The following is a 127,289-nucleotide window of genomic DNA, read 5'->3' on the forward strand; positions in this document are numbered from 1 at the left end:
GCACAACAGTGAGGAAGCCGCAGCCCCTGACCCACATCAGGAAGGGAGCAGCAGGATTGCCCTCAGAGTGCTGTAACACTCGTGCAGATCTTACTCTTCTTATCGTCATGAACACCTTTGAGAGTCTGATGAAAACTGTGATCCTCTCCTTAGAAAAAGGCCATGAGCACAAAATTTTGCCAAACTTTCTGAGGAATCCTGAACCCTGGTGGATACCGTGTTAAGAGCCCCTTTCTAGAAGCAGCTTCTAGATGCTTCGTGGTCTTAGAGGGAAGCAGAGCCTGAAGGAGGGTCTGCTGGCCTTTTCTGCTCTTAGTGGTTCTGACACTTTTACATACAGATCTTGGGTATAAATAGGGACATTTTTACTCTGAGCCCCAGCACAAGTCAGTGTTCTTGTTCTGTGTCAAAAAGAGCATATAGAGGCTCAGTTCAGTGAAATGGATCGTTTACAGTATTCCTTCCACATGGAACTTAGGTGCAAGGTAGGAACTATAGGCTTATAATACAGACTTCATAGAAACATAGATGTGATTAAATGCATCTCTTCATTTTAAAGAAGTAGTTCTGTGCTGAGCTTTGAAATAAACTCTTGGCTTTATTTTGTCTATGCACTTAGATTTCATAGAGAGTGGGAATGGACGAAGAGGTTCTCTAGTTCATACTGCCATTCAGGGCAGGAATCAACCTGAAGAGGTTACCCAGCCTCTGCTCAGATGGTTTTAATGAAGAGAATGCTCCTCCCACTGAATTTTTTGTAGTTTTGACTGTTAGAAAGTTCTTTCTTTAACTGAACCAAAACCTGGTTCCCACAACTTCCACCCATTGGTCCCCAGGTCTTTCCTTCTGGTGAAATAGAGTGAGTCTGATCCACCTTTATGAGACAGGCTTTAATACGTTAGTTGGAAAAGTAAGCTCCAAGACTTCCCTTCTCTAGCTTAAACTCAAAGTTCTCCCAACCCTCTTTCATATGAAAAAGCCCCCAGAGCCTCACCACCTCAGTGCACCCTACGAGTATTTCAGATACAGCCTGAGCACACGCCCTCCAAACAAGACCCCACTAATGAACACAGTCTCAGGTGGCCTTAGCTTTAACAGCCACATCACACTCACAGCCTGTAATCCAGCAAAATTACTGGATTTTGTGATGTTGCAGTTAATCCTGATTCTGTCATTCTTCATAAGCATTCTGTCTGCCAGCTTGTGACATCCGTCAGTTTTATGAGCATGAACAGGCCTTCTGAAAATTTATCCACAAGGTGACTAATAACCTTGAGCGGCAGGACGGAGCCTTTAGGCAGACCCAGCAGTCACAGTGACAGGAGCCATGTGGCCAGCACTTTGCCAGCCTCCTCTGTAGGGTTCTCAGCCCAATGGCTTGTCATTCAGCTCATGTGGAGTGTTACCTTGCCATGAGGTCAGGAAGAAGAATCTTAATGGACACCTCAAAGAAATCATGAAGACACCTCAGCAGCTGTCTCTGATCTACTTACTTCAAGAAAAGAAATGAGTTTGGCACCGGGCACTGGTTCTCAGAGTTCATTCTTTTTTTTTTTTTTTAGAATGCAGTTTTAAATTTTATTTATTTATTTATCTATGGCTGTGTTGCGTCCTCGTTTCTGTGCGAGTGCTTTCTCTAGCTGCGGCAAGTGGGGGCCACTCTTCATCGCGGTGCGCAGGCCTCTCACCATCGCGGCCTCTCCCGTTGCAGAGCACAGGCTCCATACGCGCAGGCTCAGTAATTGTGGCTCACGGGCCCAGCTGCTCCGCGGCATGTGGGATCTTCCCAGACCAGGGCTCGAACTCGTGTCCCCCGCATTGGCAGGCAGATTCTCAACCACTGCGCCACCAGGGAAGCCCCAGAGTTCATTCTTTTATTTTCTCTTGGGAGGAGAAGGTGGTGAGCTCCAGCTTCCCCTTCATGTCTACACCTTTGAGATTTTGTGGCCACTTAGAAATGTGACCAGTTGCTGTCTCAGTGTCCATAAGTGAGTGAGTGGGCAGGGGAGCAGGGTAGAAACAAGTGTTGGCCTTATTTTCTTTCCACGTGAATAAAGAAGTGATGTTTTGAAGTGCACGCAACTGTGATTCCACAAGGGGCCAAGCTGCCCTCCAGTAGCCTGTTGATTACAGAATTGTGTCCATCCAGCACAGTTTATCACCTTGAACATATCTTGCCTTTTTTCAGCTAATAGCAGTCAGGCAACTTTGTTTTTATTTGATTTTAATCTGGGCTAGAGTTGCATACAGAATTTCACTAATAGTTAAGTTTGTCCACCTCTCCATATTAAAGTTGATTTCTTGGGTGTTTTTAAGCAGCAAATTATCATACTAAAGATGCTATTTAAAAAAATAACTATTTGACCAGAACACTCAGCTGTACGTGTTTGTTCTCAGGTATTCTCAAAGATGGCTCCCTAACGGTACTTGACAGAGGAATAGAATGCAGCAAGTGAAGGCCTGCCTCTTCCTCCCCTCACCCACCTTCCCTGCTCCCACAGGAGCTGACCCCCGGCCCCTTTCAGGAACTTCACTCCTACAATCATCTCTGTCCTGTGTCGTCACTCTCCCCACCTCTGCTCCATCATTTCCTACCTTTATGTCACCTGTGTTAAAAAGAAAAAGCTGCTTAACCCTTGAGTTGCTCCCCTTCACAACAGAAATGAAGAGCAGTCTATACTCATTCTCTCCACCTCCTCTTGTCCCATCTGCTCCCTTTTTTAAATAAAAAAAGATATGTGTGAAAACGCAATCAAGAATGAGAAACTAAACACAACATATTCCCCCATCCAGAGACGACCACTTGATACTTTATTGTATATCTTTCAGATAGTTTTCTATGGACACATACATATCTAGATGATTTTTTGTTTTGCTTTTTGCCCAAATGAGGTCACACTGTACATGCTTTTTATAACCTACATTTTTCAGTTAATGGTCTCTAGCTGTCCATGTCAGTAAGTTTTCATCTGGTTTAATACCCAGGGCCTTGGGATTTCCCTAGTGTCCCCAAAGTCCTTTTACTAGTGTGTCCTGCCAGGATCTAGTTGAAGCTCTTGCATTCCTGGTGTCTGGTTTCTGGTTGTCATGTTCTTAAGAATCTTTTAATCCTCCATGACACCAGGATTGTCAGGCAGGTTGGCCTGCAGGATGTGCACCCTCTAGCTCTGTGTGGCTGCTTCCACGGGGTTGCATTGACCATGCTCTCCATCTCCAGTATTTCTTGGATCTGGAATGCATATCCAAAGGTTTGATAGATTCACCCACATCTTTTGGTTATAATACATTTAAGTGATAGTGTGTTCTTCATATGAACTCACACCAGAAGACATTTCATATCTTTTTGACCCACTGTCACCGATGCTAAAATTGACCTCTGGGTTCGGATGATGCCAGTCCAGTCCTCTGTCACACAGTTGTGTTTTTCTCATGACTAGAAAGTCATCCACATGGGCTTACTTTGGCAGGGGGCCCATCCACCACATATCTCGTGCAGTTAACCCCAGGTGATAATCCTTGCCATGAGCAGGAATTTCACAAGGCCTTAGTTCAGCCATCCCACTGACATCATTTGCTGTCACTCTGCTCTCAGGGAGAGCTTCCCGGATCAGCTCTGGCTGAAAGGCAGGCTCCACGTGTTGTTCCTTCCCTTCAGCAACCAGTGCTCAGAGTAGGGTGTGGGTTCAATCCCTACCTCAAATGGTATCACAAGAAGGTTTATATTTCTGACTTTCTCTTTCTTTGGGTATTTCCAGTCATTCTTTTGGAGACTTAAATTGCTGTAACTGTGGCCAGGGAAGCTCCTTAAAGCTGATTCCTTCCAGTCCTTTCTACTGACTTCATTAAGTTTTTAACTTTTTATTTTGAAATAATTTCAGGCTGACAGAAAAGTTGCAGAAATAGTCCAAAGGATTCTTGTATACCTTTCCTCACCCCAATTCCCCAAAGGTTAACATCTTACCACATGTGCTTGAGCCTTCTCTGCATACATACAGCTATACATGCATGCATGCACATTTGCTTATATAGATGCATGTGTTCCTGTATACACACATTTATGCTGGCATATAGTCACTAATTTCCCCCCACTGATTGTTTTTACATGCAACCAGATTTTTTTTAAACAAATTATTTATTTATTTATTTATTTATTTATTTATTTATGGCTGCATTGGGTCTTCGTTGCTGTGCATGGCCTTTCCCTAGTTGCGGTGAGTAGGGGCTACTCTTCATTGCGGTGCACAGGCTTCTCACTGCGGTGGCTTCTCTTGTCGCAGAGCACGGGCTGTAGGCGCGCGGGCTCAGTAGTTGTGGCTCGTGGCTCTAGAACACAGGCTCAGTAGTTGTGGCGCATGGGCTTAGTGGCTTCGCAGCATGTGGGATCTTCCCGGACCAGGGCTCAAACCTGTGTGCCCTGCATTGGCAGGCAGATTCTTAACCACTGCACCACCAGGGAAGTCCCCCAGACTTTTTTAGTGTCTGTAAACTCGTGTATAATGAGGTATATGCATGTACTTTACAGACAAAGACACAAGTATACATAGACATATACATAAATAAATACTTTATTAAATGTGGATATGTTAGTAGTGTTTATAATAGGCAGCATTCGTGTGGGTAAATGTGTCCACATGACTTCAGAGAAACCTACTAAAGAATCAGTGTGTGTGTGTGTGTGTGTGTGTGTGTGTGTAATGACTGACAGTACCATGGGGAGAAATAAATTTTAAAATGTAGTGGAAATTTGAATGCACTCCTCTCAGAAATTGACAGGTCAAGCAAGTGAAAAATTAGCAGAGATCTAGAAGACTGGAATGCCACAGTTATTAAACTTGGACTCATAGAGAATATTATACCCAATAGGCAAATTCCTTTTGATCACACATAGAATTTAAAGGAAATTGACTATATACCAGGCCACAGAGGATGCCTCAATAATTCCAAAGTTAAAAATACACAACTTTTTCTGTGATACTGCAATAAATTTCAAAATAAATTTGAAAAGATCTCACACATCTGGGAACTAAACAATACTCTAAAAGCAATCTAGGTAAAAGAGGAAATCATAAGAAAAATTATGAAATTCCTAAAATTGCATGACCTCAGAAAAACACTGCATGCCAAATTTGACCCAGCTAAGGCTTAAATACATTTATGAAAAACAGGACAGTTTTTTTTTAATGAGTTCAATGTTCAAGTCAGGAGATTGACAAAAGAGCAACAGAGCAAGCCTAAAGACAGAAAAGGAGTAATAATAAAGATACGGACAGGGACAAGAAACTAGAAAATAAAAATGAGAGAAAAAAATCAGCAAAACTGAAAGATTAATAAGCTAGATAAACCTCTAGAAATACGATCAAGAAATAATATGAAAGTGACAGACAAAGTGGAAAAGGGAAGTTATTATAGACATAAAAGAAAATATACAGTAGTCTAATAAATGTGATAATCTACAAGAAGTAGACAAATTTCTATAGAAATATAAAGCACTGAAATTGTCTCAAGGAATGATGGTACTATGCACATCATACATACGAACTTATTTAATCTTCTGAACACTTCCATGAGGTCAGTATCATCTCCATCTTAAAGTCGGGGAAATGGAGGCAGGAAGAAAACATAAGCTCCCACAGCCAGAGAGCATGCAAAAATGGGGTCTGAGGCCAGAGGAGCGGGTGTGCTCTGGATGGCCTCCAGAAAACTTGAATGGATCAGTGGCTGTCAGAGAAAGTGAAATGGTAATCAAAGGGTACCCTCCCACCCCCAAATACTCTCCAGGAAAAATTAATCTTACAGATCACTTTTCACTAATTTTCAAGAAACAAACTAACTTATCCAAGATTTTCAAAGCCACCCAACTCAGTTTAGGAGGCTGGATTAATCTTGATTCCAAAATTCAATAAAGACAGATCAAGATTATGCCCTTTTCATAGATGCTAACTGAATCCAAGATTGTATTGTTTATTCTTTATTCGCGAATGCAAGGGTGTTTATTGAAACTGTTTCAATAAATAACATATTTTTGTTTTGGTTTTAGACTCTCAGAAAACTAAATAGAAAAGAGCTTCCTTTGGGGAGTGGCAGGGCTTATTCTGGGAAGAGCAGGAGGCAGCAAATGTCAAACGCGTGAGGGTGAGCTAGCAGAGAAGTGCAGGGTGTGACAGCCGTGAGGGGCCACCTCGGACCCATCAGACCAGGAAAGACTAAGGCGGTGTGGCGGTGGCAGTGAGAGGACTTGGGGCTTGTGTGTGCTGTGGGCCTGTGGAACGAGGCTGAGCCCTGCTGAGCATAGGCAGACAGCCTGGCCGAGGCTCTTCCCAAACCCACTGGTCTAGAAACAGCCCAGCAGCCTAGCTGGAGGCAGAAAGCCCCACTCCCCATGGACACACTGCCGCCTCTGCACAAAATCAAAATGCATCCTTCTACAGGACTATGTCAGGACTCCTCAGCTGGGCCAGGATGCTTCCCAGGGGTCCGCACTTCCAGGACCCCTCCTGTCCCCTCTTCCCCTCATGCAACTCCTTCATTTTCAACAAACGCCTGCTGAGAGGCTCCCGTGTCCCATTAATAAGACACAAATACTTAATCCAGCTGAGTTGACAACTAAGGACAAGAAGTTGCCTGGGCAAAGGAGGCTCCAATCCTTTTGGCTCCGTCTCCAACAGATAGCTCAGCAGTGACTGTGATGGCCTAGAGGGGCTCCTGGCTTCCACTCTTGTCCAGCCACAGCCCAGCCTTTACCCCACACTGGAATGAGCCTGCTACGATGCAGCTGTAACCACACGTCACTGCCTCTGTGGCAGCCTCCGTGGGTCCCACTTGACCACATGGGTGTTAAACCTGGGCTCCACTGCCACATTGCTCACACACACTTTTACATGATCAAGGTTGCCAGCGTTACATTTGGGATATTTGGATGTCCTAAAACCACCTTCTGTGCTTTTTCTGCTGGTAAATTCTAAACAATTGAAGGTCGGTAAACCATTTTGATGCCGTGATGCAGATTCCTGGGCCTCACACAGACCCTCTGAGTCCAAGGTCTTGGGCATCTGTGTTGTAAATGAGCTCCCAGGGAAGGCCCATAACACATCCACTCTGCCCGGTTGTGGGCCCATCGGCGGGCAGCAGCTTGATCCTGACCTGCCTGCCTCCCACCCCGCCCCCAGGGCAGTTAATGGGAACCATGCAGGGTTTGGGCCCCCGCCCTGTTGTGCCACCTGCATAAGTTGCCTGCCTTCTCCATGCCTCTCTTGCGGAATGGTGTCCGAGTTTCCTGTTACCACTATTGCAAATTACCACAAACAGTGGCTCAAAACAATGCAAGTGTATTTTCTTACGGTTCTGTAGGTCAGAAGTCTCACATGGGTCTCACTGAGCTTAAAGCAGGTGTCGGCAAGGCCAGTTCCTCCTCCAGGTTCTAGGGGAGAATTCGTTTCCTTGCTTTTTCCAGCCTCTAAAGGCCACCCACATTCCTCGGCTCTTGGCCCCTTGCTCCATCTTCAAAACCAGCAGAGTAGCATCTCTCTGACCCTGCTTCCATACTCACATCTTTCTCTGACTCTTCTTCTGTCTCCCTCTTCTGCCTTTAAGCACCCATTGATTATATGGGGCTCACCCTGATAATCCAAGGTAACGTCCCCATCTCAAAGTCCTAACTAAGTCACACCTGCAAAGTTCCTTTTACCGTGTAAGGTCACACATTCACTGGTTCTGGGGATTAGGACTTGGGCATCTGTGGGGGCCATTATGCTGCCCACCACAAATGGAAGGGACCACCGTGTACCCTTTTTAATCAGCATTTCTTGAAGTTTGACCCATCTTCTGCCTGCATCAGCATCACCTGGGGCTCTTGTTACAAGCACAGACTGTGGGGCCACCTAGACCCCCAAACCTGAGTCTTGATGCGGGTCTTGGGGCACTGCCTCTCCTCAAGTGCTCCAGGTGATTCCTAAGCACAGTGACATTTGACAGCTTGGATAAGTGAGATCTTAAGTTGTGGCAGGTGCCAAGGGCACTTAGGACGGAAGGGGAGGTTTATGCCATCAGTCTCCTGACAAGAACCTGGTGGGCCCATCATGTCACATACTTTCCCCTAAGCTTGGGAGCTGAGGACCCTCAGGAGGTGTTTTCCAGGCCTGCAGATTTAGGCTCTGCTGGACACTGCCCCCAGCACCCAATAATGCCTCCTCTGAACCTCAGTCTCTCCTTTGGGCCACTTTGGGCTCCTCGTGCCACTGAACCAGTAGGCAGTGAAAGGAGTCGGCAGGGTTGGCCACCCCCAGCTATGCCGCCTAGCTGGCAGAAGTGCTGCCTGCAGGCAAGGGGACTCTGGGAGGGGTGGGAAAGGGGGGTGACCTGAGGGAATCTGAGTGTCCCACGGGGGGGCCTGTGGCAGGCAAGTTTTGCACTCTGAGACTCAATCTCACCTGCTTGCATTCAGCACAGGTGGGTGGATGGCACTGTGCATGTGTTGGGGTGGCCAGCCTCAAGCTCATGCTTTTCTGCCTCAGGAATTTTGCTTGAGCTGTGGATGTACACTCAGCCTTCATGCAGGAGCAACCTGGAAGTATAGGGGACATGGATAAATTTCTCTGCCCAGCAGGAGAATGCTGAGACACTTCCTGTACAGTTCCTTAAAGGGTCTAGGCCTTTATCAGCCATGACAGTAACCATCTGAACAGTGCACCCTTTATGGGCTGTCCACCCTTCCCTATCTCACCCTCCCTCTTTTCCCCAGCTCCCTGGGATCCTCTCCTACATGAACCACCTGCACCTCATCTCAGGCTCCGCTTCCAGGGACCCCCCATCTGTAATGCCAGCCTTTGTCCTCAGCCAGCCAAGCCTGGAGCTTTGTGATGGGGGACCAGACCCACACTCACCTCCCACACACATGCACCACACGTGCCACACACACTCACATATTACAAGCACACTCACTCTCTCTCTCCTCCCTGATCCCTGCCCAGACTCAGTGGATGGTCAGGGCCCTGGTCTATACACAGTCATTAAATGTGACTGTCTTAGTCCACTCAGGCTGCTGTACAAAGTACCACAGAGCAGGGGGCTTATAAATAACAGAAATTTCTCTCTGACAGTTCTGCAGGCTGGAAGTCTGAGATCAGGGTACCAGCATGGTCAGGTTCTGGTGAGAGCCCTCTTTCAGGTTGCAGATGGCCACCTTCTCACTGTGTTCTCACCTGGCAGAGGGAGCAAGGGAGCTCTGTGGGGTCCCTTTTATAAGGGTGATTATCCCATTCATGAGGGCTCCACCTTCATGACCTGTTCACCTCCCAAAGGCCCCACCTCCAAATACCGTCACCTTGGGGCTTAGGATTTCAACATATGAATTGTGTTTTAATTGAGGTATAGTTGATTTACAATATTATATTAGTTTCAGGTGTACAACATAGTGATTCCAAATTTTTATAGATTATACTTCATTTAAAGTTATTATAAAGTATTGGTTATATTCCCTGTGCTGTACAATATATCCTTGCCGTTCATTTATATTATACATAGTAGATTTTTTAATTGAAGTATAGTTGATGTACAATATTATATAAGTTGCAGGTGTACAATATAGAGATTCACAATCAACACATGAATTTGAGTGGGACACGTTCAGTCCATAACGGTTACCCCCCCACCAGTGGCTGGCCATGTGATGACTTTCTCCTGGAGATTTGCCCTCATAGTAAGTTTGCAGAGTTTTCACCAGAGCCAGCTCGGCTCAAGGAGCTGCTGGGAGGTGATGACTGCAGCACATGCTGTACCCTCAACACAGATCTGACCTCTGGGGCAGCGAGAGAGGATGAGTTTTCACCAGATCCAAGAATGGATGAGTTGTGGGTTTCACTAATAAAATGCACTGGCCAGAGGCCAAAATTGTCCTCACTGTTCTCTGATTATTGGTGCCAGTGCTTGGCAGCCTGCTTGGTGTCAGGCTCGTTCCTGAGTCACCTGCTCCAGCTGGGCCAAGAGTTGGGGCAGACATGCTGCAGGGGCCCTCACAGGCTCTGGCCACTGTCTGAGTATCTACAGCAGCTGGGACCACAGGATCTCCTTCCTTCACCTATGAGGGCCTACATCAGACTGCACCCACAGGTCCAGCTGCCTCCAGATGTCCCCTAATAGCTCCCTGGCCCCACAGTCTCAGCAAATCCCCCATCCACCCTGGCCAGACCCCAGCTGCCTCTCATTTCTCATACTTTCTCCTCATCTTCCCATCACCCAGTCCCCCAGCCCCCTGCCCCTGCCCAGGGTCTGTGCTTCTCAGATGTCCCCTGCCTGCCTCCCTCCCTCATGTGCACTTCAGTGCAGCAGCTCCAGCGGTGGCCTCCTCAGTGGACAAGGACCCCAGCCCCGCCATCCCAGTGTTGGGCTGGTGGGACAAATTCAGGTGGTCCCAGAGCCATATGTGGGTGGGAGGTGCCATCTGGACCATGGGCAACCAAGGCAGCGACTGGGGGTGCTGGGAAAGGTCTCATGGGTGTCACGACCAGTACACCTCCTGCTGGAGGGGCTGCTGACAGAGTTGAGGTGGAGCCCGCCCCTGGGCCACACGCAAAGAACAGAGTCCCAGCTCCTTACCCCCAGGAGGCCCTGACCTGGACCTGGCCCCTTTCACTGGGCTTCTGTACTCTCCCACACCCTCTCCTCCTCTCCAGGCACAACTGCCTCCTGTCTTTCTCACAAAAGAGGAGTGCAAGCTGGCCACAGGGTCTTTGCTCCTGCTATCCTCTCTGCCAAGGACAATGTTCCCACAGACCTTGTAGGGCTGACTCCTCCTTTGGGTCTCAGCCCAAACCCCATGTGTCCAGAGGGGCCTTTCCTGAGCCCTTCCATCTAAAGTAGCCCCGGACACACTCAAAGACCTCACCCTGTGTTGGTGACTTCATGGCACTTAGGATTCTCTGAAATGATCATTTTTATTATTATTTTGTTTGTATGGTTAGTTTTCAGTCTCTTCTCTCTAAACTGTGGGCTCTGAGGTGGCAAGAACCCCATGTCCAGCTCGCTGCGGTATCCTAGCATCCGGCATGGTGCAGAGCACACATAGGCCCTCAGGAAATATCCACCAGAGGTGTGTCCCAGGGCGGTGCTGGGGCAGAGTAGACTGAGATGATAGCTCTCGGGATTGCTCACCCTCTGTTCCAACACCGGACACTCCGGGGACTAGTCCCTGGGCATATTCTGGAGTGGGAAGTTAGGCTGGGGCAGCGCAGGCCAAAGGGACTTGATGGATGCAGGTAGGCGGCGGGGTGGGGGGGGCCCGGGAAAATGTGGTGCCTGCATGGGGCCAGACCTCTCCCAGGGTCTAGCCACGGCACCTGCAGCCAGTGTCCCCCAAGCTGGGGACAGCTCAGAGCAGAACTCCCTGCTGGCCTCGAGGCTCGGCTGAAGGAGCTGCTGGGAGGTGGTGGCTGCAGCACATGCTGTACTCTCAACACATACCTGACCTCCGGGGCAGTGAGACAGGATGCAGGAGACCTCAGGAGACACGGCCTTCTTCCCTGTCACAGGCATAGCCCTGCCTCGCTCAGGCAGCTGGGACATGTGCTGTGGCCACAAGCAAGTCCACAGGTTTCAGTTCCTCCACCAAGCACTGCCCCGACTCCAAGCAGCCCCAACCCTGCACCCAGCGTGACAACAGTGCCTCAGTGGTCCCCAAGCCTTTGCTCACAGAGAGGGGTGGGGTGGAATAGGGAGAGACGGGCCCTCCTCCTCTGAGCTACAGTCTGCGAGGGGGCCCTGAAGTGCTGCTCGGGCCTCAGCGTGTCACGGGTCAGTGGGCCAGCTCTTCTGAGTCCTCTCATGCAGCCCTCTCTCCCTAGAACCCCAGCATGTCTCTGAGGCCTGACCTGAGGGTTTGGGGCGTGGGGTGAGAATCAGAGAAGACCCACTGGCCTCAGGACTGGCCTTAGCGCCTAAGCCCCGAGGCGAATCTGCGTGCTGGGAACCTCCCCCAACCTGCCTCTGTTTCTTCTTCCCCTTCACCACAGCCTGGTCGTTGGCACTGGTTTCAGGCATGACCCTCACTGGGACCAGCCTCTGGCCCTAGCCTTGTCACAAGGCCCTGCTGCCTCCCTGCCCAGCCCAACCAACCCACCTGCCCTAATACATCTATGAGCCCCAGGCAGATGCCTGCTGTCTCCAGGCCTCAGTTTTGCCAACTGTGCAAGATACCGGCTGGACTCTATTGTTTTCATTTGTCCAGTCTTCTGGAAACAGCCCTTGGGGCATGCTAGAGCAGAGCCCTACTCCATCCTCAGGCTAAGCACAAGGGCTACTTCACCCTCAGCTCCAGGGAGGCAACACCCAGGCCTGTAACCCTCATTCTTCAGGTCTTTGGAAATAGCCAGAGCTGGCCTCCTCAGAGCCTCTGCGGCAGCTCTGGGCTCTCTTGGGAATATCAGGCACGTGTGCTCTTTCTGAGGGTGTCAACCCAGGGCTGCTAGGGGCCATTCTGCCATAGAAGGTCTGGGAGATGGGAGAGGTGGATTCCTATTCATAATGTTTAAGCATCTGCATCTAACTATTCCTGAAAGCAGAATACCTGGACTTTTAATGCTTCATGAGCCAATAAATTATTTTTGCTAAAGCTAGTTGGGTTGGGTAACCTGCCACATCTCCTCAGGCAGGTCCTGACTAAAGCAGAAGACAGATATCCTGACCTCTACACTGGGACAAACCAGGACACTTTTAATGTCCAGGTGGAGCCAGCTGAGAAAGGTCACCGGATCTTGTTCAGGTGCCCTCCTCCATTCTGAAAGTGAAATAGCACACCGGTTATCCTCTTAGTTATCCTCTTAGTAGCTCAGTGTCTTCACAGTGGTGACCCACCCTCCCAGTGGGCCAGTTCCCGGGACCACCTGCCCTACAGAAGCCGCTTGGGGGTTGATGAGCACTCTTCCCCACCCTTTGATGCCCACCCTGTGCCCACAAGGCACAGGGGCACAGACAAACCACAGTTCAGTAGCCATCTCAGGAGGAGAGTCCAGAGGGGCGGCCAGAGCCTAGCCTTGAGGAAAAGAGGTGAACCAGATTTTAGGGTGCCAGGGGTTTTCCAGGTGAGGGAGTCGGTGGGGGGCAGTTCAGGTGCAGAGTCCAGCAGAAGCCATGCTGGGGCGGAGGGGGTTGGCATCTGATGCTTGTAGTGGGTCCCCCTCCACGGGGGTGGGAGGCGAGTCACAGCTGAGGGTTCTGAATGCAAGGCTGGACGTGTGACCTTGACCCTGAGGCCTGCAGCAGAGGAGAGGCCTGGTGAGCAGGGACACCTCGGGTATGGGAGGCCTCAGGAGGGAGCGGGAATGGGACCGCCCGGCAGGGGCTCCCGCAGCCCCTCCCCTCGCCCTGCCCGCCCTGCGCTTCCCCATGCTGCCGCGAGGGGGCGCCGCGCCGCGCCGCGCTGCTACAGGGCCGTCCGCCAGCGCACGGCGGGTTGCGCCCAGGAGCCGCGCGTGCGGCAGGCAGCGGGCAGCGGCCCGGGTCCGCAGCGCCGCGGCTGGCAGCGGGCGCGGCGGGCGCTGCCCATGGGTCGGGCTCCGGGGTTGGGCGCACCGGGAGCCGGTGAGTTGGGGCACGGCCGGGCGGGACACGGGCGCTGCGGGCAGGGGCGCTGGGAGGGGCTGCGGCGGCGGCGGGGCGCGAGTGCCTGGTAGGTCGCGCCGCGGAGGTGCGGGGCTGCGAGCCTGGCGGGACGGCGGGTGTCCGGGCCGCTGCCCGGGGACGCGCAGGGCTGACCCGGGGCACAGGTGCGCACGCGGGTGACAGTGCGCGTGGCCGGCCTGTCGGCCGGCCGGAAAACCGCGGCGCGCGGGAGTGTGCAGCCCTCGCGGCAGGGGTGGTGGAAGGTGGGAGGGGCTGCGAGGCGCGCGGAAGTGTGCCCCAAGGGGCGCGGGTGCGTGGGCAGGGGTGGCGACCGGGAGGGGACCGGCGGAGGGCACACCCCCAGCCGCCGTTGCGAGAGACCGGCTGTGCCGCGCTCGCCCCGCCACTTGATTCGGCGCGAGCAGCAAGCTTCCTCAGTTGTTCGGGTGGCAGGAAAAGCCAGCCTGGACCCAAGGCCTTCCCAACACTAGACCTCAGTTTCCCAAGCTGCGAAATGGGAACAGTAAGGCTGACCTGCCGAGTGGTTGCGAGGAAGGGAAAGGGCCTTGTCTGTGGGAGAAGAGGGTGGTGGTGTCTGTGAAGCTGGGATCGGATTGAGGAAAGGATCAATGCTGCAGCCAGAGAGCCTGCAGGGACAGTGGGGTCAGCTCCGGGTTCTGGGTGTGTCCCTCACTCAGTGACGGCAGGCAGGGCCAGGGAACCCGTAGTCCACTCCTCTCTGTGTTTAGGTGGGGAAAGGGAGGCCGGGAGGGGAAGAGGCAAGGGGAGGCTCCCGACCCTCCCCCAGGCTCAGCGTGGGGAGCGATGTTGAAAAGACAGACAAGCCAGCTTGGGGTGGTGGAGGGGCTCACCCCTGCTCCCCCGCCCCTGCCTCCTGGGCCCCTGAGGCAGGTGTTCTGCTGAGCCTCAGGAGTCAGAGAAGTGTCCTGGGAAGATTTTCCTGCAGGGCAGGTGCTGTGTCCCCATCTTAGAGTTGAAGTAACCGAGGCTTAGAGAGGTGACACGGCTTATTCAAGGTCTCAGGACCATGAAGTGGCAAAGCTAGGGTTTCAACGGTGGTAGGAGTGGTTCCAAAAGCCATACTCCAGCCACTGAGTCAGGGGAGTGGCTGGAGTTGTTGGCTCACTCGCCTAGAGCATCCATTGAGCTCCTACTGTATGGTATCTGCTCCTGGCCCCAGTGAGTGCTTACAAGCAGGTGTGGGAGAAGGAAGCTGAACAAGTAATCAAAGGAAAAACCAAGGTCATGGCAGAAGATAAGTGGTAGGAAGAAAATAAAACCGGGTAATTAGGGTAGAGACTGGGGGAGGGGGGAGGGGAGCCTTATCCTGGTCAGGGAGTGTGTCTCTGAGCAGTGACCACTGGCTGTGATGTGAACTCCCACAAAAAGATCTGAGGGTGCAAGGCCCCTGAAGCAGGCACAGGTGGTGGGTGGGAGGAGCTGGAACAGAGCCAGTTATGTGAGCTGTGGAGTTTGAATTTTCCTCTGGGTGCAGTGGGCAGACCCTGGAGGGTTTAGAGTTGTGAGTATTGAAAGGACGTCCCTGAGGTGGGTGGAGAGGACTGCAGGGGGCAGGAGAGGGAGCAGGGGTTTTCAAGGATGAGCCAGGGATTTTCAAGGATGAGCCAACTGGCTGCTGGATGTGGAGTCTGCCATCCTGGCAAGGCCAGGGGCATGAGAAGGGCAGGGTCTTCGGCAGGTGGTGGAGTTGTTAGCTGTGGTGGACAAGAGAACCTGGTTTGGTCTCAAGCACTGCCCCACTTCCTGCATCCTTCTGGGTGCCGATCTCAGATCTCCCTGTGCCCGGCAGGGGAAGGAGTGCCTGCCTGCCCCGAATGTGTAGAGAAGAGATGCTGGCTGTTTGGGCTGGGTGTTCAGGTTGGTCTCTGCATCCTTTGACATGTTCCCATAAGTCTTTGAATATTATTCCAACTCTCACTTGTACTTTGACCCAGACCTAGAGTCAGCCATTTCTCAAGAAGCCTTGGTGTCTTTCAGTGGGGGTTGGGAGTGGGGTTAGAAACCAGTATCTGGGCATTAGATGTGCTCATTGCTACCTTGGCGTCATTGGCTCTAGGCCTTCTCAGTGGACTGAGCCAAGAGCTCTTTTTTAAAACTAAAAGTTAATGTTTCCATCTCCTTTCTCCCACAGTAAGATCCTGGTTCCCACAGAATATAAATATATGTAATAAATTGCTTAATCCTAGAATACACCCAGAATAGTTTCAGAATCACTACATCCAAACCACTACCAATCAAAACCTACCAGGTCAAGTTCAGGATTTCTTTGGCTGTAAAGTCATCACTATGTGAGTATGTTCTCAATTTGATATACCATTAGTTTCATCTGTTTGTGTTTGCACACAGTTTGGTGGTTTTTTTCCCTTTAGTCTTTATGATATCCTTTTATTTTTTGAATATGTAAAACATTTGTTTTACATGGTCCAAAGGTCAAAACTATAAAAAAGAAAAAGAAAAAAAAGAAAAGCTGTACTTAGAAGTCTCAATCCCATCCCTGTCTCTTCCTTCTTGTTCCCATACCATGGGTAATCATTTGAAATCATTTCTGGTTTATTCTTCCTGGGTCTCCTTTGCAAAATAAGCCACTCATGCGTTATTACAAAAGTTAACATGTACATCTTTTTTGTGCCTTGCTTTTTTCAGTTAAAAATATCTTTTTACCAGTTCACAGAGACTTCCCGCATTCTTTTGTAGAGCCACATAGTACTCCATTCTGAGGCTGTTGCCTACTTATTCAACTGTCTTATGGATGGGCATTTGGTTTTTTTCAGGCCTTTGCTATTAAAAATAGTGGAGTAATGGATAACCTTGCCTATAGAATGCTTGTGTTTGTGGAAGCATATTATTAATTCCAAGAAGGAAGAGTAAGTAAATATTTATTTTGTTAACTATTCTCGATTCCCCTCTTCCCAAATTTTGCACTCCTACCAGCAAGGTATCACAGTGTCTATTTCCCCCACACCCTCGTGGATCTAAGAGCCAGGAAATAGTATTTCAGTGCATTTTAATTTACATTCCTATTATTATGAGTGAAATTAGACAGCTTTTCATTTTTTTACGAGTCATTTGATTATCTTTTTTCTGCGAATTGCCTGTCCATATATTTTGTCCATTTCCTTTTGCATTTGGGGGGATTCTTTAACTTGGATTTAAAAATTTGTTCAAAATACATATAAGAGATATTTATTTAGTGCTTTATCTTTGTTATATTGCAACTATTTCTCCCAGGTTTTTTTTAACTTGTTTATGGTGGGTTTTGCCATTAAAAGCTTTCTATTTTTAGATAGTTGATTTAATCATCCTTCATTTATTGCATCTAAATTTTGAATCCTAATTAGAAAGGCTTTTCTCACACTCAGTTGTAATGGAATTCACCTATGTTTTCCAATACTCGTTTGGTTTTGTACTTAGTTTACAGATCCAATTTAGTCTTTTTCCAAATGTCTATCCCTCTATCCCAACACGATTTATTTAAAAGGCCATCTTTTCTGCAAGTGATCTGAAATACACCTGTATCATACTAAACATCCAAATGCAGTTGGACCTATTTCTGGGCTTTCTAGTCTGTCTCACACCTCTGTCCCTTCATATGCTGGTCTTACACGTAGGAATTACATTGTGTGTGTGTGTGTGTGTGTGTGTGTGTGTGAACAGCAAGGAAGACTGTATCTACAACTATTGCAACAGGGGAAAGAGATTGAACTCAATACCCATTATTGTGTTTTGATATCTGGTAGGGCTAATCCTCCTTCCACTGCTTTTAATTTCAGGGATTTCCTAGCTATTCCAACATGTTGCTGGTAGCTCTTGTTAGGATCGTATTAAATTTATGTATAACTTCAGAATAATTGATGTTTTTATGAAGTTGAGTCATCTTATCCAAAAACAAGGAATGTCTTCCTTTGTGTTCAAGACTACTTAACCTTTTACTTGTTCAAGACCACTTTCAGGAGCATTTTGAAGTTTTCTTCACGTTCTTTGTCAGGTTTATTCCTGAGTATTTTACCTTGTTTGTTTATAAAAGTTTTTTTTCCATTATATCTTGTAACTTGTTATTGTCTACGTGTATGTTATTTTATATCTATCTACCTCATTAAATTTATTTTGTTGTTAGACTCTGTTAGATAGTTCAGATATTCTGTCATCTGAAAATTGAAATACTTTTACTTCTTTACTGATTTTTATGCATCTAATTGCTTTCTCTTATCTAATTAAATTAGCTAAATACCTCTAATTCAGTATTAAATATTGGATATAATAAGCACCCTTACCTTGCTCCTGACCTTAGTAAAAAGACCTCTAATACTTCTTCCATTAAGAAAGATGCTGACTTTAGGGTAAGAATATATATATATATGTACATGTATATATGGAGTATCCATTAATTTATATTTTATTGGGTGGTTTCTTAAAGTAAGGAGTGGGTATTGATTTTTTTTTTTTTAATAAATTTATTTATTTATTTATTTTTTTTTTTGGCTGTGTTGGGTCTTCGTTTCTGTGCAAGGGCTTTCTCTAGTTGTGGCAAGCGGGGGCCACTCTTCATCGCGGTGCGCGGGCCTTTCACTGTCATGGCCTCTCTTGTTGCGGGGCACAGGCTCCAGACGCGCAGGCTCAGTAGTTGTGGCTCACGGGCCTAGTTGCTCCGCGGCATGTGGGATCTTCCCAGACCAGGGCTCGAACCCGTGTCCCCTGCACCGGCAGGCAGATTCTCAACCACTGCGCCACCAGGGAAGCCCGGGTATTGATTTTTGTTGAAGACATCTGTGGAGACAATTATGATATTTCTCCTTAGCATAATTAATAAGGTGAATGATATTAATGGATTTCCTAATATCAGGTCTGGGATGAGAGTGAGGCAAACAATAAGACACAAAATTTATTAATATGAATAAGCCATCTTTGCATTCATGGAATAGAAACCACTAGGGCATGATATATTTTGATATGGTTGGATTAGCTATCTATTGCTCTATGGCTGTGTAATGAATTACCGTAAATGTAGTGGCGTAAAACAACACACACATATTATCTCATAGTTTCTGTAGATTTGAAGTCCAGGCGTGGCTTAGCTGGGTTCCTGCTGGTGTTGGCCAGGACTGGGTTTTCATCCAGAGGCTTAACTAGGAATGGATTCGCTTTTCCACTCGTATGGTTGTTAGCAGACTTCAGTTCTTTGTGGTTGCAGGACTGACAGCTTAAGTGTTTGCTGGTGGTTGGAGTCTGCTCTCAGCTTCTGGAGGCCACCCACAGTTCCTGGGGACCACCTGTGGTTCTTGCCACATGGGCTTCCCCAGCATGGCCTCTTTATCAGGCCAGCAAAGAGAGTCTCTAGAGTAAATCTGCTAGACAGAGTCCTATGCAGGGGAATCAGGAGGTGATATCCCATCACTTTTACTATATTCTGTTGGCTAGAGGAAAGTCAAAGGTTCCATCCGCACCCAAGGCATGAATACCAGGAGATATAGGGATCATGGTCACCCTAGAGTCTGTCCACCACAATGGTGTTGGATTCTGTTTGCTAATCTTTCTTTTTGCTAAAGTTGCCCCAGTCATCTCTTGGTTTGATAAAGCTTAGCTTCCAATGGGTTTTTCAGGAAGGGCTCATGAGTACAATAGTCACTGATTTCTTTCATGTTGAATATGTTTTCTATAACCCTGATACTTGAAGGATAGCTTGGCTGGTTATAGGATCCTCACCTACACTTTCTTTCCTTGAGTTTGTTAAAATGCTGCTCTGGATGGTATTTCTTACATGTTGTTGACAAGAAGTCTGAAATAAACATGCTTTCCTTCCCTTTGTGAGTGACTTGATCGTTTTTCTTAGAGCTCCAAAGGATTATTTTTTTCTTTACCTTTAACGTCTAATCACTTTACTAGGAAAAGTCTTGGAGTTGAGCATTTGAGATGTTTTCTCAAGAATGGGTGGGGGCTTTGACTATGCAGATTCAAGTCTTCTTTCATTTCCAGAAAGTTTTCTTGGATAATAATTTTAAATGTTAAAATTTTTTTCTTCCAATAATATGTCTGTATGCTAGATCTTTTTTTTTTTTTTTTTTGCCTGTCTTCTATATATATCACTTTCTTTATGGTTCTCTTCACTGCTGTTTTGCGGTTGTTTTCATTCATTTCCTCAATGAGCATTTAAAAAATTTTCAGTCAAATCTATTCTCCCTAAGAGAGCTTCTAATTTAGTGTTCATTTCTGAGTTGATTTTGTCTTTCATTTTCTCTCCTGAGTTTGGGAAACTCTAGTTTCACGCTTACCTATTCTTTGGTCCGTATCAAATTTATACTTCAGATTTCTTTTTCATATCTGAATGTTTTCTTAAGGCAGTTCAAGTTGGGGCAGTGTTAAATTGTTCCCCTGTGAACTGATTTGTGGGGAGAATGCTTGTCATTCTTAAATGGTTGTCAACCTTAAATTGGTTTGTATGGGTATTGTCTGTTACCTTCTGTTCACTTAGAAATGTCTTTAGGTTAGCTGGGACTGGTAATAATAAAATGAATGTAGGCAGGAGTTGGGCATATGGATAACATCAGGTTTCTTAGTTCAAGAATTCCCTCTTCTGTTGGTTTAGAGAAGTGCAGTATCCTTACTTAGTGTCTTTAAGGCTTTGGGATGGTTATGTGTCTTCTGTGTTTACTTTTGCTTCTGTAGGTCCTTGAATTTCCATGCTACTTCTTCCTATCTACTACCACCAAGCCTCCAAGGGTCTCTACTTCAGAGCCACGTCTCCTAGAAGCAGGACATTTCCAAGACAGCCGCCTCTGGTCCCACACACTTTGTCCCCTTTCAATTCCCCAGTATTCAGTGCCTTGATCCCCCCTGGTCTCAGACCTGCTCTCAGAATTTCCCCATGCAGGTGGGACTTTCTCCTTCTGGTGTTATTTTTTCTAAGGTCTTGGACCTAGCTCCCTGCTCCTCTTTCCCACGTGGTCTCTGCCTGACCCTCAATACCAGCGGGCTCTGGAGCAGGCTCTGCAAGTTGGGTCTCTTTCATACCAATTTCAGGTGGGCAGCAGCCTGTCTCCTGATCATGTTCCAGGCCTGGGTGTGGGTGGTTTTATTTGCTCTTTTGGTTCATCTTTATGGAGAGGTTTGGATTTAGCTGACTGCTGTTATCTATGGGGACCCAGAGATTTCCCCAAACTTTTTACTTGGAAAGCTTCATAAAGAATGATGTACTCTTCACCTAAATCCATCACTTGTTAATATCTTGCAGCATGTGCTTTATCTCAGTGCTCATTACTTTTGCTGAACCATTGAAGAGTTAGTTACTGGAATCATGCCCTCTGCCTAAATACATCAGCATCCCCTTAGAACAAGGATGTTCTCCTACAAAACCTCTATTCAGGTATCACACTCAAGGAACTTAACATTAACACGTTTCTCATAAACAGTCCATATTCAGCTTTCAACAGTTGCCCCAGTGATGTTTTATGGGTCTTATTTTTACATCCAGGATCCAGTCAGTGATCAGGCATTGCCCTTTTTTGTTGTGTCTGTTAGAGTCTGTTTAATCCACAGTGGTTTCTCCATATTTTTTTGGTTGATCTTTCCTGTGTTGTTTTGAAGGATCTACATGAATTTTCTCCCATAACCTGGATTTATTGGACTGCCTTCTCAAAACTTGATTCAGGTTAACTGTTTTGGGTTGAAATTGCTTTAAAATTACCAACTGTGATGCGTGTCACCTTCGGCCTGTGTGTCCTGTGCCCTCCTGGAGGCCAGGGCATCTGCCAGGAGCATGAGGGGAAGGGTTTTGGGGAGAGAGGCTAAGGAACCTGGGGCTGAAGGCTTTCGCCAGGCATCCTGTGGAAATGTTAGGCTCTGGCCTCCATTTCCCTTCCCACCCTTCAGGCATCATTCCCAGTCTCCTTCCTGTCACTGTCAATACACCCTTGGCCTTTGGGCCTGGCCCTGTGGGCCTGGCTCTACCTCAGGGGGTTCTCTTTTTCTGCAAACGTGCCCACCATACCCCTTTCATGCAGGGCCCCCAAAGATTCTCCAGGGAACCAGAGATAGCACAAGGCACCCAGGTCACAGAGACTGGGGTTTGAACCCACTGCTTCCTCACTGGGTGACTGCTCTTACACTCCCAGGATCACTTTGGATTTCAAACACCAAATGGGGCCCATAATGCTGGTGCCTGGTGCAAAAGAGGCATCCACTCTGTGCTTATTCCCTTCCCTTCCTGGTGACCCAGCATGCATCCCTCACTTTTGGTAATGATGATGAAAGGTGGCCTGACCCTCCTTTGCCCTGCAGAGCTCCCTGGGGCCGGGGCCTGTAGAAAGGAGCCCTCTCGTGTGTGTCATGTCATCTCCGTGATTTCCTTAGGGTCTTACTACCCCAGGCACCGCCACCAGGGATACCCCAAACTGCCAAACCACATAAACTTAGCCAGGAAGAGTCTTATGGACTAACCTGTGAAAGGTCCATGAACTTGGGGGGGGGGGTCACCTTCGTTTTATTACTTTTGAGTAAAGCTAACACAGGCTCCAGTGTTGTCAGTTAAAGGCCTTTCAGTCCTGGCACCAGGGATCATCCTAATTGGTGAATTCCTGCCTTATATGCAAGGAATCTCGCCAAGAACTGGAAGGAATGCAGCCTCTTGGAATCAGCTAAATATTGCCCCTGCAGAGTCATTATGTACTTGGTTAATTTGGTCAGTAAATTGTTCATTTTTTGTTTTTAAATCCAGGCAACATTCAAAAGTACATGAGTCTGGCTAAATAATAGTAATTAAATGGCCACTTCTGTCTTTGATGGTTGAAGCACCTGCACAGTGCCAGCAGCTGTGTACCTGTGACCTCACAGCAACTTCCGTCTACTTTCCTTTGCTCTGAGGAAACAGAGGCTCAGGGATGTAAGTGGACTTTGCAGGGTAATCCAGCCAGTGTGGGCCTTGGCATTTGGTCTATGCTGTTTATGGTCTGAGATGTTTACAGCCTGGGCTATTCTTAAGTAGTGTGGCCTGCCCTCTTTTCTGTCTTTATGAGGTCTCTACTCTCTGCTCAGCCACCTGTCTGTCCATCCATTTGACCACCCACATGCTAAGCAGCTGCCCAGTTTCATGCCTGAGCTGGGCTCAGCCAGGAGTGCCTCTCTGAGTGCTTACTATCTATCAGGCAGGGTGTGTCAGGTTGTTTATAAACATTCTTATGAGAATGGAAATAAGTAAAATAGAAAACTAACAGTAGAGAAAAAAACCTTGTGAAAAGGTTAATAAAATTGATAAATTCCAAGACTAAGTAGGCGAAAATACAATTTATCAATATTCTACAGACATTAAAAGGATAACAAGGGATTTTTATGAAGTACTTTATACCAATACATTTGATAAAAGGAACAAATGCCTTGAAAGATAAAACCAAAATTGACACAAGAAGAAGTAGAAAATCTGAACAATTCTATTTCTGTTAAAGAATTTGAATTTATAATTAAAAACTTTACCAGAAAGAAAATGTCATGTGGCTTTCCTAGTGAATTCTATCAAATACTTAAGAAAGAAACACTATTGCACACTCATTCAATAAGCAGATTTAATATGTGTGGTAATAAATGCTGGAGACAATGTGGATCAATAGAAACCCTTCTGATCTATGTGTGGGAGTGTAAATTGGTTCGCCAGTTTGCAAAACAGCTGAGAATTATCCAGTGAGGTTGAATATATATACTTGCAGCATATCCTGCAAAGGAGCAGTTCCATTGCTGATGTGTCCCCAAGAGAATTGTGTGTGCATGTACTCCCAGACCCCTGCTCTAAGCAGCAATAACTGGAACCAACCTATGTTCCATTGGCAGGAAAATGGAAAAATAAATTATGGAACACTCATATATGAACAGTCAGACAGCAGACTCTTAGAAACATTGTATGGATGTAATCTTCATCCATCATGGTAAGTGCAAAAAATCAAGTCACTAGTACTGTACAGAATGACGCCATTTTTTTTTGTTTTTTTTTTGGCTGCATTGGGTCTTCATTGCTGCACACGGGCTTTCTCTAGTTGCGGCAAGCGGGGGCTACTGTTTGTTGCGGTGCACGGGCTTCTCAATGTGGTGGCTTCTCTTGTTGCGGAGCACGGGCTCTAGGCGCACGGGCTTCAGTAGTTGTGGCTCGTGACTCTAGAGCGCAGGCTCAGTAGTTGTGGCGCACGGGCTTAGTTGCTCCGTGGCATGTGGGATCTTCCCGGACCAGGGCTCGAACCCGTGTCCCCCTGCATTGGCAGGCGGATTCTTAACCACTGCACCACCAGGGAAGTCCACACACCATTTTTTTATAAAACTTAAAAGCAATTAAACGGTACAGTATATTGTTTAGGGATACGTATTTCTGGGATAAATTTTTTTCTTGTAAGATATATACTCTTAGCAACTTGCAAATATACAATACAGTATTGTTAACTATAGTCGGCATGTACATTACATGCCCAGGACTTATTTATTTTATAACTGGAAGTTTGTCCCTTTGACCCCCTTCACCCATTTCACTCACCCCCACCCCCACCTTGGCAACCACCAATCTGTTCTCTGTATCTATGAGCTCAACTTTTTTGTTCTGTTTTGTTTTGTTTTAGATTCCACATATAAGTGAGATCATACAGTATTTGTCTTTCTCTGTCTGACTTATTTCACTTAACATAATGCCCTCAAGGTCCATCCATGTTGTCACAAATGGTAGGATTTTATTCTTTTTTATGTCTGCATAATATTCCATTGTATATATATAAATATACCACATTTTCTTTATCCATTAATCCATTGATGGACGCTTAGGTTGTTTCCATGTCTTGGCTATTGTGAATAATTCTGCAATGAACAGGAGGGGGCAGATATCTTTTTAAGTCAGTGTTTTTGTTTCCTTCGGGTGAATACCCAGAAGTGGAATTTCTGGATCATATGGTAGTTCTATTTTTAATTTTTTTAGGAACGTCCATGCTGTTTTTTAAAGTGGCTGCACCAATTTACATTCCCACCAATAGTGCACAAGGGTTCCCTTTTCTCCACCTGCTCACCAACACTTGTTATTTCTTGTCTTTTTTATAATAGCCACCCTAACAATTGTGAGGTGATATCTCATTGTGAATTTGATTTGCATTTCCCTGACGATTAGCGATGTTGAACATCTTTTCATATAACTATTGACCATCTGTATGTCTTCTTTAGAAGAATATCTATTCAGATATTCTGCCCATTTTTAAATCAAATTGTTTGTTTTAAAAAAAACATTGTTTTTTGCTGTTAAGTTGTATGAGTTGATAAAAAAAAATTCCAGATAGTGGGAATGATGAAAGTAGGGTGGGTTGGGAGGATAGCACAGGAGGGGTTGACAACATTCCACCGCCCGACTGGGTGGAGGGCCTCCAGGCATCTAATTTGTTATCATGCTTCATAACTTATATGTTACAGATAATCTTTTTATGTAACAAACATTTCATAACAAAATCACTTTAAGTGAATGCTAAAATGTTAAAAGGAGTTCTCACATTTTCTTCCCAAGTTCCTCATGTTGGTCTTTACTCTGGGGACACACTTCCTACTTTGGAGACCACTAAGTTAATCAAATCACCAGATCACCAGGGGACTGCTCTGCAGCAGGCCCTGGTGCAGGGCGGCAGTGTCCCCTACCTCATGAGTGGGTGAGAGAGGGCCATAGTCAGGGTCAACTCAAGAGAGGCTTCCAGGAGGAGGCTATACCTCAGCTGCTCTGGAAGGTCAAACAGCAGTTAGGCAAAATGTGGTGGTCAGGTAAGCAAGGAAGAAGGAGCCAGGGTCCAGGCCCCTGGCACGAGAGACCCTGGCAGCTCAGTGCCTGCTCTCTGTATCTTGGCTGTGAGCAGCTTGAGGACAGGCACTGGCCTACTCTGTCACTGCCATCCTGCACAAGGCTGGAAGCACAGCTCAGGAGGGCTCTCTGGGCCTTCTGAACCAGCCACTGCCCAGTTTCCCTGCCAATCCTCAGCAGACCAAAAACACTAGAGAGCAAGGCAGAGGAGCCAAGAGGGAGGACCCCAGGCTCCGAGGGGCAGAGCAGGTCACCCTGCACACTCACACACCTAGACACCACCTGGGCAGGCGGATTTGGATATGTGCCTGGCTCTGATCCTCAGAGAAGTTTATCCATGATCCGGAGCCCTGGTCGGGAGGTGCGATCCACTTGTGACATATTTCCATGAGGATGGTTGAACTCTCCAGTTCCTTCATGTTTAATGGCAGTATCCATCAGTCATGTGGGAAGGCTCCCCAACTCAGGAGTTCTGACAACCGGCTGCTCTGACAAACCCCTTAAGAATAAAACATTGCACACTTGGTGGTTTGTGTTAACGTGTGCAAGGGGGATTGTCGAAAGGGTTAAGGAGGCTGAGACGACCGTGTGTGTGACAGCTGCTCCCCTGATGTCAATTGCAGGCCCCCAGTGGCCTATGCTTTGAGAACAGATGTTTCTGCATAAATGCAGCCAAATTCTTTTAGCACTTTGGATGAAGAAAAGGACTTTAAGTGTCTGCATGTTGCAATTCTGAAATGTTTGCCAGGGAAAATGTACTTATAATTTGCAAATAGTGTGTAAGAAGAAGGAACAAGTTAGGTTATTGCACCATACATAACCAATTTCATGAGCAGAGTCATTAACAGATGCACATTGCATATAACAAATATGATCAGTGGCCACTCATCTTAATGAGGAATGCCCTCATTCCTTCCTGTGGCCATTTTCACCCCTGGCTCAGACAGGGAGGACAGCCCAAGGTCACATGGCACCCAGGGCCCCTGCAACTTTCAGGGAGAAAGTCACAGACTTCCCTTTTTTTTTTTTTTTTTTTTAATTTTTATTGGAGTATAGTTGATTTACAATGTTGTGTTACTTTCAGGTGTTCAGCAAAGTGAATCAGTTATACATATACATGTGTCCACTCTTTTCCCATGTAGGCCATTAGAGTATTGAGTAGAGTTCCCTGTGCTATACAGTAGGTCATTATTAGTTATCTATTTTATACCTAGTAGTGAGTATATGTCAGTTCCAGTCTCTGAATTTATCCCTCCCTCCCTTACCCCCTAGTAACCATAAGTCTGTTTTCTACATCTGTAACTCTATTTTTGTTTTGTAAATATGTTCATTTGTACCCTTTTTTTAGATTCCACATAGAAGTGATATCATATGATATTTGTCTTTCTCTGTCTGACCTACTTCAGTCAGTATGATAATCTCTAGGTCCATCCATGTTGCTGCAAATGGCATTATTTCATTCTTTTTTACAGCTGAGTAATATTCCATTGTATATATACACCACATCTTCTTTATCCATTGCTCTGTCGATGGACATTTGCTTCCATGTCCTGGCTATTGTATAGTGCTGCAATGAACATTGGGGTTCATGTATCTTTACAAATTATGCTTTTCTCTGGATATTTGCCCAGGATTTGGATTGCTGGATCATATGGTAGCTCTATTTTTAGTTTTTTAAGGACCCTCCATACTATTCTCCCTAGTGGCTGCACCAATTTACATTTCCACCAACAGTGTAGGAGGGTTCCTTTTCTCCACACCCTCTCCAGAATTTGTTGTTTGCAGATTTTTTTGATGATGGTCATTCTAACTGGTGTGAGGTGACCTCACTGTAGTTTTGATTTGCATTTCTCTAATAATTAGTGATGTTGAGCATCTTTTCATGCGCTTTTTTGGCCATCTGTATGTCTTCTTTGGAGAAATGTCTATTTAGATCTTCTGCCCATTTTTTGATTGGGTTGTTTGTTTTTTTGACATAGAGCTGCATGAGCTGTTGTATATTTTGGAGATTAATCCCTTGTCGGTTGCTTCATTTGAAAATATTTTATCGCATTCTGTGGGTTGTTTTTTCATTTTGTTTATGGTTTCCTTTGCTGTGCAAAAGCTTTTAAGTTTAACTAGGTCCCATTTATTTATTTTTGTTTTTATTTCCATTACTCTAGGAGGTGGCTCCAAAAAGATCTTGCTGCGATTTATGTCAAAGAGTGTTCTGCCTATGTTTTATTCTAAGAGTTTTATAGTATCCAGCCTTATATTTAGATGTTTAATCCATTTGGAGTTTATTATTGTGTATGGTGTTAGGGAGTGTTCTAATTTCATTCTTTTACAGGTAGCTGTCTAGTCTTCCCAGCACCACTTATTGAAGAGACTGTCTTTTCTCCATTGTATATTCTTGCCTCCTTTGTCATAGATTAGGTGACCATAGGTGTGTGGGTTTATCTCTGGACTTTCTATTCTGTTCCATTGACCTATATTTCTGTTTTTGTGCCAGTACCATACTGTTTTGATTACTGTAGCTTTGTAGTAAAAATTTTTTTTTCTTATGGAAATTCTCAAAAACTTAAACATGTAAAGAATAGGATAAACATGAACCGCATGCATTCATCTCCCGGCTCCCACACTATTAGCTCACAGCCCATCTTCCTTTATTTGTACTTCTGTCCTGTTAGGTGTTTAAAGCAAATCCAAGACACCCTATCATTTCCCCTGTCATAACTATGATATGCATCAAGGAACTGATAGGGATTTTATTTATTAGCATCATGCCATTGACACACCTAATGAAATTAATAATAATTTCTGATTATTGTCTAATAGCCAGTCTATAATCAGATGGCCCAATTAATTCAGAAATATTTTTTTATAGTTGGTTTGTTCAAATCAGGATCCTAGCAAGTTTCACACATTGCACTTGATTTTTATAACTCTTAAGTCTCTTTTATTCTATAAATAGTCCTCCCCCCCCACATTTTGGTTTTTTGGGGGGTTTTTTGGTCTTCATTCCATTGATTTCTTAGAGAAAACGGGACATTTGTCCTGTAGAGTGTCCCATGTTCTGAATTTGGTCTCCTTCTGATGTCAGTGAACTTGTTTGTCTATCCCCCATACTTCCCTAACCAAGCAGTTTGATCTAGAGCAGCTCTGTCCAGTAGAAATATCATGGAGCCCTATGGGTAATTTGAAATTTTCTTGTAGCCACATTAAAAAAGGTGAAATTAAGATTAGTAACACACTTTATTTAACCAAACATATCCAAAGTATTATCATTCCAACATGTAATCAATATAAAAGTTACCAATGATATATTTTACGTTCCTTTTTCATATGGTCTTTAAAATCAGATGTGCATTTGTGCTCATAGCACATCTCAGTTTGAATATTGTGTCATCGTAAATAACTAATCTGTATTTCAATTTCATAAAAATTAGTTGAAAAGTTGAAAAACATACTTAAATGTTTTCTAACAACTATCAAATATCACATTTTATGAACTTCTTTTTTAAACATGTGTATAACTGACATACAGTAGACCCGCATGACACATGTAAACATGTAAACACTCATGAATCCATCACCACAATCAAAATATCCATCTAGCTACTTTCACTCAGCAAAATTATTTTAAAGTATATCCATGTTGTTGTGTGTATCAACAGTTTCTTCCCTTTCATTGCTGAGCAGGATTCCTGTTGGTTGGATGTGCCACAACTTGTTTATGTGGTAGACAGCATTCTAAGATGGCCCCCAGGATTCCCACTCCTTGGGGTACGTGTGCTGGATAATCCCCTCCCCTCGACTGTGAGAGGGACTTGTGAATATGAGATTTTAGGCTATTAGGTTACATTATATGCCAGAAGGAATTTTGCAGATGTAATTAAGGTCACTGGCTGGTTGACTTTGAGTTAATGAAAAGGGAGATTATTCTGGGTGGGCCTGACCTAATTGGGTTCTTCTGGAAGTCAGACAGGTTTAAAGCCTCTCCTTTTGGCCATGAAGGTGCAAACTGCCATGTTGTACAGAAGGTGGGTGGCCTCTTAGAGCTGAGGGCCTCAGTCCTGCAACTGCAAGGGATTGAATTCTGCCAGCCAGCAGTGAAGTAGGAAGAGGAACCTAAGGCCTAGATGAGATGGCAGCCCTGCTGGCGCCCTGATTTCAACCTGGTGAGTCCTTGAGCGGAGGACCCAACCAAAATGTTCCAGGATCATGACCCAAAGAAACTGAGAGATAATTAATTTGTTTAAGTTTTCAGTAATTGTATTCTAAGTTTATGGTATTTGTTACAAAGTAATAAAAATCAAATACATGTATCCATTGCATCTGCTGATGGACATATGGGTTCTTTATGCCTTGGGACTATGATAAATAAAGCTGCTATGAACACTTACATGCAAATCTTTGTATGGATACCTGCTTTCATTTTTCTTAGATAAATACATGGGAGTGGAATGGCTAGGTAATATGGCAAGTTCATGTTTAACTTTTAAAGAAACTGCCAAATTCTTTTCCAAAATGGTTGAACCCTATAGCAATGTATGGAAGTTCCACTTGCTCGACATCCTTGCTACACTTGGTATTGTCAGTCTTTTTCATTTTATCTGTTCTAATAGTTGTAGAGAGGGATCTCATTGTGGTTTCAATTTTCATTCACCTAATGGCTAATTATTTGGACATCTTTCCTTAGCCTATTTGCCATCCGTGTATCTTCTTTGATGAAATGTCTGTTCAGATATTTTGCATATTTAAAAATCAGGTTTGTTTTCTTATTACTTTTTGAGAGTTCCTTACATATTCTGGATACAAATTCTTTTTTTTTTTAATAAATTTTATTATTTATTTTTATTTTTGGCTGCATTGGGTCTTCATTGCTGCGCGCAGGCTTTCTCTAGTTGCAGCGAGCGGGGGCTACTCTTTGTTGCGGAGCATGGGCTCTAGGCCCGCGGGCTTCAGTAGTTGTGGCGCACGGGCTTAGTTGCTCTGTGGCATGTGGGATCTTCCTGGACCAGGGCTCGAACCCATGTTCCTTGCATTGGCAGGAGGATTCTTAACCACTGCGCCACCGGGGAAGCCCTGGATACAAGTTCTTTATCAGTAAGTGATTTATAAATTTTCCCCTTATTATGTGACTGTCGTTTATTCTTTTCACAGTGTCTTTTGAGGAACAGAGTTTTTAATTTTGATGAAGTCCACTTTATCCATTTTTTCTTTTCAATTATGTTTTGGTGCTTAAGGAATTTTTACCTAACCCAAGGTTACAAAGATTTTTCTCCCATATTTTCTTCTAGAAACTTTATAGTTATAGGTCTTACTCTTAATCTGTGATCCATTTTGAGTTAATTTTTGCTTATGATGGGAAGAATGTATCAATATCAGTTTTTTTTGCATCAGATAACCAATTGTTCCAACACCATTTATTGAAGTGACCATCTTTCTTAACTGAATTGCATTTGCATTTTCTTAAAAAATCAATTAACCATAAACTTGTGGCTCTGTTTCTGGCCTCTCTATTGTATTCCAGTGATCACTTGGTCTATCTTGATTTCAGCACCCCACACTCTTGATTACTGTAGCTTTAAAATAAGTCTTGAAGACAGGAAGTGTAAGTACTCCAACTTTGTTCTACTTTTCCAAAGTAGTTTTAGATGTTCTCATTCCCTTGCATTTTGAAATAAATTTGAGAATCAGCTTGCCAATTTCTACCATCTATAGATCAATTTGGGAGAATTGACAAGAATATTGAATTTTCTGATCTATGAACAAACATTTATTTAGATCCTTAATTTCTCTCAGAAATGTTTTATACTTTTCCAGGTACTCTTGCACATCTTTTCTCAACTTTAGCCTTCAGTACTTTTTTATCTATTGTAAATCATATTTTTAAATTTCAATTTTCAATGTCTTGTTGCTGGTGAATAGAAATGCAGTTGATATTTGTATATCGATCTTGTACACAGCATCCTTGCCAAACTCATTTATTAGTTACAGTGCTTTTAAAGGAATTTCAACATAGACGATCGCATCATTTACAAATAAAAATAGTTTTATTTCTTCCTTTTCAATCTGGGTGCCTTTTATTTCTTTTTCTTACCTCATTGCACTAGTGAAACCTCCAGTACAGTGTTGAATAGCAGTAATAAGAGTGGACATCCTTGCCTTTTCCTGATCTTAAGGGGAACACATTCAGTTTTTCACTATTTGGTATGATATGAGCTGTAGGTTTCTCACAGATGCCCTTTATCAAGTTGGGAAACTTCCTTTCTATTCCTAGATCGCTGAGAGTTTTTTATCAGGAATGGATTTTGAACTTTGTCCAATACATTTTGGCATCCTTGAGATGATCATATGGTTTTTCTTTTTTAGTTTGTTAATATGGTAAATTACAAAGGTTGTGTAACCACAACCTCTGTCTAGTTCCAAAACATTTTTATTACTGCAAAATAAAACCCCATGCCCCTTAAGCAGTTGCTCCCAACTCTGCCCTCCCCCAGCCCCTAGCAGCCACTAATCTGTTTCTAGCTCTACAGATGTACCTATTCTGGATATTTCATATAAATGGAATCATACAGTATGTGACCTTTCGTGTCTGGCTTCTTTCACTTAACGTTTTTGAGGTTCATCCATGTTGTAGCATATATCAGTACTTCATTGCTTTTTATGGGTGAATAATATTCCATTGTATGTATATACCACAATTATTTATCCATTCATCTGTTGATGGACTTTTAGGATGTTTCCACCTTTTGGCTATTGTGAATAGTTCTGCTATGATCATTCATGTACGAGTATTTGTTTGAGTACCTGTTTTCACTTCTTTTAGGTATATAACTAGGAGTAGAACTTCTGGGTCTATGATTAACTTACTGAGGAAGCACCAAACTCTTTTCCATAGCAGCTGGCCATTTTACATCCCCACTAGCAATGAACAAGGGTTCCAGTTTCTTCATATCCTCACCAACACTCATTACTTTCCATTTTGTTGATTATGGCCATCCTTGTGGATGTGAAGTGGTATCTCATTGTGGTTTTGATTTGTATTTCCCTAATGACTAGTGATGTTAACCACCATTTCATTTGCTTTTTGGCCATTTGCAGATCTTCCTTGGGGAAATGTCTGTTCAAGTCGTTTGCCTGTTTATTTTTTAAATTGGGTTATTTGTCTTTTTGTTGTTGAATTGTAGGAGTTCTTTATATATTCAGGATACTAGACCTATATCAGGCACATGATTTGCAAATATTTTCTACCATTCTGTAATTTGTCTTTTTAATATTCTTTATTTTATTATTATTATTTTTTTGGCTGCATTGGGTCTTTGTTGCTGTGCGCGGACTTTCTCTAGTTGCAGCAAGCAGGGGCTACTCTTCGTTGCGGTGCGTGGGCTTCTTATCGCAGTGGCTTCTCTTGTTGTTGTGGAGCACAGGCTCTAGGCACACGGGCTTCAGTAGTTGTGGCTCACGGGCTCTAGAGCACAGGCTCAGTAGTTGTGGCGCACGGGCTTAGTTGCTCCGCGGCATGTGGGATCTTCCCAGAACAGGGATCGAACCCGTGTCCCCTGCACTGGCAAGCGGATTCTTAAACACTGTACCACCAGGGAAGCCCTCATATTCTTTATAATGCCATTTGCTGCACTCAAGTTTTTTATTTTGTTTTATCCATTTGTTCTTTTGTTGCTCATACTTTTGGTGTCATATTTACAAATCCACTGCCAAATCTAATGTCATGAAGCTTTCCCCTTATGTTTTCTCCTAAGAGTTTCTTACTTTTAGCTTTTATATACAGGTCTCTGATCCATTTTGAGTTAATTTTTGCATATGGTGCAAGGTAAGGGTCCAACTTCTTTTGCATTTGGATATCCAGTTATTCCAGCACCATTTGTTGAAGAGACTGTTTTTCCCTATTGAATGATCTCAGCACCCTTTTCAAAAATCAACTGGCCATACATGTATGGGTTTATTTCTGGACCCTTGATTCTGTTTCATTGATCTGTATGTCTGTCCTTATGCCAGTACTGCACTGTTTTGATTACTGTAGCTTATAGTAAGTTTTGAAATCGGGAAGTGTGAATTCTCCAGCTTCGTTTTCACAATTCCATATGAATTTTAAGATGGGTTTTTGATATCTGCAAAAATGGCCATTGGAATTTTGGTTGGGATTGCATTAAATATATAGATCACTTTGAGTAGTATTGCCACTTTTATGATATTAAATCTTCTAATCTATGAACATGAAATATCATTCCATTTATTTAGGTTTTCTTTCATTTCTTTTCAACAGTATTTTATAGTTTGCAGTCTTTCAAGTCTTTTCAAGTCTTTCACCTTCTTGGTTAAATTTATTCTCAGATATTTTCTTCTTTTGGACGCTATTATAAATTGTATTCCCTTACCATCACATCAAAAAGAATAAAATACCTAGGAATAAACCTACCTAAGGAGACAAAGGCCAGTACTCTGAAAACTGTAAGACATTGATGAAAGAAATAGAAGACAACACAAACAAATGGAAAGATACACCATGTTCTTGGATTGGAAGAATCAATATGGGCAAAATGACTATAATACCCAAGGCAATCTACAGATTCAGTGCAATCCCTATCAAATTACCAGTGGCATTTTTCACAGAACTAGAACAAAAAATTTTTAAATCTATATGGAAACACAAAAGACCTCAAATAGCCAAAGCAATTCTGAGAAAGAAAAACGGAGCTGGAGGAATCAGATTCCCTGACTTCAGACTATACTACAAATCTACAGTAATCAAAAGAGTATGGTACTGGCACAAAAACAGAAATATAGGTCAGTGGAACAGGATAGAAAGTTCAGAGATAAACCCACGCACCTGTGGTCAATTAATCTGCGACAAAGGAGGCAAGAATATACAATGAGAAAAGACAGTCTCTTCAATAAGTGGTGCTGGGAACACTGGACAGCTACATGTAAAAGAATGAAATTAGAATATTCTCTAACACCATACACAAAAATAAAATCAAAATGGATTAAAGACCTAAATATAAGACCCGATACTATAAAACTCTTAGAGGAAAACGTAGGCAAAACACTCTTTGACATAAATCACAGCAAGATTTTTTGGAGCCACCTCCTAGAGTAATGAAAATAAAAACAAAAATAAATAAATGGGACCTAGTTAAACTTAAAAGCTTTTGCACAGCAAAGGAAACCATAAATAAGATGAAAAGACAACCCTCAGAATGGGAGAAAATATTTTCAAATGAAGCAACCGACAAGGGATTAATCTCCAAAATATACAAACAGCTCATGCAGCTCTATGTCAAAAAAACAAACAACCCAATCAAAAAATGGGCAGAAGATCTAAATAGACATTTCTCCAAAGAAGTCTTGCAGATGGCCAAAAAGCACATGAAAAGATGCTCAACATCACTATTATTAGAGAAATGCAAATCAAAACTGCAATGAGGTATCGCCACACACCGGTCAGAATAACCATCATCAAAATATCTGCAAACAATAAGTGCTGCAGAGGGTGTGGAGAAAAGAGAACCCTCCTACACTGTCGGTGGGAATGTAAATTGGTACAACCACTATGACGAACAGTAGGGAGAGTCCTTAAAAAACTAAAAATAGAGCTACCATATGATCCAGCAATCCCACTCCTGGACGTATATCGGAGAAAACCATAATTCGAAAAGATACATGAACCCCAATGTTCATTGCAGCACTATACAATAACCAGGACATGGAAACAACCTCTGTCCATTGACAGGAATGGATAAAGAAGATGTGGTACATATATACAATGGAATATTACTCAGCCATAAAAAAAGGATGAAATAATGCCATTTGCAGCAACATGGATGGACCTAGAGATTATCATACTGAGTGAAGTAAGACAGACAAAGAAAGACAAATATCATAGGATATCACCCATATTTGGAATCTAATTTTTAAAAATGATACAAATGAGCTTGTTTACAAAACAGAAATAGAGTTACAGATATCAAAAACAAACTTATGGATACTAAAGGGGAAACGTGGGGGGAGGGATAAATCAGGAGTTAGGGTGAACATACACACACTACTATATATAACATAGATAACCAACAAGGACCTACTGTATAGCACAGGGAACTCTACTCAATATTCTGTGATAACCTATATGAGAAAAGAATCTAAAAAATATATGTACATGTATAACTGAATCACTTTGCTGTACACCTGAAACAAACACAATGTTGTAAATCTACTATACTCCAAGAAAATTTTTTTTAATTTAAAAAATAAATAGGGATGTCCCTGGTGGTCCAGTGGTAAAGAATCCGCCTTCCAATGCAGGGGATGCGGGTTCGATCCCTGGTCGGGGAACTAGGTTCCCACATGCAGCGGGGCAGCTAAGCCCACATACCACAACTGCTGAGCTCACATGCCTCAATGTGAGAGCCTGCGTGCCGCAAACTACAGAGCCCACGCACTCTGGAACCCATGCGCCACAACTACAGAGCCCACGTGCCCTGGAGCCTGCACACCACAACTAGAGAAAGGAAAACCCACACGCCACAGCTAGAGAGAAGCCCACATACTGCAACGAAGAGCCCATGCACTGCAACGAAACATCCCGCATACCTCAACGAAGATCCCGCATACCTCAACGAAGATCCCACATGCCACAACTAAGACCTGACACAGCCAAAATAAATAAATAAATAAATAAAAATAAAAAATAAAAGAATAAAGGTAAAAAATAAATTGTTTTCTTAATTTCTTTTTCAGAGTGTTAATTGCTAATATATAGAAAAACAACTGATTTTTGTGTCTTGAGCTTGTATTTTTGCACCTTTACTGAAATTTTGTTTATTAGCTCTAGTAGTTTATTTGTGGATTCTTTGGGATTTTGTATATAGGGGATCATGTCATCTCTGAATAAAGATAGTTCTACTGTTTCCTTTTAATTTAATGCCTTTTATTTCTTTCTCTTGCCTCATTGCAGTGTCTAGCATTTCCAATACAATATTGAATAGCAATGGTGAAAGCAGACATCCTTGTCTTACTCCTGATGGGAAGGCTTTTAATAACAGTTTCAATTTCTTTGATAGATATTGGGCTATTTGGGTTATCTATTTCGACTTTCATGAGATTTGGTAGTTTGTATATATTAAGAAAATTTTCCATGTTATCTATTGTCAATTGTCAATTGATGGCATAAAGTTGTCCATGATATTTCCTTATTATCCTTTTGATATCTTTAGAACTTGTATTAATGTCACCTCTCTCATTTGTGATATTGGTAATTTGTATATTCTCTCTTTTTCCTGATTAGTCTGACTAGAAGTTTATTAAATTTTTTTATCTTCTCAGAGAACAAGGTTTTTGGTTCATTGTTTTGCTGTATTGTTTTTCTGTTGTGTACCTCATTTATTTTCTGCTCTGAATAGTATCATTTCCTTTCTTCTGCTTACTTTGGGTTTCATTTGCTGCTCTTTTTTCTTAAGGTAGAAGCTGAGGTCATCAATGTGAGTATATGATTTGAGATCTACTTTTTTCTAATATAGGCATTTACTGCTATAAAATTTGTTCTAAGTACCACTTTAGCTGTATCCCACATGTTTTGATATGTTGTGTTTTCATTATATTCAAATCAGAATATGTTTTAATTCCTTTATTATTTTTTCTTTCACCCATAAGTTATTTAGAAGTGTATTATTTATCTTCCAAATAATTGGGGATTTTCCAGATACCTTTGTTAATTATATCTAATTCAATTCCTTTGTGGTCAAAGAACATACTTTCTGTGACTTGAGTCCTTTTAAATTTACTAAGACTTGTGTTATAACTAGCCTAGAATATAGTCTATCTTGAATGTGCATTTGAAATGAATGTGTATTCTGCTGTTCTTGAGTGTGCATTTGAAATGAATGTGTATTCTGATGTTCTTGTATGTTCTTCTATAAACAGCAATCAGTTTAAGTTGCTTGGTAATGTTGTTCAAGTGTTCAGTATTCTTCCTGATTTTCTGTCTACTTATTCTGTCTATTATTGAGTAGGTGGCATTAAAATCTCAGCTACAGTTGTCGATTTTCTTCTCACAGTTCTATCTGTTCTTTTTTTTTAAACATCTTTATTGGAGTATAATTGCTTTACAATGTTGTGTTAGTTTCTGCTGTATAACAAAGTGAATCAGCCATATGTATACATATATCCCCATATACCCTCCCTCTTGCGTCTCCCTCCCACCCTCCCTATCCCACCCCTCTAGGTGGTCACAAAGCACCAAGCTGATCCCCCTGTGCTATGTAGCTGCTTCACACTAGCCATCTATTTTACATTTTGCAGTGTATTTATGTCAGTGCTACTCTCTCACTTCATCCCAGCTTACCCTTCCCCTCCCCACACCATGTCATCAAATCCCTTCTCTACATCTGCATCTTTATTCCTGTCCTGCCCCTAGGTTCATCCGAATCTTTTTTTTTTTAGATTCCATATATATGTGTTAGCATACGGTATTTGTTTTTCTCTTTCTGACTTACTTCACTCTGTATGACAGACTTTAGGTCCATCCACCTCACTACAAATAACTCAATTTCGTTTCTTTTTATGGCTGAGTACTATTCCATTGTATATATGTGTCACATCTTCTTTAGCCATTCATCTGTCGATGGACACTTAGGTTGCTTCCATGTCCTGGCTATTGTAAATAGAGCTGCAATGAACATTGTGGTATATGACTCTTTTTGAATTATGGTTTTCTCAGGGTATAAGCCCAGTAGCGGGATTGCTGGGTCATATGGTAGTTCTATTTTTAGTTTTTTTACGGAACCTCCCTACTGTTCTCCATAATGGCTATATCAATTTACATTCCCACCAACAGTGCAAAAGGGTTCCCTTTTCTCCACACCCTCTCCAGCATTTATTGTTTGTAGATTTTTTGGTGATGGCCATTCTGACCGGTGTGAGATGATATCGCATTGTAGTTTTGATTTGCATTTCTCTGATGATTAATGATGTTGAGCATTCTTTCATGTGTTTGTTGGCCATCTGTATATCTTCTTTGGAGAAATGTCTATTTAGGTCTTCTGCCCATTTCTGGATTGGGTTGTTTGTTTTTTTGATATTGAGCTGCATGAGCTGCTTGTAAATTTTGGAGATTAATCCTTTGTCAGTTGCTTCATTTGCAAATATTTTCTCCCATTCTGAGGGTTGTCTTTTGGTCTTGTTTATGGTTTCCTTTGCTGTGCAAAAGCTTTTAAGTTTCATTAGGTCCCATTTGTTTATTTTTGTTTTTATTTCCGTTTCTCTAGGAGGTGGGTCAAAAAGGATCTTGCTGTGATTTATGTCATAGAGTGTTCTGCCTATGCTTTCCTCTAAGAGTTTGACTGCCTGGCCGTACATTTAGGTCTTTAATCCATTTTGAGTTTACTTTTGTGTGTGGTTTTAGGGAGTGTTCTAATTTCATTCTTTTACATGTAGCTGTCCAGTTTTCCCAGCACCACTTATTGAACAGGCTGTCTTTTCTCCATTATATATTCTTGCCTCCTTTATCAAAGATAAGGTGACCATATGTGCATGGGTTTATCTCTGGGCTTTCTATCCTGTTCCATTGATCTATGTTTCTGTTTTTGTGCCAGTACCATACTGTCTTGATTACTGTAGCTTTATAGTATAGTCTGAAGTCCAGGAGACTGATTACTCCAGCTCCATTTTTCGTTCTCAAGATTGCTTTGGCTATTCGGGGTCTTTGATGTTTCCATACAAATTGTGAAATTTTTTGTTCTAGCTCTGTGAACAATGCCAGTGGTAGTTTCATAGGGATTGCATTGAATCTGTAGATTGCTTTGGGTAGTAGAGTCATTTTCACAATGTTGATTCTTCCAATCCAAGAACTTGGTATATCTCTCCATCTATTTGTATCATCTTTAATTTCTTTCATCAGTGTCTTATAATTTTCTGCATACAGGTCTTTTGTCTCCTTAGGTAGGTTTATTCCTAGGTATTTTATTCTTTTTGTTGCAGTGGTAAATGGGAGTGTTTTCTTAATTTCACTTTCAGATTTTTCATCATTAGTGTATAAGAATGCAAGAGATTTCTGTGCATTAATTTTGTATCCTGCTACTTTACCAAATTCATTGCTTAGCTCTAGTAGCTTTCTGGTAGCATCTTTAGGATTTTCTATGTATAGTATCATGTCATCTGCAAACAGTGACAGCTTTACTTCTTCTTTTCCAATTTGGATTCTTATTTCTTTTTCTTCTCTGATTGCTGTGGCTAAAACTTCCAAAACTATGTTGAATAACAGTGGTGAGAGTGGGCAACCTTGTCTTGTTCCTGATCTTAGTGGAAATGGTTTCAGTTTTTCAACATTGAGAACGATGTTGGCTGTGGGTTTGTCATATATGGCGTTTATTTTGTTGAGGAAAGTTCCCTCTATGCCTACTTTCTGGAGAGTTTTTTATCATAAATGGGTGTTGAATTTTGTTGAAAGCTTTTTCTGCATCTATTGAGGTAATCGTATGGTTTTTCTCCTTCAATTTGTTAATATGGTGTATCACATTGATAGATTTGCGTATATTGAAGAATCCTTGCATTCCTGGGCTAAACCCCACTCGATCATGGTGTGTGATCCTTTTAATGTGCTGTTGGATTCTGTTTGCTAGTATTTTGTTGCAGATTTTTGCATCTATGTTCATCAGTGATGTTGGTCTGTAGTTTTCTTTTTTGTGACATGTTTGTCTGGTTTTGGTATCAGGGTGATGGTGGCCTCGTGGAATGATTTTGGGAGTGTTCCTCCCAAAATATAGCAGGTTCCTCTACTATATTTTGGAAGAGTTTGAGAAGGATAGGTGTTAGCCCTTCTCTAAATGTTTGATAGAATTCGCCTGTGAAGCCATCTGGTCCTGGGCTTTTGTTTGTTGGAAGATTTTTAATCACAGTTTCAATTTCAGTGCTTGTGATTGGTCTGTTCATATTTTCTATTTCTTCCTGGTTCAGTCTCGGAAGGTTGTGCATTTCTAGGAATTTGTCCATTTCTTCCAGGTTGTCCATTTTATTGGCATATAGTTGCTTGTAGTAATCTCTCATGACCCTTTGTATTTCTGCAGTGTCAGTTATTACTTCTCCTTTTTCATTTCTAATTCTATTGATTTGAGTCTTCTCCCTTTTTTTCTTGATGAGTCTGTCTAATGGTTTATCAATTCTGTTTATCTTCTCAAACAACAAGCTTTTAGTTTTATTGAACTTTGCTACTGTTTCCTTCCTTTCTTTTTCATTTATTTTTGATCTGATCTTTATGATTTCTTTCCTTCTGCTAACTTTGGGGTGTTTTTGTTCTTCTTTCTCTAATTGCTTTAGGTGTAAGGTTAGGTTGTTTATTTGAGATGTTTCTTGTTTCTTAAGGTAGGATTGTATTGCTAGAAACTTCCCTCTTAGAACTGCTTTTGCTGCATCCCATAGGTTTTGGGTCGTCGTATTTTCATTGTCATTTGTTTCTAGGTATTTTTTGATTTCCTCTTTGATTTCTTCAGTGATCTCTTGGTTATTTAGTAGTGTATTGTTTAACCTCCATGGGTTTGTGTTTTTTACAGATTTTTTCCTGTAATTGATATCTAGTCTCATAGCATTGTGGTCAGAAAAGATACTTGATATGATTTCAATTTTCTTAAATTTACCAAGGGTTGATTTGTGACCCAAGATATGATCTATCCTGGAGAATGTTCCATGAGCACTTGAGAAGAAAGTGTATTCTGTTGTTTTTGGATGGAATGTCCTATAAATATCAATTAAGTCCATCTTGTTTAATGTGTCATTTAAAGCTTGTGTTTCCTTATTTATTTTCGTTTTGGATGATCTGTCCATTGGTGAAAGTGGATTGCTAAAGTCCCCTGCTATTATTGTGTTACTGTCGATTTCCCCTTTTATGGCTGTTAGCGTTTGCCTTATGAATTGTGGTGCTTCTATGTTGGGTGCATAAATATTTACAATTGTTATATCTTCTTCTTGGATTGATCCCTTGATCATTATGTAGTGTCCTTCTTTGTCTCTTGTAATAGTCTTTGTTTTAAAGTCTATTTTTTCTGATATGAGAATTGCTACTCCAGCTTTCTTTTGATTTCCATTTGCATGGAATATCTTTTTCCATCCCCTCACTTTCAGTCTGTATGTGTCCCTAGGTCTGAAGTGGGTCTCTTGTAGACAGCATATATACGGGTCTTGTTTTTGTATCCATTCAGCCAGTCTATGTCTTTTGGTTGGAGCACTTAATCCATTTACATTTAAGGTAATTATCAATATGTATGTTCCTATTACCATTTTATTAATTGTTTTGGGTTTGTTTTTGTAGGTCTTTTCCTTCTCTTGTGTTTCCTGCCTAGAGAAGTTCCTTTAGCATTTGTAGTAAAGCTGTTTTGGTGGTGCTGAATTCTCTTAGCTTTTGCTTGTCTGTAAATGTTTTAATTTCTCCGTCAAATCTGAATGAGATCCTTGCTGGGTAGAGTAATCTTGGTTGTAGGTTTTGCCCTTTCATCACTTTAAATATGTCCTGCCACTCCCTTCTGGCTTGCAGAGTTTCTGCTGAAAGATCAGCTGTTAACCTTATGGGGATTCCCTTGTATGTTATTTGTTGCTTTTCCCTTACTGCTTTTAATATTTTTTCTTTGTATTTAATTTTTGACAGTTTGATTAATATGTGTCTTGGCATGTTTCTCCTCGATTTATCCTGTATGGGAGTCTCTGCACTTCCTGGACTTGATTGAATATTTCGTTTCCTATGTTAGGGAAGTTTTCAACTGTAATCCTTCAAATATTTTCTCCACCCCTTTCTTTTTCTCTTCTTCTTCTGGGACCCCTATAATTTGAACGTTGGTGCATTTGATGTTGTCCCAGAGATCTCTGAGACTGTCCTTAGTTCTTTTCATTCTTTTTCTTTATTCTGCTCTGTGGTAGTTATTTCCACTATTTTATCTTCCAGGTCACTTATTCATTCTTCTGCCTCAGTTATTCTGCTATGTTCTATCTGTTCTTGCTTCATATATTTTGAAACTCTGTTATTAGGTGAGTACACATGTAGGATGTTTATGTTCTCTTAATAAATGGACCCCTTTGTCATTATGAAATGCCCCTCTTTATCTACTCTGTCTCAGAATAATGTAGGCACACCAACTTTCCTTCCTTTTTTTCATTTTTTTACTTTGCCACTATTTGTGTCTTTATATTTAAATGGAGGGTTCTGTGTGGTTCTAGGTTTATATCTAATCTGAAAATCTCTGCCTTTTCATTCGGTTGTTCAGAACATTTACATTTAATGTGATTATTGATATTTTTGGATTTATATCTACCACCTTGTTATTTACTTTTTATTTTTTTCAGATGTTCTTTATCCTTTTATGTTCTTTTTCTGACTTATTTTGGGTTAATTGGGTATTTTTTAGTGATCCCATTTTATCCCCTTTGTTGATGTATTAGCTATATTCCTGTGTTATGTTATTTTAGGGCTTGATTTAGGTGTAATAATATACATTGTATTACTTTTTTGTTGTTACCTAAAGCATTAAAACAATCTTGGCAACATAAAACAACACACATTTATTATTTTAGAGTTTCCATGAGTCAGTTTCCAGGGACAGGTTAGCTGGATCCTTTCCTCAGAGTCTCAGAAGCCTGGGGTTGGAATCTCATCTGAGCCTTAGGATCCCCTTCCAAGCTCATGTAGATGGTGGCAGAATTCATTTCCTTGCAGCTGTTGAACTCATAGTGGCTTAGATTCTCAAGGACATCAGGAGAGCTTCTGATGCGAGTCTCTGACTTCTAGACCTTTTTTTTAAAGAGCTCACCTGATTAGGTCAGGCTCACCCAGGAGCCTGAACTAATCTAGATTAGCTGTAAGCCAACTGATTAAGGTCCTTAATTAAATTTGCAAAATTCCCTTCACCTTTGCCGTATAACATAACCTAATCATAGGAGTACCATCCATCATATTCATGGGTCTCACCCACACTCAAGGAGAAGGAATTACACAAGACATGTACACCAGGGGCTGGGAATCTGAGGGGCCATCTTAGAATTCTTCCCGCCACATCTTTAACTTAGCACAGTCTACCTTCAAGTGATACTATACTACTTCACATATGGTATGAGGACCTGATGCCAGTGTACTTCCATTCTCTCTCAGCCTTTGTGCTGGTATTTGTTTCTTAGAGTTGTGTAACAAAGTACTACAAACTGGGTTGGCTTAAAACAACAGAAATTTATTCTCTCACAGAGTAGAAGTCCAAAATCAAGGCATCAACAGGGCCATGCTTTCTCTAAAACCAATAGGAAAATCGTTCCTAGCTTCTGGTGGTTTGCCAGAAATCTTTGACATTACTTGGCTTGCAGCTCCAATCTCCACCTTCATTGTCACATGATTTCCTCTCAGTGTGCCTGTGTCTTCAAATGACCATCTTCTTTTTTAAGGATACAAGTCAGATTAGGGGCCCATCTGACTCTAGAATGACCTCATCTTAACTAATTAGATCTACAGTGACCCTATTTCCAAATAATGTTACATTCGGAGATACTAGGGGTTAGACATTCAACATATCTTTTTTAGGGGGAAACAGTGAAACCCATAACAGTGCTGTTGTCATACATTGTATTTCCACATATTTATAAACCCCACACTATTGTTATTTTTGCTTTGAACAGTCAATTACATTTTAAAGATATTTAAGTGAAAAGAAAAAATGTCTTTATATCTACCCATATATTTCCCTTGTTTTTGCTTCTTTTATGTAGATCTGGGGTGGGACAGAGGCTGAGCAGGCTTGGTGTATCCCCAGGCAGCGGCCTCCTGACCACCAGTGACGAGAGGGGCAGAGTGGCCCCAAGCTGGGTGTGCAGCCCACCACGGCCACACAGGCAGGGCACATGGGGCCCCTCCTCATCTCCTCTCTCTGCATTTAGGAGTAGCCCTCTGGGTACTGCACGTCTCAGGCTTTGTCTTAACAGTGATGGTTTCGTACATGGTGATCCCTCTTCATTTTTCTTTCCAGCTGAAATTAAGGGTTAATGAGAGGAAAGGGGCCCAGGCTGGACTTCAGGGAGCTGGAAATGTGCTGTTTCTCCACCTGGGTGCTGGTTGCACAGGTGTGTTCACTTTGGGAGAACTCACCTAGCTGCACACTCCAGATGTGTGTGCATTTCAGGATGTATGCTATACTTCATTAAAAAGTTAAAACACAAACAAGTAACAATAAGTAAGGCTGAAAGAGAAGCTAAGGGCCCCAGGGGCTCTGCTTGTGGGAGTGAACTTGGCGGTCCCTTGGGCAGGAGCTGGGTCCTGGGCTGCTTGCTAGTGGCCAGCCTGGGGTGGGGGCTTAGCTCCCTGAGTGTATAGGCAGGGACCTGGGACTCAAAGGGAATGACATCTGTGAAAGGACTCTGCCAACTGTAAAGAGCTGTGCACATGCCAGTGTGAACCCCCAAATGGCAGTTTGTATTCTGAGTATTTGGGTCTTGGAGCTCATCTCAAAGAGCAGTGGTGGCAGCACTGGTTTTAGAAAAGAGTTGGCCTTGCAGCTGTTGGGTGTCTGAAGGCAGCAGCCGGGCCATCCCATATGCTGGCTTCTGCTTTGAGAAATGACTTGGAGTCAATCATCCCTGCTTTTTGTTAAACTCAAATGTGCCCTGCATGCTTCTGTGTGTTATTACCTCCTCAGACTAACGAGTGGCTGGAGAGAGAGGAATTGGCTGCCTTCCCCAAAGCTGCAGGCCCCAGCAAGCTGCCTCCTCCTGGCGTCTGCTGGGGGACCTGGAGCCACGCTCCTCCTCCATCACCTGTCTGCTCTCTCCTCGTCTTTCCTTTCTTTTTTCCCCAAAATGAAAACTCTTTGATGCTTCTTTGTAAGAGTAATACAAGCCATTGAAGGGGAAAATGTCAGAAATGCAGAAAGTGGTAAAGGAGAAACCAAAACCACTCACTAGCCTATTAAGTACAAGATAATCCCTCTCATCATTGACTGTGCTGGACTTTTTCTCTGGGTGCACGGAGGTATATTTTTCTTTTGCAAAGCTTCGCTCATTCTAAGCATAGCCTGAATTATAACTGGCTTTTCTCACTCCTTAGCTGGCAGACATTCTCAGCATCTCTTGTGCTCCTCTGACTGCTGCATGGTATTCTGTTGAAGAGAGGGACCACACTTCGCTTAACCAGTGCCTGTTGCTGGGAGCTGCACATTCTTAGCAGTGTGGTGAGCCTCCTTGCCCTTGGCAGGTGCTATTGATCGTTGCACTCTCCCTGGTTAGGGTCTCAGAGTAATTGTTAAGGCCGAAGGTGAAGATCCATGCTAGCTTCTGCCTTCATGCCACCCATCAGTTGCTCTGGAGCGGGTCCTCAAAGCCTTGGGGCATCCCCTCATGCTCTCCTCTGCTGTCTGTGTGGTTGGCCCACTGATCAGCCCTTCCTTCCTCCACTGTTCCACTCTGGGCTTCCCCCCACCCCTCCCACCTCTTCTCCCTACAGTCTCCCTCATCTCAGTCAAGTCACCCAGATGGCCAAGCGCCAACCTGAGTAGCTGAGTGTCCTTTTCCATCAGCCACCCCCTTGCCATCCAAACATCAGCATGGCCCGTGGGTGTCAACTTCCCAATCTGTCCAGAATGCAGCCACTTCTCTCCACCCCCTGATTCCAGCTCATCCCACAATCATGCCCATTCTTCACCCAGCAGAGACCCACCAGGGCCATCCCACAACACTTGACCAAACCTACCTCTTCCCCATCCCGTGCCCCATGGTGAGGATTCTCATCACCCGCTCTACCCACAGCGGCCTCGCTCTTCTTGGCTTGCTCCCTCCTCTGGGCCTTGGCACTTGCTGCCCCCCTACACAGCCCTTCCCCAACTCCCAGTATGTCCTTCCCATATCTGGTCCTTCCTGCCATTGAGTTCCAGGCCAGATGTCACCCTGGCACATCAGCCTGTGAGCTGGGGTCATTAGATCCATTTTACAGAAGAGAACGTGAGAGGGAAAATGACCTCCCCAGGAACTCACAGCTAAGGACCAAACCCACATCTGCCCTGGTCAGCCTATATGTAAAGCCAATGCACTTCCCACAGCCCACAGTGGTGGTGTACTCCAAAAACATGCCTGTCTCGAGAGCCTGGGGCATTAAGGTTCTTTCTATTGCATGTGCAGAAACTCAGCTCAAGCAGACGTAAGCACAAAAAGAGAATGTATTTGCATCTGTAAATAAAAAGCCCAGGGGTAGACTTCAGGCATGGCTAGATCTAGGACATGGTCTCAGGCTCTCTGCCTGTTGGCTCTGCTTTCTCCACATGGGCTTCTTTTATAAGAAGGGTCTCAGCAACCTTGCACTTACCTCCTGTCCTTTACTTTCCCTAAGCAGAAGACAGAGTCTCTGCTCCAACAGTTCAAATAAATGTCCCAAGAACATTTATCTGTCTGGTGGCCCACCCAAGTGACATGCCTACCCATGAATCTATCCCAAAGTCTGGAGGTAGAATGCACCGAGTGGCCGGGCCTGAATCGCATGCCCATCCCAAAGCACTGTAGGCCAAGCTAGTTCCTACCCCAAGTAGCCACTAGGGCCACGTGCCTTTAATACCACAGGCAAGAGAGAGAGGACAGAATGGGTTCTGTTGCCAGAAGGAGGAATAGATGCTGGGTAGGCAGAAGCCACAGAGGCCCGTGACCTTGGACAGCTACAGCAGGGCCAAGTCTTGGTGTGGACCAGGAGGCAAGCCGGGGTCTTTCTCTTGCTTGCTGCACCCTAGCCTCACTTGGTCCATGTACTGCTGCAGCCTGGCCAGAGGGATCGTGCAGACACTCATCTGAGGGCCTTTGCTGGGGCTGCTGGAACTGAGAAGAGGCTAAAAATGGAGCCAATTAACAGGCTGCTTCCTTAGGGAAACTGCTAGGTGAGCAGAGCCTAAGCACTCAGTGAGTTCACCTTGAAATAAGTTACTAAGGCAGGCCAGCCCCTGCACCGGGTAGGAGGTGGGCCCGGAGAGGGAAGGGATCAGGGCTGCTGAGCCAGGGGTATTATGTGCAGACAGCCCCAAAGACATCCTTTCCTAGGAGGGATGTTTCTGGAAGTAGCTCCAGTTGCTCTATGGCCCTTAGGCTAGCATCCCCCTCACTGCCCCTTACCTGGCCACTCCTTCTCTCGCTGAGGGTCTCACCCCGCACAACTCGGTCCCCCACATGCTGGCAAAGTCACCATCCCTGGAAGCCCTGCTTCTCTGTAGCCCCCTCCTCCAGGAGCAGATTGGGGCCAGGAGGATACTCACGTGGGACTGGCCTCTGCCAGGCCCTGACAGCTGCCATCACCAGAACAGTGTTTTCATAGTGTCTGTGTCTTTTTTTGAAGAAAAGTATTAGTCCCAGAAAGCCAGGGCCCCCGTCCCCGGAGCAGCAGGGCCCATCTGCACAGGCAGTGATTCCTCCCTGCCACATCCTGGCAAGTCCTAGAGGTGTGATAGGTGGTGCCTGGGCTGGCCTGGTGGCCTGTACAGAACCTGGAAGTCATTGTCCTGATGACAGGATTGACAGCCACTTAGGACCGGTCTTTGCAAGATTAAAGCAGCACTCAGCATGGCTGGACCATTCACTGCCCTCCCAGGCCCTCCATGGACTGGAGACCACAGCGAAAGTGTGCTGAGGGGAGGCCGTGGCCTGCGTGACCTCTGCGTCAAGGGCCACCTGCTGCTGGAGGGTGTAGCCAGCTGAGGCCCAAAGACATGGGTCCCTGTGGGTCTCAGGCATGTCAAGGAGGCAGCTTCATTCGCCTAAGAGACCCCAAGATTTTAGAGGTCCTAAAATCCACCTCACCCGACAGCCATTGTCCTCAGGGGCCAGCAATGCTGCCTCTTCAAGCTGGGCTGAGGATTGACTACAACAACATTTGTTCACTATTCTGTCACTGTTACGTGTTGACATGTTTATTTTAATGCATTTTAAAAAGCACACAGCCAGCACATTAGACCTATGAGTTCATAGATATTATTGGTAAGAATGATGCTAATTTTAAAATGTGAATTGATATGAAGAACATGATTAAGTGAATAGCTGTGCAGAGAGTAGTCAGACCCGGAAATATCATGAAAGTGATCCTGGAGTGTGTCGTTCAACGAACGCTGAAATGGAGGGTTTCGTGTCCTGAAGGTCCTGAGCCCAAGCCAGGCTCTTGGAGGGACCCAGGGGGCTGCACAGGGCAGGTGTGCGCAGGGGGGCCCCACCCTTATCACCCTTGCTGGTACCTGGCATATCGGTGTCCCTAGCCCTGTGAAGACTTCTCCTCCTGGTGGGTGTCCTCACTTCTCCAGCACTCCCTCTTGGGGATTCCATGCACTGACACATGTGGCCCAGGGCCCAGCATGGAGGAAGTCGGGTGAGCTGGGTTCTTGGTCACATGCCGTGCCATGGCCTGGCTCCCCCAGCTCCCCACACTGCAGCGGCAAGTCACTCAACCAGGGTCACCTCATGTGGAACAGGGAGGATGAGAGCAACGGCGTGGTGGGGGACAGAGACTGAATGAGGAGTCCACACAGAGGCTGAGCAGTGAGTCCGGGCTCCTGCTGTCACTGTGATCCCTCTTACTGCTTCCACCATCACTACTGCTACTACTAGAAGGACTGGTGAATCTGTCGGAGGGAAAACTGGCTGTCCCCTTTCTGCCAGGGCATTGTTGGGCTTTCTTAATATTCATGTGTTTATTTTCAAGGATGTGTGTGTTAACCGTCTTTGGGCTGTGAGTTTGGCGTGTGGCGGCTGGTTCACACCTGTATCCTCCTGTCCACAAGTGAGGCGGTGCACTGTATCCACTTTATTAGGAAGCTCTGAGGGGGATGGGACTTGCCCGAGGGCTCCCAGGTGGGTGGTGGTCTGTGGGTCCCCACATCTGGGACTCCTCTAGGTGAAGGATCTGGCTGGTTGAGCATCTGCATTTTCCAGGAGCAACTCCAGTGACTTCCAGCCTCCCCCAGATGCTGAGGGCAGGGACAGATGTCCAGTGCCCACATCTGACCAAGATGGCCCTACCCCCAGTGTGGGAGGTCTCAGCCTCAGAGGCAGAGGCTCACTGCCTTCTACAAACGTGGCCATGGCCAAGTGGCCTCTTACACAGGACTCAAGTTCTAACACCATTACCTCCTTTACTGTCTTTTAGGACAGTGGCTGGGGAGGCACTGATCTGCCTGGGCCCCCGGGGTTGACCATGTACACTGGGGCAGCCTCTAGTGCCTGTGATCCGAGTAGCCCACCATCTAGCCTGGGCCTTTCCCCACACGAGCTGCCTGGGGTCTCTGTGTGGAGACCCTCCCAAGTCAGAATCAGTCCTGGATGTGGGCTACCCCGGACCCATTTCAGAAGTCCATAAAAGCCCAATATCAATTTGAATCCCTGGAAGGGGTGGGGACCATCTTAGTCCCCCCCTCCTCAATCCAGCTGGGTGACCTAGCACAGGTCAGGCCCTCTCTCTGAGCCTCAGTTTCCCCTTCTGTGACAACCACAGGCCCCTTCTGTGTCCCCTGCAGGTGACAGTCAAACTGCTTTTCAGCAAGCCTGGAGGGAACCAGATTCACAATTGTGTTTGTGCACATGCTGCATGGTGTTGGCCATGGACAAGGGCCCCAGTGGTCCAGAGGCTACAGCCCAGGATGGGGAGTGACTCAGAATGCCAAATGGAGCCACCAGCTACGGGGCTCAGACACACACATACATCCTCCCAGCCTCTCTGACAAGGGCCTTTTCTCTGTCTACTCGACATTCCTGAGAGAAGCCAGAGAAAAACAGTATGTTTCTTTGTTTTATTATAACACTGATGACTTCATCTTCCCTTGTCTTCCCAGAAAAGACAATGACGAATTTGTTAAAGTTCAGCTGTGAGAGCCTCCTCTTATAGCAAGAATGAGAAGTATTTAAAAGCAGCTTCTTGCTTCTCGGAGTTATTTTCAGATAAGTGGCCCTGCTGGGTGTCACTCAGGCCCTACTTCTCCAGTTCCTACCGTCTGTGGGGGGAGGGGAAGAGGTGGGAAGGCCGCAGTGCGCTCCTAGTCATTCAGCTGCCCAACTCTCTGGGACCATCCCACAGATTTTAACTCCTTCCTCCAGACTTCCAAATTCAGGGGGAAATGAAATGATTTCTCTGTTCATTAAGATTTTCCAGACCCTTAACAGACATCTCTAGCTAGAAGGAAACAGCCCCAGGGAGTGATGTCCATGTGGCTTCCACAGGTACAGTCAGTGTGAGGGTCTGGTCTCCAGTGTGCCCCAGGACAGCAGGACCCCTGCCCCAGGGTCCCCTGAGGTGCCCAAGCCCCAGGCGACCACAGAGGATTTAATCAGGCCAGGCAGAGCAGGGGCAGGCGGCTGATGGGGACAGTGAGGTGGTGGCATCCCCGGGTAGAGGGACAGGTGCCAGGCGGGAACACAGGCCTGATGTGACTGGCTCTTCTGAGCTCTTGAGCGAAGGCAGAAATGCTGATTCTTATGAAAGCCCTTGTGTAAATAAGGTCAGCAAATTCACCGTTTAAAAGGGCAGGACACCTGGGCCTCTGCTTGTCAACCTCAGGTGACTTACCTGGAGTGACCATTGAGCATGCACTTGGCCTGTGCCCACCAAGACCAGTACCGGGGACAGAGGGGTGAACTGCACTCTCCCTAGCCATGAACAAGTAGGTGAGAGAGCCAGACAGGGAACACAAGCCCTACCCAGGGACAAATGTGCCCAGAGGACTGTGCGAAGGGCATGGGAGCCCAGAAAGGGAGCTCTGGCCACCAGCGGAGGGGATTGAGTCAGGCTCCCTGGAGGAAAGGACAGCGGGTTGAACTTCAGCCTCTGCCATCCAAGAAGAGGGTACAGCAAGTGCAAAGGCCTGGAGGCAGGAAGGGTCCAGAGAGGTGGGAATGGAATGTTGGTGGGCAGGTGGGAGGGCTATAGGGTGAGAGGCCACACTTGTGGGGAGGAGATCCAGGTGGGCTTCAGCTCCACGGTGGGGCCCGGCAGGGATTCTAGAGAAAGGAGGAGGTGGGCCCAGTTCTTTTCAGGCTGGGGCAGGAAGGCCCTGGCTGGGCTTGGCGGGAGGGTCGGAGAGGAGCCAGTGGGCAGCAGCATCTGGGAGTTGTGCACACCCCAGACCATCCTGACTGCTGGGGATCCCTGCACCTCCATGCCCCCACTTCCTTAGCCACCTCGTGATTCCTGGGGCCTGACCAGGATGGCATAAGGTGCACTTGGCCAGACCTTGTGGTCTGAGAGAGGCCAGGATAACACAAGTGGCAGTGGAGGGCCGGGCAGCCTGGGCCAGGGGCAGTGCCTGCCTGGAGGAGGCAGGGGAGCAGGCTGGGGTGGCCTCCCGGCCATCTGAGCACGATAGGATCCTGAGTGCCCCTTGTCAGAGAGTGGGCAGGACCACACCGATAGAGCACTGACTCTGCTCCTGACCCCAGTAGACCCACCTCAGGGTGGCTATTATCAGCCCACTTTATAGATGTGGAAACTGAGGCTTATACAGGTGAGGGGACTGTCCCAGTGCCAGACGGTGAGGAAGACCCCACCACCACCACCGCGTAGCCCACGGGGCACGTCCCCAAGCCTCCCAGGCTTGCCTCCCCAGACACTCTGAAATGAATCCCAGGAGCCACAGGGATAAAAAAACAAAGTCTTTATTTTTGCCAACCATTTCCCATCCTTGAAAACGCCTGAGAGGTGTTTGTCAGGGGGTGTGGGTGACTCATGCAGACACTTGGAGATGCGATTAGCTATTTTTGCCTCAAACTCCAAGGAGATATGGGCAGCGTCCCTGCAGGTGCGCAGGCAGCCGGGGCTGACCCACAGCAGGGAGTCAAGGCAGTGGATGCCGAGCACAGTGGACTAGACATTCCAAATGTTTTCAGCATTAACAAAGACAAATCCCTCAGCCCAGAAGGCTGGCTCTGGGTTTGCTGGGGTGTTGTCATCTCCAGGGTTATGTTGGGTTCCAGGGCCATGCAGGGTGGGGACCGTGGTCCTTGTTGATATTCCCTTTCTTCCAGTCTTTAGTGTCTGAACATGAGGCTCCCCCTGCCCTGCCACCTCCAGGTGAGCAGGCCCAGGGCCCATGACCTCCTAGATGGCTCACACCTTCCAGATTCACCTGAGGCCTGCCTTTGGAGCTCAGCTGTGGAAGCTGAAAGTCCCAGGCTCTTGCAACTCAGAAGCCACAAAACCTGAGCTGAGAATGGTTTTTCTTCCCTGTAGCCCACTGGGTACTCCCTCCCCAAGGAGGTTAAAGAGGTGAGGATCCCACTCCTGGGCTGGAGGAGGGCCCCAGGATGCCTAGGATGGGGGCCATGGCCTGTGTCTCAAGGTGTGGCCCCTGCACCTGGAACCAGGACTGTGGCCTTCTGACCCGGGCTGTCGCCAACTCTCTGGGACTCAAGGGCCCCAATTTGGAGCGGCTCTACAGTGCTTATGAGAGCCAGTGCTTATGAGTGCTTATGTCCAGGCTCTCGCTGGACAGGGGCCACAGAGGGGTGATCCTGACCCCACCCATTGGAGGAAGACACACACATCACAGCCTGAGGTGAGGCAGGGAGCTAAGAGCAGGGGGCCCAGCGTCGGGGCAGCTCCCACAGCTACCACCATGTCCAGGACTCAGCTCTGATGATGCAGGGAGCAAGAGAGGGACATGACCTAGCTGCCAGTGCAGCCCCTTTGGCTGCAGCACAGAGAGGGGCTCAGCTGAGGGCTGGGGCCACAGGAGCCATCAGGAGGTTCAACGGGAGAGAAACCTTGGGACAGCTGACTCTGGTTAGTCACAGGAGGGTGGTGAGCCTGACTGGGGTGGTGGCCTCCAAGGGGACAAGGTGGCTGGGCCTGGGCAGGGCAGGCAGGGCTGTGCCTCTCAGCTGGTGGGTAGGGGTAGCTAAAAGAATCTCAGCTGAGGAACAGTTAGCGCTTTCATTTCTGGGTCCTTGATTCACACATCTCAGTGACAAATGTGTTTTTCACACAGTCTGATATTCATTGTCTGTGGTAAATAAGACACTTGTTTTCCCCTCACAAAACAAGCCACACTCCTCCCCGGCAGCTGTCGCCTGGCTGACCAGCCCCATGAAGCAGCATGGTCACCACTGTCAGCCTCAGCCCCTGGCCAGGCACCACTAAGCACTTTCTCTGCTCTCCTCTGTCTGGTGTTGCATCCAGTCACCGCCTAGTGACTGTTGTTCGTTTGTTCATTCATTCATTCATTCAGCAAGTGCTGGCTGAGCCCTGTTCCAGATGTTAGGGGTGCAGCCATGAGTAGGACTAACAAAGCTGTGCCCCCAAGGAGCTCACGGTCCCATGGGGAGAACAGGAGACAAATAAGACACACGATAGCTTCATGCCACAGGAATATGAAATGAGGTCCAGGGTGGAGAATGACTGGGCAGTGAATGCCATGTGGACCTGCAGTCAGGGAAGGCTCTGATGGGGGATGAGAGGGAAGCATCCAGGAGGAAGGGTGTTCCCAGTGGGGAACAGCGAGCACAGAGCCCCGAGGCAAGAATGAGTGCAGTGTGTGCAAGGGGAGAATTTAGGACAAGGTTGGAGTGGTGGGCTTGGAGCCCAGTCGGGGTACCTCATGGGCCATGAGGAGGACTTTAGAGGAGGGCCCAGCCATGTCATGGGATGTAGCCGGGGATGGTTCTGACCAAGTTCCAGTGCTGTCCTGGGCGCAGTTGCTCACAACCTCTCCATGCTTATGTGGGCTTACCATCCCCATTGTTCATGGGGGGAAACTCAGGCTCAGGGAGGAGTCCACACACACCCTTGCAGCTCACGCCCACCTGCCACCCGCTCCCCCTGTCCCAGCCTACCAGCCCTTCCCAAGTCTGTCTCTATAACCCCAGCTACTCAGAGGACCCTTTCTTTACTCTGTTCCTCTAGTGGCCGCCTCCAAATGCATTTGGCCCCAGCCCCCTATCTACTGCATTTTTGAAGGCTTCTTCCAGGAGGGGACACTGCAGCTGGACCTTCCAGAGGAACAGAAGATGGGTCCTCTAAAATGGAGGAAACAGTTGAAAACCTGACTCAGTGGTGGGAGTGTGGATGCATATTTGGAGCACAGCAGGCAGGCAGATACTGGTGTAGTCTTGCTTACTATTTTTTATAAAATCAACTCATTTATTAAAATGAAAATATTCTGTAATGAAATTTTACATTCCTATCTAAATCACCAGTATCACTTCCCATCAATTGAAAGTGACCATAAAATTAATGTAATGAAAACAAACATTATTGATTTTTAAAAAGAATAAAACTACAAAATGTAATATAAGCACCAGCTTTCGGGTTCTAGGATAGTATAAGCATACTCCATTCTATCTCTCCCACTGCAGCTTAAAAATCTAACAGTACACATGGAGCAGCTAGAGGACTTTGAAAACTGAATAATAGCAGGCAGATTGGGGAAGAAAATCTGAATTTGAAGTACCACCTAACTGGCAGTGAGTTTACCATTTTTCCTTTGCTGGTGTTCGCTAGCCTGAACTCAGGGCAGCCTGAAACCTAAAAGGGACAGCAACACTGACACAGAGAGCTTCAGGAGACACCCACTGGTTCTGGCTCAAGGAACAAGTGAGAGGCCTCTTATTTCTGAGAGAGCAGGAAAATCCATTTTAAAAATCTTTCCTGTGCTCTTTTATACTCCAGCTCACAAGCAATCCCACAAGACCATTTCTTGGACCCCGCAAGAACCTAAAACTCTGAGGAAGGGGAACCTTTCTCTCTGAGCAGAGGAGTTGTTGCCCCACTGAAGGCAGGGTGAACTTGCCACTTTTCTATTTCTCTCTGTCCTCCTACCACTTAGCCATGGATGCAGGCATAGTCATAGGAAGTGCATAGCAGAACGGGGTAAGTAAAGCCCTAGCTTTCTGCCTTGAAGACCAAAAAAAGGGAGCCCCAGGACACTGGAAAATACCATAGATTGTAGAAAGGGAGGAGGTCAGGAAAGCAACCTCATAAAGTTGTTTATGAACTCCTGGGCTCATACCCAAGCTGCACATGTGGGGATCTGACCCTAAAGAGCACATCATAGGCTTTGGTAACCAAAGTACAAAATAGACTATTGTCCACATCTCAGATTAGCCACTGCATGACATACAGATTTGAACATCAACTCAATGGCTTTGAAAATAAAACTAACATTAAAACCACAACCCCATCAGAACAAGCCCAACTTTTGGAACAAGCCCAACTGGATCAATTGCCTGCTAAAACAGAAATATAAATATTCTCCATGGGATTTTTAAAAGAACCAGAATTTGTAAACATAGTATTCAAAATGTCTAGAACACCATCCAAAATTACTTGAGATGTGAAGAACTAGGAAAATCTCAACTCACATGGGAAAAGACAATGAATAGATGCCAATGCTAAGATGAAACTTAGCAAGTTCAAATTATCTGACAAAGACTTTAAAGCAGCTATTATAAAAATGCTCCAACAAGTAAGGGCAAACACTCTTGAAACAAATGGAAAGATAGAAAATCTCAGCAAAGAAATAAGAGATATAAAGAACCAAATGGAAATCTTAGAACTGAAAACTGCAATAACCCAAATCTAGAAACTCACTGGGAGGGCTTAGTAACAGAATGGAAATGAGAGAGAATGATCAGTGATACTGAAGGTAGTTCAATAGAAATTATCCAGTCTGAACAACAGAGAGAAATTGAAAGAAAAGTTAACAGAGCTTCAGGCATCTATGGAATAATAGCAAAAGGTCTAACAGTTATGTCACTGGAGTCCCAAAAGGGCAGGAGAAAAAGTGTAATGCAGAAAAAGTATTTGAAGAAATAATGGCTGAAAACTTCTCAATTTAATCAAAGATATAAATCCACATATTCAAGAACCCCAAAACAAGGTGAATCCCAAACAGAATAAAACACAAAGAAATTCATGCCCAGACACATCATAATCAAACCACTGAAAACTAAACACAAAGAAAAAAATCTTAAAAGCAGCCAAGAGAAATGATGCTTTACTTAGAAGGGAAGAGTGAGTCAAATGACTGTGGACTTCTCATTAGAAACCATAGAGGTCAAATAATTGGAACAACATTTTTTAACGTGCTGAAAGAAAAGAACTGTCAACCCACAATTCTAGATCCATTGAAAAGATCCTTCAGGAATGAAGATGTTATAAGAAACACTCAGCTGAAAGGAAACTAAGAATTTATTGCCAACAGACCTGCTCTTTTGCATTGCTAAAGGAAGTTGCTCTGGTAGAAGGGAAATGATACCAGAAGGACACTTATAACATCAGGAATGAAGGAATAGTAACAGAAATGATAAATATCTGTATAAATACAACAGACTATTCTCCCTTGAATTTTTAAAATATGTTTGGTGGTTGGAAACAAAGATGATAACATTGTCAGATGTTGTTTTCAGTGTATGTAGATGTAACATATAAGATGCTTACAATATAGAGGAGAGAGGGTAAAGCACCCTAGTGGTGGCTAAGTTTTCTATATTTCACTTGAAGTGGTGAAAAATATTGATTCTAAGTAGACTGTGAAAAGTACCTACAAGCATACCTCATTTTATTGCACTTTGTAGTTACTGCATTCTTTACAAATTGAAGGCTTGTGGCAACTCTGTGTCAAGCAATTTTTCCAACAGCATTTGCTCACTTTGTGTCTCTGCAGTATATTTTGTTAATTCTCACAATATTCCAAACTATTTCATTATTACTATAATTGTTAGGGTGGTCTGTGATCAATGATCTTTGATGTTACTACTGTAATTGTTTTGAGGCACCACGAACAGCACCCATAAAGACAACAAATTTAATCAATACGTGTGTGTTCCGACTGCTCCACCAACAGGCCATTCCCCTGTCTCTCTCCCTTTCCTCCGGCCTCCCTATTCCCTGAAACACAACAGTATTGAAATTAGGCCAATTACAACCTTACAAGGGCTTCTAAGTGTTCAATAAAAGGAAGAATCACATGCCTCTCACTTTAAATCAAAAGCTAGAAATGATTACACTTAGTGAGGAAGGTATGTCAAAAGCCAAGATAGGCCGAAAGCTAGATCTCTTGTGCCAAACAGGCAAGTAGTGAATGCAAAGAGAAAGTTCCTGAAGGAAATGAAAAGTGCTACTCTAGTGAACACACGAATGATACAAAAGTGAAACAGCCTTATTGCTAATATGGAGAAAGTTTTCGTGTTCTGGAGAGAAGATCAAACCAGCCACAACATTCCCTTAAGCCAAAGCCTAATCCAGAGAAAGGCCCTAACTCTCCTCAATTATGTGAAGGCTGAGAGAGGTGAGGAAGCTGCACAAGAAAAGTTTGAAGCTAGCAGAGGTTGGTTTATGAGGTTTAAGGAAAGACGCCGTCTCCCTAACATAAAAGTGCAAGGTAAAGCAGCAGGTGCTGAAGAAGAAGCTCCAGCAAGCTATCCAGGAGTTCTAGCTAAGATAATGAATAAAGGTGGCTACACTAAGCAACAGATTTTTAATATAGCTTTATACTGGAAGAAGATGCCATCTAGGACTTTAATAGCTGGAGAGGACAAGTCAGTGCCTGTCTTCAAAGCTTCAAATAGTAGAAGAAATCTCTCATTAGGGGCTAACGCTAACTTTAAGATAAAGCCAGTGCTCATTTACCACTCCTCAAATCCTTGGGCCCTTAAGAATTATGCAAAATCTACAGAACTGCAGACGCAGAACCGCAGATACGGAGTGCTGACTGTAAAGTTAAATGTGGATTTTTGAGTGCATGGAGGGTCAGCACCGCTAACCCCTGCATTGTTCCAGGGTCAACTGTATAATGACATAGATAGGTTCAAAGAAAAAGAATGGGAAAGGATATACCATGAAAATACTAATCAAAAGAAACCTAGAGTAGCAATATTAATAACAGAATGAACTCCAGAAAATCACCAAAGATAAAGAGGGATGTTACATGATGATAAGAGGGTAATTTGCAAAGTGTACATAACAGTCCTAAATGTGTATGCTTCTAACAGCAGAGCGTCAAAATACTTGAAGCAAAACTGACAACTGAAAGGCAAAATAGACAAATCCACAAATATAGTTAGGGACTTCAACACTTCTCTCTCACTAATCATGAGAACTAGTAGACAGAAATCAGCAAGGATACAGAACCAAACAACGCCATCAACCAACTGGATCTAATTGACATTTATACAACACTTTACCCAACAACAGCAGAATACACATTCTTCTCAAATGCACATGGAGTATTCACGAAGATAGACTATGTCGGATCATAAAACACACCTTAACAAATATAAAAACATTGCATTAATACAAAGTATGTCTTCTGACCATAAAGGAATTAGATTGGAAATCAAATATAGAACAATAACAGAAAAATCTCCAAACACTTAGAAATAAAACAACACATTTCTAAATAATTTGTAGGTAAGAGGGGAAGTCTCAAGGGAAATTAGAAAATATTTTTAGCTGAATGAGAATGAAAATACAGCATATCAAAATTTGTGGGATATGCCTCAAACAGTACTTTAAAAAGAAATTGATAGCATTAAATTCTCACATTAGAAAGGAAGAAAAGTCTTAAATAATAATTAAAACTTTCACCTTAAGAAACTAGAAAAAGAAGAGCAAGATAGACCTAAAGCAGACAGAAGGAAGGAAATAATAAAGATAAATGTAGAAATCAATGACATTAAAAACATACTGTACTCATGGGTTGGAACACTCAACATAGTAAAGTTACCAGTTCTCCCCAAATTAATCTACAGATTTGCTACAGTTCTAGTCAAAATCCCAGCAGGGTTTTTTGTAGATATAGACAAGGTCATACTAAAATGTATATGGAAAGGCAAAGGAACCAGAATAGTTTAAAACACCAAAATATTAGTAAAATCATAAACCTTTTTATGACAATGCATGCCTGTAAAAAGTTCCTTAATGAGATAAGGGGAGCTGATCATCAAATGTCACTAATGAAATGCTGTTTGGCTTTGAGTTGCTCAGGGTGACACAGAGGAGATCTAACTCCAGAGGACAGTTCTGTTTTCGGCTCTGAGAATCTGAGACACCCACCTGGGTCTGCTCTGCATGGTGGCATGTGGACTGTGGTCCCTCCATCCACCACCCAGGACTGGGAATCCTCCAGGCTGGCAGCCAGAGCTTGGACCTGTAGTGCGAGTGTCCCCTCTCCAGTCCTCAGTTTCTCCATCTCCTGGTCCAGCTGGATTCTCGCCCAGCACTTTGAGACTCAGGGATGGATTTCCAGCCTCTGCGTGGGACCTCTTTGGCCCAGAAAGATGGAGGGATCAGGTGTCTAGAGGCACGCAAACATCATCCTGATTTTCAGAAAGAAGGCAGGACCTGTGGGCAGGAAGCTGTTGACTTTGGACAGTCCTCTTGCCCCTGTGCAGACCAGAGCTAGACAAGGTCAGGTACCTTCCCACCCCAGTCCCCTTAGTTCAGTGAGGAAATGAGGCCCAGAGAAGGGAAGCATTCTGTCCCAGGCTATACCACAGGTCAGTGGCCAGATAGGACCAGACTCTAATAGCCATCTATCTGCTCACTCACTTCTTCGTTTAAATGTGTTTTGGGGTAACTACCATGTGCCTAAGCACAGTCCAGGCACTGGGGATGCTGCAGTGGACGTGAGAGACCATGTTCCAGGGCTCTTGATCTTGTGGGGAAACAGAGGAGAAATAAGTAAACAAACAGACATGAGAATTTCTGTAGGTATCAAAGACTGTGAGAAAATAACCCTGGTGATGCAATATCTAGGGGCCTCCAAAGGAGGTCTGCATGATGTGATCTGAGATGATCCGGTGCGTGTTTCTCCTTTACTCTCACACTCACGACACCCCCAGCACCAGCTGGGTGTCCTACAATTCAAATTTGTTTCCTAAGCACTCTTCTCAAGAAGCTACTGGAGGATGAGCTCCATCGAAATGAAAGAATAAACCAGAAAAGAAGAAGACATGAGCTACAGAAAGCAGGAGACCCCACACAAAAGAAATGACAAGGGAATCATCCTTTGGAGGATGGTGAAAATGATTCCAGGATAGCAGCTCTGCACCATATGTGGAGGGCAACTGAGCCACACTGCATCAGGGCAACCCAAGAGACAAACTGTCATCATTAAGACCCCCCTCTTCCATCAGGCCATCTTCTTAACCCAAGGACAGAACGCCCAGGAGAACTTGGGCCAGATTCTCATCAGTACTTGTCTTGTCTTGACCATGTGCTAATGAGGGTCTCTCCCCTCAGGCTCTGCTGAAGACACGCATATCACTCACAGAAGTTTCCAGCTTTTCCCTGAGAGTGGGAGGTAGACCACGATGGGCTCAAATATAGAAAGGACAGAGCAGCCCACTCTCACTGACCGGACTTCTGCTGCATGTCCAGCGCCTGGTCTACACCTCAGTCTTGCCAGGCACCCGACTGTGGAGAGCCCAGTGTTTCCCAAGACTCACTTGTGACCTTGCTCATGAGTTCCCCAGAAAGGGCCTTGTCACCTCCCAGAGAAGCGGAAGTCAAACCAAGACTGCTCCACTCACCTCCTCCTGGAGTCTCTGCCCAGCGGGGACAGTGCTGCCCGCTCCTTGCATGGCTGGTGTGTGCTTGCCCTTCAATTTCAAGACTAAGAAGTATGTTTCTTGGGATAGATACACAGGTAGACCTATAAAGAAAAGCAAGGGAACAATTAGCACAAAAGTCAGAATGGTTATTGCCTAGAGGTTAGGGAGTAAGGAGTGGATTCATCAGGGAAAGTATGTAAGGGATTTTAAGGTACTGGTAATTCTCTTTTTCTTAGCCTGGGTAGCAGTTCACAGATGTTCATTCATATTGTTTTAATAATAATAAAAATAATTCTTATTTAAATTATAGATGTGTTCATAGAATCTTTTGTGTTTAGTTTTTTTTTTAAGTGAAGAGAGGAAAAAGTATCAAGGGAACATCTCTCTGTGGTGGTCTCCAAGCAAGGCCCCATATTTACTCTGATTGGATAACCTGGGTCCCTCACTCAGGGGTGAGAAGAGGGGATGCTTCATTTTCATTTGCCAGGACCCAGTTTACCACCCGCCCCAAGCCCACCTAATCAGGGTTCCAGCCAGTGGGGAGCAGTGGTTCCTGGAAGTAAGGAAGCATGGCTGTTGGAAGGGTAAAACAAAACCCCTTCACTGTGGTTTGGGGGAGCAACTGGGCAGTATAGTTTGATTCCCTTGTAAGGACTGGTGTCTTTCAGCCCAGTCTTGCTCCTTCTAGAAGTGTGTCCTCAGGAAACAATCAAGGATGTGGACCAAGAGTAAGGGACTGACTGGATGGATTATGGAGTGAGAGAGAGACCAATTTTCCCTCTTTGAAGAGCTCTATTTTACTTACTGACCTGTGGTGGGTCTTGGTGCTGTCAACCTGCACTCAACAGATTGCCTGCAAGCTGGGCCCTAGGATCTCAGAAACCCGAGCTTCCCAAGATATGGAAGCAGCAGGCTCTGTCAGCAGGAGCTGAGGGCCATATGGAGCACAAAAACAACCCATGCCAGTCCTCCCCTCACAGCCAAGTCTGTTGGATGGCCTCCCAAAGGCAAGGCCAGGCTGCGCATGTGCCACCTCTGCGCTCAGGTCTGAGGGAGACCCTAGCACCCCCATAGTATCCCTTCAGACAGTAGGAAACAAGGAGGAGCCCTTCATGGGACCCAAACGGGAATGAGATGAGTGTCTCAGCTCCAGGCTTTGTTAGGGAGGGAGGGGAGGAGGACCACAGAGTTTTTTGGGCCCTGAACAAATGCTGCCACTGCTCAGAGCAGCCAAGCATGAGATGGCATGGTTCAGGCCCCTACCCTTGGACCCTTTCCTCTTCTGAGGTTCCAGTGAGGGTGGGGGAAGGGCTTGGCCATGGGCTGAAATCTCTTCTTCAGCTGAGTCCATTAGGGGCTGCTCAGGGGTCTTCCTGCCTCCTGGAGGCTGGGCCATGTTGGGATTCCCAGTAATCAGGCTGCCCTCCTCAAGCTCTTAGCCCCTGAGCCCAGCTCCCCTGCTGAATCTCTGGGCCATGTCTGTCTTCCATTCAGCATTTACCAGTTTCCTTCCCAGGTCCAAGGGTAGGAGCTGGGTCTGGAGTCTGTGATCTGGGTAATAGTCAACAGCTAGTAACCTTATCCACTCCACTTTACCATGTAGGACCCAGGTTTGCTCATCTATGAAGTGGGCAATCATTCTCATATGGTCGTTTTAAGGATTAAGTGACATGTGAGAACAAAAGACCCATGAAACATGACACAGAATCTGTTTCTTCTTGAAATGAAACCCCTGGGGGTCAGAACCTGTCTGGGTCAGATGGGGCAAGTACTTCATCCAGGACCCTTGGAAACAGCCCCAAGTTTAGCTCCCCTTCCCCTAAGGGCACAGAGACTGTCCCTATTCCTGCAGAAGCAGTCCCAATCAAAGGTGCCCATTCAACTCTCTCAATCATGCCTTGGGCCAGCTGAGGCTCCAGATGCCCTACCTGGGGAGCAGGTCTCGCGTGGACGCTGTGAGAAAAGTTTGGAATTTAGGCCTCTTCTCAGAGCTTCTGGTGGCCCTGCACAGATAGAAGTAAAACTGAAACATAGTCTCTGAAGAGGCCATCTAGACAGGCAGCTCTTTCTCATGGCAGGGGAAGGAGGACGCCTGGGTCTTGCAGGACACACACAGATTCAGGAACTGTGTGTGGCCCCAAACCCTCCCAAAAAGCTGCAAGGGGACTAGGAGCATCATCGTAGAAGGGCTCTCATCTCTGTCCCTGATGGAGAGATGGAACAATATAAGATGTTTATTCCCACTAGAATTGTTTTTGCAGGAGTTCTGTCCAATACACTATGACAAGAAAAAGGAGTAAGGTTTAACCACCAGAAAGGAAGAAATGAAATTACTGTTAATTGTAGACATGATTGGTTTCTGGAAAACCCAAGACTATCAGAACTAATGAGATATAAAAATCCATATACAAAACCCCATAGCAGAGACTTACCTGGTGGCGCAGTGGTTAGGTATCCACCTGCCAATGCAGGGGACACGAGTTTGAGCCCTGGCCCAGGAAGATTCCACATGCCGCGGAGCAACTAAGCCCAGGCACAACAACTACTGAGCCTGCTCTCTAGAGCCTGCGAGCCACAACTACTGAGCCTGCGTGCCACTACTACTGAAGCCCACAGGCCTAGAGCCCGTGCTCCGCAACAAGAGAAGCCACCGCAATGAGAAGCCTGTGCACCGCAACAAAGAGTAGCCCCCACTCACCACAACTAGAGAAAGCCTGTGTGCATCAACGAAGACCCAACACAGCCAAAAATAATAAATAAATAAATTAAATAAATAAATTTATAAAACAAAAAACAAAAAAACTAAACAAAAAAAAAAAAACCGAAAAGCAATACCCAGTTAAAGATATAATGGGGGGGCATCAGGGAAGATAGTGGCATAGGAAGTACCAGGATTCCATCTCCACCTAGATGACAGTTGAACTGGCAGAATCTGTCTAATGTAATTATTTCAGCACTCTGGAGTCTATTTAAAGGCTTGCAGCTCCCAGAGGAAGGCTTAAGCAGTAAATCTCAGTTAATTTTGGTCAGTTTCAGGTCTGAGCATGGTAGCAGCATCCTCCACCCTTCAGCCTCATGGCAGGCAGCCATGCACATATTCCTGGAGCAGCTTGAACACAGTTGATGGGAGCCAAGGTGGGCAATAATGCCCTTGTTCTCCAAATATCAGGGATCTGGGTTCTTATACCTATTGCTTCTGATCATGGAGGCGCAGATACAGAAGCAGGCCACCATAGTTGCAATTCCTGCTGGCTGAACAGGCTTTAGGGGATTTAAAGGGCCAGAGCCTGGTTCCCCCTCCCTTCTTTTTTCTCTTTTTCCCCTTTTGAGAGCCAAACATTTAAGGATTAGAACTTTCAAAAACAACCACATATAGGGGAGAATTTCTAAAGTTACTGAACATGCCTATGGAAAGGTGCAGGCTCATAAATGACCCAAAAAATTTTAATTTTACATGTTAGTCTGATCCCAGCACAAAGGCACCCTGAAGAAATTTTTTTTTAAAATCCTGAGGAAATCTGATTTCCAGATTTTAGTTACTACTTTATAAGAGTCAAACGTCCAATGTTCAACAACAACAAAATATCATAAGGCATACAAAGAAACAGGAAAGTATGGACCATTGAAAGGAGAAAAAAATCAACATAAACCATCCCTGAGAAAGACCAGATGATGGAATTATTAGACAAAGATGAGGTGACCAGTTGAGAAAACTATGCATGAACAAAATAGAAATATCAATAAAGAGATGGAAAACATAAAAAAGAACAAAAAAGGAATTTCAGAGCAGAAAAGTACAATACCTGAAATGAAAAATTCACTAGATATATTCCAAAGCAGATTTGAGCAGATAGAAGAAAGAATCAGTGAACTTAAATCTAGGATGATTGAAATTATTGAGTCTTAAGAACATAAAGAAAAAGTACTGAAGAAAAGTGAACAGAGCCTAAGGAACCTGTGGGACACTAATAAGAAAACAAACATACATGTTGTGAGACTCCCAGAAGGAGAGGAGACAGAGAAAGGAGCAGAGAGATTGTTTGAAGAAATGATGGTTGAAAACTTCCCAAATTTGATGAAAAACATGAATATAAACATTCAAGAATCTCAACAAACTCCACGTAAAATAAACTCAAAGAGAACCATGATGAAACACATTGTAATCAAATATCAAAAGATAAAGACAAAAAGAATATGGAAAGCAGCAAGAGAGAAGCAAATTATCACATACAAGAGAACCTCAATAAGATTATCGGCATTTTTCTCGTCAGAAACCTTTGAGACCAGAAGGCAATGGGTTGATATAGTCAAAGTTCTGACAGTAAAAACATTGCCAACCAAGAATTCAATATACAGCAAAACTATCCTTCAAAAATGAGGGAGAAATTAAGATATTCTGAGATAAACAAAAGCTGAATGGTTTCATTATACCAGAGCAAGAAATACTCAATGGAGTCCTTCAAGTTGAAACAAAAAGACACTAATCAGTAACTCAAAGCCATATGAAGAAATAAAGATCTCTAGTAAAGACATATACATGGGCAAGTATAAAAGTTAGTATTATTATAACTTTGGTTTGTAACTCCACTTTTTGTTTTCTACATGATTTAAGAGACTAATGGATTTTTTTAAAAAAATAATTATTAGCCTATGACACTAACTGCATAAAGATGTGGTTTTGTGACATCAGTAACTGAAACAGTGTAGGGACAGAATGGTATAGGGACAGAGTTTTTGTATGCTATTAAAGTTAAGCTAGTATAAATTCAAATTAGAGTGTTATAACTTTAGGATGGTAAATGTAATCCCCATGGTAACCACAAAGAAAATAACTATGGAATATACACAAAAGGAAATTGGAAAATAATTTAAATGTTTCACAATAAAAAATTAACTAAATACAAAAGAAGACAGTAATACAGGAAATGAGGGATAAAAAGCTATAAGGCATATAGAAAAAATAACAAAATGGCAGAAGTAAATTCCCCTTAACAGTTATTATTTTAAATCTAAATGGATTAAACTCTCCAGTCAAAAAGAGATTGGCAGAATGGATTTTAAAAAATGATCAAACTACGTGCTGTCTACAAGAGATTCATTTTAGATTCAAAGACATAAATATGTTAAAAGTGAAAGGATGGAAAAAGATATTCCACTAACCAAAAGAGAGTGGGGTGGCTATACTAATAGGAGAAAATAAACTTTAAATTTAAAAAGGTTACAAGAGATAAGGAAGGACATCATATATTAATAAAAGGTTCATTACAGCAAGACATAGCAATTATAAACATTTACATAACTTTAAAACAGACCATCAAAATATATGAAGAAAAAAAATTACAAGAATTAAAGAGACAGATAGTTCTACAGTAACAGTTGGAGACTTTAATACCCCACTCTCAATAATGGATAAAACAATCAGACAAAAGATAAGTAAAGAAATATAGGATTTGAAAAACACAATGAGCCAACTAGATCTATGAGACATATACAAAACACTCTATGCAACAACAATAGATTACACGTTCTTCTCAAGTGCACAGGGGACATTTTCCAGGATAGACCATATAATGGGCCACAAATCAAGTCTCAATATATTAAAAAAGATATCTATCATACAAAGTATCTTCTCCAACCACAACAAGGATGAGTTAGAGGTCAACAATAAAAGGAAAACTAGAAAATTCACAAATTTGTGGAAACTAAACAATGCACTCTTAACCAATGGTTCAAAGAAAAAATCATAAAGGAAATTAGAAAATCCTTAGAGACAAATGAAAATGGAAACACAACATAATAAAACTTATGGGTTGCAGTGAAAACAACGTTAAGAGAGAAGTTTATAGCTATAAACACATTAAAAAAGAAGAAAGAGAGCTTCCCTGGTGGCGCAGTGGTTAAGAATCTGCCTGCCAATGCAGGGGACACGGGTTTGAACCCTGGTCTGGGAAGATCCCACATGCTGCAGAGCAACTAAGCCCGTGTGCCACAACTGCTGAGCCTGCGCTCTAGAGCCCGCAAGCCACAACTACTGAGCCCATGTGCCACAACTACTGAAGCCCACATGCCTAGATCCCATGCTCTGCAATAAGAGAAGCCACTGCAAGGAGAAGCCCGTGCACCACAACGAAGAGTAGCCCCCACTAGCCACAACTAGAGAAAGCCTGCCTGCAGCAACGAAGACCCAATGCAGCCAAAAATAAATAAATAAATAAATAAATAAATACATTTATTAAAAAAAAAAAAGAAGAAGAAAGATCTCAAATCAACAAGGAACTAGAAAAAGAAGAGCAACCTAAACCCAAATCTAGCAGAATGGAGGAACTGATGAACATTAGAGAAGAGATAAATAAAATATAGAATAGAAAAAAATTACAGAAAATGAATGAAACCTAAGGTTGGTACTTCAAAAAGATTAACAGAATTGACAAACTTTTAACTAGATTGACAAAAAAAAGAGAATTACTCAATTACTAAAGTTAGAAATGAAAGTGGGAACATTACTTCCAATTCTACAGAAGGATTATAAGAAAATACTATGAACAATTGTATGAGAACAAATTAGATAACCTCGATGAAATGTACAATTCCTAGGAACACAAAACCTACAAAGATTGAATCACAAAGAAATAAAAAATCTAAATAGACCTATAACTAGTAAGGAGATTGAATCAGTAATCAAAATCCTCCTGACAAAGAAAAGCCCTGGAGCTGATAGCTTCACTGGTGAATTTCTACCAAACATTTAAAGAAGAATTAACACCAATCCTTCTCAAACTTTTCTCAAAAAGTAAAGAGAGAACACTTCCTAACTTATTGTATGAGGCCAGCATTGCCCTGATATGAAAGCCAGACAAAGACACTGCAAGAAAAGAAAACTATAGACCAATACTCCTCATGAACATCGATGCAAAGATCCTCTACAAAATACTAGAAAACTGAATTCAGCAGCATATTAGAAGGACCAAGTGGGATTTATTCTTAGAATTCAAAGATGACTCAACCTATGAAAATCAATTAATGTAACACATCACATTAACAGAAAGAAGGAAAAATCGTCTGATCATTTCAATTGATGCAGAAAAAGAATTTGAAAAAATTCAGTACCCTTTAATGATAAAAACACTCAACAAACTAGGAATAGAAGGAAACTACCTCAACATAATAAAAGCCATACATGAAAAACCCACAGCTAACATTATACTCACTGGTGAAAGACTGAAAGCTTTCCCTCTAAAATCAGGGACAAGACAAGGATGCCTGTTTTTGCCACTTCTATTCAACATAGTGCAAAAAGCTCTAGCCAGAGCAAGAAAAAGAAATAAAATGCAACCAAATTAGTAAAGAAGTAAAATTAGCTGTTTGCAAACAAATGACCTTATATATAGAAAGCCCTAAAGATTACATACCAAAAAAAAAAAAAAAAAAAACTGTTAGTACTAATTAACAAATTCAGCAAAGTAGCAGGCTACAAAATCAACACCAAAAAAATTAGTTGTGTATCTATATACTAACAATGAACAATCCAAAATGGAAATTAAGAAAACAACTCCATTTACAATAGCATCAAAAAGAATAAACTTAGAAACTTACACTTAGGAATCAATTTAGCCCAGGAGGCAAAACACTTATACCCAGAAAACTACAAAACATTACTGAAAGAAATGAGAGAAGACACCAATAAATGGAGACAACCTGTGTCATGGATTGGAAGACTTAATATTGTTAAGATGTTAACACTATCCAAAGCAATCTACAGATTTAATGCAATCTCTATCAAAATTACAATTGGGTTTTTGGTTAAGGTAGAAAACTCCATCTAAAGTTTATATGGAATCTCAAGGGACCCTGAATAGCCAAAACAATCTTGAAATGGAAAAACAAAGTTGTAGGATTTGCATTGCACTTCCTGATTCAAATTTTACTACAGAGCTACAGTAATCAAAACAGTGTGGTATTACCATAAAGACAAACATATAGACCAATGGAATAGAATAGAAAGCCCAGAAATAAATGCCAGTGTATAGAATCAAATTATTTTTGACAAGCATGCCAAGACCATTCAGTGGGGAAAGAAAAATCCTTTCCCAAATGGTGCTGGGAAAACTGGATATCCACATGTCAAATAATGAAGTTGGACCCTTTCCTAACACCATATACAAAAATTAATGCAAAATGGATCAAAGACCTAAACATAAGAGCTGAAACTATAAAACTCTTTGAAGAAAACATTGGAAAAAAACTTTATGACATTGCATTTGTCAATGATTTCTTATATATGACACCAAAGGCACAGGCAACAAAAGAAAAAAATAGATGAATTGGACTTCACCCAAATGAAAAACTTTGGTGCATCAAAAGACACTATCATCAGAGTAAAAAGGCAACCCACATAATAGAAGAAAATATTTACAAATCACAAAGCTAAGAGGGATTAATATCTGAAATACATAAAGGACTCCTAAAACTCAACAACAATAAAAACAGCTCAATACAAAAATGGGCCAAGGACTTGAACAGACATTTCTCCAAAGAAGATGTATATGCATGGCCAATAAGCACATGAAAAGATGCTCAACATCACTGATCATTAGGGAAATACAAATCAAAACCACAATGAGATACCAGTTCATACCCTAATGGTGACTACCATCAAAAATAAAGAAAATCGGTATTAGCATGAATGTGGAGAAATTGGAACCCTTTTACATTGCTGGTAGGAATGTAAAATGGACAACTGCTGTGGAAAGCAGTGTGACAAAGGTGGAAGCAACCCAAATGTCCACTGATGGATGAATGGATAAAGAAAATGTAGTATAAATATACAGTGAAATACAGTATAAATATCCAGCCTTAAAAAGAAAGGAAATTCTGACACATACTACAACATGAATGAACCTTGAAGACCTTATGCTAAGTGAAATAAGCCAGTCCCAAAAGGACAAATACTGCTGTGCAGTGTTGGTGGTATAGTGGTGAACATAGCTGCCTTCCAAAAGGACAAATACTATATGATTCCACTTATACAGGTACCTAGAATTGTCAGATTCTTAAAGAAGAAAATAGAATGGTGATGACCAGGGGCTGAAGGGAGGGGAGAATGGGGAGTTATTGCTTACTGGGCATGGAGTTTTATTTGGAGAAGATGGAAAATTTCTGGAGATGGATAGTGGTGATGATTGAGCAACTAAATGGTTAATGCCACTGAAGTGTACACTTAAAAATGGTTAATATGATAAATTTTATGTTAAGCAGATATTACAACAATTTTTGAGAAAGATATAATGGGGGGGAAGAAATGATGGGATACAAATATGTAAATGTGTAAACGTATGCTACATAGGAAGGCAAAGGCAGAAGTGGCTCTGATTTGAAGCTGTGGCCAACTACATCCTCCAAGAGTCAATTGGCAGGGATAACCCCCAGCAGCTATTGATAGCTGGTTTCAGAAGCTCCAGCTACAAGGCTGGAGGAGCAGGGTAGAGGGCCATCAGGCCACAACCAGCTTGGAAACCCTGGTGAAGCACAGGAGTGCTGTTCGGAATTTTGGCACAGAGCTCCATTAGCAGTTGGAATTGTTGCTCATGTTGTGTTCTAAGCCCTTGCAGGTGGTGAGCACCCGTGGGGAGGACTGGCCTTGGTGGTCCTTTCTTCTCCATGGCAGGTATTGTGCTGAGTGCTTTGTGCACTTAATCTCACCGGTTCCTCTTCATAAACTGAAGAGGAGGGATTCTTTTCCCTGTTCTCAGTGTACAAAGGCACTTTTCAGGGCCGTTTTCTAGGAGTGTCCTTTCCCTCTGTCCCCTCGGCCAGGCCTGGCCCAGTGCCCACCCAGGAAAGAAGGCTGGAGAGAACATCTCCTCTCCAGTCCCCAAGACATGTTGCACTGACCAGCCACACACATTCCTTCCATAGGGTCTTTGGATTTCCATTTTTGGCAGCTTTTTTATGCCAATCACCAGCCCTGTGGGCTGGGCCAGCAGAATGAGGGTTGTAGACTGGCCACCCAGGAGCCAGAGATGTCGTTTCTAAATGTGCTTTCGTCACACAGTATGGTCCCCACTGTGGCTTTTTTAAAAAAACAAATTTAATTAAAATCAAAATACAAAACAAAAATGTCAGGAATTCTGGGCTCTCTTAAACCTGGAAGGTCTGAGCACGTGGTCAGCCCTCGGGGAGCCCAGCGGAGCTGTGTTTTCTCGTGCCCACAGCTCTGGCCACTCTCTACCAGCCTCACCTGCAGGGTGGCTTGCTGGGGGTCCTCTCCCTGCATCTGCCAGTCTTCCTGCAGATCACATCCATGCAATGCAGGCTCTCTGCCCACCCGCCATAACTGTCATGGGAGTCTCAGGACCTCCACATGCGGGGCCTGGAGACTTAAACACGAGGATCCATATATACGCCTGAGGGGCAGGGACTGGGCAGGGGAATAGGAGACATGGGCAGAGAAACTGAGGCAGGAGCGCAAGCCTAGTTTGGGGGGAAACTGTGACTCAGAAGCCACCCCTGCCCCTCCCAGGCTTGGCCTGCAGCAAGTCAGGCCTGCTTAGGTCAGGTCCCCTCCCAACCCAGGTGCATTTTCCAGGGCAGTGGCATCTGATTGGCCCAGGCTGGGCTGGTGCCGCCCCTTGGCCAAGTGAGGGTGGGCCTCCCTGTTAGTCCCACCAGGACTGTTAGTATTCATCAGAGGGTGTGGTTATTCCCCAAAGCAAAACTCCTCTGTTTGTAGCCAGAAGGAAAGGAGATGGAGGCCAAGAAAGCAGACCCAGCCAATGGAGGTGCCAAGAGAGGTGGATTTGATTCTGGAGCTCAGGTCTGGGCTGGGAAGGAGATGTGGCACCTGGGAGAGGAGGTCCTCTGTGCACCTGGGCCCACAGGCCAAAGTTAATACCTGGAAGGGATGGCCTGTTCCCGTAGGGGCCACTGTGACCCTGGGCCAACCAGCATGGGCTTTTTCTCTCCTCGTGTTTTGGGCACTGCTGGTCACACCTCAAGTGTCTGACCGAGTCCCTCTGACACTGTAGCCTGGGGATACCAGCATCAGTGCCCAGGTGGGCTGATGGTCAGGAACAGGGCCTGGGGTTCAGACACACCTGTGCTCAATTCCCAGCTCTTCCATATACTCAGCATGAGCGCTGGGTACCTTCCTTTCCCACTCTGAGCCTCAGTTTCTTCATCTGTAATATGGGAGGCCTAAGGGATGAGATGGGGCGTCAGGCAGGGAAGATTGGCCTTCCCAGGTCAGGACCCCAGGCTTCTCCCCAGCCTCCCTCCCACAGACTCTAATACTTGAATGCCTGGTGTGTTGGCCACACCTCACCATCCCTTTTTGCACTGTTCAATTTCAGGCTTCACTGCCTCTCACCTGCACCACTGAGTCACTTGAATGCCACCTATCTTGACCGAGCACCCACTGTGCGTGTGCGTCAGGGGGCCGGGCCCTAGAGTACAGCAGTGGGCGAGACAGCGTCCTCCTGGAGAGAACACAATGCCAGGAGACCAAGGCCAGTGTGAAGTCTGGGGGATTGGGGAGGCCCAGGGGTCCCAGGGGTCAGGAGGCATGCCAGGCAAGCAGGTGCAGCGTGTTCGAAGGTGTGGTGTGTGGCTAGTCCTGGGGTAAAGGGGCCCTCACCAGGACACATCAGAAAGTGGACTTTGCATTCAAACCATGGCTGGGCCACTGTTGGTTGCGTCCCCTCAGGGGGTCACGGGGTGAGCATGCCCGCAATCCCACCACCCGCCATAGCCCTGGGATGTGTTCAGGTGTTTCAGGGGCCTTTCGTCTTCTCAGCTATGTTTGATGACTGAGCTCGACCTTCATTCAGCTTGAATGGATAGCACCAAGACAATAACAACATACATCGGGGCAAAGGGGGCATGCACATCAATGAAGCATTTTTTCAGTGTCCCATTGTAATTTTATTCATTGGAATAATATTGCTTGTATCGTGTCATATGTGCAGTTTTCTCTCCTGCCATTTTCACTTCGTTACATCATAACCATTTCTATGTTATCACTGAGTCCTCATAACTGTCATTTCAACGGCAACAGAAACTCCACTAATAGGTATGTGACAGTGTCCTGTCCGTTCTCCTTCTGTTCATCATCTGTGGCGTTCTGCATTTTGTTCACTGCTTATAATTAACACCAAACCAAACTCCTTTCCAAAACTTTTCCTCTTTAGATTATTTTCTTGGGATAAATTTCCAAGGATTTGATTAAGGTGAAAGAACACTCTCAAACATAAGGCTCTTTGCACATCGAGTCAAATCTTGTCCTATTCAAAGGGGCTGTGATGGTGTATAGCCCTGCCCAGCAGTGTTTAAAGGGCTGTTCCAACATGCCAGACAGCACTGGTTGTTTTGTTGTCTTGTTCATTTAGTGGGTATAAAGCAGACACCTACTGGAGTCATACCATGCACTTGTCTATCCACACACACACACACACACACACACACACACACGGAGTCCCAGGCCCCCAGGCAAAGCAAAGAGAGATAACTTGAAACAGTTCTTTAGATGGGGCACAGACGGAGCAGCCCGCCAGCCCGCTCGGGACCTCTATGCCGGCCCTGTACTCCCAGCTGCTGCTCATGTACACCATGCAGGCTGTGTGCTTAGAAGCACACATTGGGGAACTACTGGTGATTTCAAGGATTCTCAAGGGAAATTGTGACAATAAACAATTTTCCCAGCATCATTGGCTTCTTTTAAAATTGTGGTAAAATACACATAACATGAAATTTACTATCTTAACCATTTTTAAGTGTGCAGTTCAATTGCATTAAATACATTCACATTGTTGTGCAACCACCACCAGCATCCATCTCCAGAATTCTTTTTAGCTTGCAGAACTGAAGCTCTCTGTGAATAAAAGTAACTCCCCATGCTCCTCCTCCCCTGGGAGCCACCTTCTACTGTCTGTCTCTATGAACTTGACTACTCTAGGAGCTGCATGTAAGAGGAATCATACAGATTTGTCCTTTTGTGTCTGGCTTATTTCACTCAGCATTAGAGTCCTCAAGTTTCACTCATGTGGTAGCACGTGTCAGAATGTCCTTCCTTTTTAAGGCTGAATAATAGCCCATCGTATGTATACATCACATTTTGTTATCCATTCATCTGTTGATGGACAGTTGAGGTGGCTTTTTAAAATTACCCCGATAGCTAGTGGGAAGCAGCCGCATAGCACAGGGAGATCAACTCCGTGCTTTGTGACCACCTAGAGGGGTGGGATAGGGAGGGTGGGAGGGAGACGCAAGAGGGAGGAGATATGGGGATATATGGATATGTATAGCTGATTCACTTTGTTATAAAGCAGAAACTAACACACCATTGTAGAGCAATTATGCTGCAATAAAGATGTTAAAAAAAAATTACCACTGGACATCCAAACAATGGATTACTGTGGGACAGTTAAAAAATAAAAAGCATGAGCATGCTCTGTCCTGCCATGGGAAGATTTCCAAAATGTACTGTTAGTGAAAAGAGCACAGGAGAGTGTGTGCAATACACTACTTTTTGTGTAATAAAGAAAGAAAGGAGGGAATATATATATGTATATTTTCTTGTCCTTGTATACAGAAGGACAGAAAAATAGGTAAGAAATTAATAAAAGCAGTTACTATGGGAGGGGGTGAATGGGGGCCACTTCCACAGCCCGTCTGTGTTCCCAGTAGGCTGGAGCCCCTGCTCAAGGGAGGAGGATGACGTCTGTGCCAGCACACCTTCGGGGAGGGGTGGGAGGAATGTGAGGGCAGTACCGTGGCTCTGACCGCACCCACCCTATCTCAAAGGCATACCCAGATGCAGGAAGTCATCATCCCCTCTCCCCTTGCCCGGACACACCCTTCAGAGCCTCAGTGGTCCAGTCTCTCTGCATGCCCCAACCCCTTGCCAGCTCTGAGAGGTCCTGTCCGTCTGCAGCCACTCCATGCATGCACGCATGAATGACCATCAGCAACAGCAGGAGACACCAGAGACTGCAGCAGGGGGACAAGCCCATCCATCCACTGATACTCAGGCCTGGGCCCAGCTGGCAACACGATGGGTGCTTGGAGGTGGGAGGGCAACATTGGCCACCCATCTGGTCTCTGGGCATCCCTATGAGTCATAATGGTTCTGGCCCCCAGCTCCACGCAACCCCTGACCTCCAGTGTAAACTTGCTGCTTCGGAACAGAGCTGGGTCCAAGCCCTCCCCCCTTCCTCGTGTGTCCGGCCCCCCACACCCGGCCCCCAGTACCAGGCCAAACCTGAGGTGCTCTGGATGCTTCCCAGCTCATCTCTTGAAGTTGTGGCATCCTGGCTTCCCCAGAAAGGCCCCTCTGCAGCCCCTCTCACATTGTCTGACAGACCACCCTGAGCTACAGAGAGGTTTCCAGAATCGCCTCCACCTCCACTACTGGCTCATCTTTCAGAAAACTGGGATCTGGGACAGGCTACAGGGAGGAGGTGCCAGGCGTCTGCCAGGAGAAAGCGGACCTTGCTGGCCTCAAGAGCATTCTGTCTAGTGGAACTGGGCTCCGGTTCTGGGCTCTGGGTGTGGGGCAGAGGCAGCGCCCACCCCACAGTTAATCACCATTCCCTGCAGAGCAGCCCCCGTGTGCCCTCATGTGCAGCAGCTTTCCCACTGGGATGGACAGGAGACAATTTTGTGAAATTTTAGTTTCATCAACTGAAAATTGAACACTTACAACTTTGCTGGAAAGGTGAAATAAAGCTGTGGCTGTCCCTAGGGCTGGGACTGTCCAGGCCGCTGTTCAGACTGGTTCCCGCACCCTCCCTGCACCGTAACCCAGTCCCTGCACGCCCTAGGGACGGCCCTCTGCGGGGCTCCTTCTGATCCCCAACATCAGCTTGGACTCTCCAAGTCCCTCCGTCTTTACTTTCAGGGCCAGGTCACCAGGGGGCAGGAGAAGTCAGAAACAGGCTGGGGCCAGGGTCTGCCATGGGGGCAGCAGGGGTGAGATGAGAGGGGCAGTGGGGAGGCTGCTCCCTGGAAGGCCCCTGTGGTGAGCCTGCAGGACTCCACAGTTAAGGCTGCGGGGGCTACTTGAACATCGTGTGGGAGATGATTAAACAGTCACAGGCTTGGCCAGGACTCGTTGCCACGAGTGCCCCAAAGGCTTCGTTCAGGAAGACTGGCCAACAGGCATATGTGCAGAGCCCGAGGGAGGAAGCACTGTCCAGTGCACACTCGTGGACGGGTGCCTGCTGCAGGCCAGGACCTTGACTCAGTGCTGGGTCAGAAGACATGTGTGCTCTGGCCCCACCTGGAGGAGGTCTGGCTGGAGACCTTTCTCTGTACTAGGCACCAGCAGCACCCCAAGCGCTCCACAGTGCCGACAGGGAGAATCTGCTGATGCCCATCGGAAGTCAGGCCCAGACTTGAGGGGTTGCTGCAGGGAAACAGGGAAGGTCCCACCTAGGGGGAGTCACTTCAGCCATGTGCAGAGGGATGGAGGATTGAAGATGGTGGGAGAGCCTTCCTGCAGTGGGGGAATAGCTGGACAGGTCAGTGGGTCCTAATCACAAAGAGCCTGGACAGTCATTTGGCTGCACCTGAGAGAAACTCGAACAGACTCATGTAATGGAGCAGTCCACAGAGCAGCTTCGGGCACAGCAGGATCCAGGGCCTCACCCACTGAACTCAGGAATGTGCTCACTTTCCTGGCTCCTTGAGGGACAAGATGGTCCCAACAGTGCCATTCCACTGCTCAGGGACCCAGGGGAAAGAGCTTTCAAGTGCCACAGAAGTTCTAGGATTGCATCTGAGCCCTCTAGTTTGGATCAGGTCCACCCCTGATTCATTCTTGTGGCCAGCGGCAGGGCAAATATGCTGATTGTCTAAGCCTGGTCAAAAACAACCTTCACTGCGAGTAGGAGTGGATACTGGAAACAGTCAGCCCCTAAATGGCTAGGACTGGTAATGGAAAAGAGATGATTCCTGGGGATGCAGTGGCTATGGGGTGGGGGGATCCCTCCCTGGCAGCCCTCCCAGGAGGTGATCACTGGGCTCAGGTGGGCACAGAAGAGCCTATGGGAGGCAGGGCCTGCCCAGCCAGGATCCCGGGGGACCAGGAGGTCCAAATGCCCCTTGCCATTGCAGGTAGGCATGCCCCGGACACTGAGCACCTCCGACATGGTCACTCCAGGCAGCCTCGGCCCACCCCACCCTGAGCCCACGGATGGTGAGCAGGCCGGGCAGCCCCTCCTGGATGGAGCTCCATCCTCAGCCTCCCTGGACACCCTGATCGAGCAGCTGGTGCCCAAAGCTGACTACTACCCTGAGGTGGGTGATCCACCCAGTGGGGAGGAGGGGTAGCAGACTGGGCTCTCTTCCACCAGGCATGGGGGAGACAGCAGAGCTGGGGCTGGCTGGGCCTGGGGGTGGAGTAGGCTGGGAGGCACATCCTTCCATGCCCTTGTGAGCACATGCTGCCTTTCTCCCATATCCCCCCAGAAAGCCTACATCTTTACCTTCCTGCTGAGCTCCCGCCTCTTCATCGAGCCCCGGGAGCTCCTGGCCCGGGTCTGCCACTTGTGCATCGAGCAGCAGCAGCTGGACAAGCCAGTGCTGGACAAGGTGAGAGGCAGGGCCAGGGGCCCCCGAGTGTACTGGCTGTCCCCTGACATGCACTTGTGAATCAACATCTTGGAGAGGCAGCAATTGCTCCCGTTCTCCTGACAAGGAGCCCACAGGGGTTTCTGACTTGTCTGAAGCCCAGAGCCAGAAGGGACAGAGTCAGAACCTTTAACCCCGGTGCTGTTTTCCAGTGCCCTAGGGGAGCCCTTGAGCTCACACAGCCCAGACCTGGGCCCCCAGAGCCCCATGAGTAGATCCCCATCTGTGGCCTGGGATGGCCCTGCAGTGCCTTCTGGTCTCCCTGCCCCCAGCACCCTCTGTTCCACCCTTTCTTCTTCTGCGGGTCCACTGTTGGCTCAGCCTTCCCTCCGTTCACCGTATCCTTTCCTCTGTCCCTCGCCATATCCCATGGGCTGCAACTGTCTATTTATACATGTGTCAGTAGGGTTCCACTGTCCAGTGATAGAAACCCAGTTTCACCTGGCCTAAGGCAAAGGGACTTTACTGGCTCATGTAACTGCAAAGTCTCAAGCTACCACTGGCTCCAGGGGCTCAAACACCATTAAAACGTGGTCTTTCTCCCTAAGACCCCTTGCTTTGTTTTCCTCTGGGCCAGCCTCACTCTTGCTCAGGCAGGTTCTCTGCACGGTGACTGGTGGCCTCCGCGGCTCCAGGGTCATGGTCTACCCTTCCCAATCCTGTGGAAAGAGGATCCCGATAAATAAAAGCCCCAATCTCATTGGCTTAGCTTAGGCCACATGCCCCTCTGTGAGCCAATCACAGTGCATGATGGGGGTGTGCCATGCCCTGATTGGCCAGCACTGATCTGGGCACACTCCTGGAGCCCTGGGTCAGCATCAGCTGGGAAGGATGGAGAGGGGGACCCCACAGGAAAACTGAGATGCTGTCACCACAGAAAGGGAGATGGGATGACTGGCAGTTACAAACAAGAGATGACCCCCATTCCAAACACGTGTCTGTCCCCCTCTGCTCTGCTGTGGTCAGCCCCCATCCCCATGTCCCGTCTCTGTCTCCTGGCACAAAGAAGGCACGAGACCCACCCCGCCTCGGCCATTGCTGCTGCCCCTCGGACAGCCCAGATGCGCAGTGAGTGGCTGAGACAGTGGCTGCTGTGACCCCCACCTCCCAAGCAACCCTCACCAAATGCAGACGACCCTCGGCTTGCCTTGCAGGCCCAGGTCCGGAAGTTTGGCCCCAAACTGCTCCAGTTGTTGGCTGAGTGGACAGAGACGTTCCCGCGGGACTTCCAGGAGGAGTCGACCATCAGTCACCTGAAGGACGTGGTGGGCCGCATCGCCCCCTGTGACGAGGTGGGCAAGCCAAGCGGGATTCTCTTCACCTTGTCTACACCCTCACATCCCAGATCTGAGCCTGTTCCTGGGCTGGCCTCAGGGTCCTCATCTCCCCACCGGCACACTGCAGCCCCTCTGAAATCAGCCCCTTTCTGCCCCATCAGAGAATCAGGCACTGCAGAGCTGGCAGGGAGAGCAGGCCTCTGGTTCCAGACCTGGTCTCTTGACCTTTCTCCTGTCCTGCTCTCATCAGTGGCATCAGATGGCAAGTGAAGGGCTCTTGTGGCTGCGTGGTCGGGCCATTGGTCGATGACCCATTAGGATGGCCTGGCAAAACCCTCTTCCCCAGTAGCTTGGGAGGCAGCCAGTGTACTGGCATCTGGTGCCTCTGCGCCCCACACCGTGCCCTGCTCTCCCAGCTGCATTACGCTGGGGAAGGCACTTAAAGGTGAAAGAGGAACAAAACTCCCTACTCCCTACCTCCCAGGATTAGGGTGAGAACACTGAGGGGGAGTGCATGTCGCTTGCCTTGGGAGGAGACTGAATGTGGCAAGCTGAGAGCTAGTGACATGCCCCACAGTGGGTCTGAACACAGAGCCAGCCAGAGCAAAGGAGAACTGCCAAGGCAGGCTGGGCACCAGGAAGCTGTAAAGTCCAAGGCCTAACTGAGGCTCAGAAAGGGATGCCCTGCCCTGAGGTCATTTCACACAACCAGCAAGTTAGTTGTTCTGAGAGCTCAGTGAGATGAGGGTCATCTCCTCCTCCTCCTTTGCATCCCCTGATCCATCTGGGGATTATAACACTTGGCTTAGGTTGCAGCAGAAAGGAGGCTCAGGGAAGGCTCAATGATTGGGTGGATCAGGAGGATGAAGCAGGAAGGGGAGATGCTGACTGACTGGCTTGGTACATAGTTGGCTACTTTGATGGATGAGTCGAGGGGGAAAGAAAGATGTTTGGGCAGTTGGGTAGGCAGGGAGATTTATGGGGTAAGTGGATGTGGAGAGATTGATGGAAAGAAGTAGAGGAGAAAGGTAGAAATGATAGCTAGATGAGTGGGTAGATGGATGACTAGATGGATGGGAGGGTGAGTGAATGGGTAGATGGATGGGTATGTGTGGGTATGGATGGGTGGGTGAGAACGTGGATGGGAAGGTGGGTGGGTGGATGGATGGATGGATGGGTGGGTGGACGGATGGATGGTGGATGTATGTATGAATGGATGGAGGTGGATTGATGGTGGATGGATGGATGGATGGATGGTGGATGGATGTATGAATGGATGGATGAGGGCAAATGTTAGAATGGAGGGAGGAAGGATAGATAAGTGAATTGATGGATCTGTGGGTGGGTGACTGTATAAAAGGGGAGATGGGCAATAACAGATGGGTGGGAAATAGATGGTTGCAGGGACAGTAGATGGATGGATGGATGGATGGAGCAGAGGGTATGTAATGGGATGAGAGCCCAGTCCTCTGCTTTATCTCCCTCCCCCCCCCACAGTAGGCCTTCAAGCAGGTGAGGTCTAAGCCATTGACAAGATGGATTATCTGCCCTTATCAGGCCTGCCTCTGCCATTGGCAGAGCAATTTCAGAGGCAGACCCTGCCATTCTGGCCACGGTGGCATGGGATGGGTGTAAGTCCTGGGCTTGTTTCCTTGAGAAGCAGTGCCTCCTCACTGAGCCCTCAAGCATCTGTCAGGACTGTGCCGGGAAATCTTTTCTAACTACCCAGTAGATGAAAATAAGATACAACCAAGACCTATGAACGGGCTATCGAAAGCAGTCATCTACCAGGTGTGGATTTTCAAAGCAGAAATAACTCATTTGGGGCATTTCTCATTCCTTCCTTTGGAATCCAATTAGGTGTGCTGAGTGGTGTGAACTGGACCTGGGATTCCCTAGTCCCCATGCCACCCACCCAGGCTCAGGCCAGGGGTGCCCCATGTGTCTTTGTGATCCCCAAGTTGCCTTTCCCCAGAAAGCACCTGCTCCAAGGGGATGTCCTGTAGCTGCTGGTTTCCCTCCCCTGGATGCTGCGGGTGGACTGCAGGCTGCTCCCCTCCCAGCATAGGCACAGTCTCAGCTGGGAAAGGAGCTGGTGAGCCCTGAACCAAACTGATGAGGCCGGGCCCACAGGACTCAGAACATGAGGTCTGGGTCAGACCTTCTGAGCCCAGATCCCAGCTCAGAAACCACAGCTGTGTGACTTTGGGCAAGGTGCTTCCCCTCTCTGAACTTCAGTTTCTTCATCAGTCAAACGGAGACGATAACTGCTCCCACCACACAGGTCTGCGGCAAAGGCCCTGAAGTCACATGTGCTCGTATTTCAGCACTTGGTAAATGTGAGCTATGATGAGGAACAAATTCTTTCCAAAATTCAGGCACATGGGGATTATTTTTAACTTTTTTGAAACTTTTGTTATGGAACATTTCAAACATATACAAACATAGATAATAGTAACCATGAACTCCTGTGTGCTCATAGCCTAGCTTCAACAATTATCAACATTTTGCCAAACTTGTTTCTTCTATCACCTCACACACTTCCCCTCCCTCCAAATTATGTTTTTAAATCATAGGCATTATATCTTTTGCTCCAAAAACATTTCAGAATCATCTTGTAAAAGATTTCTTACACAGAGATAGGATCAAATGATATAAAGTGTTGTGCATAATGCAATGAGATGAGCCCAAGTGTTTTCAGAACTGCGTGTCTTTGGGCAAGTTACTTAACCTCTCTGGACCTTAAATTAATTTCTCCAAGAGGGAAGATGATAAGCCCTCCCTCAAAGGGCTGTGAGGAGAACAATGCTGCTCAGGAACGTGGAGGAGGTGGTACAGGGCCAGGAAGGAGTGGGGCGTCCCCATCAAAGTGGCTGTGGAAGGTGACACCTTTCTCTTTCTTCCTGCCCCCCTGCCACTTCCTGGAAGCCTCATGTCCTCACTGTGCTCCCCACCACCTCTCAGTAACTGGGAACAAGGGGCTGGAGCGGCTCTGGGAAGGTCATTCTCTATGACTGTGGGTTCTGTGCTGCTCCGTCCACCCTCGGCTCCCATCCTGGTAGGTTGCGCTCAGCAGTTACAGTTCAGGAAGGCCAATGCCGAGGCTGAGGGAGACTGGGGGATCACAGGAAGGCCTAGAGGGTCACAGCCCCGGTGAGGGAGACAGGACAGGAGGACAGCAGTGCCTTGGCCACACCCACTGGGCTGGCCAGAGGAGGCTGACTGTAGGGGCAGCCCTCCCTCCTCGCTCTGGCCTTGCTTTCCCACGCACATGGCTGTCTACTGGCTCCCCCCAAGGGCACAGGTGGTGGACAGCTGACTCAGAGAACGAGTTGGCAGTGGGTGCAGAACTCCTGCCTGTGCAGGTGGGCTAAGCCCGTTGGACATCGCCCGTGGGCTGGCTCAGGTGGGAGCTTTCAGGAACTTCAGAAAACAAGGGCCCGTACTTGTCTGGATAGAAATGGATCCTAATCACGAAACGCTCGGTCCAAGAGAACTTGGAGGCACCTGGAGAGCCATGGCCACCACCCAGGCCACCCTTGGACGGCGACCTCTACACTCACACCCGGCTCCGTGCATACAGCAGGCGGCTCTGTGAGAATGACAGAGAAAACAGCCCAGCCCCCATCCTCCCAGCTCACGGGCGAGCCACTGGGGGGGAGCTGAGCCATGCTGGGTGCACCCTGGTGCTCCACATGTGGGCTCCTGACAAGGAACACACTGGCGTTCTCAGCGGCAGGTCCCTGGGCCTGCCCAGATTCACTGAGATCTCCCAGACTGTGTCCACAAGGTGTAGAAATCAGTGAGAGAATGAGAGGAGGTCAAAGAGAAGGTCAAATACCTTCCCCACATTCAGAGGGGGAACAGAAGATTCAGGAAAAAACCAACAGATAAGCTTGAGGTTAACACTATTGGAAAATTTTTAAATGAATTAGCACGCAAGCAGTGGCAATTGTTTGGAGTGAATATTGGTTCAATAGAAACAAGTCCTGCTAAATTGTCTGCATATTTTTAAAAATAAGGCCAGTGCCTGGTTCTATCAAACTGTAGCCACAGACGCACTGCATCCTTGACTTCAGTAGGGCTCTGACGTCTGCCTTGGAGAGGCTGACTGACTAGACGCAGGTGAAGGCCAGTTTTATCTAATCAGCAAATATGTGTGGGCCCCTCATGTTCATGCTGGGGACCAGCAAAGAGTAACCCAGTGTTGCCTTCATGGAGCTGGTACTCCAGTGAGAGGCTTGGACAAGGGCTGTGAAGGAAGGGCACAGAGCTCGGAGGGAGAAGGCCTGGGTCATGGGGCAGGAGGGACAAGGGGTCAAAGGGATGGGGGAGTGGTCTGTGTCTGGAGCACAGAAAAGAGGAGCAAGGGCTACATGGAGGCCATTGAGCATGGCCAGAGCTGACCTCAGGGCCTCCAAGCCATGTCAGGCTTTTTGTCTTTGCAAAAGCAGGGAGGCAATTTAGGGAAGGAGGGCGCAGTGGTCAAATGTGCATTTTGAACAGAACACTCTTGCTACAGGGTGGAATGGAGAGAGGCTGGCGTGAATGCATGGGGTCCACTGAGGAGGCCACTGCCGCCAACAGGGAAATGACTATGGCCTGGACCACATACACTGTGGTGGACGACAAGCATGGAAATGGAAGAAAGCAAAATCAAGAGGGTTGGTGATGGCCTGGAGGGCCTGAGGGAGAAGGTGGTTTGAGGATGGCTCCACGTCCAGGTGCCTGATGCCACTGCTCCGTTCACCAGACAGGGATGCAGGTGGAAGAGGCAGCCCTGGGGAGGAGAGCATGACTTCTTGCATGCACCAGGTCCAGGTGGCCCCTTGCCCACATGGCTCTGGAGATCAGAGGAGAAGGTTGTCCGCACACGAATACTAAACGACACTCTGCACATGAACCAGAAAACCCAGGAATGAAGTACAGAGGATGGTGAAGAGAGGAATAGACAGAGGCAGGAGGAACCCAGCATGCAATCACAGTGTAGACAGACAAGCCTGCAAACAGCCCAAGGCAGGAGAAACTGGGGAGCTGGGGCAGATGCTGCCTGAGAAACAGCCCCTGACTTTCATGACAGGAGGTCCTTGGTGCCAGTGAGAGTTAGTCTGGTGACAGGAGGGGAGCCAGATGGGGTGGTGGAGGGTTGGTTGAGTGGGAAATGCAGGATCTCAACAGCCAGTGTAGTCACCTCTGGGCTGGGTAGCAGAGACAGGTGGGGGGCTGGTGGAGGTGTCGGGGATCACCGGTGACTGTGTCACCGGGGCTGGCTCTGGCTGGACCTAACTCACTATCTTCCTGGCACTCAGATGAAGACCTGGGAGGCAGCATGTGTGCTGACCACACTTTTGGATACAGCAAAGCTGATATGGGTTGTTCCTTCCACGGGCGACAAAGGGAAGAGTTGGACCTCAGTTTACCCACACACTGCCCAGCTAACAGTGTGCCTGGGCATGGGTGCCTTCTGGGTCTGCCCCCCACGGCTCTGGGAGTTAGGGTTAGTGTTAGGGTTTGGGTTTGGGTTTGGGTTTCCTGTGTCCTGAGGGCTCTACCACAGCTGCCCTGGCCACTCCACAGAGAAGCACTTTCATAAGGGGCTGGGATGCCACCTCCATCACCAGAGCTCTGGGAACCAACAGTGCTGGACCTCAGTGCTCCTTTGAGCCCCATCAGAGACTTGAGGAAACACTGAGGTCCCCCAGGCAAGCCCTACACCCTATGCCCCACCTGTAAAATGCCTCTGGGTTTGTGTGCATGAAGAATGTGCACTTTTTCTATCTGAGATTACCTGGCAGAACTGCCTATCCACAACCTTCTTCTGAGGCCTCTGGGACCAGGCCCCGCTGGGAACCTGTCTGCCTGACACCTGTTGTTGCCAGGAGTCCAGGCCCTGGATGCCCACTGCCACTCCCAGGCCAGCTCCTGGCTCAAGGGGGTTGAATCCACCTCTGGGGGAGCCATTTGCTGACCAGTCGGGGGCCTGTTCTGTGGACTACTGACCAAACCTTTGGGAATGTGTGGACATCTTGCTCAGTAAACCCAGCTAGTCTGATGCACCTTCCTTGGAAATAGGGGTCTCTGAGGGGCAATAATCAGTTTCCCTGTGGAGGGTGGTCCCTGCACCAAGCCTAGAGCATCTGAGCTGCATGGTGAGGGGCTCTGTCGGTACACTAAATGGTTATCAAGTATCCACTGCATGCCCAGAGCTGTGACACAGAGAGGTTAACGCGGACTTCCCTGCCCCTGCCGAGCTGTCATTCTGCAGGGGAGTAAACAACCCCAATCATCTCCTGCAGTGGTCCCATAAGGAAGTCACACAGGGTGAGCTGGAGACAGAGTGCCAGGGGCAGAGGATGGACAGCAAGGCTGGTCAGGGAAAGCCTCTCTAAGCTAGGCCTGGGAGACAGGAGGGGACCCCCATTGAAGCCAAGCAAAAGACTAGCGCCCAGGGCAGGGCCAATTCCACATCTCCCTCCTCTCTCCCTCCACTCCCTGGCAGTCCCCACCCCATGCTGCCCCTCTCCCCAGACAGCTGGGGGGGCTTGCACACAGCCACCCTCCCTAATGTGTGCTCTTCTTGGCTCCCACTGGTGATCCTGCAGCCTTCTCCCCAGCCAGCCTTGACTGTAGGCCCCAAACCCAGCCTGCCCTGGGTTGGGTCCTGTTTCAGGGTGGGGGAGGTGCAGGCACACCTAGGAGCAGCCCATCCCTGACAGCTGGGGAGCCTGCCTGCTGCAGATATTAGACATGCGGAGACAGGTTTCCAGGCCTGAGCACCCTCTCTCTACCCTCCGCCAGGCATACCGAAAGAGGATGCATCAGCTCCTGCAGGCTCTGCACCAGAAGCTGGCGGCTCTGGGCCAGGGGCCAGAAAGCCTGCTGGGCACTGACAAGCCCATCTCCTACAGGAACAAGCCTCCAGCCTCTATCCACAGGGAGCTCCTCAGCATCTGCAGTGACCCCTACACACTGGCTCAGCAGCTGACCCACGTGGAGCTGGTGAGCAGGCCCACACCGCCCTCCACTCAGACGCAGAGCCTGGAACACTGAAAATAGCCAGCCACCTCCCCACTCCCCATCTTGTCCCCCACCTGGTCTCAGCCTAACCCAGGGCCTGAGCCCATCACATCAGGGCCACCCAGGCATCTCCAGAGGACCCTGACTCTGGAGCAGTCTCTCACCACACCTGGAGCAAGAAACAGGAAGGCTGGAGGTACCAGCCCTGCCCAACTTTGACCTCTGGCCTGCCTGAGAGTCCAGGCCTGGGACAGAGGAACTAGGTTCAGATCCTGGCTCTGACACCACCTGATGTGTGATCCTCCCACATCTAGGGCCTTCCCCACCCGGGCCTCGGTTTTCCCCATCCAGGACTCACACAGTCACACTGTACCCACCCCAGCTTTCCAGAGAAGCGCAGACAGGCCTTCCTGCGTGTGAAAGGGATGCCCTGGCCTAACCTCCAGTATATTGGGTTCCTTGTAGATGCAGAGGCCAAAGGGGCCTGCCCCAGAGAGAAGGGAAGCTGGGGAGTAGGGTTCTTTTCTTTTAAACCTCCATCATTTATGGCGCCCTTACTGCTTTCCAGGCATTATATTCAAGATTTACATGCACTATCTCATCTTCCCACCACCTTACCAGATAGGTGCTATTATTTTTCTCTTTTCACAGATGAGGAAGCTAAAGCCCAGAGTGTTTAAGTGATTTGCCAGAAGTCACACAGCAGAAGGGACAGAGCCAGGATTCAGTTCTGACCCAGACCCCATGCTCTTAGCCACCAGGCCTACCCTGGAGGGAGCAGGTCATTTCAATTACCCGATTTCGAACCTGGTTTCCTAGGTATCACACCCCACAAGCACTCCCTATGGAGACATTGACCCCTGCCCCCATGAAATACAGCAGCCCCTGAGCATAGGAAAGGAGGGTCTGCCCCCTTCAAGATGGTGCTGAGCTCTGTGACAACCCAGAACAGGGCTGTAGAGGCCCGGTGAGAAGGGCAGGTGGGCCCATGCCAGGCCCCCAGGGAGCATCCCTTCCCCATACATTTCCCCTTCTCCCAACTCCTTTTCTGTCTCTGGTGCAGGAACGGCTACGACACATTGGACCTGAGGAATTTGTCCAGGCTTTTGTGAACAAGGACCCTCTGGCCAGCACAAAGGTAGAAGGCCCTTGGACGGACTGTCCCAGCAGTGACCCCTACTCACCGGTCCCTCTGGGGGATCCCCGGAGCATCAGCTGAGCCAGCTTCAGAGGGACCAAGGGCAGATGGGCTTGGAGGGGTTGTGCCCACTCTACCCATGCCCCTAGCCCAAGGCCATCACACCCCAGCAGCCCTGAGTCCCGGGGAAGCCTGGGAGGGCGGGATGAGCCTGGCCGGGTCACCCACCCAGCGAGGGCGGAGTGGCGGTCGAGGAGCAGAAGCCCTGGGTGGGTTAGAGGGTAGAGGTTCGCACGGGGCCCGCTCCAAGACCCCATGTGCCCTCCCGGTGCTTTGCGGTGGGCGCTGATGCCCTCTAGCGGCCACTTGGGGGAACGCGGGCTGGTGCAAGCTGCCCAAGGAAGTTAAGGGCATGCTCTTCCCTCTGAAGGTGGAATTTCAGAGCCTACCCCTCTCTCTCAGAGCCCAACCAGCAGTTAGCCTGGTGCTTATCAAGGAGTTAAATCCGAACCAGAACTGGAAATATCCTGTCTTCTGCCCTGGCACCTAATAAAAGAAGAGCAAACTAAATATGCAATTGCATTTCACCTCTCGGATAAGCAATGATTAAACATTATGGGTGTGTATGTGCAGGGAAAGGGACCATCTCATACACGGCTGGTAAAGGGTGAAATTGGCACAGCCACTTTGGAGAGCAGCATGGCAATAGCATCAACACTTGAAATATACACTCCGGACCCCAACTTTCCACACCTAACAATTTACCCTACAGGTATACACACACATGTACACAAAGATGTATGCACAAAGATATTTGGGATATCTTTCTGTGCTTTATGACCAAAGGCTGGAAGCAAACTACCTTACCATCCACAGGGACGCAATTAAACATTATAATACATCCATACATAGAATGCTGTGCAACTATTAGAGTAAGAGCGACTGTAAGAATGGAATAATCACCAAAGGTCCATTGTTGAGAGAAGAAAGTAGAGTGAAGAGCAGTGGCAAAGAGTATGTGACCATCTGTGTAACAACAACAGATAGGAGGGTGCATGATACATATCTCCTTGCACATGCGTGTGGACAATCTCTAGGAATACTGGTTACTCTGGGGAGCCCAGCATGGAGCTGGGAGCAAGAGTGGGAAGGAGACTTTGCTACTCTTAGTGAGTTGTTTGTTCTGTTTTGTTTTGTTTGGGGTTTTGGCCATTTCCAAGTATTATTTTTTATTGTGAAATACATCAAGATTGCCCGTGACATTTCTTTACCCACTCTACTGTGGGTGAACATTTTTGTATTTCCAGACTCTTGGCTATTGTAGGTATTGCTGCTATGAACATTCTTACACATTTCTAATGTATGTGTGTACATTTTTTCTAGGGCATCAGTTCTCAAACGTTTTGGTCTCAAGATGCCTTTTTTTACTCTTAAAAATTGTGGAGGACCCCAAAGAACTTTTGATTATTTACTAATAATATCTACCGGTATTTATTCTATTAGCCATTAAAGCCAATAATTTTTTAAAATATTTATTTATTCAAAAATCATAACTCATTCTATGTTAATGTAAGTTTTATGAAAAAAACTCTATTTTCCAAAATAAAAAAATTAATGAGAAGAGTGATATTGTTTTACAGTATTTTTACAAATCTCTTTAGTGACTGACAGTAGAAGGCAGTTGAATTCTCTTAACCTACTTCTGCATTCAATCTCTTGACCTAACATTATTTTGGTTGAAAATCCATCCGCACACAAATATGTAGTTGGAAAAGAGAGGAGTATATTACAGCCTTTTCAGATAATTGTGAATATTCTTCTTTGATAGTACACTAAAACTCAACAAGGGGTAATTTTTTAAGATCAGCTGCAATTTGGAATCTGAAAATAAACTCTATCACTTTAAAATTCATTGGTCCATCTTGCATCTTGAATGGATCTTTTTGCCCATGCAGGATTTTGTGACATATATTGTCCATTTGGAAAATACGGGTTCACTGAATCAAGCAGACCTTCTGAATGTTGGCATGTTTCATTATATGATATTTTTAAATGATATTCATTATATATATTCACTACTGATATCACCCAAAAAGTTCTTAAGTATTGGGAAGCTGTCAAGCTCCAGAGGCAAATACATATTTTATAAGTTCCCAATTTTCTCTTGAAAACTTGAATTTTATCCTTGGCAACGAATACTATCAGTTGTTTTCCTTGAAGTTACAGGCTCATTTTGTTGATTTTCAAGGAAATATCAGCCAAACACTGAAGTCTGAGTAACCATAATGGGTCAGTCCTTCTTTCAGGTAAAAATGGTGCTCCATGAGTAAAGTTCAGCTCACAAGTCAATCACACCAGTGCTTTTCCGCAAGACCACCATCAAAACTCTGTGTGCAACAGAAGTGCCTATGCCTACAGTCTTCCCTTCGTATCTGTAGGTTCTGCAACTGCGGATTCCACCAGCTTCAGATCAAAAATATTAGAAAAAATTAAAATTCCAGAAAGTTCTAAATAGCAAAACTTGAATTTGCTGCTCACCCAAGCAACTATTTACATAGTATTTACATTATATTAGGTATTATAAGTAATCTAGAGATGATTTAAAGTATACGGGAGGATGTGCATGGGTTTATGCAAATAGTATGCCATTTTACATATGGAACTTGAGCATCCTCTGATTTTGGTATCTGAGTGGGGAGGTGGAACCATTCCCCCAAGGATACCGAGGGACAACTGCACTCCCATTTTGTCACATAGAATATGAAAAAGACATGTACTCAAGGGTTGAGATTTAATAAAACTGAAAAGTTTTGTGTCCTCAAGGACATTCTTAGTCACACTCACTTTTTTTCTTTTACTGTGAGTGTGTGGTAGTGAAGAACACAATGCCACTGGTGTCATTTGGTGCCTCTGTCTCGATTCAGGCTAAGGTGGCAGCAATTCTACCCATCATTCTATTATGCATTGGTACAAATGTCAACACGGTGAAAAGGCAATAATCTATGAATATGAAATTAGGTTTGCCCTGTGGACCCCCTGAAGCGGTCTCAGGGACCCCCAGGAGTCCACGGACAACACTTTGAGATGTTGCTCTAATATATACCTACGAAGGGAATCACTGTGTCTGTCACAGGGTGGGCATATGATCAAACTTACCAGGTGATGCCAGGTGAGGCTGTATCCATTTCCACTGCCAGCAGGGAGTTATTCTTGCTCCACAGCCTCACTGACGCTTGAAATTGTCAGGCTTTTTCATTTTTGTCAAACTGTTAAATGGAGCATCTTTTCATGTGTTTTGGACATTCTTGTTTTTTCGTCTATGAAATGCCTGTCCCTGATTTTTGTTCGGTTTTCTATTGGTGATTTGTCTTTTTCTTAAGAATTTTTAAGAGTTTTGTGAGTTTTTAAAATGCGTACTAGTTAATTATCCCTTGTCAGTTAGATGTACTGCAAATTTTCTTCTCCTAGTTGGTTGCTTTGCTTTTCGTCCTCATTACTGTGTCTTTTAACAAACAAGTATTCTTAATTTCCTCCTTATAAGGAATTTACCTTTCTGGATTATTTTTGCCTCCATATTTTGAAGCTATGCTATTAGGTGCAGACAAATTTAGATTCATGACATATTCTCAATAAATCAAAACTTTTATCATTAGGCAGTTACCCTTTAAACTCTCCTAATGCTTCTTGCCTTGGAGTCTTTTTTTGCCTTAAAGTCTACTTTGTCTAATCTTAATATAACTATGTGATGATAAATATCACATAAATATTTATCATGTGTATTTTTCAATTTTTTTACTTATATCCTTGGCTTTGGGGTGTATCTCTTGAAAATAGCAGGAGGCTGGATTTTTTTTAATTACAGTGACTGGTCTATATCAGGGTAATTACTGCTCTAGATGGATTTGTTTTTACTGTCTTCTGTTGTACCTTGTCTTCTTTACCTCTTGTGCTTCTTTTTTTCCTTCTTTCTTTACTTCTTTTGGATTCTCTGAAATTGTAGTACACTTATACAGTGGAATAGTCTACATCAATTTTTAAAATTATGTTTCCAAAGAATATTTTATAGCACATGAAAGGGTTCATGTGGGAAAATGTGGGAATATATATAGAATATAGAGATAGAGATAGAAACATGCATACATACATACACACATACGTACATAAATACATATGGTTGGTCCTCATTATTCACCATCATTATATCCTATAGTCGTTGTGAACACTGAATTAGCAAATACTGAGCCATTACTCCTGGGGAAAATATAGGGTTAAGTTCCTTGCAAGCCTTTCATCACAACATTTTCATCAACCAGTCAATATACAATCTTGATTTATGTGTGTTTCTGTTTAATGAGACCTTATTTAATATATATTGTTGATTTAATAACATTGAACTCATGGCCAACAGCACTGTGACTCACGTCTGAACGAAGCTTATCTAACACATATTTTTTTCCTTAGGGCACGTCACAGCCTTCATGTGCTTAGGAACACAAGACAGCACGGCAGCGCTGTGCTTGGGACCACTTTAAACAGTGAAATCACCAAGAAAAAACACAAAAATGCAAAAAAAAAAAAAAAAAAGACACTAAACAGACTACAAAAAGGACACTTGTTTACAGTATGGGAGCTGAAACCAGAAGTCAGGGCATCAGCTCAACCTCAGCTGGGAACGCACAGGTGCATTGGGTGACTCAAATGTTTTGCCACTCTGCACATGTCCACAAATGACCAAGAAGTGACATGAGTGTTATTTGGGGGGTTACAAATGAAATTTTAGGAAGTAGACAGATTCGCAAACACAAAATCTGTGAATAATGAGGATTAATTGTGTGTGTGGGTATATGATATACATATATCATATTAAGTTACGTCTTTAAGTGTATAGAAAAAGAGACTAGAAGGATACATGTCAAATCATGTATTTGTGGATGGTTTTGAGATATTTGTGGATGGTTTTGAGGTTTCGACATTTCCCAGATTGTCTATAATGATCATGGCTGACTTCAAAAAGTTATTCGTGTTCAAAAAGTTATTGACAAAAAGCCTGAGCATGGTCCTTGTGTCTTTCCTAGCCTTGTTTCAGTGACAAGACTAACAACCTGGAAGCTTACGTGAAATGGTTCAACAGATTGTGCTACCTCGTGGCTACTGAGATCTGCATGGTGCGTAGGAAGCCAGGGCCTGACCTGGTATGGCCAAAGGTGGCCAGGGCTTGAGAGGAGCCTTCTTGGGAGGGAACCAGAAGAGCATGATGAGCCTGTCTCCAAGCCCAGGGCCAGGCTGGGCACGCTCTGGGACACCGGGTGTCACCCAGCTTGCCTGTAGTGATATCTCCCCTCTGGGTAGAGCCTGGCAAACCCCCGTCTTAGCTGCCAGGCCAGTGATGCAGTGGATCCTGGAGTGCCGATGGATCCTGCCTGGCGTGGATCCACCTGCCAGTCACAGAGGGTGTCAGAGAGATGCTTGCTGAGGGAGAGGGGGGCGGGCTCTGCTTCTTCCACCTGTGCCTGGGGCGGACTGGCCTGGCTTGCAGCCGAATTCCATTTGGCTCACTCAAGACTTAGAGGTAGAGATAATCTAACCTTTAAGAAGTGGGAGATTGCACTTTAAAGTCCAGGTCTCTGGCAGCTGGACATGCTCTCCACCGGGTCTCAGCCCCGCCAAGCCAGACCCTGCCCACCCTCTTCCCTTCCTTATGGCAATGGAACCCTCTCCCAAACCCATTCTCCCACTGTCAGGTGAAGCCCAAGGTCCCCCATCTCAGAGGAAGATTGGAGGCAGCATATGTGCCAGGGTGGGCTCTCTGGAAGCAGACGCTGAGACAGAGCTTGGGGCGTAAGGTGTTTATGAGGGGTCTGCGACCGAGAAAGGAGAAGAGGCTCAGAAGGAGAAGCTCATATGTGATACCTCAGCCTGAGACAGCGCTTCCTGTCAGAGTGCCCACATCCACCCTAGTAGTTGGCCCTGATCCCCCACCTTGCTCGGTCACCATCATCATCCCTGTGTGGGCTGTCCCATGAAAGACAGGGCAGGACCTCAGGTGGGCAGCTCTCCAAAGGGGTTTTGGGTGCACAGCTCCTCAGACACCACAGCAGGCTTCTTGGCAGCAGTAAGGACCACTTCTGCATTTATGGGAGGAGGGCAATCTACGTGGAAAGAACACTGTAGGGTTCCGTGGGCCTTGCCTGCTTCTGACACCGCATCGCTGGCCTGGCAGCTAAGACGGGGGTTTGTCTGAGTGAAGCCTGGACAGAGCCCACCCCAGAGTCAGGCAGCGCTTCAGCCTTGGAGAGGACACAGTTTGGTTCTGACCCATCAGAGAGGTCAAAGTCTCACGCACTCGACTCGAGCTGGGGTTGAAATCACAGTCAGTCGACAGAAAGCAGTGGTGGGGCTGCTAGGGGACAGGGCCTCGGGGTCACCGTGTGGCCCCCTCACCCCGTGTGAAGTGAAGAAGTTTGGTGCTGGGAAGAGAGGTGAGGGAGCCGTGTTTTCTGCTTCTAGGTGTAGGGGTGCTGGAGCTAGGCCTGAGAGAGCAGGAGGACATGAGGGGACCCCCAGCACCTCCCATGCTGCAGGTGGCTCCTGGGTGGCCACAGAAGTCCCGCCAGCCCCCATCCGGCCCTCCATGGCAATGGGCTCTGTGCTAGCTCTGCCCGGGGTGCACTGAGAGCCTCAGCCCCTGGGCTACAAATTGCCTTGGCATCAAGCATCTCAGCTGTGAAATGGGCTTAAAGAAGGTTAATGAGGGACAGGACAGGTAAGCAGGGTGTCTGGTCAGGGCAGGGTGGGGACACGTCATCACTGAGACTCATATGCCCTGTCCCCAGCCGGCCAAGAAGAAACAGAGGGCCCAGGTGATTGAGTTCTTCATCGACGTAGCCCGTGAGTGCTTCAACATCGGCAACTTCAACTCCCTAATGGCCATCATCTGTGAGTGGGCCGGCCAGGCCTGGGGCCCCCGGTGCAAGTGCTCCCAGAGAGGGTGGAGTGGGCACGCCCAGGCGGGTGGGGTGCAAGCCACCTGAGCAGGGGTGGGTGCAGGCTGGGCCCATGTTCCCCCCACCCCACCCCAAAGGTCCTGGGGAGGTGCCCCTTTTGAGGCAAGCTCAGCCCTTTCAGGGTGCTTGATGAGAGGTTGGCAGTGTGTCCCCAGAACCAGGGAAAGCAGGGGCCCAAAGCAGGCCCCTGGTCACAGTATAGGGCCAGTGTGGTGGGGACTGGGACAGGGGCCCTGCACATACAGAAGCCGGGCCTACCTGGATGCAGTGTCCATTAGCACCCACCCACTCTCCATCTGGCAGGCCGAGGCTCCACAAACATCAGCCCTGGTCAGGGTGCAGCCTGAGGGGCTAGGCCAGCTGGGGGCCTCACAGAGGGACTGTGCAGCTCAGAACAGCCCTCCCCGCCTGGCCCTGCCCCCAGCTCAGCCTTCCCTCTTTCAGCTGGCATGAACATGAGCCCTGTCTCAAGGCTGAAGAAGACCTGGGCCAAAGTGAAGACAGCCAAGTTTTTCATCCTCGAGGTAAGCAAGGCTGCTGGGCTGCTGGGTGCCACCAGCCATCCCCAGGACACAGTTGCCCAAATACCTCCCTATCTCCTTCCAGCACCAGATGGACCCAACAGGGAATTTCTGCAACTATAGAACAGCCCTACGCGGGGCAGCCCACCGCTCCCTGACCGCCCACAGCAGCCGGGAGAAGGTAGGTCAGAGGCTTGCCCAGCCCTCAGAGCTCCTCCCTGCTCCAGACCACCTAGGCCCAGGTGGGGTGGTGACTTGAAGGTCACCTGGTCCAATCCCCTGCCCTTCTACAGCATCTATAATAGAGAGTCATGTCACCTTGCTCGCATGCCTCCAATATAGGGAACTCACCACCTCCTCAAACAGATCAACCCACCCCCAAGCAGCTCTAACTGGTAGCAAGTGCTGCCTTGTGGGGTTGTGTCAGCCACCTGGGGCTGTCCTCTCCAGAGGGCCACACAGAGTAAGGCCATTCCCTCTTCCAGCCACCAGTCCTTCAGAGCCCCAGGCCCCGCCTCCCTCTCTCCTCCTGAGTCAGCAGCCCCAGGCCTGCCATGCTGTGGTCTCCAGTTCCCTCCCCTCTTGGGTCCCTTTGTTCTCTGAACAGCTCCATTTGTCAGGGTCCCTCTGTTTCAGATCAAATTGTGGTTCCAAGTACATAGGGTCTTACACCTCCTTATCCTAAAGGCAATACCTTCATTGATGTGGACTCAGATCACATTTATGTTTTTGGAAATGACTAAACCAAGCTTCTTGCCACAGAACTGCATTTTCACAGATCTTGTTCTTATACATTTGCATTTGGAGGACATTTGCTCGTCCTGATCAATTTTTTGTTTGTTTGTTTTTGTTTTTGTTTTTTTTTTGTTGTTTTTTTTTTTCACACACACTGTATTTTATTTTTACAAGAGATAAATAGACTGACACCAAGCATTGTACATGGATGACCACAACAAAAGCAACAATGATTGCAATTACCAAACATGAAACACACTCATACTATGTCATAATATTGACATTCAGTCCAGTAATCCTCCACTGCAACAGCTCCTTTACTTTGCAGTGAAAATTGATTTGTATATTCTTTGCCTCTGAGTTCTTGTGGGATTTTTTCTTTTTTTAAATTCAAACAGAAAGTCACAAAAATTATACTCATCCTCATCAGTTCACTCAGTCCCATGTAATTAATTTTTTTTTTTCATCTTGATCTTTTGTTAGCACTTTTATGAGCTCATCAGTTTTTCATTAGAGTTCTGAAAATGCTTATTCATTCAGTTCAGCAGTACAGTCAGGTACCAGAAACCTGTACTTGTCAGAGTCTTTTCCATGAATTTCCTGAAGATGAAACCCTTTTATAGGAACATATTTACAAAAGCATCAGAGTACACCCAGAACTGTCTGTAAATGACAAAATACTTAAAAATGACCACGGTTAAAGATTTGATGAAAGTTCATAATAATGCAGTTGACAAGAAAATTAGTTATTTCTGAGATATACATTTTAAAGTAATAACTAGGATTATGACTTATAATATTATACCAGAACATATAAGATTTTTAGAAATTTCATGTAATGTCTGAAACATTTATATTAACATATTTCCATACAAATAACCCAATGAAAGTTTAGTATTAGTTGTTTTGTTTGTTTGTTTATACTGCAGGTTCTTATTAGTCATCAATTTTATACACATCAGTGTATACATGTCAATCCCAATCGCCCAATTCAGCACACCACTATCCCCACCCCACCGCAGTTTTCCCCCCTTGGTGTCCATATGTCTGTTCTCTACATCTGTGTCTCAACTTCTGCCCTGCAAACCAGCTCATCTGTACCATTTTTCTAGGTTCCACATACATGCGTTAATATACAATATTTGTTTTTCTCTTTCTGACTTACTTCACTCTGTATGACAGTCTCTAGATCCATCCACGTCTCAACAAATGACTCAATTTCGTTCCTTTTTATGGCTGAGTAATATTCCATTGTATATATGTACCACATCTTCTTTATCCATTCGTCTGTTGATGGGCATTTAGGTTGCTTCCATGACCTGGCTATTGTAAATAGTGCTGCAATGAACATTCGGGTGCATGTGTCTTTTTGAATTACGGTTTTCTCTGGGTATATGCCCAGTAGTGGGATTGCTGGGTCATATGGTAATTCTATTTTTAGTTTTTTAAGGAACCTCCATATTGTTCTCCATAGTGGCTGTATCAATTTACATTCCCACCAACAGTGCAAGAGGGTTCCCTTTTCTCCACACCCTCTCCAGCATTTGTTGTTTGTAGATTTTCTGATGATGCCCATTCTAATTGGTGTGAGGTGATACCTCATTGTAGTTTTGATTTGCATTTCTCTAATAATTAGTGATGTTGAGCATCTTTTCATGTGCTTCTTGGCCATCTGTATGTCTTCTTTGGAGAAATGTCTATTTAGGTCTTCTGCCCATTTTTGGATTGGGGTGTTTGTTTCTTTAATATTGAGCTGCATGAGCTGTTTATATATTTTGGAGATTAATCCTTTGTCTGTTGATTCGTTTGCAAATATTTTCTCCCATTCTGAGGGTTGTCTTTTCGTCTTGTTTATGGTTTCCTTTGCTGTGCAAAAGCTTTGAAGTTTCATTAGGTCCCATTTGTTTATTTTTGTTTTTATTTCCATTACTCTAGGAGGTGGATCAAAAAAGATCTTGCTGTGATTTATGTCAAAGAGTGTTCTTCCTATGTTTTCCTCTAAGAGTTTTATAGTGTCCAGTCTTACATTTAAGTCTGTAATCCATTTTGAGTTTATTTTTGTGTATGGTGTTAGGGAGTATTCTAATTTCATTCTTTTACATGTAGCTGTCCAGTTTTCCCAGCACCACTTATTGAAGAGACTGTCTTTTCTCCATCGTATATCTTTGCCTCCTTTGTCATAGATTAGTTGACCATAGGTGCGTGGGTTTATCTCTGGGCTTTCTATCTTGTTCCATTGATCTATGTTTCTGTTTTTGTGCCAGTACCATATTGTCTTGATTACTGTAGCTTTGTAGTATAGTCTGAAGTCAGGGAGTCTGATTCCTCCAGCTCCGTTTTTTTCCCTCAAGACTGCTTTGGCTATTCGGGGTCTTTTGTGTCTCCATACAAATTTTAAGATGATTTTTTCTAGCTCCGTAAAAAATGCCATTGGTAATTTGATAGGGATTGCATTGAATCTGTAGATTGCTTTGGGTAGTATAGTCATTTTCACAATGTTGATTCTTCCAATCCAAGAACATGGTATATCTCTCCATCTGTTGGTATCATCTTTAATTTCTTTCATCAGTGTCTTATAGTTTTCTGCATACAGGTCTTTTGTCTCCCTAGGTAGGTTTATTCCTAGGTATTTTATTCTTTTTGTTGCAATGGTAAATGGGAGTGTTTCCATAATTTCTTTTTCAGATTTTTCATCATTAGTGTATAGGAATGCAAGAGATTTCTGTGCATTAATTTTGTATCCTGCAACTTTACCATATTCATTAATTAGCTCTAGCAGTTTTCTGGTGGCAGTTTTAGGATTCTCTATGTATAGTATCATGTCATCTGCAAACAGTGACAGTTTTACTTCTTCTTTTCCAATTTGTATTCCTTTTATTTCTTTTTCTTCTCTGATTGCCGTGGCTAGGACTTCCAGAACTATGTTGAATAATAGTGGTGAGAGTGGACATCCTTGTCTTGTTCCTGATCTTAGAGGAAATGCTTTCAGTTTTTCACCGTTGAGAATGATGTTTGCTGTGGGTTTGTCATATATGGCCTTTATTATGTTGAGGTAGGTTCCCTCTATGCCTACTTTCTGGAGAGTTTTTATCATAAATGGGTGTTGAATTTTGTCAAAAGCTTTTTCTGCATCTATTGAGATGATCATATGGTTTTTATTCTTCAATTTGTTAATATGGTGTATCACATTGATTGATTTGCGTATATTGAAGAATCCTTGCATCCCTGGGATAAATCCCACTTGATCGTGGTGTATGATCCTTTTAATGTGTTGTTGGATTCTGTTTGCTAGTATTTTGTTGAGGATTTTTGCATCTATATTCATCAGTGATATTGGTCTGTAATTTTCTTTTTTTGTAGTGTCTTTGTCTGGTTTTGGTATCAGGGTGATGATGGCCTCATAGAATGAGTTTGGGAGTGTTCCTTCCTCTGCAATTTTTTGGAAGAGTTTGAGAAGGATAGGTGTTAGCTCTTCTCTAAATGTTTGATAGAATTCACCTGTGAAGCCATCTGGTCCTGGACTTTTGTTTGTTGGAAGATTTTTAATCACAGTTTCAATTTCATTACTTGTGATTGGTCTGTTCATATTTTCTGCTTCTTCCTGGTTCAGTCTTGGAAGGTTATACCTTTCTAAGAATTTGTCCATTTCTTCCAGGTTGTCCATTTTATTGGCATAAAGTTGCTTGTAGTAGTCTCTTAGGATGCTTTGTATTTCTGCGGTGTCTGTTGTAACTTCTCCTTTTTCATTTCTGATTTTATTGATTTGAGTCCTCTCCCTCTTTTTCTTGATGAGTCTGGCTAATGGCTTATCAATTTTGTTTATCTTCTCAAAGAACCAGCTTTTAGTTTTATTGATCTTTGCTATTGTTTTCTTTGTTTCTATTTTATTTATTTCTGCTCTGATCTTTATGATTTCTTTCCTTCTGCTAACTTTGGGTTTTGTTTGTTCTTCTTTCTCTAGTTTCTTTAGGTGTAAGGTTAGATTGTTTATTTGAGATTTTTCTTGTTTCTTTAGGTAGGCTTGTATAGCTATAAACTTCCCTCTTAGAACTGCTTTTGCAGCATCCCATAGGTTTTGGGTTGTCGTGTTTTCATTGTCATTTGTCTCTAGGTATTTTTTGATTTCCTCTTTGATTTCTTCAGTAATCTCTTGGTTATTTAGTAACGTATTGTTTAGCCTCCATGTGTTTGTGTTTTTTATGCTTTTTCCCCTGTAATTCATTTCTAATCTCATAGCGTTGTGGTCAGAAAAGATGCTTGATATGATTTCAATTTTCTTAAATTTACTGAGGCTTGATTTGTGACCCAAGATGTGATCTATCCTGGAGAATGTTCCGTGCGCACTTGAGAAGAACGTGTAATCTGCTGTTTTTGGATGGAATGTCCTATAAATATCAATTAAATCTATCTGGTCTATTGTGTCATTTAAAGCTTCTGTTTCCTTATTTATTTTCATTTTGGATGATCTGTCCATTGGTGTAAGTGAGGTGTTAAAGTCCCCCACTATTATTGTGTTACTATCAATTTCCTCTTTTATAGCTGTTAGCAATTGCCTTATGTAATGAGGTGCTCCTATGTTGGGTGCATATATATTTATAATTGTTATATCTTCTTCTTCGATTGATCCCTTGATCATTATGTAGTGTCCTTCCTTGTCTCTTGTAACATTCTTTATTTTAAAGTCTATTTTATCTGATATGAGTATAGCTACTCCAGCTTTCTTTTGATATCCATTTGCATGGAATATCTTTTTCCATCCCCTCACTTTCAGTCTGTATGTGTCCCTAGGTCTAAAGTGGGTCTCTTGTAGACAGCATATATATGGGTCTTGTTTTTGTATCCATTCAGCAAGCCTGTGTCTTTTGGCTGGAGCATTTAATCCATTCACGTTTAAGGTAATTATCGATATGTATGTTCCTATGACCATTTTCTTAATTGTTTTGGGTTTGTTTTTGTAGGTCCTTTTCTTCTCTTGTGTTTCCCACTTAGAGAAGTTCCTCTAACATTTGTTGTAGAGCTGGTTTGGTGGTGCTGAATTCTCTTAGCTTTTGCTTGTCTGTAAAGCTTTTGATTTCTCCATCAAATCTAAATGAGATCCTTGCCAGGTAGAGTAATCTTGGTTGTAGGTTCTTCCCTTTCATCACTTGAAGTATATCATGCCACTCCCTTCTGGCTTGTAGAGTTTCTGCTGACAAATCAGCTGTTAACCTTATGGGAGTTCCCTTGTATGTTATTTGTCGTTTTTCCCTTGCTGCTTTCAATAATTTTTCTTTGTCTTTAATTTTTGGCACTTTGATTACTATGTGTCTCGGCGTGCTTCTCCTTGGGTTTATCCTGTATGGGACTCTCTGCGCTTCCTGGACTTGGGTGGCTATTTCCTTTCCCATGTTAGGGAAGTTTTCGACTATAATCTCTTCAAATATTTTCTCTGGTCCTTTCTCTCTCTCTTCTCCTTCTGGGACCCCTATAATGCGAATGTTGTTGCGTTTAATGTTGTCCCAGAGGTCTCTTAGGCTGTCTTCATTTCTTTTCATTCTTTTTTCTTTAGTCTGTTCCGCAGCAGTGAATTCCACCATTCTGTCTTCCAGGTCACTTATCCGTTCTTCTGCCTCAGTTATTCTACTATTGATTCCTTCTAGTGTAGTTTTCATTTCAGTTATTGTATTGGTCATCTCTGTTTGTTTGTTCTTTAATTCTTCTAGGTCTTTGTTAATCATTTCTTGCATCTTCTCAATCTTTGCCTCCATTCTTATTCCAAGGTCCTGGATCATCTTCACTATCATTATTCTGAATTCTTTTTCTGGCAGGTTGCCTATCTCCACTTCATTTAGTTGTTTTTCTGGGGTTTTTTCTTGTTCCTTCATCTGGTATATAGCCCTCTGCCTTTTCATCTTGTCTATCTTTCTGTAAATGTGGTTTCTGTTCCACAGGCTGCAGGACTGTAGTTTTTCTTGCTTCTGCTGTCTGCCCTCTGGTGGTTGAGGCTATCTAAGAGGCTTGATGGGAGGCTCTGGAGGTGGGTAGAGCTGACTGTTGCTGTGGCAGTCAGAGCTCTGTAAAACTTTAATCCACTTGACTGTTGCTGGGTGGGACTGGGTTCCCTCCCTGTTGGTTGTTTTGCCTGAGGCAACCCAACACTGGAGCCTACCCGGGCTCTTTGGTGGGGCTAATGGCAGACTCTGGGAGGGCTCACGCCAAGGAGTACTTCCCAGAACCTCCACTGCCAGTGTCCTTGTCCCCACGGTGAAACAGAGCCAGCCCCCGCCTCTGCAGGAGACCCCCCAACACTAGCAGTTATGTCTGGTTCAGTCTCCCCCAGGGTCACTGCTCCTTCCCCTGGGTCCCAATGCACACACTATTTTGTGTACGCCCTCCAAGAGTGGGTTCTCTGTTTCCCCCAGTCCTGTCGAAGTCCTGCAATCAATTCCCACTAGGCTTCAAAGTCTGATTCTCTATGAATTCCTCCTCCCGTTGCCGGACCCCCAGGTTGGGAAGCCTGACGTGGGGCTCAGAACTTTCACTCCAGTGGGTGGACTTCTGTGGTATAAGTGCTCGCCAGTCTGTGAGTCACCCACCCAGCAGTTATGGGATTTGATTTTACTCTGATTGCGCCCCTCCTACCGTCTCACTGTGGCTTCTCCTCTGTCCTTGGACGTGGGGTATCCTCCTTGGTGAAGTCCAGTGTCTTCCTGTCGATGATTGTCCAGCAGCCAGTTGTGATTCTGGTGCTCTCGCAAGAGGGAGTGAGAGCACGTCCTTCTACTCCGCCATCTTGGTTAATCTCTCCATCCTGATCAATTTTGTTTCTCCTCCAAATTCTCCTAGTGGCCTCTGATACAAGAAACCCTCCCAGGCCCTGGGATTGCCATGATCCTCTGGCTTAAAACCTGTCACCAGCTTGATGATTAGAGTCGTTCATCTCCATGGGGAGAAAACAGCAAGACTTGCTGTGCCTTTTCAGTCTGGTCTCTTGCAGGAACATTGGTGGAATCAGGGCCCCGCCATAGTTTGTGGAAGTTGCTTCCAGCTTGAGGAATAATAGAACCAGTTGCTGTTCTTGAAATTCGAAGTCACTCTGTGATTGTATTGGATGCATATGTGGTCAGGTTTGGGGAGCAGGCTGAGATATGTGCACTTGTGCAGTCCACCAGGCCTTCCCAGCCTCCTCCCCGCAGAGCACAGATTGTGCGCAGACCCAGGCCACACTGTTGGCCATGTCCTGTCCAGCTGGCCCTTCCTGTTCAGGCTGTCAGCACTTCAGCAATGCTGGGTCCCGGGGAGCCTGGTGCAGGGGGTGCAGCACTCAGCAAGGCATGTCCTCAAGTCCCAGGGCAGGTGAGCCTGTCCCCGGGAGCCAGGAAGCTGGAAAGCCAGGGCAGCAGGGGCATGCCCTCGCTTCACTGAGCACCCACCACACGAGGGCCGCTTGACCACCATTTCCCAATTTAATTCTGACAACTATTCCATGGGGTATACTTCAGCATTGCCACTTTCTGCATTAGAAGACTGAGTCTCAGAAAGGAGCCCTCACTTGCCCAGTCACTCAGCAAGTAGGCGGCAGAGCCAGGAATCAGACTCTAAGTCTCCCAGTCTTTTCTACCTTCCATCCTCAGGGCACAGGTACCATGTGGCAGTCACAGGGGTACTGGCTTATGGCCCAGGAGTTGGACTGTGGGTGGAGGTGCCTAGAGGAGGCTGCAGCCTTTGGACTGAGGTGTCAGTCACAGCACTGGTGCTCTGCACTGTTTTCCTTCTACCCTGAGGGCAGAGTGAACAGACTGGGACTTTGTGCTCCTACTCTCTGCACCCCTTCTAGCTCTGGGGTGCTGGGACGCTGTGCATTTCGGTCTGGGGCTATAGGTGGGAGACCTACAGAGCTGTGCACTTAGTTTCACTGCATTTTCCTCTAACTTCCAGGGAGTTATGGACCATGGGCTAGACACACAGAAGCTCCTTCATGAATGGATGGAAGGCTGGAGGACAGATGGACGGATGGATGGATGGATGGAAGAATGGATGGAAGGAAGGATAGATAGATGGACAGAAGGGTGCAAGGAAGGGAGGAAGAAAAGATAGAAGAAGATGGAAAGAAAGATGGAAAGCTGGAGGTTGGAAGGAAGAAAAGAGGGAGGGAGGGTGGGAGGGAAGGAAAGAGGGAGGAAATGAAGTATGGAAGGAGGGAAAGAAGCTTAGAGATGCTCTTGCAGTCTCCCAGTGCCCGCAGCTGAAACTTTGAGGCCAGGAGGTCACTTTGTGTTTTCTTCCTGCCTATGGCTGGACCCTACCTGCCCCTCCCACTCCCCTAGTCTCTGTGACAAAGCAACCTCCACACAGGCTTCTCTGGGTGCCCTCCAGGTTGAGCTGGGTTCTGATAGAATTGCTCAGGTCCAGAAAACAAGGGCCCAGGTTTACAGTCATGTGGACAGACAGAAGTGGTGAAAAATTCTCACACATGGGAAATGCTGCCACCCAGAGGACCACTTCAATGGCCCTGCCACCAGGAAACCTGCACCAGACCCCTAGGGAGCCGTCTCTGTCCCCAGAGTCCCACGGCCCTTAATCCCCACCCCTGCCCGTCTCAGTGGGTCTCCCAATTCCAACTCAATTCAGCCATCATGCACAAGAACTGGACCAGGGACTCAGCACCAGTGTGGGTGGTGGGAGATGGATGGAGACCACCCTCCCTCCTGGCACAGTGAGGAAGAAGACAGGACAGGGGCTCTGGGGCAGAGTCCTAATCCTGCATCCACTACTTACTGTTGTGTGAGCTTCTATGAGTTACTTAACCTGTCTTAGTCTCAGCTTCCTCATCTGTGAGGTGGGGTCATAAAAGCCCTATTTCACAGGACAGTGATGAGGATGAAACACGATCTCATGTGTATACACCTCAGCACAGTGAAGCACTCAGGCCCACCACCGATGCCCCAGTGACAAGGACGTAAGTGGAGACTCTTTGGGAGCACAGAAAGGGACTAAAGCCAGCGTGGGGGAAGCCAAGATGAGGCTTCCTTGTTTTGTAGGTTGTTCCCTTGACTGTCTCCCACTATACTGGGATCAGGAATGAATGTGTGTGACACACTCTCACTGTCCCCCAAGCCCCGGCACCTAGCATAGAGAAGACATGAGCAAATGTTTGTGGAAGTGACATAAATCTAGGGTGACCAGTTCATCCCAGTTTGCCTAGGACTGCCCCAGGTTTAGTACCACAAGTCCTGCATCCCAGGAAACCCCTCAGTTGTGGACAAACCCTGCTAAACCTGGCTCTGGTCCTGGCCCTGGTGATCACTAGCTGGATGACCTTGTGCCAGGCCCTGCCACTCTATGGACCTTGGTTTCCCCATCTGCCCTGCCCAGCTGAGCCATCCATGCTTCTATGCTCTGCCGAGTGGTCAGTGCCCAGGTCCTCGCATCAAAGCCCTTGTCAGCTTGGATGGGGAATGACCTAGGTAGTCCCTGAGCCAGAAGTGTCAGGGCCTGGTGCCCGGTCCTAAGGGTAATGGGCTAGAAGCCGGCCCTAGCTGGCCTGGCCACATGTGCCCAGCTCTGGAGCCTAAGGGCAGAGCAGATGTGTTAGTTTCCTGGGCTGACATAACAAAGCACATAAACTAGGTAGCTTAGAACAGCAGAAATGTATTCTCTTACAGTTCTGGAGGCCAGAGGCCAAAATCAAGGTTGGAAGGGCCATGCTCCCTCCAAAGTCTCTAGGGGAGGATTCTTCTTTGCCTCTTCCAGCTTCTGATGGCCATAGGCACTCCTTGGCTAGTGGCCGCATCACTCCCATCTCTGTCTCCGTTGTCACATGACTACCTTCCCAGTGTGTATCCAAATTTCCCTCTTTTTATAAAAATACCAGCCCACCTAATCCATGTGACCTCATCTCCATTTGATTCCATCCGTAGCAAAGACCCTATCTCCAAATAAGTTCCCATTCATAGGCGCTGGGGGGTTTAGGACATGAACATAACTTTTTTTTTTTTCTATTTTTGGCTGCATTGGGTCTTCGTTGCTGCGCACGGGCTTCCTCTAGTTGTGGCGAGTGGGGGCTACTCTTCGTTGTGGTGCGCGGGCTTCTCTTGTTGTGGAGCACGGGCTCTAGGCCCGTGGGCTTCAGTAGTTGTAGCAGTTGGCTTCAGTAGGCTTCAGCAGTTGTGGCTTGCAGGTTCTAGAGCACAGGCTCAGTAGTTTTGGCACACGGGCTTAGTTGCTCCGCGTCATGTGGGATCTTCCCAGACCAGGGATCGAACCTGTGTCCCCTGCATTGGCAGGCGGATTCTTAACCACTGCACCACCAGGGAAGTCCTTGAACATAATTTTTTGAGGGGCACAGTTCAACCCACAACACAAGGTAGACCCAGCTGGTTCCCCAAGAGTAGTCTGAGCTGTCACCAGTTGGACTCCTTTCTCTAGGGGTTAGCAGGTATGGAACAAGGAGGGAGAAACAAGACATCTGACAGTGAAACACAGAGACCCCATCCTTCTCAGGCTGAGCGCATAAGCCTGTCCCTTCAGGAACCAGAGTAGGGATGCTTTCAGCCTTACCATAGTGCAGCAGGATCAGATCTTTAGCATCAAGAAAGACATAGAATGGCAAATTGTTAAATGTATATTTTTAAAAGAGGCCACAGAATTTCACAGCAGATAATTCACATTCCATTAGCATATTTTTTGATTCATAAAACAAAAACTTTAAAAAAAATTTTTTTCTATTTCAGTATATTTATTCTTTTCTAAAATTTTTATTTTATATTTAACAGTGTGCTCGGCACATACCATTCCTCCTGGGGCACATGAGTCAGGAGACCTAAGTCTGTGGACCCCTGGACTCTGGGGAGAAGCTCCCACTGGCCTTTCCCAACAGACGATGGGAGAAACGTTCAAAGGCCACTGAAACTATGCATCTTTCACCCAGCCCCAATAGGAGGGGGAATGGCATTGTATACAGTAAGAGCTCAATCAGCACTGCACTGGGGTCTGATGGGACCTGGGAAGAAACAGTCTGGCCCCAGTTTGTGCCTCCTTTCTTTGTGGTTTCCACATTGCTCCCCATGGTACACACTAAGTAGCCTATGGCCCATGAAGCCCTGAGGCTGTCCAGCCTTGCCCAGGTGGGAAGTCTCTCCCACCTTCTGCATCCTGGTGTTGTATCTGAGGTCCCTGGGGCAGGTGGCTGCTGGCAAGGCTGCCTCTCTCCTATGCAGCCACTGTGGGGAGGCCAGCTGAGGGCTGATCTGCACCCTCTCCCTTCCAGATCGTCATCCCCTTCTTCAGCCTGCTCATCAAAGACATCTACTTCCTAAATGAAGGCTGTGCCAACCGCCTCCCCAATGGACACGTCAACTTTGAGGTAGGGTCCAGGGGCCTTGGAGGGCCTGCCACCTAGTTAAGCAGGCTGATAAAAGCTCCCAGAGCAGGAGTTCTGGCCCTGAATGGTTGGATTAAAGGAGGACTCCGAGGCAGAGTGCAGCAGTTTGCAGCCAACATCAGAATGGGATTATTGGGGTCTCCCCACATCTTCCATAGGAAGAGACTGAGGCTCATGAAGACATTGACCCCCACTCTGTGCAGGCCTCGCGTCTAGCACAAGTGAAGTAGCATCATTTTCAGTCCTTAAGGAGCACCAGACTGGCGAGAAAGACAGCCCTGCAGACCCACAGTGACAATTGACGCGGTGCTGTGACAGGAGCTGCACAGGGGCACAGTTCACGGTCAGGAGAGGCCTCCCAAAGGAGGAGCCCTTAGCAACAGGAGGAAGTGTCAGGCAGAGTGGGAAGAAGGAGAGAAAGACTTCCTCTCCCTCTGCAGACACTCATCACTGTCAGCTCAAGTGTTCCCTCCTCCAGGAAGTTCCCCTTGACCTCACAGGAGGAGAGAGGCCGCTTCTATAGCGGGCTATTATCCCTCAGTCACAGCACCCAAGTCCCCAAGCTCTTTAGAAGCAAGGCCAGGCTGATCCACTCCATGTCTCGACCCCACATACAGGCTTACCCAGCATGTACGTCTTGAAGTGGCTGGTGGGCTAGGCATAGGGAGGGGGAGGAATGGGGCCCAGGAGCCCCAAGGGCACAGGACAGTGACAGCAGATGGTCACTGAGTCAGACAGAGCATGCCATGAGCAGTGGTACCCCCCCAATCCACAGGAAAGAAGAGGCTCTTCTCCTGCGAGAGGGCCAGCCCTACCCTAGTGCTTGCCCCACTCAGTATCCAACTCCAAGGCGCAGCAGTCCTGGGCCAGCCCCTCGCTCTGTCCAAGTCTCAGTCTCTCCCTCTGTGAAACAGGGCTGCCACCATGACCACACAGAGTGGCTAGGAGGAGTGGACATGCCGCATGGCCCGCCAAAGGCTCTTCACGTGTCTCCTGCTGACAGGGCCCACAGTGAACGCCTGGGCCCTTTGGCCTGGAGCTGCCTCTGCTGTGGGGCCTCACATGGACACCCCGGCAGACCTTCACATGCTGCCCACAGGCCTGGTTACCCCTAGGGGCCGGCATAGCTGGAGGAAGCCCTGTCCAGCAGGTTGCCTGGGCTCTGCATCCCAGGGGGCAGTCCAGGCTGGAGGCGATATGGAAGAGGCTGGGCTTGGGAGAGACTGCAGGGGCCAAGGGGGCCTGTGAGCTCACTCTCCAGGTGATCCCAACGCACAATCTGTCTCTTGCCTTTCTTGAATTGGTCCTCAGAATCAAGGCCTGGGCGGAAGGATGGGTGGGCGAGCAGTGAGGGGCAAGAAGGCAGTATGTTCATGTGGCCCCAGGTCCCGGGGCATGAGCAGTGGGGACTGGGGGCAGACACCAAGGCTGATCAAAGAATGCCACAGAGTGAGGTTCTCACCCAGTCACAGCTTTGTATTTAAAATCCTGCTTTAAGTTAGCAGTTTTTAAAATCTTAAATAAATGTACTTAAATTTTACTCAATTAAAATTCTACTTAAATGAATTAAATTTTACTTAAATACATTTATTTAAATGTATTTGCCTCTTTCTCTACATAAACAAACTTGCTGTAAGTAGGGATATATCGCTTGCCATTAGTTGAGATAACCACAAAAATAAACAGAATGAAACTAAAGTAATAGTCACCTCTAGCTAAATGCACTGCCTGCTGATGGCATAGCCCAAGGCGGCTCTCTCGCCATGACAAGGGGGACAGGTGAACCTTAGGTGCTGGGCGTGGCAAATTCTTCAGAGAGAATGAAGAGATGTGACAAACGTCCAGATTTCCTGATGGGTGATTCCATCACTTTTCTGCCCCATGTCCCACCTTGCCCACCCTAGAGACAGGCCTCACTGGGGATGACGAGAGACACCAGGCCAGGGCCGGCCCCACTGTCACAGGTGACCTCCAGGCACTCAGGGTGCATCGTTTTGTGTCTCTGTGTCCCTGGCAGAAATTTCTGGAGCTGGCCAAGCAAGTAGGAGAGTTCATCACATGGAAACAAGTGGAGTGTCCCTTCAAGCAAGACCCCAGCATCACCCACTACCTGCACACTGCTCCCATCTTCAGCGAGGATGGTAAGGTGGCCCCATGGCCTCCCTGACCCCCAGCCACAGAACTCGTGGGTGGTCTCTTGGTCACATCACCATTCAGGGCCCCTGCTCTGAGCAGGGATGCACCACATGTGTGCTAGTTCTGCGAGGAAGCAGGGAAGTCTGCATCCCCTAACTGAATAGTTGCTACCCCCAGAGCGCAGGACAGGGTCTGAGGAGCTGCAGGTTGGGCCCCAAGGCCAGGCTTCCCCCGGGCACAGTTTGGATGCCGTTGGACATTGTAAATCTGAACAATGTCTGACCCTAATTTCCTCAACAGGCAAGTGGGCATGATGATAAAAACAGCCCTTCCAGGACTCATGTGGGGGTGGCAAAGCACTACGCTGACCGTGGGTCTTTCCACAACTGGTGTGTGCATGTGCATGTTTGCATGTGTGAGTGTGTACCTGTGTATGTGTGTGTGTTCATGTGTAATACACACCAGCATGAAATGAGGCATCCTTTCTCCAGAGCACTGTTGATGTCTGTCCCCTTAAATAGTCAGTATTTCCATCCGATCATTTGTCAGACACAACAGATTTGCTTATGAATTTGCTAAATGAGCATACTCCTGGAGCTCCCTCCTCCAGAAGAGAAAGTGCTGGAGAAGCAAACAGTCATCTGGCTGAGTTGATGGGCCCTGTGGGGAGCAGAGTGGCCCCATGGTTAGCTGCTCTCTGGATGCAGGATCCCCTGGTACCACCCTGGGAGAATGCTGCTCAGCACACAGGAGGCCTGGCTCCTTGTCATGGCAGGCATTTTACACAGGGACCCACACCCATGCTCAGGAAAACATTTTCTGCCAAAAATAAAAAATTAGGGGGAAGGACTTTTTAATGACTTGCTTCTGAATCGTTAATACTTTCAATTTTGCCGTTTTATTTTTTATATTTTGGAGCCAGTAATTTTGGGGGGTCTCATCTATATCTAGAGTCTCCCCTACCCCACATACATGAGAAGCTCAGCAGCCTGATGGATAAACCAGCCTGGCTGCTCCCACCCCAGAAGCTGTGTTACCCTGGGCAGCTTTCTCACCCTCTCTAAGCCTCACCTACTGCATCTATAAAGGGTAGGTAATGAGGTAATGTGAGAAATTACTTCCCAGGGCCATGGTGAGAATTAATTGATGTGACACAAGCAAAGCCCACAGGACTGCACTCAATCAATACTAGTTGTATTAGTTTCTTATTGGTGCTGTGGCAAATCACCACAAATTTGGTGCCTCAGAACAACATAAATTGATCCTCTTATGATTATAGAAGTTAGCAAGTCTGAAATCAGTTCCACTGGGCTAAAATAGAGGCGTTGGCAGAGCTGGTTATTTCTGGAGGCTCTGGTGGGAGAATCCATTTCCTGGCCTTTTATGACTTCTAATGGCTGCCTGATTTCCTTGGCTTGTGGCCCCTTCTTCCATCTTCAAAGTACATTACTCCAGCCTCTGCTTCCACCATCATATTGCCTTCTGTAGTCGTCTCCCCCTTTCTCTCTTATAAGGACACCTGTGATTGCATTTAGGGCCCACCCAGATAATCTCCTCATCTCCAGATCCTTAACTAAATCACATCTGCAAAGTCCCAAAAGGGCATATTCAGGGGATTAGGACCTAAATATCTCTGGGACCCATTATTCAACCTACTACACTAGTTATTATGATGACTGTTGTCATTACCCAGTGGAACTTGGGCAATAAAATGTGTCAAAGGCACATTAGGAGAGAGGTGGGGGAGAGTCTAGAGGCAGGAAGGGCAGAGGTGGGGTGGGGGCATTTCATTCACTCCTTCAGTCAACAATACTTCTAGAGAGTCTGCTATGTGCCAGTCAGACAGACTGCTATGAACTTGTAAATAAAATCCCGGCCCTTCTGGAATACCCTTAGAGAGAAGCACCTTCTCTTTTGACCCTCTCTTCTTCCTATCCTTCCCTCTACCCCCTCCAAAAGAGCTGAGAAATTCAAGAGAAGGGACCTAAGATGTATTGGGCCCCAACTGGGATGGTAAAAGCCTCTGACAAAAGCCTGGCCCTGCCCTCAGCTCCATCAGACCTCCCCTGACAGGGCATGTTGGCAATCCAATCAGTCTCAGGCTCCCTGAAACAAGTGAAAATACAGAAAATCTCAGCAGAGAAACAGGAGATATAAGGAAGAACCAAATGGAAATTTTAGAACTGAAAAGTGCAATAACTAAAATAAAAAACTGAACAGATGGGTTCAACAGCATAATGGAGAGGACAGAGGAAAGAATCAGTGAGCTGGAAGATAAAACAATAGAAATTATACAATCTGAACAACAGAAAAAAAAATAGACTGTACCAGAGCCCCAGGGACCAGTGGGACTATAACAAAAGATCTAACACTCATGTCATCAGAGTCTGGGAAGGAGAGGACAAATTGGGTATGGTTGAAAAGTACTTGAAGAAGTAATGCCTGGAAATTCCCCAAATGTGGAAAAGACATAAACCTACAGATTCAAGGAGCTGAGTGAATCCCAAACAGGATAAACCCAAAGAAACCCATACCAAGACTCATCATAGTCAAACTTCTGGCAACTAAAGAAAAAGAAACAAATCTTGTAAACACTGAGAGAGAAATGATACTTTACCTATAGGAGAAAAACAATTCAAATGACATCAGGTTCCCCATCAGAAACCATAGCCAGAGGCAGTGGCACATTTTTCAAGTGCTGAAAGAAAACAACTGCCAACCCATAATTCTATATCCAGTGAAAATATCCTTTAGGAATTTACTGTAGATAAGTCAAAATGGAATTCTAAAAACTGTTCAGGTAACCCACAGAAAGAGAAGAAAAACAAAACACAGAACAAATAGAAAATAATAAATAAGTAAATAAATAAATAGGCAGACTTAAGCTCTAACATATCAATACTTATATTGAATGTAAGTGGTCCAAATACACCAAGTAAAAGACAGAGACTGGCAGAGTAAATTAAAAATGTGACCCAACTATATGCTGCCTACATGAAACTCATTTCAAATATAATGATGTAGACAGGTTAAAAAATAAAAGGATGGGGACACATTAATCAAAAGAAAGCAGAAATGGCAATAATAATATCAGATAAAGTATACTTCAGAAGAAAGAAAATTTCCAGAGGCAGAGAGGGACATTATGTAATGACAAAATTGTCAGTCTCCCAAGAAGATATAGCAATCCTAAATGTGTATCTACCAAACAACAGAGCTGCAATATTTATGAAGCAAAACCCAATAGAACTGAAAGGAGAAATAAATAGATCCACAATTATAGTTTAGAGATTTCAACACCCTCTCTTAACAATTAATATAACAACTAGACAGAAAATCAGCAAAGACATAGCAGAACTCACCAATACCATCAAACAACAGGATCTAATAGACATTTATAGAACATTCCATACAACTACAGCAGAATACACATTTTTTTCATTTGCCCACAGAACATATACCAAGATAGACCGTATCCTAAGTGCAACAAATTAAAGTAATTGAAATCATACAGCATTTGTTCTCTGATCACAGTGGAATCAAGCTAGAAATCAATAACATGATAACAGGAAAATCTCCAAACACTTATAATCTAAACAACACAATTCTAAATAATCCATGAGTTAAGAAGTCTCAAGGAAATTTTTTTAAAAATTGAACTAAATGAAAATGCTATCAAAATTTGCAGGGTGCAGCTAAAGCAGGGCTGAGAGGGAATTTTACAGCATGTAATGCATACATTAGAAAAAAAGGAAACACCTCAAATCAATCATCTAAGTTCCCACCCCCAGAACCTAGAAAAAGAGGAGCAAAATAAACCAGAAGTCAGCAGAAGGAAGGAAATAAGAGCACAAGAGAGCAGAAATCAATGAAACAGAAAACAGAACAATTTTTGAAAGTTAATTGAAGAGCTGGTTCTTTGAAAAGCACAGTAAAATTTCCATCCTCTAGCAAAGAACTTCTTGGCAGAGAAAAAGAGAGAGAAGACAGAAACTACTAGTATCAGGAATGAAACAGGGTATCACTACAGACTCTGCCAACATCAAAAGACTTGTAAGAAAATACTATGAACAACTCTATGCATGTAAATTTGACAATTTAGATGAAATGGACCAATTGTTCAAAAAACACAAACTGCCACAACTCAACATAAAATAGATAATTTGAATAGCCCTATAGCTATTAGGGAAATTGAATTTTTCATTTAAAAACATCCCAAAATGAAATATCTGAGCCCAGATAGTTACACTAGAGAATTCTACCAAATATTTAATGAAGTAACACCAACTCTGCACAATCTCCTTCAGAAAAAAGAAGAGGAGGGAACTTCCCAGTTTATTTTATGAAGCTAGTATTAGCATGATATCAAAACTGGACAAAGACAGTACAGATAATACACTCTACCCAGATAATCCCTCATGAATATAGATGCAAAAAATCCTTAAGAAAATATTAGCTAGTATAATTCAGCAAAATATAAAGATAATCATATATCATGACCGAGTGGCCTTATTCCAGAAATGCAAGGCTATTCAATATTTGAAAATCAGCCAATATAATCCACCGTATTAACAGGTCAAAGAACAAAAAAAAACTAGATTGTGTCAATCAGTGGAGAAAAAGCATTTGACAAATTTCAACACCCGTGCATGGTAAAAACTCTCAGAAAAATAAGAATAGAAGGGAATTTACCAACTTGATAAATTGCATCTACAAAAACCCTTCAGCTAACATCATATTTAATGGTGAAAGATGGAATGCTTTCCCACTAAGATTGGTAACAACTCAAGGATGTCTACTCTCACCACTCTTATTCAACATTGGTGGAAGACCTAGTCAGTGCAATAAGGCAAGAAAAGGAATAAAAGACATACATATCAGAAAGGAATTAACACTGCCCCTATTTGCAGATGTAAAAAATCCCAAGGGATCCATAAAAACTCCTAGAACAAAATGAGTTCAGCAAGCATCACAGAATACAAAATAAACAAGCAAAAATCATTTTATTTCCATGTACTCACAATGAATATGAGTTCACTGAAATTAAAAATACAATACCATTTACAATCAATCAAAAAAGAAATGCTTAGGTATAAATCTAACACAACATGTATAGAAGTTGTATGCTAAAAACTACACAATGCTGATGAAAGAAATCAAAGATCTAAATAAATGGAGAGACATGACATTCATAAATTGGAAGACTCCAACATAGCAAAGATATCAGTTCTCCTTTCCAAATTTCAGGACAGATTTAATGCAATTCCTATCAAAATTCCAGGAAGATTTTTTATAGATACAGACAAAATTATTCTAAAGTTTATATGAAAATGCAAAGGAACTAAAATAGCTGAAACAATTTTGAAAAAGAAGAATGAAACAGGAGGAATCACTCTACCCAATATTAAGGCCAATATAGCTTGAATAGCTACAGTAGTCAAGACAGTGTGGTGTTTGCAGGACAGACACATAGATCAATATAACAGAATAGAGGACCCATAAAGAGACCCACACAAATATGCCCAGTGATTCTTGACAAAGGTGCAAAAGCAATTCAGTGGAGGAAAGATAGTCTTTGCAACAAATGGTGCAGGTGCATTTGGACATCCATAGGGCAAAAAATGAACTTCAACCTAAGTCTCACACTTTATACAAAAATAAACTCAAAATAGATCACAGGCTTGAATGTAAAATGTAAAACTATAAAACTTTTAGAAAAAAAGAAGCAAGAGAAAATCTTCAGGATGTAGAACCAAAGAGTTTCTTATAAAATTAAGTATGCAACTACTATGTGACTCAGCAATTACAGTCTTGGGCATATATTTATTCCAGAGAAATGAATTTACATGTTTGCACAAAAACTCATACACCAATGTTTACAGAAGCTTAATTTGTCACAGCCAAACACTGGAAACAATACAGATGTCCTTCAGAGGGTGAATGGTTAAACAAAGTATGGTATGGAATACTATTCAGCAACAAAATGGAATGACCCACACTGACACACACTACAGCATGGATGAATCTCTAGAGAATTACAGTGTGAAAAGAATCAATCCCAAAAGGTTACATACTGTGTGATTCCATTTATATCACATTCTTGAAATGACAAAATATAGACACAGGGAACAGATTAGTAGTGGCCAGGGGTTAAGAGAGGTGTGGGGATGGGAGGGAAGTGTGTGTGGCTATAAAAGGGTAGCATGAGGGATCTTTGTGGTGATGGAATGTTCTATATCTTGACTGTGTCGGCGCCAATATCCTGGTGATGATCCTGTCCTATAGTCTGGCAAGTGGTTACCATTGGGGAAAACTGGGTAAAAGATACACAGATCTCCCTGTATTATTTCTTACAATTGCTTGTGAATCTACAGTTACCTCCCAACAACAATTTAATTTAAAAACAAAAAGCAGGTGAGACTCTGGGTGTAGAAGAGGTTATTGTCATGGCTCATAAATGCATAATATCACTTCATTTTCTGACTAGGTCTTTATTTGGCTTCTTATGAAAGTGAGAGCCCAGAGAACCAAACAGAAAAAGAGAGGTGGAAATCTCTAAGGTGAGTCTCTGTGCCAAGACAAGTGTGGGAGGCAGGTGGAGGGAGCGGGTGGGGCGCTTGGGGCCAAGACAGAGTGGAGGGACTTCATCTACACCCGGTTGTCAGCCTCCTGGGAGCCCCTCCGTGGGGAGGGGCCAGGTCAGACCAGGGTCTTAGAGGTGGGGAAGGAACTTAAGTGATGGGGTAGGGAGAAGAGGCTGGAACCACGACCCCTCACGACTGGAGGCTGCCCCATGGGCAGCTGAGATGTGTGCCCCAGGGAACCCCAGTCCATACTCTTATGCCAGAAAGTGAAACACACACCACCTCCTGCTTGTTCGGCCTGTTAACACAGCCGAGCGGAGGTTGGAAATGATGCGCAGCAGCGGGCTCTAAGGACCGAGCCAAGAGGATTGCACACGCCCCTGTGGGGTGGGGGGCTGGACGGGAGTATAACCACGGGCTGGGCCAGCGGGCTCTCACCACCCTCACTCGGCATGTTTAAATCTGCAGGTCTTCTATTCTGGGGAAGACGTGAAAAGCACTGAGCTGGAGGAGGATGGGGAGGAGGAGGAGGAGAGGAAGCCAGCAGAAGCCTTCTGCCACCCTGCCCCAGCCAGCCCAGTGGGAGGAGGAGGCATTGGTGCCTCGCTGCTTTGCAAACTGTGATCCTGTGGCCTGGTGCCCATCACAGTGACCACACAGCACAGGAGACCTTTCTCCACCTTTTGTGGAACCTCAGCCCTGGAAGGGCCCAGAGCCTCCAAACACAGGGGTGGCACGTGCCTCAGGGGCCCTGCCTTCAGGACAGTGGTGCTCACATTGTTGGTCAGTCTGTCTGTCCTCGGCGATGACCCAAGGGGTTGGGTGACTGCAGTGTCACTCTCAGTGGGTGACTCGTGCCATGGAGACAGACACCCAGTCCGTCTCCAGGTGGCCTGGGAGCCTCTGTATCTCCAGCGAGCATCACCATGACGTGAGAAGGGCCAGAGCCCACCAGTGGCCCCTGCCATTCTACTGATGGACCTAACCCTGTCCCTTGAGATGGGCTGGTTTCTGCAGCCCCGTGCACCCCCTTTCTGCATCCCGCTGGTATCGGGATAGCTTTCTGGTGACCACTATGATGCTGGTCAGCAGGACAAATTTGAATCACAGACTTGACAGTGTGTACAGTACATTGTAAATTTTAGAGTTGGTATAAACACATTGGTATACCCTGCGTATCCACATCCACTTCATGTCTCTCACCCGTGGGCTTCTGCCAGGATGCAGGGCAGTTTCCCAGCTCAGGCCCAGGAATGCTGTGACCACAGGTCAGGAGGGAGACTTGGTGGCTATTTCCACTCCATAGACCCCATGTCCTGCTAAAAGGAGCTGGTGTGCAGTAGATGCTAGGTAAGCTCCGGTGAATGGATACTGACAGCCTTGTGTGAGGCCAGATGCCTCTCTTGTTTGGGCAAGGAGTGATGAATCCAGGGAGGACCCTCAGTCCACCATGAAGCTCCTGCCCTGGGGCTCTCACCCAGCTCTTCACACACTGAGCCAAGTTTCTGGGCCAGGAAGCGGAGGGGCTGTGGAGCTGCTGAGCCCCTACCTGGCAAGTGACCAGGTCACCCAGCCAGGAAGTCAGGGAGCGTGATGTACACCCCCATTCCTGGTCAGGGCCTGAGGGCAGAGTGATGTGTTGAAGGTGCACTGATGCATCCTGGCCAGCTCCTGACCATGTCAGGACTCTCAGAGTCTAGGACCCCTTCAGCTAGGACCTGACACTGCTGTCCTGGCAGTGTGGCCTTGGGTCCCACCTGAGGGACAGGTAGAGACAGAGCAACCAGCACCCCAGGTGCCTCCCCCAACTTGAGGAATTCTGCCTGATGAACCCAGGACCTCAGCAAGGCCCCAGAAGGGCCCTGCAGCCTGACAGAGGCATGGGAACACTGCACGTTAGGGTTGAATGGGATCTGCTCTGCACCAGACCAGCCCACCCCTTTTCATCTGAGACCCTAGAGAGGGTGAGTAGTGGAGTGGGTAGCAGAGCAGGAACTGGGCTTCAGCCAAGCCCAGGCTCCCACCCTGCCTCACACCATATCTAGCTCCCCAAAGGGGTGTGGGTGGAGTCCTGGGGGGTTCCAGGAGCTGACTAGAAGCACCTCCTGATCCCCTCGTCCCTACCCAACACACTCCCTTGGTGTCTGGGGCAACATAAGACAAGACCCTTACAAACATCAGCAGGGACTGTCCCTGCGTCCTGGTCACACTGAGCGCTGCCTGTCAGGAGCAGGGGCAAGTGGCACAGAAGGGGTTAGTGGCCTTGGAGATATGTGATGGCCGGTCCAGGGCTGATGCCCATGGAGCTCTGGGAGGCCTGCCCGGGGAGGAGGAGGTTATATCCTTCGCCAGCCACAGGGAGACAGGACACTCTGGAGGGGGTTCCCAGTCTACGCATGGGCCCCGACCTTGCCGGTCACCTGGCTCCAGCTCCCTACTCCTGAGCAACTCAGTGCAGGGACCTACGAGGAAACCCCAGAATGCTGAGCTTCAGGAAGCAGCAGGTGAGGTCAAGGGGCTGGGGGCAGCTGGCCACAGTGTCCCCCCTGCCTCATGCAATCCCTCACCCAGGCCCAGGATCCCAGCTCTCTCTTCAAGGCCAGATCCCAAATTCCTCAGCTCAGCCGTACGCCTCGCAGTCCTCTCCATCTCATACTGGGAGATTGCAGCAGCCTCCCCCAGGCTGTGGGGAACATGAAGAAAGGATGTTGGAGAAGCAGTACAGGGCCCGCAGCTGAAACTCTGGAGGTTAGGTGAGAGGCAGGTCAAGCATGTCACTGCTGATAGAGGCCCACCCCCAGGCCTGAGTCTATTTCCTATTTCCTAGTTCTGTGGCCTTGCAAATGCTCTTCCCACTGCCTGGCATGCTGTTCCTGAGCTTGTCGATCTAGTCGGAGCTGCAACCTCAGCTGTAAGTTCCCCCTTCTGGGGAGGGGTTCCTGACATGCAGCCCCCTCACCCACATCTGCTCCCTCTAGCCTGCAAGCCCCTCAGTGGCCCAGTGCAGAATAGGTGTCAGGTGAGGATGGTGGTGTGAGGCCTGGGCTCATCCCCAGCTGGGAGAGGGTCCAGGGAAGGAGGGAAGGAGGCAGCCCATGGCCAGCCCCACAGAGATCACAGGGCCAAGGGGACACAAGCTGAGTGCGTTTGTGTCTTAGATTCATCCCAGGGGCCCTGCTCCCTGCCTCACTGAGCACCCACTTGGTACCAAGCCCCAGGTGCCCAGGCCAGGAGGAGGGCCTTCTCTCAGTAACTCCGCAGGTGAGGATCTTGGTGCCCTTTCTCCAGGTGCAGCCTCGGAGCCCAGAGAGGGACGGTGCCCTGCTCACAGTCATTTGGATGGTTCCTTAGTCACATCCAGGACTCCAGGTCCTTTCCTGTAGAGGCCCTTTTGTCCTCCTGCCATCCTGGCCTCAGTCCCTATGGCCAGGTCAGATGGCCCACAGGGGATGCAGCAGTTGGAGCTTATTACTGGGGGGCAGGTGTCAGCCACACAGGTGGTGCCCAAGAGTGATGCCCGTGAGGCCAAGTTTGGTGCCAGGTGACACAGATCCCTGCCACACAGCAGGTTTGAGGCCGCCCAGCTGAGCCACACAGCAGGCACTTGGGCCTCAGGGCTCCGGGGCGACCAGCAGCCCCACTGTGCACAGGAGGTCAGGGAAGGGCCATGGCTATAGTCTCTCCTTTGTTGTCTAGCACTTTTTCTCTGAGCCCTCCAGGGAAGGAACAGGGGGGTTAGGACAGGAAGATGTCCCTGTCTGGGGTTTGCCTCAGAGACCCCTGGGCCTGGCTGGGGTCTCAATTCATCTCATATGGGTGATCTGTGGGTCCTCTAAAGCCCCTGCCCCCTACATTGCTTCCCCACCCGCCCTAGTTTCTTGGGGCAGGTGTCTCCATTGTGGCCAGTGACCAGTGACTTATCCCAGGAACTCAGCCACATCCAGGCTTCTGTGGAGGCCTGTCTATCCACCTGACAGCCCTCCAGGGCAGGACCCCAGACAACCCCAGGGTGGTTCTCAAAGGTGTGTCCAAAGTTCTCCCAGAACACCACAGACCCTAACAACTCAGAGACAGACAGCCACCAGTGTGGCCCCACGTCCTTCAGATACCGCAGGCAGGTATCAGACCTCAGGGCACTGCATCCCCCACGCTGCAGGGCTCATATGAGGTTCCCAAGGAAGGGGCACCCCACCCACAGCACGCCCAAGCAGTGCCCTCCCCAGTCTCTAACTCTTGACCACTGATACACCCCATCCATGAGTCAAGGGAGCAGGGAGCCAGATAACTCAGTCAAGAGCCACAGTCAGGGTGTGCCTCAGCTGGAAGCTCCATTTCACCCCAAAACTGAAATGCTTCCATCATGGGTGCTAAGCCCTAGACCTGGCACTTTATATACAGCTTGACACATCCCACGAGATAGGTGCTATCACCATCCCCCTTGCCAAGTGACAAAACGGAGGTTCAGAAAGGCAAAGCCATTGCCCAAGGACACCCAGCTTGCAGGGACAGAGCCTGGGCCTACCAGGGTCCATTGTCCACCAAGGCTCTGCTGCTCAGGGTGCTGAGGAGTCAAGGCGAGCTCCAGATGGCCTCTGGGTCTTCCTACAAGCACAGACACAATGACACACATCTTTCCTCCGCTCGTGCCCCTTCCTCTTTGGAGGGTTGCTGAGCCCCCTCGTGGCCCCTGGTGTTTCAGGTGTGCCATCTACTGTCTCATGTATGCTCAAGACAACCTCCCCGCTCCCCTATTGCACACACCCCTCTGTGGGCTCTGCTGGGCACAGCTGTGCCTCTTCCCCAGCAGCAGAAGACAGCAGGCCTCACCCCACGCTCCCCATCATGCTACCCTTTGCCACCGGCATCCATGCTGTAAGGTTCACATCCCAATACACAGCGTCTTCAGTGAAAATGGCTCCATTTTTCACTCTCAGGACTCAGATGGGAGCCCTAGATCCCTGGGCCAGGGAACAGATCCAGAGAGATCTTAAAACACACACACCAGATGCTTCTTAGCACAACCAGGCCCTTGCCCTCAGGCTGAGCAGAGAGCCTGACACTGCCTTAGATATCCAATGCTGGGCCTCCAGGCAAGACCAGAAGGGTAGAAAAATTAACTGGGGATGAACAGACCTGAGGCATAAGCTAGAACCCCCACCAATAGACCTCCACCAAGTGGGCAAGCTGGGGAAAAGATCAGCAGAGAGACGGGGGAGACAGGAATCCAGTGTGTCGGGGGCAGAGAGCAATGGCAGGAAAGACTCGCAGAGGCCAGATGGTGAAATACACCCCCCTCACCTGGGGAAGACCAAGGAGCTTGGAGTTTACCCTGGAGCTCTGGGTTGGGGCAGGAGGGACACTAAAGTGTTTTAGGAGGTGATGTAATTGTTAATTTTATGTGTCAACCTGACTGGGCCACAGGGTACCCAGATATTTAGTCAAACATTATTCTGGGTGTGTCTGTGAGGGTGTTTCTGGATGAAATTAACATTTGAATCAGTGGACTCAGTAAATCAGATTGTCCTTCTCAATGTGAGGGGACCTCACCCAATCAGTTGGAGGCCTGAAAAGAACAAAAGGTGAAGTAACGGAGAATTCACTCGCTCTCTGCCTATTTTCCACCTGGGACACGGTTCTTCTGCATTTGGACTGGAATTTACACCATTGGCTGTCCTGACTCTCCACCTTGCATATGGCAGATCTTGGGACTCTCAGCCTCCATAATTACATGAGCCAATTCCTTATCATCTATCTGTCATCTATCCATCATCTATACCTATCTATCTATCTATCTATCTATCTATCTATCTATCTATCTATCTATCTACCTACCTACCTACCTACCTACCATCTATATATCTCTCCTATTGGTTTCTCTGGAGAACCCAGACTAATATAAGAGGTAACATGGTCAGTTTTAGAAAGATTTCTTTGATACCTTTTAACCCAATAATTCTACTTTTGTAATTTATCTTAAGGAAAAAAATTTGATTAGCACAGTATTTGCATAATAGGGAAGTAACTAAATGGTTACATTATTCCTGTTCCTGTGACAGCAGGTGGATTCTGCTCCCCAGCCCAGCCCAGAACCTAGAGAGCCCCCACCTGCTGAAGAGGCATGCCTAAACTCCTGCTTGGAGCCCAAGTGGGAGACTGATGCATTCTCCTGGCCTCTGCATGCACACTGGATGGGCTGACAGTGAGGAGCTAAGTCAGCAATAAGATTAGTGCAGCATAGCAATGCAGAAAGCTCTTCAGCCAATTTACTTACTCTTACTGCTTTTGTGGACAGTTACATCTCATTTACTTCAATAATTATTTGCCTTTTTGCATTAAAACATAAATAAAATACATCAGGGTAGAGCACAGTTTGGTTTAAACTAAGATCTCTTAACACTAACATATACAACCTCTCCGTCTAGGTCTGTCTTTATAGTTAATCACTGGATCTCACACATGCAGGCACTTAGCAAGGAGACCCTGCTAGGAGGCGCTAACAGGATGCAGGCGAGAGAAGAAGGTAGCCTGGGCCAGAGTGTAACAGTGGAGGTAGCAAAACATGACCAGGTTTGGGATATATTTTGAAGGTAAAACCTTCAAAGTATTTGCTGATGGAGTATAAGTCGAATGTGAGAGAAAGGGCAAGGTCAAGACTGACTCCAAGGTTTTGGGGCCTTAGCAAATAGAGGAATGGCACTGCCATTTACTGAGCTGTGGGAGACTGGGAGAGGAGTAGGATTAAAGGGGAAAATCAGGAATTTGATGTGGAGCATGGTCAGTTTGAGATGTTCATTAGGCAGCCCAGTGAAGGTGTTGGGTACGAATTGGAATGACATGACTCTGGGGTTCTGAGGGCAGATCTGGCCTGGGTATATAAATCTGGGGGGCTTCCCTGTGCAGGCTGCTTTACAGCCAGGGGCACAGATAAAGCACCTAGAGAGCAGGGCACAGAGAGAAGATAACTGAGCCCTGGGGCATTCGAATGTTTAGAGGTTGGGGAAATAAAGCAGATCCACCAAAGGACATTGAGAAGGAGTTTCTAGAAGTTAAGAGGAAAACCAAAGAAGAGACAAAAGCTGATAAAGAAAGATTCAAGAAGGAAGGGATGATCAGCTGTGTCCTGTGCTACTGAAAATTCAAATAAGACAAGAACCAAGAGCTGACCTTCACACTGGGCGGCAGAGAGGTAAACAGCAACCTCAAAGGGAGGAGTTCTGGGGAAATTTGGGGGGGGGGGCGATGTATGACCGAAGAGGATTCAAAAGAAAATGGAAAGATTGACTATCCAATAGAAAAATGGGCAGGAGATAAAAAACAGTTTCATAGAAGAAGAAATGCAAATGACTCAAATGTGTGAAGAGATGCTCATGGATGGCAGAAATGTTCAACCTCACTCAAAAGAGGACCACATTGGTATGCTGTTTTCACCTCTTAGATTGACAGAATAATAATTGCAAAATTGTGTGGGCAAAGATGGGGAAACAGACACTCCCACATTGCTCTTTGGAGTGTAATTGATACAGTCCTATGGAAGTGAATTTGACAGCTTTCACCAGAATTGCAAATATGTGTATGCTGTGACATAGTTATTCCATCTCTTGCAATTTATCTTACCATCATGCTTGTACACCTCCAAATGAATAAGCCTGCAGACAGCTATTCATCACAGCACTGTTTGACAGAAAAAGATTGGAAACAGCCAAGTGTCAATAAATAGGAAACTTGTTAAATCAATCACTGCACAGCCCTACCACAGAATACCGTGCAGCTGTAATGAGGATGCTCTTTACGTACTGATATAAAAAGATACCCACTATATGATACAGGTATAAAAAAGCATGTATAGTATGTTAACATTTGTGTAAAAATGGATGGGAAGAAATATATATTTATGTTTGCTTATATTACATTAAAAGTCTCTAAAAATTTTTTAACGTTTTAAAATACACAAAAATCTAATAATAGTTAACTTTTGGGAGGTGTGGACTGGGTGGATAGAAAAAGACTTTCTGCTTCTGAACTATGCAATGTATTACCTATCCAAAAATTAAATTGATTAATTAAAATTTCACACACAGAGAGAACGTATATTTGAGAATCTGAAGAGTGAAGACTTCCAGCTTCTAGCTGTGGGAGATTTCTATGCACGTGGGATTACTGGACAGGATCTATACATTCTTAATTTCACAGAATATTGCAATATTGCTTTCCAGAATATTTGCCAGTCTATATCCCCACCATCAAGATTCAGGGGGCCCCCCAAATCCTTGCCAACACTTAACATCATCAGGATATGTTCCTGCTGCAAGATACGTGTGCCAAATAAGAAAGGTGATGAGCACCAGCAATCATAGGCTACAACGCAAGGAGAGAACAAGGGAAGACCTGGGGAGACAGGGCAGACTGGAGCAAGTAGGGCAGGAACTCCTGGAAAAGCCTGCTCTGAGGGATGGCTGGAAGGTGTGACCATCCTAACCATTACCCCAGAGTGCTCTTGGGGAATGGAAAAAGGAAGGGAAGGGGAGAAAAGGGATAGCTGACCTTTGTTATAAGCCCTTTAACACTATAGATTATTTTCAAGCAGTACTTTGATTTTTTAAATTAATTTTAAAAATAATTTCTAAAGCCAAATTATAAAATTCCATTCAAGGATTATACCAAAAAAATTACAGTAAGTCACTGTGGGAGGTAGAATGAGGCTCCCAAACCTGAGAGGGCTTGTGTACCCAGAGTAATGAGCAGGGAAATGGGGAAGTGCAGGGACAGCAAAAGATAGGTTTATCTCTCAAAGGTTATCTCCTTCCAAAGCAATATGATTCCAAACACTTGGGGCTACCAGAGGAGGAAACACCTGGGAACAGGGTACAGGGAGGGCAGGGCCAGAAAAGTTTCTCAGGGCAGTGATGATGAAGAGTCTCTTTCAAGAATCAGGAGCAGAAATCTCAAAGAGCAGGTGGGAGGAGTTCCACTTCTAGAATGGTCATGTAAGGAGCTCCAGGGACCCACTCCCCAGTAAAACAAGCATAGGTGGTGAAAATGATTTTTTTTAAGTTTTTGTAGATTGTCTTAAGAGCATAGAGTAAATGAAGAAAAATTTATTTAAGAAAATCTACTGAAACTCAGTAAGAACAGTGAAAGTTTATGGTGTTTGAACCGTGACCCACTTCCTCACTCTTCACTCTCAGCTCAGCATGATAGATGCTCCACTCCAGGCAGGTGCAGCCAAGAACATAGGGCTCCCTCTCCCCCCAGATTCCAGTCAAGGGCTACCATATCTCCCCAAGAGGAACACACTGCCAGTATTTCTCATCCCCGCACCCCAGTTACATGTTGTAAAGGTTAAACCCTGAGTTAGTACAGCTGAGAGGTCAGAGGCTCCCTTCCTCCACCAGCTCCCATTCATAGAGTGGAAACTCTATCCCAGGTGCTTTAGTCAGAGAATATTGGAGCCCTGATTACCCTCACCCCAGCTCACTTGTAAGGTGAAGGTTCCACGCTGGGAGAGGCAAGCCAAGGAGACCAGATGCTACAGCCCCCACACAGTGCTCTGCCCGTAAAGCAAAGATATCACTCTGAGAAAGTGGGCCACTGTCCCCATTACCCATGATGGAGCAGTAGCTCAGAGACTTTGCCCAGGGAGAGGCAGGCCATAAGAACAGAGAACTCCCAAGCTTTACCCAGAGGAAATTACTTTATTTGAAACATAATGTAGCAAATTTCCAGCCTAAGGGCACTCTCAAAAACAATAGAAATTTCGGTAGTAAGCAATTAGTAGGAGACTAGTAGCTTCATGAGAACTATAAGCTAAACCATAAAACAGCTAGGTTACCAGAAAGAACCATGGAAAAAGGCAGCGATGAAGAACCCAACTGGGGTCAGAACAAAACTCAAAAATTGACCTTTAAAACTACCCCTTCCAAATGTAAAATAGATAGTTAGTGGGAAGCAGCCGCATAGCACAGGGAGATCAGCTCGGTGCTTTGTGACCACCTAGAGGGGTGGGATAGGGAGGGTGGGAGGGAGGGAGACGCAAGAGGGAAGAGATATGGGAACATATGTATATGTATAACTGATTCACTTTGTTATAAAGCAGAAACTAACACACCATTGTAAAGCAATTATACTCCAATAAAGATGTTTAAAAAAAAAAAAAAAAACTACCCCTGAAAAGAGGGCTTGCATTTAATTGGATCAGACTGTGGAACAGTATATGTCCCAGGACATTGTCAAAAGCAATTGAAAAATCATCCAAGAATTAATGGAGCTTAACAGACGGGTGTGATACCAACAAAGAAAGACAGATAACAGAGAAATGAGGGAAAGGGACAGTCAAAAAGAACCCTGCCAAAGCCACCGTCATCTCAGGGTGACTGTGCACATGCCCAAGACTGCACCCTCTGAGGAGCAACATCAAAGGCTTCACACTGCCAGCAAAATAGATTTACTTCACTAGAACAGTCCACCTAAGTCACCAAACAAATAAACAAGCAAACAACAACAACTAGGCTGGGGGTGGGGGGTGGGGATGAAGACCAGTATCCAGATTTGCTAACATATATTTTCTAAAATTTCTGGTTTCCAAAAAAAGTTACACGATGTGAAAAGAAACAGGAACAGCTGCCCATGCATAAGGAAAAATAAAGAGCAGACAACACAAACTACCTATGAGAGGACCAAGATGTCAGATGTAACAGACAAAAACTTCAAAGCAGCCATTGTAAATATGTTCAAAGAACTAAAGGAAACTGTGCTTAAAGAAATAAAGGTTGATATGATGACAATGTCTCATCAAACAGAGAATATAAATAAAGAGATATAAAATTATAAAGAGGAAGAAAATGGAAATCTGGGGTCGAAAGCATAACAACTGAAGTGAAAAAATTACTAAAAGGGCTCAAGAGTATATTTGAACTGGCAGAAGAAAGAAATAGCAAACTGGAAGATATATTGATTCAGATTATACAACTTGAAGATCAAAGAGAAAAAAAGAATGAAAAAAGTAAACAGAGCTTCAAAGAAATGTGAGATTCTATTAATCTCACCAACATATGCATAATGGGAAGAATAGAAGGAGAGGAAAGAGAGAAAGGAACAGAAAAAATTGTTTGAAAAATAATAGATAAAAATTTGTCAAATTTGATGAAAATTATTAATCTGTACATCTAAGAAGCTCAGCAAACTCCATCTAGGATAAACCCAAAGTCATCCACATACAGACACATCATAGTAAAAATGCTAAAAGACAAAGAGAAAAAAGTTTGAAAATCTTTGAAGCAGCAAAAAAACCCAGCCCATCATGTACAAGAGAACATCATCAGAAACAATGGTAGGCAGTGAGATGATGCATTCAAAGTGCTGAAAGAAAAAAATGTGTCAACCAAGAATCTTATACCCAGCATAACTATCTTTCAAAGAGTGGGCTGAGCTCTGGGAAGAGTCTTGTGACTAAATGGCAGGTACAAGAGTGGGGGACGGAAAGCAAAGTGGGTGGCTAATGCACAAAGAGGTGTTTGGCTTTTACCCTTTAAGTCCTTGAGATCCAAGGGTCACAGTCCCTGACAGGGTCACATTCTTTTCCAGAAATATGGTCCTATGGTCAGTGTGCTAGGTGAAAAAGAGGGTATAGCTGAGGACAAGGAGGTCAGCAAGGAACTGAGAAAGAGGGTAAGAAGTGAAGGGGAGAAACATGGCTGGGTGGATGGCTGGATGGATGAATGATTGGATGGAGCAGAAGTGATGGGAACAGACAGTGCTAAGGAAGTGGATTGACAGAACTTGGGGACTGACTGATTGTGAGGTGGCAGTGTGGGAGTAGGATACTGACTATCAGAGCTGGAAGGAAATAATAAAGATCAGAGCAGAAATAAATAAAATAGAAACAAGAAAAAAACAATAGAAAAGATCAATGAAACCAAAAGCTGATTTTTTGGAAAATATAAAATTGATAAGCCT

The 127,289-nt window shown here is 45.8% G+C and overlaps 1 protein-coding gene across 1 annotated transcript; it reads left to right on the forward strand.

Moving 5' to 3' along the window:
• Positions 1 to 77,053: 77,053 nt before the first annotated feature.
• On the forward strand, positions 77,054 to 115,830 carry RASGEF1C (RasGEF domain family member 1C). Its single transcript, XM_061188545.1, has 13 exons — positions 77,054 to 77,230; positions 77,402 to 77,524; positions 78,718 to 78,855; positions 85,639 to 85,839; positions 86,921 to 86,995; positions 92,071 to 92,160; positions 93,829 to 93,931; positions 94,444 to 94,523; positions 94,606 to 94,701; positions 106,504 to 106,599; positions 108,635 to 108,758; positions 115,241 to 115,313; positions 115,806 to 115,830. Exons 1-13 carry the CDS (start codon positions 77,054 to 77,056, stop codon positions 115,828 to 115,830), a joined length of 1,401 nt encoding a protein of 466 aa, XP_061044528.1.
• The last annotated feature ends 11,459 nt before the right edge of the window (positions 115,831 to 127,289 follow it).

This window comes from Eubalaena glacialis, chromosome 4 (assembly GCF_028564815.1).
Source record: "Eubalaena glacialis isolate mEubGla1 chromosome 4, mEubGla1.1.hap2.+ XY, whole genome shotgun sequence".
NCBI lineage: Eukaryota > Metazoa > Chordata > Mammalia > Artiodactyla > Balaenidae > Eubalaena > Eubalaena glacialis.

Excerpts from the sequence above, each read along its gene's own strand:
- RASGEF1C (XM_061188545.1), top strand. The coding sequence starts at position 77,054 with ATGCCCCGGACACTGAGCACCTCCGACATGGTCACTCCAGGCAGCCTC. Across the intron at positions 92,161-93,828 it reads TGGCTACTGAGATCTGCATG|CCGGCCAAGAAGAAACAGAG; the intron begins GTGCGTAGGAAG and ends CCCTGTCCCCAG. Across the intron at positions 106,600-108,634 it reads ATGGACACGTCAACTTTGAG|AAATTTCTGGAGCTGGCCAA; the intron begins GTAGGGTCCAGG and ends TGTCCCTGGCAG.